Raw genomic sequence first — 144,179 nt, 5'->3', positions numbered from 1 at the left:
GTACCAGGAATTGAATCTAGGGCCACTTAACCACTGAGCCACATCTTTAGCACTTTTTATTTATTATTTATTTTGAGACATGGTCTTAATATGTTGCTGAGGGCCTTGCTAAATTGCTGAGGCTGGCCTTGAACTTGTGATCATTTTGCCTCAGCCTCCCAATTCCCAAGCCACTGGGATTACAAACTGAATAGGACAAATATTGACCTTGATATTTGGAACAGTGCCTGGCATGTAGCAGTATTCGAATAAGTACACACACACAGACAAGAGTCTAGGCACTGCCTTGGTCTCTCTAGGCAGGAGTGCTGGCCAGATACTGCCAGATTTTTGCTTCCTCCTTACCCAGTATTTGAATTTTTATTTTTATTTTTTTTTTACATAAGTTACTTCCTAAATAAAAAAAGCATATTGAGAGACACTCTTTGGGTGGAACCAAAACCACACTTGCTGAGGAGCAGTAGAATATTTGCTAAAAAACTCTGTCTTGTTCGCAGGTTCACTACATGACACATGGGCAAACAATAACTCAGCTTGCTGCAGGAGGAAGCTGACCATCAAGAACACCATGGCCCTGTTGGGTATGGATGGAAAGAGAGTCTCAGAAATATTTCCCAAAGAGATCCTGGCACCCTCATTACGTGTGGACCCTGTCCCTGTCGTGTGGAACCAGTACACCAGTGTGCTCAATGGTGGCCTGGCCATGAAGAACACTGAGATCTCTGTGATCCAGAGTGGCAGCATTCCCACTCTGCCAATTTCCCAGGGGTCCAGCCCTGTGGCCAGCAGTGCCACGGTTCCAAGATGGACTCCCAGTCCGGGAGGAGAAGCCGGGTTTTGCCGACAGCGTTGCCAAACACCAGTTCCCCCACTTCCTGGAGGAAAACAAGATCACAGTCAGCTGAGCCTAGGTGAACCTGCCTGCTAGAAGAAATGCAGATCCTATGGAATGGATGCGAGCTGGACTGGTTTTTGGTTTTCTTCAAGAACCCATCTCCTCTTTTCTTTATTCTTACTGATATGCAAATGATGTTTATGGTTGTGACCTAAACCTTGGGCAGTCAGTTCTACAATCATGATTGTTGCTATGCTGCTTTGCAAAAAAAGGAAAAATTGAAAAAGAAAAATAGGATACCAAAACAGACTAGAATCTTTTTATTTTTTTATTTTGGAAAGAAGCGGGTCTTGCAAAGTAGCTTTGTTACTTGTGACAAACTGTTTGTATACATAGAAGCTTTGTACAGCCTAGAGTGACTTTCCAAAGACTGTTGCCTCTTTCAGGGTGAAACAGTTGGAATTTACTGCACCCTGGTGGAAAAGACAACTACTTAGCCTAATTGGGTGGGTGGGGGCACACTCTACCTCCAGGGCAACCAAATGTGCATAAGTAAGTGGATGGACACCTTCTGCCCTCTACTTAGGGGCCTGTTTTACATGACCTTCAATCCTGTGCCCATCTTATTTAAAAAATTTTTGAATGTACTTTAAAAAAAACCACAAAAACAAAAAACAAAACAATAAAACCCTAATGTTGTAGAATAAACAAAATTCCTTCAACCTTAGAATCTTAACTAGGATGCCCTTTCATGGACTTATTTTGGTCCTTAGGGAGCCAATGTGTGTGTTGCTGCTTATTTAAAGACAGTTCAAAGAAGAAGCTCATAGAAGGGCGTACTTCTATCACAGGTTCACATTTTCTTCTTCTTTTTTTTTTCCAATTTCCCCAGTGCAACTTACATCAAGTAATAATGAAGATTTTTATTTTTCCTTGAGTTGCATGAAGGTTATGAAGTTGAAACAGGCACGTCCTGGGTGTGAAAGCTTTAATTTATCTACCTCATTTATTTTTTTATGTTAGTAGCCATAGTCTTTATTTCACTATTTTATGACCGCTGAAGTATTCCCAGGCCCTGTCTTAAACCTAAGAGTTGACATATTGATGGGAACAGCCAGACATTCTCGATATTTTTGTGATTACTTTTTTAAATCCCCTTTCGTGCCATGTGATAATGTAGAGCACATGCGGAAACACTGCTCTAGTGGTTGAATGAGGAAGGAGAAAGAAGGACCCGACATTGGGGACGAGGATTCTTTCCTTCTGTTTGGATGGCCCTTGTTGAAACGTGGATCAAGACTGTTACCCAAAGTTTTGTCTTCGTTATTGCACCTGGCTTTAGGATCCAAAAAAAAAAAAAAGAAAAGAAAAGAAAAGGAAAAATAATAAATGTTTTTGCCAAGTTGTGCCTTTCCTTCTGGTATTGTAAGTGAAGGCAGTCATAGCGCCTGTTTACACTGTGATGCAGATATTGTTACGGAGACCACCCCAGTGGCTCTCACTGCTGAGCTCACAGTGCCTAGTGAATGTGTGACCAATGGAGAAACCCCTGTAGGACCTGCTAATGCTGTTTGTCTGTTGCAAAATAAAATTTGAATTTTTTTTCACTTACCAGGTGTGTATGTTTTCTGATAGTTTCAGTTCCAAACCTGAGAATTTGACCATCATTTTCAGTTGTCTTGTGACCTTCTGTTTTCTAAAGATACACATCTGGTTACATTCACACTGGACCTGCTTCCAGGGCATACATGAGACCTTTCTACCTGCGGTTTTTAACCTCACCGCCACTTCTTCATCTTCTTCTTTTTCTTTTTTTGGTACTGGGGGTATACTGTGCACTTAATTTAGGTCTTTCTTTAAGTGTTCTTGCCATAATTAAACTATATTAAAAGGGAATGGAACTGGGTGTGGTGGTGCACACCTATAATGCCAGCACTTCTGAAAGATGGCCCAGGAGTTCAAGGCCAGTCTCAGCAAATTATTTATTTATTTTTTAGTTATAGTTGGACACAATATGTTTATTTTATTTATTTTCATGTGGTGCTGGAGGATTGAACCTAGGGCCTTGCACTTGCTAGGCGAGTTCTCTACCACTGATTCACAACCCCAGTTCCAGCAGTTTAGCTCAGCAACTAAGTGAGACTCATATTTCAATAAATTAAAAGGGCAGGTGATGTGGCTCAGTGGTAAAGCACCCCTAAGTTCAATCCCAGTACAAAAAAAAAGAGATTGTGCTGAGAGTCACACAGGAGGGAGTATTTAGTGCAAGGGAAGGTTCTCAGGGTGGGGGAGAACCTATTTTCCCAGTAATGTTTTTAGATGTCTTCCCAAAATCTGACCCATTTCTGGCTAATTCTTTTAAAATATCTGAAATCCCTACGTGACTCCATGGCTGGATGCTCTGGGCAGAATAGCTTGCTTCGTGGTATCTCAGGTTACCTTGCATGCAAAGCAGATCTAACACTGGGTGCATGGAGTTAAGAGTGAGACTGTGTAATAACTGTTTAGAATTTGCTCTAGCTCTGGATCAAATGAATATCTCTGGTACTGATCAGGGAGGTCACAGGTTAGAAGGCTGCTGGCAATGGACACCACCTTTACCTTAAATGTGGTCCAAGGTTATGAACATCTATTTCCTGGCATATCTAATTGTCTCCTGATGGTTGGCTTTAAAAATACAAAATTGAATGGCCAAGCATGGTGGCGCATGCCTGTAATCCCAGTGGCATGGGAGGCTGATACGGGAGGATCATGAGCCAGCTTCAGCAACAATAAGCCACTAATCAACTCAGTGAGACCTTGTCTCTAAATAAAATGCAAAATAGGGTCTGGGGATGTGGTTCAGTGGTTAAGTGTCCCAGAGTTCAATCCCCAGTACCAAAATAAATAAATAAATAAATCAAAAAAAGTCTCAGGGGCTAGGCATGGTGAGAGGCTGAGGCAGGAGAATTGCAAGTATAGGGAGGTCCTAAGTCATTTAGCAAGATCTGCTAAAATAAAAGGGACAGAGATGGAATGTGGTTGAGTGGTTAAACAACCCTGGGTTCAATCCCCAGTAACCACTACAGAAACAAAAGCAGCAACATGGGGGTGTAGCTCAGTGGTAAAGCATTTAGGTTCAGGCAACTAGGAATATTGATTTGAATTTTAAAACAGGCAAAACATGGACAGTAGCCACAGGGCAGATAATGAGCTATATTTGGGGGGGATTCATTTGCATTTCTATAAACAATCATTTGCATTACTATCAATTTTCTGCAACTTACATAGTTGCAAAATAGCTCAAAGTTGGTGAAGGGCACTGCTAACCATGAGGAGTCCTTGTCATCAGGTCCTTGTCACCTTTCAAGGTCATTTACAGCTCCTCTAAGAAGCAGGGTTTGTTTCTTATTAACTTTCTCTTGCACCTGGAACATTCTAAGACCTGAGTGATGGCCTCTTCTTGTGGTTTTCTCCTGGTGCTGACTCAGCATGCAAAATGCCCAGGGTTCCATCTCCAGCACCCCCCACCTCCAACAAACACACACAAAGTTTCCTAGCTCTATATGTTGATTGTAGAAAGCTGTTAACCTAAGGTGTTCTTACTGAGGTGGTGGACAGGATTACCAAGTGTTCAGAGACAAAGGTTTAAAAATTCTTTAACATCACCTATGACTCTGTGATTCTGAAGCCAGGGACAATCTTGCCCCCACGTGATGTTTTACAATGTTTGAACACATTTGTGATCAACACACTGGCACAGGGCTGCCACTCGCATCCAGTAACATCTTTCCATGCAGGATGGTTCTCTAACAGAGACACTCAGCCCGATGTCAATGCTGCCAAGGCAGAGAAGCCACTCTGGGGAATACCTAGAGTGTCGATTCAGACAGAAGATTCTAGGCTCCAAGAGAACTTCATGTCCTCTCTCCCCAGCCTTGACTCATTGCCAGCTTACCACCAAGCACCGCCTCCTTAAGGCAGATCCAAGCAGCCACCTGCCAGCATGGAGGTCTGTGAACTGAGGCTTTATGATGTCAGAACTGAGAGTCTCAGGGATATTCTGGCCCATACCTGACACCATGGGGTATGTTGTGTGAAGTCTATGGACCAGTTTCTTTGGTTTCTGGAAAGCAAAATTCCCAGTCCTTTTCATTTTTTTTTTTTTTTTTAAGTTTTGAAGCAGTTTTAGCTAAATTGCCCAGTCTGGTCTCAAAACTTGTGAATATCCTGCTTCAGTCTCCGAGTAAACTGGGATTAGTGTGCACTACCTGCCTGGCTAGACTGGCTTATCTTACAGAGACCTTTCCAGGAGTCTAGGAGTTAGACTTCTTGCACCCAGGGCCTGTTGGTTGGAGAGAGCTGTTATGTCCTCCTCAAAGGGGAGCTGTTCCTAAGAAGGCTGAACTATGAGGTGGTACCATGGGTTCAGGAAGAGACACTCTGTCCCTGGAGGCACACCCCTGTCTAACCTGCCTGTTCTGTCCCTGCACTGACCCTGCCCCTCTCCTAGGGTTGGATGGATTCAGGACAAAAATGAGAACATATAAGAAGCACTTAGTACAGGGCCTGCCACATGCTCAGTCCTTCCCCAAGGTCTGCTCTTAAGCTCTTACTGTTGTTACCATAAACCATATTAAACTGTGTCATTAGATCACATGATATACCACATTATGTACATCCAGGAATTGCCCTGGAGGGACTCCTGGCCTTTTTCCTGCATCTGGATCTTTCCCATGATGAGATAAAATGAAAAAAAAAAAGCCTTTAAGAGTCTTACTTTCGCAGTGACATAAGCCTTTAATCCCAGCACCTTCGAAGCTGAGGCATGAGGATTTCGAGTTCAAAGACAGCTTCAGCAACATTGAGGAACTAAGCAATTCAGACCCCATCTCTAAATAAAATATAAAATAGGGCTGGGGATGTGGGTTAGTGCTTGAGTGCTCATGAATTCAATGCCCAATACCCCTCTTCCCCCCCAAAAAAAGAGTCTTGCTTTCTGAGGCAGCCTTGCTGGAAGGCAGTTTTTTAAAAATGCCTCCTCTCCGATTAAAAAGAATATTTGGAGAAGCAAAAGCAATAAAAAGCCACCCATGATTTCCCCCTATTTTTATATGCAGGTGTTACTACCTTTGGAGGGGCTTCATAGGGACTTTTTTGGTCTTTAAGATTTTCTGTTTAATGAAAAAAAGTAAAGAAAGTTTCTATGTAGTAATTTTACTTCAGGCTGGGGTTGTGGCTTGGCGGCACAGCGCTTGCCTGGCATATGAGAGTCCCTGGGTTCGATCCTCAGCACCACATAAAAATAAATAAAACAAAGGTTTTGTGTCCAACTACAACTAAAAAATAAACATTATAAAAAGAAAAAAAATTATTTCAAGAAAACATTATTGTGAAAGTAGTAATATATGTTGACTAGAGAAAATTTATATTGATAAAATGAAAAGAAAAAAGTTTCATCTGGATGTGCATACATACTAATACAAAATGTTAATGAGAGAAACTGTGAGTCAAGCCTGGGGTTGATTATGGAACATGTGGAGGTCTCTTTACTGTCTGATCTAGTTTTCTGTAAACTGAAGACTACTATGACCAAAAAACAAAACAAAAAAAAGACTATTAATTATGTTTCAAAATCCATCTGTCCCATCCCAATAGCACATGCTGGTAACCCCAGTGACTATGAACTTTTTTTGGAGGGGTGGTGGGATACTGGAGATTTAATGCATGGATGCTTAACACTGAGTTACATCTTCACCCCTTTGTGTGTGTGTGTGTATGTGTGTGCTGGGAGCCATCAGCCAAGTAGGTATGACAATTTCCTTGCCAGCGTACCCCCATGTTTCTTTAGTGGAAGGACTCATGGAAATAGGACATTTTGCAGAACATTGCATGTAAGGTGACCTTGCTCAAGGACCAGGGCAGTTTAGCATAATAGGAGATTAGGGTGTTCCCCCTTTAGAATAGGGCAGTTTAGCATAATAGGAGATTAGGGTGTTCCCCCTTTAGAATAGGGCGTATCCTGCTGCTAAGTTCCTCTTGAGTTCTTAGGGTCAGACAGTATATTTTGGGAGACAGAAGCCCATGTGGAGTGGATTTGGGCAGAGTGAGGATTTGGGCAGAGTGAGGATTTGGGCAGAGTAGTGGATTTGGGCAGAGAACGTGGATTTCCCCAGAATGTGTTTGTAGATGGCCGGTATGAGTTCGGGAATAAAGAATTGCTGTTTGAATCTACAAGCTGTGTGGAGGCTCATGATTTGTGCCCAGCCAGAGACTGCGGCATGTGTGTGTGTGTATGTGTGTTTGGTGCTGGGGACTGAACCCAGGGCATTGTGCATGTGAGGCAAAAACTCTACTAACTAAGCTATATCTTCCCCAGCCCTTTTATTTTTTATTTTATTTTATTTATTTTTTGTGGTGTTGGGGATTCAACCCAGGGCCTGTGCATGTGAGGCAAGCACTCTACTAACTGAACTATATCCCCAGCCCCTTCCCCAGCCCTTTTATATATTTTGTATTTTATTTTGAGACAGGTGCTCTATAAGTTGCGTAAGGCCTCACTAAGATGCCCAGGCTGGCCTCAGGCTTGTTGTTGAGTTGCTAGTATTACAGGCATATGCCACCCTGTCCAGCTAATTTCAGAGATCGGGAGCCGGTGTCAGAGGGATCATAAGTTTGAGGCCCCTCTAGGCAACTTAGTGAGGTCCAAACAAACAAACAAAAAAATCCATCTGAACTATTTTATCCATAAACATTGATAATACTGGGCATTTATTCTTGTATCGGGGGTAAACAATATTCATAGCCATAGTAGTAGCAATCGTAACAGGTGACTTTTCCCATGCTCTCATAGCACTGAATCCTTCTGACACCCTGTCGTGAGGAGCCTCACAGAGCTTCCTTTGTGCCAGGCACCCTCTTACCATACATGATCCACTCATGCACTCCTTCTAAGGATCCTAGGAGGCTGTTACCATCACTATCCCCATTTTGAGATCAGGAAGTCGAGGTCCTGTGGATCTCCTAACTTGCTCAAGCTCTGAAGCTGGGAGGAGGTAGAAGTGACATTAGGACCCTCGATGAGGGGGCCATGCCTGGTACCGCATATTTAAGAAAATAAGGCAGTTGGGAAAGTAGACATAGGTTTCTCCTTAAGGACCTGAGGGAGACTGAATGTATTTGGAATCAGGATTAGTTAGTGGCGGGAAGTGTCATGAAAAGTGTGGGTCCTGCTTTCTGGAGCATAAAGACCCGGCTTTTAGCCCAGCCTAGCTGCTGGCTAACCCATGCCTTTGTGCAGCCACTCTGAGCTCCTGTTTCCTCACTTGTGAAGTAGGTTTGATCATTCACACTTGGATTACAGTTGGGGGAACATGGAACTCTGTGCAGGTTTTAGGTGCTTGATAAAAACAATAGCTCATGTTTATTGAATATATCAACTGGTTGCAGCTGATCTGAGGATGGGGCTTGAAGGGACTGGCCCAGGGAGATTTAGCGGGTGGCTATGTGTCCTACATGTGGAGCATCCTTCTGGATGTAGGAGAGAGAGAACAGGAAGCAAAGGCCTATTAGCCAAAGAATGCCATTTCCTCCTCAAAGTTACATGCAGGAGCTTCTAACTTCACTTTTTTTTCCTTTCCTTTTTTTTCTTTTTTTTTAATGGCAGCCTTGAAGGTTTGAACCCAGGGTCATCCCCAGCCCTGACATGCTTCCTTTCTTAAGCAAATTCTTTAGGACATAAGTCACACATCTTAGTTGGGATCCTTATAGCTCCACATTTTTTTTCACCCAGTGCCCCAGACAATGGGGTATTTGGTGGTTACACCCTATACAGAGGCAAACATACTAAAAGCTGTCCACATCCAACATGAAATATAATTACGTGTAACTATTTGCTTTAAACCAGGCTTGGTGGCATGCTCTATAATCCCAGTGGCTGAGGAAGCTGAAGCAGGAAGATCCTAAAAAGCCAGCCTCAGCAATGGGGAGGTACTAAGCAACTCAGTGAGACCCTGTCTCTAAATAAAATACAAAATAGGGCCGGGGATGTGGCTCAGTGGTTAAATGCTAGAGTTCACTCCCTGGTACTCAAAAATAAATAAAATAAATAAAATAAATAAAAGTTTGCTTTAGTTTTAGATTGATTTATTATTATTACATTTTGAGGCTTTTTACATATTGACTTTTAACCTCCTTCCTTTTTCCCAAACTTTTTTTCCTTATGTTCACAAAACTTTATCAGCCCTTGGGAAATTTTGTGGATCGTAGACATTGTGTGGGTGCAAATGTGGATGTGTAAGGGGTCAGGTGTGAGTGTGAACCACAGGACACATGGTATAGCCTGACTCCATGTCTGAGGACTGAGTGTGGGGCACATGTGTAAGTCCGAAGAGGTGGCTGGTGGAGTGAATGTGGGAATAGTGTGCCAGGTAGCGTGAGGGTGTTCCCATGAATTCGGCAGTGTGTGCGGTTGTGAATTCCAGGTAGTGGAGAGTGAGGGTGTGGATCCAGACAGGGTGAATAAAGGTTGAGGGAGTCTGAAAAGCTGAGTGTGCCAAGGTGTATGTCCCCATGTGATCATGATTCTTGGGAGCACACATGTGTGAGATGTAAGGTGTACAGACTAGGGTGACCAAAAGGGGGTTGGTTGTGCCTGCGTGTTCACTGCGCATAATTGAGGATATGGGGTGTTGCTGGGGGTTGAGCGTGGCAGGATGTGTGCGTGTGTGAACATGACTGTGCCTGTGATGGGGTGAGTGTGGAAAGGTGCGCCTATGACTGAAAGCTGGAGATGGGTAGGCCTTGAGCAGGGCTGCCCGGTGGGTGGGTGCTGGGGGTGCGGCGGCAAGGCGCCTGTGCGTAAGGCCGGGAGTGGCATGGGGGCGCATGGCCGGGTGGGCGCGCGTGGGGGCCGAGCTGCGCGGGCCGGGGGCGGGGACACTGCGGCTGCCCGCCCTGCCGCCCCCTGTGACAGTCGCGGCGCAGAGCAAGAGGGAGCAGCACGAACCTCGGGGCTCATGATGCGCCCGTGTCCGTGGGTGGGGCCGCGCAGGCGGCTCGGCGCGTGGCCCCAAGCTCGCGATCTTGCCCCTTCGCTGCGGGTCCGACCTGCCCGCTACCGCGGCCTCCTCCCCAGGGTCGGCTCGGCGCCGGCGGGCGGCGGCGCGGGGAGCATGGCGGCCAAGGCAGGAGGCGCCACCAACATGACTGACAACATCCCCTTGCAGCTGGTGCGCCAGAAGAAGCGGATGGACAGCAGGCCCCGCGCCGGGTGAGTGGGCCTGGCGGGCCGCCCCTCCTTTGTCCATGCGCGCCTGGGAGCCCGGGTGCCGGCGCCCCTGCCAGCTGGGCCTAACAGGTTGGCTGCGCGCTGCGTTGAGGCGGTGGAAAGGGACTCTCTGAAGCCATCCCAGCCTGAGCCCGTCCCTTTGGGCCAGAGCGCCTGACAGCCTCACTCCCTTGCCCACCTTCCTCTGGAAACCCTGTTACCCATGGCTGGATGGGGACCCCGGCCCCTGGCTTTCCTGAGTCTTCCGGTGAGAACGCCTGGCTGAAGTTATACTGAAGAAACAAGCTTGAGGTTAAGGGCTGCACCCAGGATGCAGGCGCGTGCCACCGCAGTGGCTGCTGTTCTTTGTTTTTTTCCCTTGGGTTTTTTTTAATTCTGGGAATCAAACCGAAGACCTCCTGCCTGCTAGGTGAACTTTCATCTGCTGAACTACATCCCTAGCCCCAGTTCTATATTTTAATTTTTACATTCACTTGAGCTCCAGGCCTGGAATTGCCAGTTTTGGAATTGATTTTTTGTTTTTTTTTTTTGAACTAATGTATTTTCTAAACAGTGATGTGGACTCAGATTCAAATCATGTATCTGGAGTGTTATGCATTGGCCCTTTTTTTTTTTTTTGGTAGTGGTGGGGATTGAAGCCTGGCCTGGAACATGCATAGCCCACCCACAGTAAACCTTTCAATGAGTTAAAATGATAAACAGACTCTAAAGCTGTGTCATGAACAATTAGGAACCGCCTACCAAGTGCAGGATCTGTGCCAAGTGATTCCACCTGCCTAACAGGTGTGGGTGCTCTAACTGTGTAATTTCCTGGGGAACTTAAGGTCCAACCTAGACCCCCTTCTAACAGTTGGCCCTCTGTGGCTATGGATTCAATAAACTGGTTGAAAAGATTTGAGTGGAAAAAACTGCCTCTGTATCAAGGTGGACACAACATCTTTATTTTTATATGGTAGCTGAGGATCAAACCCAATGCCCCATGCATATTAGGTGAGCACTCTACCTCTGAGCCAGAACCTCGGCCTCACAAGAAATTATTCTTAATTGATAATAGAAATATGCACTGCTCATGTGGAGGTCTGGAGGTTGTGCTGTACGTAATTTTGTATTTTAAAAAGTAAGATTTCTGGTTGGGATTGGAATGGAGGGTAATATCCATTTCAGAGTTCGCCAGTTTGGGAACTGATTTTTTTTTTTTTTTGGAATTGATTTATTTTCTTTTTTCTTAAAATATTTTTATTAGTTATTGATGGACTTTATTGATTTATTTCTTTTATATGTGGTGCTGAGAATTGAACCCAGTGCCTCACACATACTAGGCAAGTGCTTTACTGCTGATCTACAATCCCAGCCCAAGAACTGATTTATTTTCTAAACAGTGATCTAGATTCAGATTCAAGTCATGTATCTGGAGTGCTATGCATTTGCCTTTTTTTGTGTTGGGGGGGTAGAGCTAGGGGGTTAAAGCCAGGGCCTGGAGCATGCTAGGCCTGCATTCCACAGATATATACCCCCAGTTCAGTTATAATCTGCATTTTTTGGAGAGTAGCAATGTCAATGTGGGAATTCTGGTGTTTGGAATACCTTGGGAACAAAGGCTTCCTGAATGTAACTGTCGGGGTGGGAGGGTGTGCTAAAGGAAGGAGAGACTCCTGACAGATAGTCAGCCTCTGCTGGGCACTTGAGATGAACGGCCTGTGTCCATCCCCACCAAAACAACATGTTTTTGAGGTCAGTTTCTAGTTTTTTTTCATTTTGTGGTCAAAGATGTAATGATATTAAATGTTCAAATGATCACAGAGATAATCAGTGAGGGGGGCATAAATGTGGATCCAATCTACTCATTTTGCCTGATGTCCCTGGTAATAAAGCTGGGGGGGGGGCTGGCAGCAGTGGCCCACGCCTGGGAGGCTGAGGCAAGAGCATCACAAGTCTAAGGCCTCCCTAGCAATTAAGCAAGAGCCTGTCTCAAAAACAAAAGAAAAAAAAAGAGAAAGGGCTGGGGTTGTGGCTCAGTGGCAAGGCGCCCTGGGTTCAATCCCTAGTCCCCAAACCAAAAGATAGAAAATGCTGTAGGTTGGGATTTAGGTGAAAAGTCAGAAAAAAGGTGCCATATGTCCAGGGGACAGTGTTACTAACACTTCCCAAGATTTGCCTGTTTGTTGAGGCCTCTGGCCTCAAGGTTCTTTCTCCCATGAGAAAGGTTCCGCATATGGGGACTGAGGACTGTCGAAATGGCTGAGTTGGGAAACTAGGCTCTTGTGCCACTCTGCTGGGAAGCATTTTATGACACTGCAACCTTTGCTTCTGGTGGTGTGGAGTCCCTCTGGATGGAACACCAGGGACTGGGTGTCAGGTGCCTGGACTCGGGATTCAAGGAGCTGGGTTCCAGTCCAGGCTCTGCTCCTTACTAGCAAGGTGATCTTGGGAAGCCTGCTTCATCTCTATGGGTCTGGGTCTTTCATCTGTTCAGTGAGAGTAAATTGTGCAATGGCAGGGTTGCTTTCACCCTTGGTGCATGTAGAGTTTGGAACAGTGATGTTCAATTTGCCTTAGTTATTTACTGGGGCTGGTAGTAATAATTACGTGTGTGTGTAGGGGGGGGGTTTGCCTTTGGGGATCTCCAGGATTTTTTGTTAAGAGGAGGGCCTGCCTTTGATGGTAGAAAATTTAGAAATGTCACAACTTCGTTGTTCTTTTCTTACCAAATTCAGGAAAATTAATAACTATGTCAAGTATTTCCTCCAGGCATGTGGAAGCCCTGTGCTACCTGGGAGGTGTGGTGAGCTCCGGCCGACCCGACACTTCACCTAGCCATGATAATTCTAGGTTTTGTGGCCAGGTTGGGCAGGGATGCTTTGATGTTTGATGTACTTGCACTTGGTAGATGAGGAAGTCTGGCAGATGAAGTAGGTTGAGAAGGAAGAGCTGCTCATCTGGATACATATTCTATCACTAGGATTTTAAAAAAACAGCTTTATTGAGGTGTACTTTAACATAACATAAAATATAGCTGTTGTAAGGCTATGGTTCATTGATTTTCTTTTAAAAATAAATCCACAGAGTCATGCAATCCACTTTGTGAACATTTCCTTGACCACTAAGTCCCCATTAATCCCTCTTGTAAGTTCCAGGCAACCGCTGACTGCTTTCTTTTCCACAGGTTTGCCCTTTCTGGAAGTTAATATAAATGGAACCTTACTTCCTCTGGCTTCTTTCACTTAGTAGAATGTTACTGAAGTCCCTTTTTACTGCTTACTAGAGTTTCATTGTGAGGATGTTCCACTTTTGTTTATCCACTGGCCTTGATGGACATTGGTAAGGACTTGAGCTCGGGGCTTCGTTAATAATGCTGCAGAAAACATTCCAAGCCTTGTGGGCTGGTGGGCATGTGCTTTCATTCCCCTGGTCTGCCCTGAGTCATTGAGACCCTGTATCTTGTCCTCTGTGTCTTCCCCACCAGCATTGTGGGTGCTCCTGCCCCACCACCCTCGGTTGGTTCCTACACGTGGCAGTTGCCCATGGTTTGGTCCTGGATCTCCTCTCCTGCTGGCGAGGCCATCTGTACCCACGGCCTGAATGACCACCTCACTCAGGAGGTCCTTCTCTCCTCCCCCGACTGCTCTCTAGTGGACCAGAAATATACTGGTTAGTGGAATCAAGTTTTCATCTCTCTCTCTTTTTAAATTTTTTATACTAGGGATTAAATTTAGGGGTGCATAACTACTGAGCCACATCCCCAGCCCATTTTATATTTTATTTAGAGACAAAATCTCACTGAGTTGCTTACAGCCTGGCTAAGTTGCTGAGGCTAGCCTCAAGCTTGAGATCCTCCTGCCTCAGCCTCCTGAGCTGCTGGGATTACAGATGTGCACCACCATGCCGAGCAGGCCTACATCTCTTAACACACGGATTTAAGAGTGTTAAGTGTTAGTGTTAATCTCCAGAGGTCACAGCTTATGTGGAGTGGGGAGTGGAGTCATTTCCTAGCTTTGGTTCACCTGATAAGGTATTAGAGTAGGGGCAGAGGGACCTTTCAGATGAGAGGAAGTTCATGACCTTGAGATGGAGAACCATCCTGGATTGTCCCTGTGAGCCCATTGCAATCTCAGGGTCCTGAAGAGTCAGAGACAGAGCTAGGAGGGTGTCAGGAAGGTGAGGTGGTGCTGTGCTGCTTCCTGGAAAGGAAGGATCAGCCAGGAGGCCGGGAGGCCGGGTCTGTGGGGAGGCCATGCCTGTGGGGAGGCCATGAAGCCAGTTCTCCCTGGAAGGAACAGAGCCTGTTGATGTCTGGCTTTAGCCCAGTGAGACCCATTTTGGAGTATTACTCTCTGTAACTGTAATAAAAGCCACAATATATTTGCTTTGCTTTATTTATTTTTTCCTTTAGTGGTGCTGGGGATGGAACCCAGGGCTTCAGGCATTCTGGGCGAGCCCTCTACCACTGAGCCGTACCCAGCCCACATATGCATTATTTTTAGCCACTAAATTTGTGGTAGTTTGTTACAGCAACCAGAGGAAGCTGGGAGGGATAGAGAGATCTTGGGCACAGGCTCTCACCCTAGGCTTCCCATCCCCTGGGGTGTCTGGGTATCAGCAGGGAGCCTGCCTGGGTGGGTGCCTCCAAGGCATTTCCAGGTCATGCTTACCTTGTACTTGAGAGCCCGGAACTTAAATCCCCATGTTTGTGTGACTCACTATCTGTCCATGGAGGAAGAAACAAATGTGTATTTAGGACTTGCAGGTTCAGGCTCTGAGCCAACAGTTTCTCGTTTATAACACAGTGGTCTTTGATATTGGCCTTTTTTAAAAAAAAATACTTGTTTTACTGATGAGGAAACTGTGGTTCAGAAAGGTCAGGCAGTTATTTAAGGCAGAAACGAATTAGAACCCAGATCAGTCTTGAAAACTGCTGTATAAAAAAAAAAGAAAAAGAAAAGAAAGATCAAAATGCTGTATAAAACAAAAGATTTAAAAATAGATTGATTTGTGTGTGTGCATGTGCATGTGTGTTTGCGATAATAGGGATGGAACCAGGGGTGCTCTACCACTGAGCTGTACCCCCTTTTTTGGTACTGGGGATTGAACCCAGGGGTGCATTATCATAAGCCACATCCCCAGCCCTGTTTTGTATTTTATTTAGAGATGAGGTCTCACTGAGTTGGTTGGCACCTCTCATGTGCTGAGGCTGGCTTTGATTCTCCTGCCTCAGTCTCCCAAGCCGCTGGGATTACAGGTGTGTGCCACTGCGCCTGGCCCCAGTCTTTTTTATTTTTTATTTTGAGACAGGATCTTTCCAGTTTGCTGAGGCTGACCTTGAACCTGTGATCCTGTTATCTCAACCTCTGGAGTCCATGAGATGCAGGTGTGTAGTACTGTGCCTGACTCATTGTATTTTTAGCTAAAAGCATAAAAGTTGGGCATATTAACAAGCTCTAATTCCAAGAACAGGATATAGCTTCATTGCTTGTGGTAAAGATTTTGGCTTTAGGGTTGGAGAGACCTAGGTTAATGGGCCAGTTTTTCCCTTCTCCTGAGTGTGGAGAATCTGAAATGCTTGGAACTAGAAGTGTTTTAGACTTAGGATTTTTAAAATTTTGAATATCCTGGGGCTGAGACCCAAGTGTAAACACAAAATTTATTTGCATTTGATACATCCTTGTATACATAACTCAAGGTTGTTTTGTACAGTAACTTTTTTTTTTTTTTTTTTGAGATGGGGCCTCTGTCTTGCCCAAGCTGGTTTTGAACTTGTGGGCTCAAGCAATACTCCTGCCCCATCCTTCCACATAGTTGGAACTTCAGCTGTATGCCACCAGGCCTGGATTTTTAGAATTTTATTCTGCAACCTTATTGTTATTATTGTACTGGGATTGAACTCAGGGCACTTCGCCACTGAGCCACACCCCAGCCTGTTTTATTTTTTTTTTATTTTGAGACAGGGTCCTGCTGAATTGCTAGAACCTTGATATGTTGCTGAGGCTCCCTTGAACTTGCAATCCTCCTAACTCAGCCTCCCAAGCCTCTGGGGTTACAGGTGTGTACCACCATGCCTGGCTGGGATTTTCCATTTGTTGCATGGAGTTAGAGACTGTCAGGGTTTAGAGTTTGGATGTTTAGAATACAGGTGCTCAACCTGCTCTTGTCTTCCCCAGCCGCCCCACCCCCCCAGTTTGCTCTTTTGTAAAGCAGGGGCGTGGCAGGGTGCCTTGTGGGTGTGAGGCTCACAGAGGATGGAGAATCCAAATGTCAGGAGCTCTGCAGCCCATAGGGGAGGGGGGAGCCTCGGGCAAGTTCCCATCTTGGGTGACAAGACGCTCTTTCTAGGACACTGCACAGGGTCTGACAAGAGCAAGAGCTTCGGTCAGCAGTGGCCACAGAGGAACCAGAGCCACCAGAAGTGGTATTGGACCCTCATAAATACACCTCAGGTTGTTGAGCCTTGAGTGACAGGGCTGCTACAGGCCTGTGCTCTTTGTAGCCATCCTCAGTATGGTACCAGGACCAGGGTCCATCAGATGTGGGATTCATTATTCATGGCACTAAGAGAAATAAGGCCAGGTAGGGAGGAGTTCTTACTATAGATAGGGCTGGGTTTTTTTTTTCTTCTGCTTCCTGAGGTGGAGAATGCACTGCTGCCGGTCCTCAGCATCTCTACAGGTTGGTCAGGCTTTGACCAGGAGAGAGCAAAAGTATTCTGATCCTCCTGGGTGTCAGGGACCTCTCCCCATGCCTGGGGAAGGGATGGCAGAGTTAGGGGCATTGAATTCTCCTCCACAAAACTCCCAACAGGGCCTCCCATCCCTTGCACCGTCCAGGCCCCTGGTTGCTGGCTTGGGGGTAACTCGATCCAGGTCAGCTGGTGCAGTATGAGGTAGTGTCTAGCTGAGCGTCATGGTATTTTATGAAGCCCGAAATGTGATCCCTACTGTTGTCACACTTTAGCGCCCCCAACAATCCACTTGCAAATGAGAAAAACAGAGCCTCCCCAAATGCCTTCCCCCTGACATCAAGGAAAGCCCATGGAACCCAACCCGTGCTGAGCCATGTGACCCCTGAGGTGCTTTTCCAGTGCACTGGGGAATGTGCTGTTGGTCTTGTATTCTCTGCGGCCTGTCTGTAAAGTCAGCGCTCCTCTAAAATGCAAACTCACCAGCACGTGGGGCCTGCTGGGCCTAAGGTCCTTCTAGTTACATGAAGGCTGTGAGTCAGAGATCTCCAATCAGATGCCCAGGGGCCAGGTAACAGGTGAAGCAAGCCCAGCAGAGACTGTGGGGACCTGCAAGTAGATGCCCCACAGCTCAGCTACAAAGGACAGTGCAGATATAGGGATGTGGGAGAGAGCTGGACAGACAGAGCTATCCCGAGCTGACCTGTTGCCCCTCATTCCAAAAACTTGTTTTGCAACCCATGGCAGGCTAAATGAGGTCTCTGCTCCTCCTTGACTGAACCACCAGGGGAGAGTCAGCCTGTATCCCTCTAGAGCTGCACTGCCCATAAAATTTTCTTTGATGGTGGAAATGTGTGCAGAATCCAGTACAGAACTCCCTGGGTACAGGTGGCCGCTGAGCACTTGAAGAGGACTAAGGAAAGACAGGAGGCCACGGGGCCCATGGGTGATGGAAACAGCAGGCCTGGGACACAGTGTTCAGTTGGTGATAGTCACAGATTTTGGGACCCAGAGGGTGGCCCCAGAAGCTAACACTGGGAGAACATGGGGTTCTTGGAGGCAAAGGCAGGAAAGCATCCAAACAGAGGGGACAGTGAGGCAAAGGCCTCCACCTCATCATGACCAGGGCTACCATTTTTCCTGGAGGATGGAAGGCTGGGGAGGCTAGGTTTGCACCTACAGCCCCCAGTGTCACACACTTCACCCACAGTCCCCTCTTCCTTGCAAAACTGACCTAATTTGGGAGATAAATTTTCTGCTCGACCTCCCTCAAGGCCAACCAGCTGCCTAATAGGAAACCAGAGAGAAAGAGAGAGGAGACCCCACAGGAGTACCTCTGACCCCCAGTGGCAAAGCCAAATCTCAAACCCCAGCACTGGCTCCTAGCCCAGCTCACCCCGTGGCTAGAGGAGCTGGCTCTGCAAGCCACCATCACATTCACCAGGCCTGTTTCTTCTTTATCTTCTCCAAATTCCCTGTGGGATTGTGACCAGATCCACGTTGATGACGTCTCATCAGAAGACAATGGGCAAGATTTAAGGTGGGAATCTGGGGAGTCAGAAATGTCCATCACTTGATTTTCAGGAGGGCAGGGCTAGTCACGTGGACCAGATGCTCCCGTCACTAGCCCCTCTGAACTCAAAGCACAATCCCGTCCCCCCTCTGCAGCCTCTTCTGTCACCTCTTCTGTCACCTCTGACCTCAGGCTCTGCTGTGTCACTCACTCTCTGTCCCAGTTTATTGGAGTTGTGGGTGCATATTGTAAAAACTCCCCCCCCCAAAAAAAAATCATTGCCATCAAGAGTTTGATCCACGTCCCTTGGAGACTTCCTGACATTCGTTAGCTGGCATGTATTTTTAATACAAAAAAAAATTGATTCAGTCAATACTCAAGAAACACTTCCTGAACAAATAAGTGGTGAGTCTGGTTTTCAGGGGAAAACTCTCTTAAGATGGTTTCTGGAAATCCGGTAACTGGCTGTCTGATTAAAATGAGAAGTGAAATAGAAATGTCCCAAGCCTGCCCCTGGGGAGACGTGACCAAAACAGAACCACAGCTCCTCTGTGCCACTCCAGATCATCACAGCTCAGCACCTCCAATCCATCCTGGATACTGGTTACCGGTGTGGGCGTCTCCCCACCCACATCTGAACCAGAACAGAGTCCCTGTCGGGAGCTCTGCCAGTCTCTCCAAAGCCTAGCACAATCAGAAGTGATCTGATCAGCCGTCCAGAACATTCACCTGTCCCCAGGCTGGTGAGGAGCAGCAGCTTGATTCCTGGTGTAAATAAGGCCAGATCAGAGTTAATGGGTTGTTTCCGTGAAGTCATCTTTGGGAGCCAGGCTCCCTCTCAAGGCAGTGATACACCAGGGTCCGTGGTTAGTGCTTCCCCTCCAGCTGCTGGGAGCCCGCCTCTGGCTGTGCTGTCTGGTATCTCATGCCAGGAATCCACCGTCCGAGGGTGTTTCCCCAAGTCAAATTCCCCATTTAGTCATTCAGGAAATATTCACTATATTGAGCCTACTATAGGCTCAGCACCAAGCATCAAATGTCACTTTTTTTGGTGGGTGCAGGGGTTTGGTTGGCAGTGAGACTCAACCTCAGGGCCCCTGTTGAGCGCCTGCCCTGCTTTCAATTCTTCCTGTGGGTTAACCCCTGGCATCTTTGAGGCAGCTCTAAGAGACTCTCCTGTCACCCCCTGACATAGTTGAGGAACTTGAGGCACAGAGAGATCAAGACACCTGCCCAAGCTCACATAGCTGGTGAAAGGCAGTATCCAAACCCAAGCAGCCCAGCTCCAGAGCCCCACTCTTACTGACCCCTCGGTCCCCCTGGGCATCCCACCCCACCCTCCTTAAGGGGCCTCTATCTCTGGGCATCTCCTCAGGGCATCCTCCAAATTGATAGTGTTAGTTCTTTAAGAATAAGTCCTGGCAGGATGGGAGCCTCGCTGGACAGGGAGGGTAGCAGGGTGGTCAGGAGTTGGCGTCTGGACTCAGGGGGCTTGATGGCTAGAAGTCCTGCCCCTTCTCGGCAGATAGAGAATGAGGTGGAAAAGTGCCTAGTGCAGTCCCCGAGGATGGCTTCCACCCCCTTTTTTAGTGGGATGTGTTTCCTTGACCTTTGGAAATGCCATTTTTGTGTCACTTCTAAAATTTCCTGGCCACACAGAGAATTCCTTAGCCTAACATGCTTCTCTGGGGGTCGAGGTTCATATCTGCAAAGCACCAACCTGGCAGTGGAGTGCACCTCCTTTGACAAAAGACAAGAGAATGGCTGTGGGAAGACACGGGAGGGAGGAGTGGTGGGGCCAGGCCTTCCCAGGGGGACTTGGGGATCCCCGTAGTGGGGATTAACTGGACTCTTCCGTCAGGATGATCCGATCTCAGCCGCTTATTGTAGAATTTCCTTGGAGCTCAGAATTCCAAAGGGAGAGGACAGAGGCATTCCTGGGGTGGCCACTGCCTGCAGGGGCAGCCATCGTATCCTGAAGAAGCTAGAGACTCTGTTGATACAGAAGAAAGGGGGGTGGGCTGCTTAAAGAGGAGCAGGAGACATAGCCTTCTTGGGGTGTCAGTGCTGCTCCTCCCAGGTGTGCACATGATACCCTGAGCTCATCCAGGGGCACACAGGTACCCCAGAGCCACCAGTGGGTCCTCAGGCCCTGTGTCTCCCAGAGCAAGGACACTAATCTTGCTGTGCCCTCACCTATCTCCCCAGCACCTACAACTTCTCAACCGATGGCTTCCACAGTGCAGCCCCAGGGGCTGACCTGTGCCTGAGCACTGGGGTGCATGGCAGCGTGGACTGGATGAGGAAGCTGGCCTTCCGCTACCAGCGGGTGAAGGAGATGTACAACACCTACCAGGACAACGTGGGTGGTGAGTGCAGGTACTTTCACAGGACGGACTGGGCAGTGGGAGAGCAGCAACTGTCCCCAGGACCAGCTGGTAGCATTTGATTCCCTGACTTTGAGGGGGAGGAAGCCTAGGACAGAGGGCACCTCCTGTCCCTGAGCACTGGGCCCCCAGAGCATAAGCTGGGCATGGTCGAGTGCCCCTAAATGGACCTGAGGCTCGCCAAGGTGCTCCCCATGGCAGCATCACCAAGCCTGGAGTCAGCTGGGTTTTTTGTCTCATGAATTCAAAGAATGAGACTCGTGGAGTCCGAGGTGAAAGGCAGCTGTAGGAACTTAACAAGGCTAAGTGAAGTAAGCTCCGGGGTGGGAGGGGACCCCAGAAGACTGGCCAGGCATTTTCCTTCCTTGGAAAGGCTGCGGACTCCAGGTCACGTTTGTCCCGATTTTAAAATAAACTTTCCCCAAGTTTCTCAGCAAATCTCTGCTGCTCAGGAGACCTCTGGGAGCCCACTCCCTCACACGGCCAGTCTCCTCCTCCTGACCTCACCAGCGGCCTCCACCTGAGGACTCGTGAGAAATGCAGGGTCTGCACCCCCTCACACCTGCTGATCCAAAACTCAAGAGCTGGGCCAGGGTCTGTGCTCCAGCAGGCGTCCAGGCAATGCTGGGGCCCTGCGGCCTGAGGGCCAGGGCTGGGTCCAGAGCAGCACAGAGCTGGACAGAGATGCACAACCCCAGGCCCTGTCCCAAGCCACTAACTCAGAATCTGTGTCTTTAATACGATTCCCTAGGTAACAATGAGGCACCAGGATCCACTGGTTCCCAAACAAGTTTCCCCATCTCCCCTCCCTCAAGAATGTCCGCAGCCAATTCTCTGGGTCGGCTGATTCTCTGGGTCGGCTGATTCTCTGGGTCTGGCTGCAGCTGCCTGAGGCTCAGGGTCCCTGGGTTTTCACATGCAGCCTTTCCTCGCCACCTGAAGGAGGCATCTGAAGGGGGCTGGAGGCAAGTTGGTGGGCCAGGTTTCAGGATTCTCCAGGCCAGCGGTTCTCAATGGGAGAACCTCAGGAGGCCTTGGGGTCTCCAGATGGCCTGGCACCTGGAGGTGAATGAGGGTCTAAGACAGCAGGGGTGGGCCTGCCATGTCCTGGGCCCTCCATTCCCAGAACCAGGAAAGTCGGTTTTCATCCCGGACAGGACCCGTCTCTGCCACATGCTGACATGTCCTAGCTGCGGGGCCTTCAACAGGAGGGAGCCGTGTGCTTGGGTAGGGAGACAGTGGAGGCCCTCTGCTCCCCTGCCACATCAAGGCCCAGGAAATGCCCTGGGCTTCTTCTTCGGTCTGCTCTGTTCTCCCCAAGCTGGGGCAAGGTACCCTGGTGTCAATAGGGCACCACCACTGGCAGGAGCCACCCCCGCCCCGCCAGCTACTTCAGTACCAGAGAACGAGCCAGGTGCAGGACTGCAGCCTCCAGCCAGAGGCCAGCACAGACCCTCGGGTGCCGAGGGGGGAGAGTGCTCAGAGGGGGTGACTGCAGGACACAGGCTGGACAGGAGGCACTCAGGGAGTAGCATCCCAGAGGCTGAGAGCGAACTTGGAGCCTGTGCCTGACATTGTTTTCTCTTTGAGGACAATTCCAAGAAGCCACACAGCACTTCCACAGCTCACCTGCCAAAACTTCTGTCACATGAGCACACCTAGCTGAGCAGAAGCTGGCAATGGAGACTTTTAGCCCAGAGAGCACCGGCCCCTTAAAAACCAAAGGTTTTATTACAAATGAAGATTTTTTAATTTTTTTTATTAAATTTTTAATATTTACTAAAAAGAAGGATGGATGGTGGGAGGCCGATCACTGTGTTTCCTCCACAAACAGCAAATGAAAAATAACTGAGAACAACAATTCTTCTGCTTTTCAAGAAGATAAAGAGGTGGGGACAGCTGGAGGGGCTCAAGGTGGGGAATGGGAGGAGAGTGTCTAGATCCTGCACGGCCTTGTGGGGTGGTGGGTCACCCAGTGGAGAAGGTAATGGCAGACAGCACAGGCTCAGGGCAGGATTGTTTCACAGTGAGGTCATCGTCCATGCACACATAGCCCTGCTAAGTGGATGGATGGATGGATAAGTGGGTGGATGGATGGGTAAGTGGATGGATGGAGGAGTGGATGAGTGGATGGATGGATAGATGTACAGATGGATGGATGATGGACAGATGATGGATGGTGGATGGATGGATGAATGGATGATGGATGGATGAGTGGATGGATGGATAGATGTATAGATGGATGGATGATGGACAGATGATAGATGGTGGATGGATAGATGAATGGATGATGGATGAATGAGTGGATGGATAAGTAGATGGATGGGTGGATGGATGGATGGATGGATGGTGAATGAATGGCTGAGTAGATAAACGGGTGGATGGATGGCCTGATGGAGGGTGGAAGTATCTGTCAGTGGATGGATTCATCACCCCATCAGGTGACCCCAGGAGAGGTTAGAAGGGGCTGCTGGGTTGAAGTTGGCGCTGGGTGCCATCTGATTGAGTCCTCCGGGTACAGTAGCTCACTCCCCTTCCCCAACTCTGTCCCTCTACCATTTTAATATAATCACAGCACCTCTATTTCCTTTCTCTGCAGGATTGATAGGAGCTCCCAAAAGAGAGACCTGGCTACAGCTCTGAGCAGAGCTGGAGGCGCTGACAGACCTCTGGCTCACACACTCCCTGAAGGCGCTAAACCTCATCAACTCCTGGAAAGTAGGAGCCCTGTTTCACTCTGCACCACTGAGCTTTCCAGGAGACAGGGGTGGCTCCACCTCCCACACTTAGGAGAGCTGGACACCTCCAGCAGCCCTTCCTAAGCTTCCTGTGGGAGGCACAGTGGCTGCCTTGCCCGAAAGCATAGCCCAGCAAGTAGCGGCAGAGACTTCTTGGGGTCCAGCAGACCTCAGGGTTCTGGATTCTCTCCAAAGATCAGAAGGGGCTGGGCACAGTGGCCCACACTTGCAGTCCCAGTGACTCAGGAGGCTGAGGCAGGAATAATGCAAGTTCAAGGCCAGCCTCAGCACCTAGCAAGGCTCTGACTCAAAATAAAAAGGGCTAGAATGGAGCTCAGAACTGGCACTTGGTCTCCAGTTTGCCCCTGCCCCCACCCTCCCTATTGTCTTACATTCAGTCCCTGTGACCCAATTACGTCACCTAGACACTTGCAGCTAATTAAACAAACACATGGATCTTGCAATAAACATTTGCTATTAAATAAGCAAGTTTGTGGCTCAGTGGTAGAGCACTCCTCTAGCATGTGTGAGGCCCTGGGTTCCATCCTCAGCACCACATAAAAGTAAATACATAAAGGTATTGTGTCCATCTGCAACTAAAAATGTTTTTAAAAATAAGCAAAGTATTACACCCATGTTGCATGTTAACATCAACCAGCTAGAGCCCTGAATACAGGAAGAGCTGGGGGATCCCTGGGCTCCACCCACACCTGACCATGGCCCCAGAGTCATCACCGACTCCAGGCTCCTGCTGCAGGGTGGGGAGGCCTGGCCTGGGTACCTTTGAGTTCTAATCCCCAGTTTCCTTCCTCAGGCTCAACTGTGTCAACGTGCTGGTCACCACCACCTAACTGATCTCTGCCCTGGCCAAAGTCCTGCTGTATGGACTGGGCTCCATGTTCCCCATCGAGAACATCTACAGTGCCACCAAGGCAGGTAGGGTGCAGCCAGCCTTCGGGGAAGAGGAACAGGGGGCTGGGGGGGCTGGCCGGGGGGTGGCAGGGGCTGGCTTCCTGTCCTGGGAACAGGGCAGCCAGGGAAAGGTCACCAGGGAGGTTTACTGACCTGTCCATGACCCTCACAGCCCTTTCACCAGTGTGGACAACTAGAATTGGATAACAGGAAATTAATAGCACTAAATGGAACTGAGGGCTCTCCTCTTGCATGACTAGAATGAGCAGCTGATTTGCACCACTTATCTTCTTTTTATGACAGGGAATGTCGATTTTCTTTTTTGTGTGTGGGGAGCTGATTTTTTGGGGGTGGGGGTAACCTGGAATTGAGCTCAGGAACACTCGACCACTGAGCCACATCGCTCAGCCCTATTTTGTGTTTTATTTAGAGACAGGGTCTCACTGAGTTGCTTAGCTCATTGATTTTTGATGAACTGGCTTGGAACTCGTGATCCTCTTGCCTCAGCCTCCCAAGCCCCTGGAGTTACAGGTGTGCTCCACTCTGCCTGGCATTTTTTCAATTCTCATATCACCTGGAAATGTATATGAATACAAAATAAAGCTAGTTAGTGGACATGTTTTTGATCAGAAATTCTTACCTTTTTTTTTTTTCTGGAGAAGAAAAAAAAAATTGATTTCTAGTTCTTCAGAAGCAATGTGTCTTAGAGCAGCTCTTTGCTTTTTGCCTGTAGTGATTTTCTAAGTCTGACCATGACTTAAAGGAGCCTTTAGAGTTTAAAATAATTCAGGCCAAAAGGGTTATTAGACTAACATTTACAAACAAAACCTTGGGGGCCTTCTCATTTTCTTCCCTGGTTCCTCTAGGCAGGTGTCCTTGGTACCTCTTACTTTTATATTTTATAAAATTTAATTGTGATTATTTAACAATATAAAATGTTTGTTTATCTGTGGGTTTGGGGATTTGGTTTTGCTTTGGTTTTTGGCACAGCTGGGGTCACCCAGGGACTAGCTGGTGGGGTAGGTGCTCTGGGCACCGGATCCAGGTGCTGCAGGGTGCACTGCAGGGGGGGGAGTGCACTAAAGCCTCAGGCTGCCCAGTGAGGCTTCTTCCTGATGTTGCCCGGGCTTGAGCAAGTGCTCAACCTCCATGGGGCTGCGTTGCCAACCATTGGGTGGGGATGGTCCCAGCGCAGGTTGTCTGGGTGAAAGACGGCCTCAGGGGATGGCTGCTGGCCACTCCTGGATCCTCGGGGAACCCCGGTCTCTTCCTCCCTCCCTCCCTGTGTACAGGGAAGGAGAGTTGCTTCGAGAGGATAATGCATAGTTTCAGCAGGAAAGCCATCTACATCCACGGTGTGGAAGAGGAGCAAGGAGCCAAAAAGGACCTGCCACCCACCATGCCCTGTCCTGCTCTCCTCCTTCCGCTCCTGACGAGCTCCCTCCGCCTCCCGCGAGCAGCCGGCTCCTCCTGGCCATTGCTGGCCGTCTATTTCCATTTGCAAATCGCAGAAGCATCCTGAGTAATTTCCTTTTGCAAATCCCCTTGTGCCTCTGGCTATGCCCCTGGTAGCCCTGGACTGTTTCTGCACGCTGCACCAGTATCCCAGAGGCACTAGGCTGGGGCTGACCATCAGGGCACATGCACGTGTGTGCGTTTTATTGAATGCTCCCCAATCCGTGTTCCAGGAACGCTTCCCAGTTAATAAAGACAGCATTAAGCTAATGAAAAAGATCTCAGGTGTGAGGAGAGGGCAGGGGATTCTGTGGCCGCCACTCATAGAGGGTGGGGGCCTGCTCCGGGAAAATCTTGGACCTGGTGTGTGCACATGGGGATGGAACTCGTGATTCTTCAATCATCTAACAAACAACTTAGTCAACCTCTCTGAGCCTCAAATCCACCCTCCAGATCAATTTATTTTAAAAGAAATATGCCTTTAAAAAGAAGTATATAAGCCAGACATAGCGGTGCACACCACACATGGTGCCTGTGGAAGGGGGGCCATGGGGAGATGGGGCACCCAGGACTTTCCATCCCTGGATCTGGGCAGCTCTGCTCCATCTCCTTCTCCACTCCAGCCAGGAACTAGTCCATCCAGTAAAATCCTCTGTTCATCCCAGAAGAAGCCTGAGCTTGCAGCCCATAGGAGCCCGAGCCAAGTGCTCTAGGCAGCATTAGAGAGCGTCACCTCCTGGGCCCTCCATTCACAGCCACCCACCCTGCCACCCTGCCACGTGTCCACTCACTGACCTTGGTGGCCATCTGTCCCTCCTTCCAGCCATGCCCTCATGCACCATGCAACTGTCTGATTGTCCCTGCGGATTATCCATCCCACAGTCCACCCAACTACCTGTGAGACATTGTTATCCACCATCCTCTATACACCCTGATGTTCTGCCATTTCCTATTCGGCCAGCCATCCAGTCACCTCTCTCTTGTCACCCCCATGGTGAGGACCAGGAGTGCAGCTAGGTGTGGGCACCCCTGGGTTCATCCCCAATGGTGGGGCAGGGGCAGGAAGGAGGGAAGGAAGGAAGGAAGAAAGGGAGGAGGAGTTCAGAGCAGCTGTGCTCCTTCCAGTGGAGCCAGCTGCACCCCAGTGAGCCCAACTCCCTGGGGGAGCAGGGCTGGGGACCCCCTACACCACAGCGGGTGAGTTCTGCAGCGTAGGTCCATTGGCCAGTGGTCCTGGGGCTGCAGGCCTGCATCTGGTGTCCTGTGCGTCTTGCAGAAGTCGGGACTCCACGGGCCCTCTGGTCTGAGGGTCCCCCTGGACAGCTTCTGCAACGGCCACTGGACAGTCCTCGGGGTGCATCGCTCTGCCTGGGGTCCTGCATCTGGGCCTTTGGGGCACTTGGAGGGGAGGCAGGGCGTCCAGGGGGCCCCGTGGGTGTGGCAATGGCAGGTGTCGGGTGTCGCTATAGGTACTGGAGCTCCAGCACTTGCCTGAGTGCCTCCAGGTAGGCGTGGCAGGAAATCCGCCAGAAGGGCATGTTGTGATGTGGACAGAGTGCAAGTTAGCATGGCTGCCAGCTGGGCACCCACCGACCCTCCCATCTGCCTCCGGGGTGCAGGCCACAGGGCCACAAGGCCATGTCACACATTGAGGGAGCGGTTCCTGTCCAGACTCTGCTCTCACTAGGTCATGAGGCCCCTCCAGGGTCTTGCTGGAGTTCGATCCCCACCGTGAGGCCTTGGGGGGGGGGTGGAGACCTTCAGGTTGTGACAGCAGTGGCTGATCAGGCCTTATGCCGTCATCTTGTTTCTGGGGAGAGGAGTACACTGGGGAGGGAGCGGTACTTTGTGATGGATAAAAGGCATTAAATAAAACCAGATTTACATTTTGCAGTGGGACAGGCGGGGGCCTGCACTGGCCTCTGGGGTCCCCCACACCCTGGGCTGGGTCTTGTTGGTGCCTAGATCCGGGCCGAGCCCTCGAAAGCACAGCCCAGGGCCACTCCCTCCCACTCAGCCTGCTCTGAGGGGCGCCTGTGCTGTCCACAGCCATGTTTAAAAACAAAGGTGAGCCACAGTCTTCCCAACAGCCCGATACCTCCCTCACAGATGCTAGAGGATGATTGTTCCACCAGAGCATGACTTGAGCAGAGAGCCCTGAATCCAGAGCTGCCCCCAGTCTCCCATGCTAGGTTCAGCCACTAGACCAGCCACCAAGGAACCAGCACAGTGCCAGAGCATGGCCAGAGTGCAGGCAAGGCCATAAATTAACAATGGGACAAAACGAAGCCACCTGGCCTCCCCCAACCTTCAGTTCCCCCTGCCTGGAGCACCTGACTTGGGCTCCTATGGGCTGCAAGCTCAGGCTTCTTCCAGGATAAACAGAGAATTTTACTTGATGGACTGGTTCCTGGCTGGAGTGGAGAAGTAGATGGAGCAGAGCTGCCCAGATCCAGGGAGTGAAAGTCCTGGGTGTCCCATCTCCACAAAGCCCTCCTTCCACAGGCACATGTGTGGTGACAATCTTTTCATTCCCCTTCTGCTAACACCAAAGCTTACTATCTGGGAAAATAAAATCAATTACTTATTTAAAAGAGTTTTTCACTTAACAGGTGCCCATTAGAAACACTAATGGAATTTCAGTGGAGCACACAGGAAAATTTTGGGCAAAACAGACGGACCTTTCCCTTAATGTTGAAGTTAATGGGTGTGGACTGCTTTTCTGTTGTGATGACCAAGGGTTGAAGAGGTGGCAGTCCAGGCTTGATGCGTCTGAGCTGGGATTCTGGATGATCCAGAGCTGCTGGAAGAGAAGGATGGCATCTTTCTCTTCTCTGTAGTCTCAGTCCCCACCATAAAGCAGAACTTTGTGCATGTTGGGTGGACAGGTGTGGGTGGCACATGGATGGACACATCCCTGGTGAAAGACTGGTGGTTGGCTGAATGGACCAACAGACAAATCACCGAGTCCATGGTCCCAATCTGCCTGTCTTTTCTGTGTCCCTTGTGGCTCTCCAGAACATTCTAGAAGTAGAGGAGGTCGACTCTTCTGGACTTGCCTCTCAGAGGATCCGAATGTCTCCAGATCTTCCAGAGAAGCCCAGCAGGATGGAGACCCCACAGATGTCCCCAGATTGGCTTCTGGAGAGGAAGCAGGGATTTGCCTGGCCAAGGGATTTAGAATTCAGAGATCTTCGGGCATTTTTTTTTTCTCATTTCAAATGACAGAAACAAAGTGGCTTAAAACAAAACAGACTTCCTTGGCTCCTTGGACTGAAAGTTTCAGGAATGGGTGACCTCAGATAACCCGCCCCATACAGAATTCAAGACATGTCCCTCAAATCCACCATCTTGCCCTCCATCCTAAATTCTGTTCTTCTCCTTTGGTTTCGTCTGTGGGCCACATGGACACACTTAGAGATGAAGCTGTGAGGCTGTTACCCAACCAAGATTTTCAGTGGTAAAGCACTGTCTGTCCTTGCTTGGGCTGGCCTTGAACTTGCAGTCTTCTAGCCTCAGCCTCCTGAATCACTGGGATCACAGGCATGCACCACCACACCAGGCCCTCTCACGCTGTCTTCGAGGTGCATCCTTGTTGCTGGGGACAAAGTTCATTCTGGGTAAGGGTTTAAGAAGCTGGACAGTGTTCCTAGTGCTTTGAGCCTAGGTTGAGGCAATGGTTGCTAAAGCTGTGCTTACCAGTGACCACCAGGGGGCAGTGCAAGCCCACAGCTGACTGGCGCTGCCCTCAGATGCTGAGGTGGGACCAAGACACACACACCCCCACCATGTGTGTGCACGTGTGCTGGGGGCCTGCAGGTCACACACCCCCATTGTGTGTGTGCATATGCTGGGGGACTGCAGGTCCTCTCTTGAACAGATTCCCAAAGCATCTCCTTCAGGCTGTGCTTGCTGCTGGGATCACTCTGATGCAATGGCAGCTTCATCTTTGACCTGTTCAGGCCCAGGAGTTCCCGTGGGGTCCCTTCTGCACTGACTGGGCCTCAGCAGACACAATGTGAGGGGGCTGGTGGCTTCAAGTGCTATCAGGCAGCCCACAGGGATGGGGAAGGCAGGTCCTGCCCTCTGCCCAACTCTGAACCTGGGCACCCCATGTGTGTGTGCATGTGCTGGGGACTGAGCCCAGGGTGCTGTAGCCCAGAGCTGCGGCCCCGTCCTTCATGTTTTTTATCTTGAAACAAAGGCTCACTCGATGTCAACCCTCCCACCGGCCTCCAGGGTGTAAGAGTAGATCAAGTGAGAAAATGTGGGGGCTTACTTTGACATCCAGAAGTTTCTCAAGGATGGTGCTAATCTGATGCTGGACAGACACTGAGTTTAAAAGTCATTGTGAACTATGTGGTGAGCTGTTTACGGGGAGGGCACCTCTTTGCCCTGCCTGCTCCCACCTGCTGGTATCTGGGCCCACAGAACCCCAGGTCAGGGAGCCTCCTGGCCACCTGTGTGACCAATGAGAACACAATCTCAAGCCCGCTTCTAACTCTGCCACATACCAGGCCCTGGGAAAAGCCCTTGCCCACCTTATCCCCAGCCTGGAGAGGAAAAGCTGAGATTCGGGGTCCAGGTGGAGCCCCAGCCCTCCCTTTCCAACCACAGGAGCTTCCCCTCTCCAAACCTGTTTTCTCAGCCGTAAAATGAGATGATAGCGTAGGCCTTCCAGCATCACTGCCAGCCCTGAGTGCCCTCAGACGCAGCACTTAGAACAGTGGCTTTCAAACCTTTAGGCTGCATATGACAGCCAGGCACAGTGGCCACCCTGCTGTGCCAGATGCTCAGGAGGCTGAGGCAGAATGAGCACTTGAGCCCAGGGTTCAAGGCCACCTGGACAACATAATGAGACCCGAACTCTTTAAGGAAAAAAAAGAGAATATATTCTGAATATAGCAATAAACCAGAAGATTGCATTAAGACCCAGTGTAACGTGTGTGTATAGATAAGTGCCAGTGTATACACATTTAAATGTTTCACAAAGCCACGCCCACTATACCACTATACACATCCTGCCGCTCCACCCTTCAGTTTTTAATGATGTAGGTCACAATCTTTTACATCAGTTTCACAGACCAGGATTTGGAAAACACCAGTTTCAAACAGGCGTGGCAAATGAGCTCATCCAAGGACTTGTTGATCTTATAAGCCCTGTTTTACAGAGGGGGAAACTGAGGCTCAGAGGAGCTGGGGCATTGCAGCTGGAAGGGGACGGGCGGTCTGGTCACAGCTTGCCCCTAGTCCCAGAAGGCATCAAGCCGAGACTCTTTCGGAATGAGGCTCTTGGCATTGGAGCCGGGGCCGAGCTCGGAGACGGCTGACCCTCACTTCTCTTCGCCACCCCCCCCAGCAACTGGACTTGTTACTCCGGGAATGGTCTGCGGAGGGAAGGCACCAGTCAGCACCCCTGCCTGCTCGACTGCTCTGCCGTCCATGAGCTCTCCTAGCCGGGAAGCCATCTTCTCCTCCCCACCCTGTATGCCATGGACAGTCCAAATCCTGCCACGTCCATCTCTCCAAATCTGTGGCTCTCTAGAATACAGAGGTGGAACTTAGGACCTCTAGCTTAGGATTTTTAGGACTTAACACAGCTGGCTGCAAAATCAGTAGGGTGTCAGTTGACCAGGAAGGATTTCCTAAGCAAGACCTGTACCCTCACTATGTCCCGCACTCCTTTGTCCAGGCTCAGTCAGGGAGGCAGGCTCTGGAGACTCGTGGCAAGTGTGCTTCCACCCACTGCAGTCCTCTAACCAATCTAGAGGCAACTTGAAAAATAAAACCTATGACCAAATCACAAGGGTCCACCCAAGGAGGAGGATCATAAAAAAAGGACAACTGTGGACCAGAGGGCTAAGCCCACCTGGATGCACAGGCCCAGTGGCTCCCAGGAAGGATACACGTAGGAGTCAAAAAAGGATGCAGAACCACAGCAAGACCTGGGATGGCTTCAAGGACACATAAACACAACACTAGGAGGAAGCTGAGTGACAAGTGAGGTGACAGAAGAGTCAGAGAGGAGCCAGTGGCAGCCCTCCTCCAGCAGTCCAGCTCTGCAGGCTCCACGGCCACCAGCCGGATCCCGCGGCCTGGGGTCACTTTCCAAGTTACTACTTCAGACAGATTTTTTAAGCATTCTTGAGGTGAGGGGAGGACACTGGGCTGGAAAGGGTCATAGATCAAGCTTAGAGGTAGAATCAGGGTGGCTGAGGAAGGGACCTTACTATTACCTAATGGAGTTGCAATTCTTATTGCCTAGTAAGAGGCATGTGAAGTAAGTTGGGAGCTCTGTTTCTGGAAGACAAGGGGCAGGAGGGTCGGATGGCAGCCGGGTGTCACCAGGAGAGAACTTATTGGCAACTTGTGTGGCTGGCCAGAAGGGTGCAGTGTTATGGCGGGCAGAAACAGGGCTGGGGGTGGAACCTTGATCTTCTGGCCCCTCCCCACCAGGCATCCCTGCACTTGGAGCTCTTCTGGAGAGTCCCTATGGGGTGACGCTGCTGGTCATCACTACACATGAAAAAAATCCCACAAGGCAGTCACCCTTGCGGCTCTGGTGACAACTGGACCAGCTGGGGTCCTGGAAGACCAGGAGAGTGGGCCTGGCACAGCATGGCCACAGAGCCTGGCAGAGGGGGCCGAGGGAGCTGGGGGATGCGGTGGATTTGTCCCACCCGCCGCAGAGAGCTGGTGTCTTGGGATCAGATGGAGGCTGAGCCTCCAGAAGCCCAGCCCAGCCAGCTCTCGCCCTGAAGCAGCGGGCAGTGGCCTCGAGAGGCACCACTAAGAAGAAAGTTGCAGAGCGAGGGGAGCCCACGTGACAGGACAGGAGGACACGGCCACAGAAAAACATGGACACACACAGGACGAGGTTTGGCGAGCTGAGCTGGCCACGGCTGGACAGGGTCATACTTACACTTCTGGGCAGGGTAGTTGGGGTACAGCTGGTGGTCTGTGGTGGTTGGGGTAGAGGCAGGCTGCTTGTCACACCTTTTGCTAATTGAAGAGATACCAAGGCAGCTCAGAGTCGGTCACCGGCCAGTTCTGCACAACCCCTAGGGCGCTAACTCTGGAACCCACTGGCTCCTGCGCTGGCACCCTGCGCTCCCACCCAGGGCACCGCGGGCAACTGCAGCCTTCAAACACATCATCAAACCCCAACAGGACCACTGCACACAGCACACACCACAGGCGGGGGACAAGGTGCTAAATAACAGGAAAGCCACCGGCACTTGATAATCCCCAGGGTGTCAGGATTTTGAAAGAAAAATCCTCAAAACCACTTGATCTGCTAACAGCCTAATCCAACAAGAAGTCAGGCCGGTGCTGGATGCCATGGGAGGAAGGCAGCACCCGGTCAATAAAGACAGTGCTGACCCGGCCAGGCACAGGGAGGGATGGAGGGCGCTGGAGAAGCTGATGGGGGGGACAGGGCTGCAGAGGGGCAAGGGTGACTCCTTGCCCACAAATCAAACCTGCAGCTAAAAGGGGCAAAAAGTGGAAGAAAGGGGTCTTGAGGAAATAACTGGAGTGGTCAGGAGTTTGGTGTAAAAACTGAAAATAAGTTTCAAGGGTTGGGGACTCCAGGGGAAAGGAAGCCTGAGAAGGAAACGGACCACAGCCGACCAGGGACTCCGGGATGACTCCACCACCCCAGTCCTGCAGGTGGCCACTGTCCCTTCACCTTTGCAGACTGAGGCGGACAAAAGGAGACTTGACCAAGGTTACAGAGCAGATGTTCCTGTCCCCAAAAGGGTACTGGAAGGAGGGGGAAGGAGATGGGGGTCAAGTGGGATCAGTGGATGGTGCCTCCAGCAGCAGTGCAAGGAGGGGGGTGTTGAGGACTCGGCCTGCAAGGTAGCCCCCAAGTAGTAGCCTAAGTGACATTGAAGGAGTAAGTCACAAGAGGACCTCATGCTCTCCTTTTGTCTAAAAATCAAATCAAGAAATGGAGGTACAGGAGATGATGCTAATAAGAATCAGACCAGCAGGAGACTGTTGGGGAGAGACTCCTATTCTAGTTCCTATTCTCCTCTGTCAGCCTGAGCAGATGCTTTAGGAAAAATCTTTTTTTTTTTTTTTTTTTTTGGTGCTGGGGGATCCTAGGGACTGAACCAGGGTGCTTTACCACTGAGCTGCATCCTCAACCCTTTTTGTATTGAGAGACATGGTCTCACTAAATTGCTGAGGCTGTCCTTGAACTTGTGATCCTCCTGCCTCATCCTTCCAAGTCACTGGGATTACAGGCATATGCCACAGCACAGGCTAGGATGAAGTCTTAAAAGATGAACAGGAGAGGGGCTGGGGTCGTGGCTTAGCGGTAAAGCGCTCACCTAGTATGCGTGAGGCACTGGGTTCAATCCTCAGCACCACATCATATATATATATATATATATATATATATATATATATATATATATATATATATATATATGAACAGGGGAGGCCTATGCCACCTACCAAGGGAGCTCACACCCCTACTTAAACCTCTTCTTCCACACAGACTCCTCAGTCCCCCCCTGGCATAGGTACTGGAGACAGCTCAGGTGCCCCTTGTACGGTCCACCTCCTGCACATCCCCCATGCACTGACCAGGTAGCCAGAAGGGTAAGGGGGCTGGAGATGAGAGTCTTGCTGCTCTGCACATGTGGCTTTGGAAAGAAAATGAGAGCACTCAGGTCTGCAATCCCATGGGTCCACAGCCCATGGCCCTGTCCACACAGCCTGCTGCTCAACATGCAGATGTCACCAGTGCCCTGGTGCCAAGTACTCCTGTCCTTCCATTTTGACTATGACCCTCTGGTTGGTACTCCTCCTCTGCCAAAATACTTTTTAAAAAAAATTAGTTATTTGGGCGTGCAGGTGTTGGTGGGGCTGGGGATGGAACCCAGGACCTCATGCATGTTGGGCAGGTGCTCCACAGTGGAGCCACACCCCAGCCCTGCTGGCCTTGTCCAGCCTCTTTCCAAGCCCTAAAACGGGGGACCATGTCTCCTTCAGTGTAGTCCCAATCTTCACAAAAAACACCTGGGGGAAGGCCCCTTTAGACATGGAAGTCCTGTGAGTCACACCACACTCAAGTGTCTGAGACACATCCCCAGCCCTTTTCTATTTTGAGACAGGGTTTCACTAAGTTGCTTGGGGCCTTGCTAAGTTTTAAGGCTGGCCTTGAATTTGTGACTCTCCTGCCTCAGCCTCCCGGGTTGCTGGGATTACAGGTGTGGATCATTGCACCTGACAGAGCTACTGTTAAGTCAACTAAAATAAAATATGAAACTCCACTCCTAGTCACAGCTTGAGGGTTCCACAGCCACAGGTGGTTAGTGGCCACCAGTGTGCACAGTGCAGATATAAGACACAGCCTTCAGGGTACAACATTCCATTGGCAACATGGGAGGTGGAGGAGGGAGCATGGAGAAAGAGAAGCGTATTAAACACCTAGGGAAGGAGGCAGCTGAGCAGAGACTCTGGCTATGACAAAGGACAGGAAGCAAGAAGCGGTTGGTCAGATGCTGAAGGTGGCCAGGGGGGAAAGGCAGAGCATGTCACCCATGTCACAGGGAGGGCAACGGGAAGAACAGGTGGAGTCTGAGATGGAGCAGGGAATGACGTCACCTCTGCAGGGCAGAATGGGGGCTGGTGAAAGGGGTTTGGAGGAAGGATGAGGCAGATGAGGAACTGTGATTCTGATATCAGCGATCAAGATTAAATGAGCCATGGGACAGATCTGTGCTCCTGGGGAACTTCCTCCAGCTGCGCCGAGGCTCAGGTGCAGGTGAGGAGTCACACTGCCATGCTGAGAAATCAGGAAGCCTGGAGCGCCTGGGGCCTGTGAGCCTGACTGCAGTCCAGGTCTGGGCTCGGACACCAGGCCATGTAGGCCACACAGGCCACATAGGAGGAAGGAGCGGGGGAATGGGAGGAGGCATACACTAAGACCAGGGCCACATCTGTGGCTCCTGTGACTGAGCCCCACCCGCCACAACACAATCACTTCTGACTTCCAACAGCAGCGCTTTGGTCTGAGTCCTGTGGGTGAAGCTTGGCTCTGGGGTCACCTACGTCCTGACTTGGCAAACACTCTCCAAGTGACTCGGGCCTCTGAGATGGCTTCTCTGGGCCTTGCAGGACATAGTGACTTCTCCCCCAGGCACTGGGCATTACCAGGAGTGCAAGTGCCTCCTGTCCTTCAGTAAGCACCAATGAGCACGCCTCTGCCACTCTTGAAACGCCAGAGAAGGGGCTTTACCTGCTTGGCTCAGGTCCCCCACCCACAGCAGCCATAGGCTCCCAAGTGACCTTCCTTTCACTTCCCCAGATACCATGATGCTTCAGGCCCCGCACAGCACAACACCTGCCTCTGCACTTCCAATCTCATAAGCACACACCCACCCACAAACCCACACTCACACCCACACACACACTCCCACATTTGGTTCTGTGTCATCTTAGGCCTGCTTTCCTGCTTTCCTGCTACCACGGCTGAGCGAAAATAATGGACAGAGACCACGGGGCCTGCAATGCTTCAGTTACTCTCTGGCCACCTACAAAAAGTCCCTCCAGCCCTGACCACTCTCTCCTGGCCACCGTGCCACATGCAATCCTTATTCTGTCAGATCCCACACACACAGCATCACGAGTCTTCCCAGGCCGCCTCCATCCAGCACCTCACAGCTGCAGAACCTCTGAACGGCACTGGCTGTGGGCAGCAGCACTCTCCAGCCTGGCCCTCCTCATGCCACCCCCTCACTCTGACACACCTACAGTCCCCTCACAGGCTGCTCAGTTCCTGTTTAAAGCTCATTTTTTTTTTTCAACTTCAATTCCAAAAGAAGCTTTTATCGTTGCAACTCATTCAAATTACCATCATGAAAGCCAAACTACAGGGCGATGTTCTGGGGCTACCATGCCACTAGACCTGAAGTTGCTTTGGCTTTGTTCTGAAATGAACTGAGATGCCATGGCATCTTAGTTCCACGCTGTGCCATGACTGGAGGTTCCATCTGGGGACTACAAGGGAAGCATGAAGGGCGGTGCTTTTTTTTAAATATATTTTAGTTGTTGATGGGCCTTTATTTTATTTATAAGCAGTGCTGAGATTCGAACCCAGGGCCTCACACATGCCAGAAAAGCACTCTACCACTGAGCCATGATCCCAGCCCCAGGGCAGTGCTTTCTTGACAGGCACTTCAATCAAATCCAAGGCCAAGTTCACATCCTCCCTAGACTCACTCCTGCCACTCTACCATCTCCATCCACCAGTTCCCACTGGCCCTTGCCTCTGGGGAACCTTCCCACCTGACCACAGACATTGCTTCCTCTAAGCACTAGGTGTTCACAAGTGACATTAAGTTTTTGGTCTCCAACTGAAGATAACCAGCAGGCAAAAAGACCCTGGAGGAAAGGTTATAGGCAAGAATCCTGTATTCAGCAAGACAGTTCTCAACAAGCAAGGCCTGGGTCTGAACTCTCCTGCAGTGGCCAGAACTGGTTTAGGAAAAAGTGGGCGGGGGACCATGGGCCTGAGAGAGAAGGGTGGCCCAAACCCCAGGAAAGAAATCCTCACGTCTCAGAAAAGACCTCAAACAGCCTGCCAGAGGGAAGGATGGTCCAGAAACACCGCCCACCTCCACCCTTTCTTTACCTCTCTGAAGGCCTAAGGACCCTCAGGAGCTGACTTTACGGGGCTTTGCTTACCCTGGCATTTCCCAGGGCAGGACCCTGTGTCCAAGTAGTGTCACGTGGGCCCTGCTAAACAAAAACACAGGTAAATCCTGACCAGTGCAGAGAAGTGTGGGGAAACTGCCTCACCCAGCCACACCCTCACCCCACAAGCCCACCCAGCTAAGGCACCCCAAAGATCCCTAACAGCTTGAAAACCACTGCCCTAAACCCTGGGCTCCCTGACAAGATGGCTCCCAACCTGCCAGCATGAAATGAAAGCGCCATTAGCCAACCAGGGGGCTACATACCAGAGCCTTGGTTGGATCCTAAGAGAATGGAGGAGGGCATCTCTCTGGAGCCAGAAAGGTCGAGGGTCTAGAAATACAAAGAAAGATGGACTCAGGGCACTGGGGCCAATGGAGCCCCCCAGGGAGTCCTGGGAGTGCTCACCACTCCCCCAGGGCATCTCGGTGCCCTCCACCTGGCATGGTCCGCGGGGCCGAGTTGGACAGTTGTGCACACACCTGTGCTCTGACTCCCAGACTCCTCCGGTACGGGGGTGGCCCCTCCCTAGCACTCCAGTCTGAGCTTGAGAACCTTCCCTGTGGCCTGCACCCACTGGCTGACAGACCCAACACCCGCACAATCTGCTGCACCACAGAAGGAGAAATGGATCCATTCACTTTGGAAGCCTCTTGTGAGGCAGTACCAATCCTGAGACCAGGGTCTCGACTGATAATCTGATGATGATGTCCAAAGTCCACAATGAGTACAAACATAAAAGATGATCCGTGTATCCTCTAAGATCGATGTCACATGTACAGCCCAACAGGAGATGAGCGTTTGTGACCTTCATGGTCCAATATGGCAGCACCAGCCAGATGTGGCTACTTGAATCTAAGTGAACTAAGGTCAAATTTAAAAATCTGATGCTTGGTCTCATTCGCCATCCTGAGTACTCCATAGCTGCAGGGGCTACTGGCAGCCACAGTGGGTAGGATCCTTCCCATCACAGAGTTCTCCTGGATGCGCTGCACTAAACTGGGAGGGTCCTGAGCGCAGCTGCCAGGTCCTGCACAGGCCAACTCAGCCTTCCTAGCCCATCCACAGGGCTCACTGGTGAGGAAGAGCATGGGGGCACACCCTCGACCCCAGTCATCTGACTGTTCCAGACAAACCCAGACAGCATGGGACTTTGGTGAGTGGGACACACAAGGGCAAGGGTCCTTGACACAAAGGGTGGGTGGCACTGGCCAAGGCACAGGGAGGTCCTCACCGAGCCGCTGTCCTTGCTCTTGTCAGCTGATGGCTCCTTCTCTTTGGAGGTGCTGGTCATGTCCGAGGTGGTTGGCTGGGCATTGGAGGATACCCCCTGGGAGGGCTTGTTCCCAGTCTCTGTGTTCACCTCAGTGTCCGCTTCCTGCTGAGCGGCGGTGGCTGGGGACAAAGGGGAGAGAGGGAAGCATGGGAAGCCAAGCACAATGGTTTCAGGCCCCTTGTGGAGCCCACTCCATGCCCCATGGTGCCAGCGGCCAGGCCCCACCCAGGGTCCAGGTGAAGACCCAGAGAGGCCAGGCACTCAGAGGTCTCTGAGTCAGGTTCTGTAAGAGCGTCTTGGCTTTCTAATACTCAGTGATTCAATAAGTCATTCTGGAAGGGAAAGCATGTTCTCGGAACTAATGACACCTGTCCACAAGAGCCCACCATGACTTAGAGGCTTAGGTCCACCACAGCCCTGGACACTTGTTTTTGTCTAAGGCAGGTGGGAAAGACCCGTCAGAGAACACAGAGCTTGTGGAGACCGTGGGAACAGTGGGCGTTGAACTCATATAAACAGTGACTCATATAAACCAGGCTTCACCACACTCAGAGAGCCACAGGGCAGTGTGACCAAGCTGCAGGGCCTGCACGGGGCACCTCACACACTCTAGACACCAGCAGAGTGCCACACCATGGCAACAGGAGTCTAAAGACTGTGAGAAGACACCTCTTGTGGACGGCAACAGAAAGTGAGTCGGTAACCGGTTCTTATGAATGATATCTTGTTGGCACACAGCCGAATTCTGGCTACAAAGCCTCAAATATTCACTATGGCCCTTCCCATGTCTGCCAGCCCTGGACTGCCATTTCTCAAGTTTGAATCATTCACACGCCAGCTCTGCAAATTTTGCTATAGACATACAACCTTGTGTTTTTTATATAATATTTTTCAGTGAATTCTTTTAAATGGAGACTTTTGGGGGTAGGGGAAGTGCTCTGGATGTCACCCAGGGTGCTCTACCACAAGCTGCACCCCGGCCCAAGACTTTCAATTCCAACCCCATAAAGCTAGAGTCCTTTGCCACAAATGCTAACTCTAAAGATTAACTTTTGAAGTGTTATTGATAAATCCCAATGAGGCAGTCCTCTCTGCTGTGGGCTCTCGGCTGAACCCGGCTTGCTCCAGCTGCGGAGGCGGGTCACAGCTGCTGCTGCGGCCTCATCAACACAGGCCACACACCCACAACTGGGCCTCCATGTAAGAATCCCTGATATTTAGAGCTATGGGTCTATTCTCACCTCCAAAACAGGATCGACCAGAGTACTGCTGCCCCGCCCTAAGAGAAGATCAAAAGCCCTGCACACTAATCGGCAGCCAGGCACCCATGATCAGCTCGGTCTGTGCGCCACGCTCACGCTCACTCTCAAAACCCACACTAATCAGCCGGCTGCCCTCAGCGCAGGGTCCCCAGGAGCCCAGGCCCCAGCCCTGCTGCCCCAGGGTGTTCGCTACCTGACTGGGTGCAGGACTTCATGTGCTCGGGCCAGTGGGCCTGCTGGCAGGGGTAGTCGCAGTAGCTGGTGTTCCAGCAGCAGTAGAAGATGGCCTCCTTCTTGCAGTGGGCACACCACTGCTTCATCTTGGTCTCCTCCACCGCCTGCTGCTTCTCCAGCTCCAGCTGCTTCTTCACCTTGGCAATGAGCCGGTCCCACTCCCACTCCAGGCTCTGCCGCATCTCAGCCATGGTCAGCTCTGGGGGAGGGGCGGGGGCACAGGCTGCATCACTGACCCCGGCTGAGCACAGGGTGGCTGCACCCCCACACTCAGACAGGCAGGGGTGTAAACCCTGACTTGGAAAGGCTCCCACCAGCTGTGTGTCTCTGGGCCCATAACACAGCCTGTCTGAGTCCAAACGTCATCTGTACAAAGGGAATCCACCATTCAGGCCTACAGAGCCACACATGACAGTGTCCGTGAGGTCCCCAGTATGGAGACAAGAGGAGACCAATGGTGATTCTCAACCCCACAAGATGTCACAGGAATTCCTCAAACAAACCCTTCAAGTAAACATTAGCATATACTTTGTTTCCCTATCAAATACTTACACAGCTTCTACTATCTGCAGGTGTGGCTTGAAGCACTTAATTAATTTGTGGAACCCTTCTAATAATTCTGAGGGGTAAGAACTTGGACCATTCCACTCCTCTTCCAGAGGAGGAAATGGGGTAAAACAGGGCCTGGGACTCAGGGGTGTGTCTTGTGGCCCTAGATCCAAGGCATCGGAGGAACTCTGGGGCTGATCACTGTGCTAAGGACAAGTGTCAGGTCACCCAGTAATGAGAGTTCTCTCGGTTTACATCAGGCAGTCAAGACCAGTTACTTCAGAAAATAAGTCCACTTGCAAATCATTTACAAGTGACCTGGGTAGAAATAAAGGAAAATGAACCATTGTTCAATTCCTGAAATACTCTCTCTGAAATTTAAAAAAAAAAATTCAGAAAAATTAATCCCTCATAAGGAACACAAACACAGTGGGGAGCTGGGGTGCAGGCCTGTGATCCCAGAAACTGGGGAGGCTGAGACAGGAGGATCCAAGTTTGAGGTTAGCCTCCAGAATGTAGCAAGGCCCTCATCAATTTAAAAAGACCCTGTATCAAAAATTAAAAAATAAAATAAAAGGACAGGGGGCTGGGGCTCAGTGGTTGAGTTTAATCTCTAGTACTTCAATAAGGGAAGGGGACAAAGAAAACCACCACATGGTGGCAGATCTGAGCCTCCCAGCCACCCAACTGACACAGGGATTCAGGATAGAAAGGAATACAGACTCTTAAAGGAGACACCACAAGCCATTGAGATTCAGAAAGCACAGTTGCAAACTCTGGCCCACACCCCTGTGAAATGAGGGAAATATGCAAACCCAGGAAAACTTGGGGGAAACTGTGTAGCCCCACTGGGCTCCACCTCCAGCCCAGCTCGGACGCAGCCCCTCTGTAAATATCAGCCCCAGCCAAGGCCACGGCTGCTCGCCCATCCTGAATCACTGTCTCTGCCTCTGTCTGACTTGTGCTGATAGTCTTTTCAGCTATGTACCAAGTGGTCCCCATCTCCTCTGGGAACCCTGCAGACCCTTCTCAGGAGACATCTCTTTGGAATAATCATTTTTCCATGCACTGGCTAATGCAATTCCTAAAGAAATCCTATGTGGAGGGTTTGTATTATGTATCCAGATTTCAAGTGAAGAGACTAAGGCACCAGCAAGTTATGGAGGAGTTGGAAGGTGAACCACTGTAAGTCAGTGACCATCATCGGTAGCCTCAAAGGAAAGCAGGGTTCCCACCAGTGACCTCTCCGGGTGAGCCTCTCCAGGGTTCCGTGTGCCCACCCCACTCAAGCACAGACAAATGGTGTCCCATTGGCCCAGCATTGACTCTGTCCACTTCTGGGCCCAACTTCAGAGGTCTGAGGTTCCCCCAGCCCTGCTTGGTGCAGGCCCAGCAGCTGGGACCTACCCAGGTTGTGCTTCATCTCAGAGAGCTCCTGGTGGTGCAGCCATTGCAGCTTCTTGATCTCAATCCTCAGCCTGTGGATCTGGAATGAGAAAAGCAGGTTCCAAGAAAAGCAGGTTTCGACGAGGCCCAGAGAGGGTTCAGCTGCTCCCCAGCAGGCCCCAAGAGCTCAGCCTCTCCTGACCAGAAGGGTCCCAGGTGCCATGGGGCTGACTCAGGCAGCCAGGCTGGGCGCTGACCTTCCCTCAGCACCTGTCCAGGGATGGGAGTCCCAGGTTGACCCAAATTCATGAGAAATACTGGCTGTGAAGACCAGCGGAGAGTACCAACTACCATGGAAAGACCCAGCAATAGAAAAAGCCACTTAGAGTGAAGGACCAAGTCCCCCAAACAATACATCAAAAGTCTGGATATAGGCAGACACAGTGGCATAGCCTGTGATCCCAGAGGCTCAGGAAGCTGAGGCAGGAGGATGGCAAGTTCAAGGCCAGACTTGACAACTAAGCAAGACCCTGTCTCAAAATAAACAGAAAGGGCTGGGGTGAAGCTCAGTGTCAGAGCACCACTGGGTTCAATCCCCAGCACCCCAAAAATAATAAAAAAAGTTTGAATTTTTGTCTAAGAAAATTGAATAAAGGTAGCTGTGACTTTTCACCTAATAAAACATCCAGGTGGAATCCATGATCATTCATCTGAAATCCCAAAGCCCAATGTCTTTGAAATGAAAGGGTATCTTGGGGGAAGGCGGATAACCCCAATTTGGACCATATTGATTTAAAGGGAAAAGTAAGCTTGGACTGAATTGATCTGAGGGTTTTAATTATCAAGCAGCTTGGTCACACATGAAAATGACAAAGTGGAGTCATTTTGGTTGTCACAACTGAGGATTACTACTGACATCTAGTAGGTAGAGGCCAGTGGTGCTGCTAAGGATAGTCCCCAGCACAAACGTCACAGGGGCTGAGGTTGAAAACTTCTGATTTACCCTCCAAGGGTGAAGAACCTCATTTCAGTGCCAAAATCTCATGTCTAGAGGGTGGGGGAGGGAGCTGGATATCACCCCCCAAAATGGGAAAACAAGTGCAGCCCACATCTGACTAGGGCTTCAGGTGAGACAGTATGAACACGCTCACCTTCAATCATAGGTGGGTTCTTAAAATGAATTCTTAAATCCATTCCTCCTGACCCGTTATATTCACATAGTTTTCTTTTAGAAACTGCCAGGTCTGAGCAAAGCAAAGAACCCTGTCAGAGGCTGTGCATGGGACTCCCCACCTCTGTCCTCACCTCTCAGGACTCCAGAAACCCTGCCACCTGCACTTCACCTGGTGACCTGCAAGCACCTGGCCCATGCTGTCCCAGCCACACAGCCAGCAGTGCATACTCCAGGTCTATCAGCCAGAGAGGGAATTCTGCAAACTGCACTAGAAAGCCGCTTTCCCAAGGGACAGTTTATGCTTCACCAGAAGTCTGAGGCTTCTCTGGGCCACCTGAGAATTTCTGTATGCAAATGCTTAGATCACGACTGCAGAGAGGCCCAGGCCTATGGAAAGACCACGGTGCTGATTTCACATGAAGCAGAAGGACGGGTCTCCCGTCTCACCCACGGACTGACTCTGGCTCAGACGGGCTATTTATCACACCAGGCCAAGTGGCACAGCTGCTGGCTGGGCATTGGAGTGGAAGTAGCTCACCCACCCCTCAGGCAGCAGGGGCAGCAGCAACGGAGGCAGGCACGGGGGCCCGGGCAGCTCATGCACCATGCCACACTTATAGCAGCCTCTAAGATCCAGAGCAAGTAAGGAGTCCTGTCACCTCTAACCTCAGCGATTGTGCTTCTAGTAGTGTTCTTGGAAAGATTATTGTATATTTCTGTCATCATTCCTTTTATGGCATCCATCATCTGAAAGATAAACACAAACAATCCAGTTACCATCGGCGGCTTCTCCAGGCAACAGAACTAACATTGACATGGAGAAGGCAGCAGTGACCATGTCCCTCCCAAGACACTTTTCCCCCTGCCCTGAAGACTAGTTCACAACTCTGATGCTAGTTTCTATACCCACAGACTGAACCAGAAAGGCCCAACTGCCAACTGGTCCACAGATGTGTCATGTCTAACTCGGTAGGCTTGAGGGAAACAGTCTTGCTACTGTTGTTGAATTCTCTCTCTCTCTCTCTCTCTCTCTCTCTCTCTCTCTCTCTCTCTCTCTCTCTCTCTCTCTCTTTCTCTCTCTCCTGAGAATGAAATCCAGGGGCTCATGTATAGTAGGCAACTGCTCTACCACTGACTTACACCCCAGCCCTAATTAATTCTCTTTTAAAAACATGTTTACTAGGGAAGCTGAGGCAGGAGGATCACAGGTTAAAGGCCAGTGATTGAGACCCTGTCTCAAAGAGGCTCAGTCGTAAAGTGCCCCTGTATGCAATTCAAATCCTAGAGAGAGAGGGGGGAGAGGAGAGAGAGAGAGAGAGAGAGAGAGAGAGAGAGAGAGAGAGAGAGAATCCACAACATACCATGTAAACTGTATATTGTAATTTTATTAAAATATAAATTTATTTATTTTTAACTTTTTTAAGTTGTTGCTAGACCTTTATTTGGTTTGTTTATTTGCAGTACTGAGAATCAAACCTAGTGCCTCACACATGCCAGGCCAGTGCATTACCTCTGAGCCACATCCCCAGCCCCTAATGCAATGGTTTTTAGGCGCTGAGTGGCCAGGGTCATAGCTCAGTGACAGGATAAGTCCACAGCATGTTTAACAGGCACAAAGCCCTGGGTTCAGTCCCCTGTGCACACTCAAACATGCTCACAAAACACCAATGGCTTTTAAAATATTTGAAGTGACTCTTTCATCACTATAAATCAATTCCAGAACATTTTCATTACACCCCAAAGAACGCCCGCTCCCTATTAGTCTCCACCCCTCCAATGTCCCCATCCTGCACCTCCCAGGTCTCTGACAACCCTGGCTCTTTTCTGGTACTAGAGGCTGAACCCAGTCAGTGGCACTTTCCATCTGAGCTCACCCCCAGTCCACTTTATTTTTTATATTGAGGCAGGGTCTTGCTAAGTAGTCCCTGCTGGCCTCAAACCTGTGCTCCTCCCACCTTGGCCTCACACTGCCAGGATCACAGGCATGTCCAGCTGTCCATCAAACTTCAACCTGCTCTCTACCCCTACAAGTTTGCTTATTCCAATCATTTACTGTAAATGAACTTGTACAACATGCAGGTCCTGGTGCTGGCTCGAGGCCTGCCCACCTGCAACATCTCATTCCTTTGCAGCCTGCCAGGTGGACTTGCCTATTTGCCATTTTAATGCCCTCAGCCTGGGAACTGCCTGCCTACTTTATTCCCATCTTCTTTCCCTTTAACGAGTCTCTCAAGGCATTGGTGGGCCCGTGAAACTAGCCAGGGCATTGTGGCAGCCACCCAGAGATGTGCTGGCCAAATGTGTTTGTGAGAAGACCTTCTCTCCTCCTTCCCCTGCCACAGGGGCCAGCAGGGGTCAGGAGAGAGGTCTGTCAGACCTGCTCTGACCCTGGCCAGTCTCTCCTGGGCTTTCCTAAGATCCAGCTCAGAAGGAGGGGGACAAGGGACACCCTGCATCCAATGCCTCTGTCTGGCCATAGTTTCTCACCTTACCTAAGCTGTGGTTTCCCCATGGAATAAAGCCAGGTGCCAACAGAGCACCCAGTGGGGTGTGCACAAGGGACTGGGAAAACCAGGCCAAGGCCACCCTGGGGCCTGCCCACCAGTTGGGAGGTGGCCATAAAGAAATGCCTGTTTGCATTCTGTTTTGCACAAAAACAAATCCGTGTGAGCACGCAACTGCATGACAGCTGGTGTGCCCCAAAGAGGAACCCCAATTTACCCCAAAATGGGAGTCAAATGAGGGAAATATCTGTTGTGAGTCCCGCCCTCCATAGGCTGCTGCCATGGTATGCATTTTCTGCTGTGTGTACCTCTGAGCCACATCCACAGCCCCCGGACTCTGCTGCCAGGCACATTCACAGAAAGCACTGGACCAAACAGCCTCACAAGAAAACGCAGGACAGTGTGGGAAACTCAACATGACATGAACACAATGCTGACTTTCCATTTTAAAGATGGATTTGTGGAGTGACTTCTACGCCTACTTCCAAATACAGCCAAGACCTCGGAATTAATAAGGAACGCATTTCTGCCAAAACACAGAAACCCGGGTCTACAACATCAGGTCACCTGAGAGACAGAAAAGTTCATCAGGAACACTCCACCCCCCATCCCCCAAAGTGACCTGTTTTTCTTTTAAATGGTGAAGAAAACACCCCTGGAAACAGGTCCTGCCTCAGAGGAAAGGGGTCTGCAAGGGGCTGTGGAAGTCACACGGCCACAGGATCCGGGAACATGGGCTAAGTGTCAGTGATAAGCCTGACCACCCGGCTGGCCTCAGTTTACCTATCTGTAAATAAACAGCTGGGACCAGATCAAAGGAGGGGGACAGCAGGGACAAATGCGCATTGAAAAACAGAGACAATACCAGATACCATCTTACATCAATAATGAAAACACGTCCCCATCGGCCCTCTTCCAACCCCACAGAGCTGTCAACAAGAAAGGCTCCCTGGGGGTGGGGGCCGTGACACCCTGGTCAGTCTCCCTCCAGTTCAAGCCTTGACACAAACAGTATCTGGTGAGATTAAGCTTCATTTATTTAGGTTTTTAAACTGAATGGATTTAAACAACAGGAATTAAGTTTAAATAAAAGTATTAACTCAAAACTGGCTCAGGTGATGAACAGGCCAGAAAACCATCATGAGTGGCACATCGCTGACCCTGGAATCCTCCCTGTTTGGAACCTTGGGGACCCTGAACCCCTGGGTCAGCTGTCCTTTGCTCCAGCACTCAAAGAAAGCCTGTCCTTCATGAGCAGCCTGAATTCCAAAGGGGACTCCAACACCTTTTGGATTTTATGGGCTGGTTTTAGGATCTAAACCTTCCTGGCATGAGATTGAGTCCACCCTACAATACCCTTTGAGAACAGACTTCAGAACCAGTGCAGATCTGGGCTGGGAGCAACAGGTTCCTCTGGCCAGGGGCCCCCTGCAGTAGCCCACAAGGCGCCCGCCACTCACTTTGCTCGAGTACTTGGCAATGTCAGCGGCGACGACGTTGACCGAGGCAGTGGCAATGGGCAGGTAGGTGCTGACTGATGATGTGAGGGTGCTTGTGCAGCATGAACTGCTGATCAGGAGGGATGTTTGCGTGCTGGTCACCAGGGTGATGGTGAACGTGAACAGGCTCTGTGTGACCTCCTTCTGCTGGACAGCTAGGAGAACAAAGGGTCCTGGTCACCCCCAAAAACATAGGAAGGCCTGTCCCAGCACAACGCTGTTGTGACAAGTGCAGCCCAGCCCTTGATGCACCCTGTGGGATTTTTTTACTCTAAAGTGACCAAAGGAGCCAGTCTAGGTCCCAACCCTAGTAGAAAAACTTGAGGAAACATGAACCATCTCTGAGAGCTCAAGATTGTGAGGCAGCCCTGGTACCCTGAGTGCCCGGGGCAGACTCCAGGCTGCCCAAGGAACCCCCGCTGGTTCTGACCTGCAACAGGGCAATGGAAGAGGGGGCTCTGTCTTCTGGCCCCATGGGAGGGGAGGTGCCTCTCCACCCTGGATGGCCCAGCCCTTCTGCCCTCATATTGTCCAACTTTCCTGACTCTCCTGAGCCCCCATTTCACCCTCCCTGCTCCCTTAACCTACCTACAGGCCCAAAACCTCCACACAGGTCAAAGCAGAAGTCAGTTCACCTGGACTCCCTGTCAAATGCACCAGTGTATGCCTGATTACACCTTAACTAGTGGTGCGGGAGTGCCCAGTAGATTCAGGTGTGTCTTATCACCTTAACTAGTGCTGCAAACATGCCATAGGTCCTTGTCACTTTATTTTGATGGAGACAATTGGAAAGCTGAGGACCATAATGTCCATGAGTCTTTCTGGCAGCCCCAAGCCTCCCCTGGGGAAGGAGCATCTGCTCACAGGGTAGGAAGACAAGACGTACTCATCCTCATCTCTAGCAACCTAGATCTGTCCCAACAACTGTTCTTTTTCGTACCAGGGACTGAACTCAGGGACACTCAGCCACTAAACCACATCCCCAGACTTATTTGGTATTTTATTTAGGGACAGGGTCTCATGAGTTGCTTAGCACCTCACCTTTGCTGAGGCTGGCTTGGAACTCTCGATCCTCCTGCCTCAGCCTTCCGAACTGCTGGGATTTCAGGCGTGGGCCACTGTGCCAGCTCCAACCATGTTTTAAGCACTAGGTCACTTCAACTGTCTTCCAACTTGACCTCTCCAGTTTTTCACTCCTTCCTCTCCCAATCCCCAATCTTTGGAGGGTTACATGGGCCTTCTCTGAGGTGAACTTTTTACCTTGCATCCTGCTGCTAATCAGAAGGCCTGCTCACCAGGGTGCACTCACTAGGAGACTTTCAATCAGGGGCCCCACCTTCCTGGATCTAGAGGAGGTTCCCTGAGGAACAAAATGTACCCCAGCCTCACAAACCTGGGTAAACTGACCCTGGGCAGATCAGCCCTCTGTGTGCCCTGACGTCAGCTGCAGATGGAGAGTCCTGCTTTCTGGTGGGAGTTTCAATTCTGCAACTTCAGCAAGCAGTTCCTGCCACTGGCATATCTCATGGGTGTGGCAAATCCCTGGTTTTTAGAGTAAGCTTTGCTGTCAACCTCTTACACTGTACTCTTCCCAAAACAAGGCCAAGGGCTTTGCTCATGTGCTTGTGGAAACACTATACAAAGGTACAACTTTCTTTGCAGCACTGCTTATGGTAGGAAAAAAAATGGAAGTAACCTAAGCCCACGGGGAAGGAAATGCTTTACGTAAACTAGGAAATACTACACAGCAGTCCTAAAGAAGAAGGCAGGGCCACATGCTGGGACACAGACAGACCTTGAAACATGCTGATGGGTAAAAAAAAAAAGAACAAGTATGGTACCATTTTTATGTATTAAAAAAGAAAAAAAGGGGAAAATAAGTACTTTTATGGTGTTGTGTGTGGGTGTGTGGGGGTTGGTGTGTGTACATATTTGTGTGTACATGCATAGGAAAGGGTTTTAGGTGACTGATCATTGCTACCGAGGAAGGAAGGACAATTAAATGGAAGGTGAACGGGACAACACTCAACAAAATTCTCATATAAACATCCTGTCCCATTTCTAAGGAGAAGAGAGGAATGTGTCACCTTAAAAAATTTTTTTAAGTGAAAAAGTGAGTTGCAAACCAACTTTAAAAAAAAAGTAATGCCAAATGGAATATGTAAGGCCTTCAGGACACGATGGCCGGAACACAAACGGGAGAGAAAAAATAAAACGGGAATGGTTTTTGTCCTGTCAATGTGGCAATGGGAGGTGGCGTTACGCAGAGCAGAAGGGGGCTATACCTTTCATATTTGTGTGTACATGCATAGGAAAGGGTCTGGTCTGATATCTCATCCCCTGGGAAGACTGAGGCTGCTGCTGCTGGCTGTGCCGCTGCTGCCACTGCTGCCGCTGCATCTTCTGCATGTGCCACTTTTGGGAGGACGTTTGAAACTTACTTGATGAGTTCCACATGACCCGATGCATGGCCGGGGCAGTCTCCTTCGGTAAGAGTGGCCTCTGCTCTTTCACCGGGCTTCCTGTGACAGTGGGGGCCGGCGCGGTGACCGTGATGGTGGACGTCGTGCTGGTGGTGCCTGGGACGCCGGCCACAGGGGTTTGGGAGGAGGAGCGGGTGGGCACCGGCATCTCGGGAGGACGGCGGTGCTTTACCCACGACTACAGCCAGGGTGTGGAGACAGACAGACAAACAGAGCAGGTTGGACTTGGTTCACGGCAGGGACCTGCCTGTGAGTTCTGGGCAAAACCAACCAAAGCCAGGGGTGCCCTGGGAGTCCGCACCAGGTACCCACCTAGGAGCAGCAGTTCCACCTTTCATCTCACCTCCACTGAGCCTGGCTGGCATCGAGACCCAAACCAAGAACCCTGGGGGACAGGAGGTAAACACGACCCCCCACTAGGGAACAAAGCAGTGGGCGACAGAATCCCTGCAAGTGCTTGTCTGAGAATGGACTCACTTCAGAGGGGCAGGGGAAGCCCTTCAGGTAGGGATCCTCTTAACACCTGCACCCCAAGAACTAGATGGCCTCTCCTCTGCAAAGCACTGAGCAGCACGGAGCCACCCACCCAGAAAGAAAAGCCCCCTGTCTCTTCAATTCCCTCCAGGACAACGTCCCAGGGAGGTGCTGACATGATAAGGAACTCTGCGCCACGCACAGCCAGAACTTCCCCCAGCACAGTCATTCTGGGAGTTTTACTTCTGGATGTTTGCCCGCCCTGCCATCTTGTGTCCACAGCACACAGTCCAGGTTCTCCCATTGTGTGGTGGTCAAGTGTAACATGTGTTCACGTCTTTTAAAATGAGTTTCCTATAATAAAAATATTGTCACCAACTACACAAGCAGGACTTCAGAATTACAAAAACCATACATGGAAAGGCCTGAGGTGGTGCCTGCTACCCTGCAGTCTTCCTGGAGGAGTGGGGCTGGGGCTGGGGCTGGGGCTTCACCCGGCAGAGCAAGAACAGAGGGAGGAGCCCAGGCCGTGACAGGGCCACCATGGTGAGAGACAGTGGGGCAGGAGTGGCCGAGGCAGAAGAGCCAGAAGCACTGAGAGAGCAGGAGGCTCAATCAGACACGGGGTTTTTCATGGCCACCAAAGTCCCAACCGTGGATTAGGTGGACTTGTCCCCAAGAGGACATCAGGGAACACACTGCAAACATGGGTGCGGGTCAACCACCCCTGACCTCAGACTCCGTGCTGCCTGGACATCAAACTCCTCAAATGAAACATGAGAGCATGATGAAGGGAGGATGATCAGGATGCTGTGGAGTTTAGGAGGCCTGGAGAAGAAGCTGAGGGACAGCAGCTGGCCAACTCCGGGTCGGCCTGGGGCAGCCCTTCTGCTTCACTGGAGGGGAGCACTCAGCTGGCTGCTGGACATCAGCCCAAGTGGAGCTGGGCGGGGTTCTCTTCCTGCAATGAGGGATCCCGATCTTTGCTGGGTGACCTGCAAGAACTGACCACAGCCCCTGCCCCTTCATTCATCTGGGCTCTACTGAGAGTCGGGCAGAGGCCTGGCACCAGCCGGGCTCCCACCTACAGAAGCACATTCAACGCCTCCCTCTCTGCCAATGATAAAATGTGTCTATCGCTGGGCACTGTGGCCCACGTCTCCCTGCCAAGGGCAATGCCAAAGGGTCACACCCTCCTGATTTATAAGAGCAAACACACAGCTGTGCAGTGGGGCAGCTGCTCTGCAAGGGTCATGCTGGCTCTTCCTTCAGGAAAAGGGGTGGGGGGCCCAAAAATACTCCTGCCTCCAGCTCCCCACGTTATCATTCAGGCAAATTTTAATTTCTAGGGTATTCTGATGATTGGGGGGGAGGAATCTCAAGGAAATTTCACTGGCTAGAAATCTGGAGAATATAATCACCCAAAATTCATCCCAAAAGGGTGAAGCCTTTAAAGGGCCAGCACCCTGGAAGCTGCCCATTCAAATTCCCAGACATATTCCAGAACTTGCCACCCTGAATTAGCATCCCAGTGGGGAAGGGTGACAGGACTTCTGGGCACAGCAGGGAGCAGGGTCTCTAGGGGCTCCCTTTGCTTCTGATCAGAGAGGTTCTGCTCTGAAGGTACCTACTCCACCACACGCCACACTCCACACTGAGGGTGAGTGGGAGTCCCTACGGCACAGTCCCAAATGCCCTCCCCTTCAACTGAGCAAAAGAAAAGCCACTTGGTAGGGACCCTGCTCCACTGCAGGGTCCAAGACTGAGCCTTTGAGACCCAAACCACCATGAGACTCTGGATTTAAGATCATTCGTTTTTTCCTAATCACTAAGAAGCTGCTAACTGAACTGGGTTCTGGAATCTTCTACTGAATCATCCAGCATCTACTCAGGGGCTCCAGGAGAAGTTTCCTGGAGATATCAGCATGAGGAAAAGCTCTATTTTTTTTCAACAGCTGGATTAATTTTGAGTTTTTGGAGAGTGTGAGATTTTTTAAGGATCTCTTCCTTTTTTGCTTTCATGGCCAGGAAGCTCAGAGCCCAACTCTAAACGCTGATAGCACATACTTTTGCATAAACTGTTGCCCAGTTATTCTACCTTAATTTCCCTTTTATACTGACTTCTTTATTTTCTTTGTGTTTCATGGTTATGCATTCTTGTCAATCTGCTGCAAATCCTGTCTGGAAGAGAAAGAAGCATTAAATGAATCAATTAAAAGGCCTGTTCCAGAAAGAACAGAACAGTATAAATGTGCCTCAGGAGTCCTGTACCACCTACACCCAAATCACACTTCCACAATCCTCACAGAACAAATGCTACTGCCTTTTTTCTCTGCAATAATAAAGAGCAGCCTCTCAGAACTCAATGCAAGATGTCACTGTATTTTTCAGAAGCATCTATGAATCTAAGAGATGGCCAGAGACGGTCAGCCTGCCATCTCTGTGCTATGTCTCCTTTCCCTCTCCACTCCTGCACGCTTCAGAGACATCCTGTTCTCTCTTCCTGAGTGGTGGGATACCCTCTCTCCTCACTAACAACTGAGACTCCACAGCAGCAAGATTCTCCACACACACTGAGACCTTGCTTTAAGCCACCAGACTGGGGAAATTCAAAGGACACAGACTCACATCTGACTCAATGGTTTGGATAAGAAGCTAGCAGCTGTCAGAAGTAAGGCACAGTCAAAAAATAAACCTGGCTACACTTTAAGTTACCCACAAAGTACATAAGGCTTTATGGCTATGACCTCTAATCTGTCTTCAGGCAACATTTCTCCAGGGACCCAAAATTAATTCTTCAGTACCTTCTGTGGGCATGCTGGGCTCCACCCACCACCCATGTGCCAAGCCAGCTGGAAAATATGCTGACGGCTTTGTCAGGGCAAGAACACCCTCCGACTCATTCCCAAGCTCCCGCTAGAGGGTTTTCCTGTGGAGAAAGGGTTCTCTATGAAGTGTCATGCCCTCCAGGGACACCTAACAGCCATACCAGGAAGGTCCTGCTGTCACCTAGTGGTAGAGGCCAGGATGCTCCTAGAGATCCTCCAGCTCACAGGACAGAGAACTCTAGGGCCAAGTGTCCCTAGTGCCAGGCTGAGCAGCCCTGGCCTCAAGTCAGCTAAATGAACAGGATGCACTTCAAATCAGGTGGCATGTCACCAGACACTGCCCCTTTGGATTCTAGGTCCTCTAAAGTTTCTCAGGCACTCGGATACCACTTAACAAACAGTTTCACATTCTTGTAAGAAAATGTACCTGGTAATGCCTGAGTAGCATGATGGACAGACAGGAAGCTGGACTAAAGAGGACCTTTGACTGAATGCTCATAGGCACCTGAACCTGGTCAGAGATCGACATGTCAAGAAACACTTCAGGGACATGAGTGAGCCTTTTGGAAAAGCAGTGGCTTAGGCTAAAGAGGACTTCACTAAAATCAACTACCGTTTTCTAAGTGCTTCCTTGTCTGGGCTCCCAATCAATCATGGTGGGCACTGAGCAGGCCAAGATCAGGGGCCTACACCTAAGCCCTGGTCCTGTTCTGTCCTCAGCCTGGGAACGTAAGCACGTCCAAGCTTTCCTGGCTGAATGGTGATGGGGGCCCCGTGGCTTCTGCCAACCCAAGGGCCGGGGCATTCCAGTGAGAACCTACAGATGGACACAAGAACTTACCATCCTGCTTGGGTAGTGGCTCCTTGGGTTCCTTCTTATTTTTCCGGCCCTCCCACCCAGGATGGTCATCTCCCAAGTCTATGACAAGTTCACTCTCTGAATCCAAGTCCAGGCCCAAGTGCACCATCGGGGAATCCGTCTCATGTTTGCCCTTCAGTTTGTCCTTGGCGGGATGCAGGGATGGCTTTGCTCTCTCGGCAGGGTCCCTCTCGGACTCAGGGCTGGCTTTCACGGCCGTGGGCTCTGACTTCTCACCGACTGCTTTTCGGCTCCTCAGGAAATTTCACGGGATTGGCAGGCTTGGGCTTTTTTTTTTTTTTTTGGCAGCGGGTGGCTCCTTGTTCAGCGCGCTACCATCCTTGTCCTCCGCATCTTCCGGCTCATTTTTGGAATTCTGCTCATCGTCACTGAGGTACTCACTGTTGCTACTCTCTGACATCTCTGAATCCTCTGAGTCGCTGTGCTCCATGGCCATGTACATGTCCTCCGAGATTTTATTGATGCCTAAATTCAAAAGAGAAAACCCAGCCTGCGGCGCAGTCACCGAACCAAAATCAGGACCAGGAAGTGCAGATGGTTCCCAGGCCATAGGCTGGAGTGAGAAAAACACACTCAAATCACATCACACTGGCACAAGGGATGGGAGAAAATGGAAGCAGCGGCTGGATACAAGTGACCAGTGGGAGCCGTGTCTGCAGAGTCTTCTAGCCTTAGCCTTCAGAGGTGACCTGGGACCTCCCTACATATGATTAAAGAGGAGCAAGCTAAATCTGCATCGCTGGTAAGAGAGGGAGAGGGTAGAGGGACAAAGGGACAAGCCACTCAAACTAGCCAACCTGCAGGTTAAAAAATAGAGGCTCAGGGCTGGGGTCACAGCTCAGTGGTAGAGCGCTCACCTCACACATGCAAGGCCCTGGGTTCAATCCTCAGCACCACATAAAAATAAATAAATAAAATAAAACGTAATGTGTCCATCTGCAACTAAAAAAAATATTAAAAAAATAGAGGCTCAGAGAATCACCTGTCCTAGGACACAAAGACAACTAGGAGACAAAAGCAGAAGGTGGATCTCGGGCTCGGACTCATCACCAGCCTCCTCCTGTGTGCTTCTAAAGCCTCTGTGCCCTTCACACCCTTTGTCCAGGCCTCCAGAAGTAAGCCAAGGCCCTCGAGCCCACCCAGCCATAGGCACCTTCATTAAGGAATGCTGTGCGGGCGGCACCCGTTTTTGTCTGTTTTGCTTTTTCTAACTTAGGATTTGATGCCCAACTCAACAAGATGGCAGGCAGAGTGAGCAAAGAACAGAGCACTCGCCTACTTTGGGACACAGGCCTGTGGCCAAGCAGCCATGGGGGAAGGGTGGGGGTTCTTCAGGTGACAGAGTAACCAGCAGGCCCCAGGACAGAGTGGACTGTTCACTGTTCTTCCACTCACAGGGGCCAAGATGGACTTGCATGTGCCCATGTCCACCGAAAGGGAAGAGCAGGGGCCGGGGATGTGGCTCAGTAGGTACAGTGCTCGCCTCACATGCACAAGACTGGGGTTCAATCCCCAGCCCCGCCAAAAAAAAAAAGGAGTTGGGGAAGGGGCACAAAACAGCAGGTGCTCCAAACAGGGTAGAAGCCTCTCCCAGCAGCAGTTCTGCTCAGCCCTGCTGCACTTCCCGCAATGCCTGAGTGTGGTCAGGCCACAGGTAAACAATACTATGCCAAAAAATTAAAATCAGAAAAAAAACTCAATCCACTCTTTGGACTTCTTCCCTCAGGAGCAACGGCCTCTTGAATCATCTGTCATGACCTGGCCATACCAAGAGAGACCTACAAGAGGACAAGAGCCATGAGGAGCCCAGGACCCAGGAGGTTGGCAGATCTGTAGGAAACACTCTTGCCTCCACCAGGGCACTGTCAAAATCACAGGGGAAACACAGAACACCCAGGCGTGGTATGGTTTTTAGATCTCAGGTTTGTGCTAGTGTAGCTAATGGCTGGACCCAAGAAAGACAAGTTGGACCACATGTGTGGTAAGTAGTAGGTACCAGAATCAAAATGGTGACAATTTAAATCCTGCTCCTGGTGTCACTGGCTGTGTGACCTTGAACAAGTGATGTGCCTCTCTAAGCCTCAGATTCTTCATCTGAAAAATGAGACTGAGAAAAGTAACAATCTCCCAGAATGATGGATGCACTGTGCTGAGCACAGGGCAGGATGTACCAGAGGCATTCACTAAACAGGAATGGGGGGATTTACAAAGCTGTGTGGGAGGACCCAAGAGGGATTAAGTGAATGGCCCACCTGCGGGGACAGGTTCCTATAGACTCACTCAGGACACATGTGAGATACTGGTGAGGCAGGGGCAGAGGAGAACTCAGCACCATGAGTCCTCAAGGCTGTCTTCACCAAGGATCGACTAAGTAATTAACTAGAAGGTCCAGGACACTTTGTCATGAGTGGAAATACATTTTAGTTCCACTGGTGATTCAAGGTCAGAGCAGCCAGGACTGGATCTTCACTGGTCCAGGTGGATGCCATCCTTACAAACAATTAGAAACAATATTAGGACCAGCAAACCACCAGAAGCCATACCTAACTCTGCTTTTAAGCTCTCTATGGTCTTGTCGAGATTCAGTTGGAACCTGCTGCGGATCTGCCGACTCCCTGGCCAGTGGCAGAGGTATGGGCCAAGAGCTCCTCTTGGAATCAGTTTAACATGCTTGTCAGACCCCAGGTGGGTGGGGAGGGCAGAGGGCACTTGGTGGCAGGCATTCTGAGGCCAGCTCTGCGGGAGGTGAGTGCCGGCCATCTAGACTGACAGGCCGGGCTGGGGGCGTGCAGTGCCTCTGGAGCTGGGAGACACCAGGTCTCGACAGCACCCTGGGTGCCCAGCAGAGCCCAGCATCCCAGCTGAAGCCCAGCTGTCTGTCCTTGGAGCCTGGGTCTCCTGCGTGCTGGGTTGCCTGTTCCCGCAGCCCAGGTGAAACAGGGCACTCAGGGTGGAGCTTGGGGGTTCGGATTCAGAGTGACTAGAACAAAAGGGAACCCACTTGCTGCCTTGGGAACATTGACTGTTTCCTACAATTCTCAGAATGGTGGCCTCTTTTCCCACAGCCCCCTGCCTCCTGCAAACCCAAGCAGCCAGGCTGTGCAGAGGCCTGCTCCCTACATTCCTCTATGCCAGTCATGTGAGGCCAGAATAGCTCCTTCCCTAAATGGGATGACCGGTAGGCATCCTGGTGACACTGTGAGTCTCTCAGTGTAGCTTGACTCACATATGTGGAAGTGCAGGACCCTTCCTGGGGTGTGTCTGGTGGGTGGGGCGTGGCCATGGACAGTGGTGCTGGCTGTGGCTCCTGCCACCTCTCTGGAGACCCCCAGCCCCTGACACACTGGGCAGTTTTGCCTCCTTCCCAGCAGGGATGAAGGCGTGTGAGCTGGGCAATGCTGTGGATGGGATCTCAGATCCCTCATGGGCCAGGATCCACTGGGTCTGCGAGCACCCATGACAGCAGGAGTGCAGAATTCCACACCCGACCTCAGGAAGTCATGCGAGCAACACAGTGGCACCAAAAATAATGCATCAATTACATCCAGTCCTTGACCCCAAAGGGCTCCAGCCACACCTGGAAGGGGCAGCCAGATTCCACCTCCAGCCTTTACACCTGCCCACACACTGGCCGCTGGTCCCCCAACGTCACCTCCTCAGAGCTCTCCCTTGCTGGCCCATCTAAGGTGACATCAGTTTATGGCTCCCTGTGGCTGTGAGAATGTCAGAGAGCAGTTCCTCCAGGCTACTGGACCCCCAGGTCACAGCCCAACACATCCTGAGCACCTACTACGTTTACCAAAGAATGAGGACTCCACTTCTCCTCTCCTTATGGTGGTCATGACAAGCAACAAAGACACAATAAAGACAACCATATAGAAACATCAGTGGAGTCAATCTTCTTATGATGCCCTACTACAAATAAGGCTGGGTCATCAGTGACACAAAGATATAGGGCCAGGGATGCAGCCACATGGGAGGGCACTTGTAAGGCATGCACAAGGCCCTGGGTTCCAGGAAAGGGAAGGGGAGGAGAGGGGAGGGGAGGGGAGGGGAGGACACAGCATATTGCATGAAGACACACGAAGATGTCAAGTTGAAGGAAGTACTTGGGTCTCTTCCAAAGTAGGTGGAATATTGTGTACTCATGAAAAAGACACAAAATTAAACGTTAAAATTAAAATATTGAAGAATTTCAAATAATCATATCACCAATGCTAAAGTCCAAAAGACTGACATATGACATATATTAAATCCAAGGTTCTTAACAGGGACTGGAGGGCTAACTTTGCCTCCAGGGACATCTGGCAATAAATGTGCAGAGGCATTTTTGCCTGTTGCAATCCTGTGATATGGGTGCTCCTGGCATCTCAGGGGAAGAGGCAAAGGAATCTGCTGGACATTGTGCAGTACACAGGAGAGAATCCACAACAGACTTGTCCAGCCCAAATATCAAGAGAGCCAGGGTTGAGAAACACTGCTTTAAATCATTCTAGACATTTCAATTAAACTTTGAAACAGATGCCAATCCTTTTAGAAAGCCATAAATCTTGCCCAAAGGAAGAACTAACTGCCTTTGAAGTCACAAATAATTCAATCAGATTTTACACTTTGATGTACAATTCATAAGCGTGGGCTAAAACACATCATCTATTATCTCCATTTACAAAACCCTGACCTGAGCTAAGTGCTATTCTGACTCCATGAAACATAGGAGTCTTAGAATTAAATTAGAAAAATGTGCCCCTTGTTCTCTCCCACACACCCGACACTGGGGCAGGTGGGATTGGCTGGAGGACTCAATGATTCATGCTAAATGTGCAGAACTCACAAAACTTGCAAACAACTTATATGTTCAAAGGGCTGCACCTTGCTCAAGCTCAGGTGCCTCGGGACAGGTGAGCCGAGCGATCTAGGGTGGGCTAAGAGGTGTTGGGAAAGTGCTGTTTTTAAGGGTTATTTACTAACACAGAAACATACATGGGGGCTGGGGATGTGGCTCAAGCAGTAGCGCGCTCACCTGGCATGAGTGCGGCCCTGGTTCAATCCTCAGCACCACATACAAACAAAGATGTTGTGTCCGCCGAGAACCAAAAACTAAATATTAAAATTCTCTCTTTCTCTCTCTCTCTCTCTCAAAAAAAGAATCCTTCTTTAAAAAAATAAATAAAAACTCTTAAAAAAAATAAACACACCTGAAGGGGTAAGATGCCTGGTGCAGTAGCATGTACCTGTGTCACGGCTACTTGGGAGGCTGAGGCAGGAAGATCCCTTGTATTCAGAAGTCCAAGGCCAGCCTGGTCAACACAGCAAGATCTCATTTCAATAATGAAAGAAAGTGAGGCTCAAAATTAAAATAACAACAACAAAAATCCTACACCAATTACAACAGACATGGAAACCAGGGGAGCCACAAACTAAAGCAGTTCACAAATACGTTTGATTCAGGATAGAGAGATTTTTAGAAAATTTGAAACAGTGGGAAAAAATTGAGGTAGTTTGCAATTGAAATACCATTTGCGGATGCTCTTGAAATATCACCAATCTGGCAATACAAAGCCTGCTTAGCTCCCTTAGCCAGAACCAGCTGCAAGACAAGGCCCCAGTAGCTCGCTCCATATTTTGAGAGCTACAGGTCAATCAAGATCCATTAGTGAGCTATAAGCATCTCCTTTACGATAAAACAAACAAACAAACAAACAAAAAGCCACAGACATTAGAAACGCATCTGGTTATCAGAAGAATGAGCATGTGTGGCAGTGTTACCCAAATGTGCACACAGGCAGACGTGTGTGACAGGTCAGGACAGCTGTGTCTTGCTGCTTTCCTCACCACAGTCTCCACCACGTCTGACCTATGCATCTCCATAGCAGCCTGGTCCTTGGGGGACTATTTCAGGTTTTCAGTTTAATAGTGTGACCTATAAACCTATCTCCCTAAAGGCCCTAAAATAACATTGAAGGGCTGACTATGGGAGGTAGGGTCATTAGTGACTTTAATTCTTGTAATTAACAATTATCTTACAACAAAGAATTATTGATGTCACCATGAGATGGAGGACATAGAACTGTGTTCCCTGCTCCCTGACTGGTACCCCACAGTGGAGCTATGACACCGAAGGACCATTAGCCCCGAGAGGGGCAAGAGCAGGCCCCAGGGTGCTCCCCTAATACATTTTAATGTCTTGCATGGGGATCCTGAAAGCCAATATTGCTGAAGGCATCAATTCTGGCCAGGAGGCCTACAGAAATGAGGAACCAGAAAAAACACTGAGAATAAGAACCACTTTGGCCATCAAGCCTGCGGGATTCCAGGAACCCATGAGCTAATGGCTGCCCGCTGATCAAAGAGCTTCTCAGAGAGCAAATCCAGCCCGGAGAAGGAGGGCCCATGTCTGCATCTCTAATCCTCCAAACAAAAGGGAGATTTCCAAAGTCTCTTAGAAATTTTATAGAATAACTTATTCCAATTTGTGGCTTTGTGCTGCGACTTGCATATTTTCTCACTGTCATAAACTACTTATATAGTTTTCCTATCTTATGACATGACAGGTCTTCTCTTTAAAGCAGGATTTTGGATAAGCCACAGCTTTGTCTCCATGTGTAGCATGGGGTCCATTAATAGCTCTTGCTCCCTGTTAAAAAAAATGCTCCTGTCACTGGGACAGCAGAGGGCAGCAGGCTGCCATGGGAGGAAGCAGGATCTGTGCCTCCCCTGCGCTCTGTAGGGCCCTCGATGGCACCCATGAGAGTTGCCTCTAACTCTCTCAGTCTGTAGAAGTGGTTGTCAAAGTTGGGCCATGGGTGGAATCTCACATGGCACCTGTTCCATGTGGCCTGCAAACTACAAGGATTTGACATTTTCAGGTGGCTGGGAGGGAAGAAGGAATTAAAAGTTCATATAAAGCATGCAAGTCACACGAAATTCAAATTCCAGTGTTCACCAACAAAGTTTTATTAGAACTCTCCCACCTCATGTCTACAGCTGCAAAATACACTTTAAGACCTAAAATAACTAGTACTTGACCCCTTATAGAAACAGGGGCAATTTGTAAGATTAAAATGACTCTGATTGGGTGGGGGTGGAGCATGCCTATTATACCAGCTACCCTGGAGGCTGAGGCAGGAGGATTGCAAGATCAAGGATTGCTCTGGGGTGCAACTCCTGCCTGACATGGATAAGGCCCTGCATTTGATCCCAGTGCCACCAAAACAACAACAACAACAACAACAACAACAACATTCTAAGTGTCATCCCTGTTTCCTACACTATTGGGCTCAGGATTAGCCAAGTCCCGAGCACATATTGAGCAAGAGAGTTATAATTTAGAAAAGAAGCTCTGTAGTTTAAAGGGAATCTACTGGCTCTCACCTAAAAACCCAAATGATGAGGAATTCTGTCACAAAGTCTAAGGCCATTTATCCCTCTCCTTTGCAGCTCCAGAAGGAAGAGAGAAGCTAAATTAAACACATTAGATGTGTTCTAATAGTACAAACTGTATTTTCTTGACATGTGGCCCAAGAGAACTAGTGGCAGTTTACACACCAACATTTTTTATTATACTGTAGCAACTTCTGTATTAACATCAGTGAACTTCATGGCATTAAGGGAAAAAACAAAAACAAACAGGAAGCCATTTAAAAACAGGGGCTTACACATTTCACTTTGCATAGACCAAAGTTGAGTTGCAGATCCAACACCCAACAGTGGAACAAAGCTCCACAGAAAGTGACGGGGACTCACAGCATAGCCACCAAAACTGAAATCCTACCTTTTCAAGCTCTCTATGAAAACTCACAGGCCGAGGGTTCCGGGGGATCCAGACCATGCATGTTCTGTGAACTTCACTTCCACAGAACCATGCATGTAATTAAAGTATGATTCTAAGGACCTCTGGTAAGAAACATGGGGACAAAAGGAAAGACCTTCTGACACTGTCCACACAAGCTATGGGCTCCAGGGACAACATCCTACAGCTGCACTGCGAGTATGGGGGACCCCAGGGTACATGGCAGAGCTGCAGTCTGTTATAACAAAGACCCTGCAGCCACCCAGCACTAATGCTTTGCCTCCCTGCGGCCATCCAGGGACAACACAGCAGAATCGGTGCACCTCTGAGTGCAAAGCCACCAAGTCCCCATCATTATTTTACCTTTAGGGTCATTAGCAGTCTCCTGAAGAGCAGATGGCTGATCCTTCAGGACTCTCTTATCTTTAATGGTTCTACAGTCGTCATATGCTAGTAAGTTCTATTGCTGGGCTCTAGTCTCCCATTGCTTATTATGATAAAAAAATCTGAAGTGAAAATCATTTTATGGTGCAAGTGGGAAAGCGGAGCATCGACTGAAGGTAAGCACTTCAGCTCCAAGTCTAAAGCTGCTGCTCCAACTTCACATGTGCTACCCCAGAAAACACCCCAAGACATCTCAGCCTGACATTTAATAAGTGGAGATTTTACTTAAAAATCCACATTTTCCATTTCTCTGGAAGAATATCAAGATCTGAAAGCCCCAAGGCCACATTTTTGCATGGTGGCCACAGGTGAAGTCCCTGAGATAAGGCACATGCCCTGGGTGTCCCCGTCTCCACCATTATCAACAGCCGGCTAACCAGGAACCATCATGCTGGGTTCAAAAGTTCTCTGTGCCCATATCTCAAAGGCAGAGCAACAAAAAATGAGAATACCACAATTCAAGAAAAGTAGCAAAACCACTTCCTCATGAAGGCAATGACGTCCATAGAATATTTAACACATGACCAAATTCTTTTGAGGAAGAAAGAATTCTTTCAAGTCAACATTACTTTTCTCCCTCTCAACCAGTGGCCATCCCTGCTGGCATCAGTTCCCTGATCCATGTGGACAGCAGCACCAGGAGAAGCAGCATCCAGCACTTGCACACAATGAGCTGTCTGGGGCACTGTCCTAAGTGCATCCCAACTCCTCTTACTTACAAAGAACCCCCCAGGCACACCGTTAAGATCTTCATGTTACAGAGGGGAAACCAAGGCACTGAGACCATAAGCACCCTGTCCAAATGCTCCACATGTCCCACACATATCCCTAACAAGCAATGTAACTGTGAGACAGGTGACCCTGAAGGAGCAGGACAACTCCAGGGAGACCTGCAATGACATTTTCATATCAACTTTATTTTTTGAATGTGGTACCGAGGATCGAAACAAATACCTCTCATGTGCTAGGCAAGCACTCTATACCAAGCCACGACCCCAGCCCCACAAGGACTTTTTACCGTATGTGTTTCTCTGATATTTGAGCACTGAATGTGAATGTACTGAAAAGTCAATTATTTTATTAAAATAAAATCCTTAGAGAAGAACAGAGTTATGGGGAGTTTGCTGTGATTAGTCCAAGAGGCAGTGACATTAGAAGTGACATTAGAAGTGAACTCTAAAAGAATTTCTGGCCACCTCCACCCAGATGAAGGAATGAATTCTAGTGAGCATTTTGGAAACACTAATCTCATTTGTAGGTCATACAGAGCATGGATCTCATCTAATCACTCATTGAAAATTTGCAGGCAGGGAAGCATAACCCTGCAGTTCCCATGGAGGCTGCGGGGTTTTGGGCACTGGCACTCAGGTGGGGCGGGGAGCCATCGGTGAACAGAAAGCGTGAACTACAGTCACCTACAGCAACAACATTGGGCCATCAGACGGGAAGCCTGGCAGCGACGCCCAGAAGGGACTTGCTCATGAGGATCTTGGGCGAGGACGTCTTGTCGAAGTTGAGCTTGACCTTCTCCTGCTTGTCTGTCTTGGCGCACACCTGTAACCCCTGCTGGGCTGGGGAGACTGAGGCAGGAGGATCACAAGTTCAAAGCCAGCCTCAACAATTTAGAGAGGGTCTAAGCAACTCAGTGAGACCCTGTGTCTAATAAAATACAAAATAGAACTAGGGATGTGGCTCAGTGTCAAGTGCCCCTAAATTCAATCCCCAGTAACTCCCCCAAAAAAGAATAAAAATCTGCAAGTATTTAATAAAATAGTTCTTTTTTCATTTTTGTTGTTGTTGTCATCTAGTCTTTTTTTTTTTTTTCAAACAGATCCTGATATGTTACCTAGGCTAACCTTGAACTCTTAGTTTCAAGACAGCCTCCAGCTTTAGCCAAGTAGCTGGTATGACAGGCCAGTATCACCACTCCCAGCCCAGTTCCTAAATTTTTAACTTGGCTGTACATGTGCAGGTCTATCATAAAACTTTAAAAAAAAAAAAAAAAACAAGGAAATTCTTCTAAAAGACAAAAGGCACACATGGGATAGGAACATGCCTGGAGTTGGGCAGGAGGCCCTCAGGCCCACGCCAGCACTCACTAAGCTGACAGGAGCTGCGCGCTGAATTCTCCCTCCGCTGTCCTACTTCACTTGGACGTGTTCAGGCTTATATTTTGGCTCCTCCACCCCTACGTGAGCTCCCCAAGCAAGGGACAGTAGGTTGGCCTCTGGTGCACCTCTGAACTCTCTGACAAAGGGACAGAGCATTGGCCTCTGGTGCACCTCTGAGCTCCTCGAGAAGGAGACAGTGCATTGGCCTTTCTGTCAATGAGCCTGGACTCGTGCTGCCTGGTCCTACCAGAGCAGCTGTCTGTGAGCCTGCCCCCCTGTGCCTGCCTCTGGGGAGGCAGCAACAATTCCTGGAAAGAGGGACTTCCCTGGGGAGAACCTCCCCAGCAGGCATGAGCGGAAAGGTGGCTGTCAGGACACAGGATGCCAGTCATTTCTGACACTTGGAGAACAGCTGGACATTTTAGGGTTTTTCTGTCACTGCAGCACTGTTGACGGTCTTTACCAAACCCCCTGCCTGGGCCCCCCTCACCCAAGTTAAAACCAACAGGGCAACACAGTCACACTGCGGGGGTAGAGGGTACTAGAGATGCTCAGAGGGGCAGGGCAGTCTCACCACCTAACACAAAGGGCCGGACTCCCTGGTGGCTCCCACCTAGAACCAAAGACTGAACCTTCAAGCTATGGGTACAGCCTCTGCCCCCTGGGGAACAAAACCCACACTCTTCCTTCTCACAACCTAAGCCACTCTCAGTGGATGGCTGGCAAGGGAAGGACCAAGAGGTCTCTGCAGGATGGTCCCAGAAGAGGGAGCTGGATGATCGACTTAGCTCCTGGTGCACTTGGTATGTGGGGCAAGCACTGCTATCCCTGTCACCTACATCCCAGTGCACATCCCCATGCTGTGCCAGCCTACAGAATAGGAATCCTAAATCACCAAGACCGCTCACTTTTCCACGCTCTGATAAGGACATGGGATCAACAGGCTTCCACAGATTCTTCCAGCTCTTCAAATAAAAACAACAACTCCTGCCCACCATTGGGACCCGGTCTCCCACCATCCTCTCCTCCCTGCTCCCTGTTCTAATCACACACCAGGTCCACCCTTCCCTGTCTGAGCCTCTGCTCTTGCTGCCCACTCTGCCTAAACCTTTGCACCAGGCCCACCACCACCTCCTGATGGAGATGGCAAGCCCAACAGACTCCTGGGTGTGACCCATCTTCCCAGCGATGATGTCCACTTGCCTGTTCATTCCCACATCCCCAGCATCCAGCACCCAGGCTGAGCAGGCTCCAAATGTATTCTTCTTTGAATGAAAATTTAATAAAAGGATTTCCAGCAGATTTCCAACAAGAGCCATTAAAATCCAAATATGATACCTCCTATCAAACCCAGTACCCTATCAAGTAATTTTCATCTGGTCTCCTGACAAAGCACTGTTGGGATTCCTAATAAGGAAGTGAGTTACTTTGAAATTCACACTGTTCTTTAATCTGCAAGAGCTCAAGCAAAATTGCAAAATACAAACTGCATTTTCTGTGTATTCCCTGTGAGGTATAATTTGTGCTGTGTGTATTTAAACAGACTCCCCTATGCATTCTCCAAACTGCAGGGGCGGGGCAGTCCGGCATGTGCCTCATTTAAAACTAATGGAACTTGCCAGGAGAGGACTGCAATATAAACCTGCTCGTCCCTGTCTACTTGCTGTTCAGAGCACAGGGGCTCTGCCCTGAAAGAAACTGCTATTAGCTGAAAGGCACTTCCCAGGGTGTGGTGGAAATGGGGAGGGCAGAGATGCTGGGAGGGGAGGCTCACACCTGTCAAAACAGCAGCCCCTGGTAATTTTCAGAGAAAAGTGAACAGGGGGGAACTACCCAGCAGGATGATAAGATATTCATTTACCAGCAATCTGGGAAAATACATCTGATCCCTGAAAGCATTATTTTGAAAAGGAATTTGCACAGACATTTAATTTATGACAGGAAAAATAAAAATGTATGGCAGCACGTAAAATAGCCCAGGAGTCCATTTTGATGCCAGTTAGATCAACAAATCCACTAAAGTAAGATTATTTTCTAACGTACCTGGAAAAAAAAAAAACTGAAGCTCACACATTATCAGGCTTAACACAGCACAGGAAAACATTTTCTACCACGAGATCAAGGGTTGGTATCACGACAGTAAACAAATCACAGCCATACCAGCGAACAACAAGAAGAAAAGTCAGCTTTTAAAAAATGGTAATAATAATAAAAATAATAGCCATACCCTTCACCTCTTTTCTGATCCAATGACAGTGTCAAAGGTTCGGGTGAAGCTACATGTTCAAAGCCTGTTTTTAGCGCCCACCTGTTGTGTTGTCCAAAGAAATGGGCATTGACCTGCTGACCTGCCTGTCCTTATCCCTCAGGGCTTTTGCAGGCCAAAATGGAAACCCCTTCAGTTTTGCCCAGACCAATGGATGTGGATTGCTCTAGAAGAAAAAAAGAACCCAGAGTTGGCACACATTTGACAGTGAGACACACTTTCTGGCTGGGGAGGAGGAGATGGCGGGGAGAAGGTGGCCACAGAGGCCCCGGTGGGGTTCCCTAGAGAGGGGGCCACAGTGCCTGCACAGAACTAGGGAGGGCTCCAATGGGGAGGGGAAAGAATCCCAGGACAACAAACCAGGCTGGAATTCTGGCTCCGCTGTCACCTGGACGGCTGTGAGCAAGGCGGTCGCCTTCCTGCACCACACAGAGCCCTGACGCCCACTCCCCCGCCCCCAAATGTGGGCTGATGTGCCCTGTGCCAGCACAGAAGGCAGCAGAGGCTGTGTTTATTCTTTTTATTTTTTAAATATTTTTAGTTGTAAATGGACATAATACCTTTATTTTGTTTATTTAGTTTTTTTATGTGGTGTTGGGGATAGAACAGAGGGCCTCACGCTTGATAGGCAAGTGCTCTACCACTGAGCCCCAGCTATTCAGGTGTTTATCTCCAAAGGCCCGAAGGGACATAAGCACGTTTTGATTCTCCCTTCACTTGCCTGGTCATACCCCTCCAGCCCTCCATCCCCACCCCCTCTACCCACCCCACACCACTTCTCTCTGCAAAATACCAGCCTACATGCACGAGGCCCTGGCTTTGACCTCCAGCGTCCCAGAGGGAAAAAATAAACACCATTTTGGAAATTGAGATCCACAGTGAGAAATCAAGGTGTCTTTAGATCCTGCAAGAAGCATGATTTGTTCTCTCTTCAGTTTTTTTCCCAGATGCCACCAAGGTACTTGGTCCTTCCAAGGAAATTAAGGCCACTTGGGGTGAAGATCTCACGTCACCTTGCAGCCTGCCATGGCCTCTGTCCCCAAGCTGGCATCTACTCTGCCCTCATCCTTCACTAGGACAAGGTGACTGTCACAGAGGATAAGGTCAATACCCTTGTTGAGGAAGGTGGTGTAAATGTTGAATCTTTTTGGCCTGGTTTGTCTGCAAAGGCCCTGGCCAATGTCCACACTGGAGAGCTGCATTTGCATCATCAGGGCTGGTGGGGGCGCTGCAGCAGCAAGTGCTGTGTCAGCAGGAGGTCCCTCCCCTCCATCCCTCTGCCCCAGAGAAGAAAATGGAAATCAAGAATCCAGGGTACAAGCATAAGCTTTGGTCTTTTTGACAGCTCTTAACATTTTCAATAAAAAGCTGAGCTTTGCTCTTTGCTAATTAAAAAAAAAAAGGAAAGAAAGAAAAAAAATACCACCATGGACTGCAGAGTCTATAACATTAATCCATGAAAGATTTCTAACCTTCTTAAAACAGGCCCAAGAAGATTTGTGGATGACACACTCAATACTCACAAAACTCTCAGCATTATTCATTCACCCTGTGACCCACATCATGCATGTCCTGTCCCCCCACATCCCACATCCCACAGCTCCTCCTGCCTGCATCCCACATTTGTACCAAATTCCCTTCAACTCTGGGTTCTGCAGTTCTCCCAGGTTAACTAGTTCTCGCACATGAACAGCCTAGGAGGCTTATTCTATCTAGGTTATTTTATCAGTAAAAACACGTATTAAAACTTCATCCAAAGTTTCATCTCCTAAGCCCCCTGGAGAAGGCTGAGTCATCAAAGACAGAGTTCAGAAAATGAAATAAAGAAAGTAAATCCAACTTACACAAGGCTCGCAAAACCATTTATCTAATTTTTGGCAAGCAGCTAGATAACATTTTGGACATACTTCAATTTCATTCATCTGTAAAATAAAAATACATTAGAATATGTCAACCAGGAGCCTCACATCTGGGAGGCCTTCATAAATGCATGATGGGTTTTTTTAAGTGTTTATGCTTTTCTTTGAATGTCCAGGGAGTTTTTTTTTTTTTTTTTTTTTTGGTGATTTGCCTGTTTGCTGGATTTGGTTTTTAAGACAAGGTTCTTGCTGTGTTGCCCAGGCTGTCCCTGAACCCTGGGCTCAAGGGATCCTCCCACCCCTGAGGAGTTGGGACTGCAGGTTCACACACATTGTTTGCTTAATGATTTTAATGATTTGGGCCACAGTGGGAACACCTTGGAAATAGATCCAACCTTGGCACCACCATCACATTCTGGACAAAGGACACCCCAAGTATCCAGTCCGGACTCTCACCTCACAACAGTGCATTCCACACGCGGAATCCAGAGCCACAGAAATCTGAACTTGCTTCAAAAGCTTCCAGAGACTTCCCTGCACTGGGTCTTCAGGCAGGTTCCTCACCCCTCCCCCACCCCAGGAACTTGGCAAGATCTGAGGCATTTTGGATTGTCACACCTAGGGGTTGCTGCTCCCTCCACCAAGAGTTCACAAATACCAGTCATGCCAATTTGAGAAACTAACAATGAAATCTAAATGCCTGAAGCACCTCAAGGTCACGTGTACCCTGGACTCACCTCCCCTGGTACCAGCGCCGCTCTCCAAGCCCTTCTGGCTGCTCTGTCCCCCAACACACCATGCTCCACTTCCATTTCTAATCACACCATCCCTACTTCATTTCCAGTGCACAACATCCCAAAAATCCAACTCCTTTCCTGTCCCTTTCCTGCAGAAGACAGCACATTTCTCGAGTAACTTCCGGACTCAGAATATACAGTCAGGAAGCTCCTTGATCAAACTTCACTGCCACCATTTCCTAGCTCCATATTCCCTGATCCTACCCTCTTCTTTGGGAGGAAAAGGGTGCCATTGGTTCCCAACCCAAGGGTTAATAAAAAACACAAAATGAACCAGATGACACAGTATCCACACAAGTGAACAGCTGTCGAAGACTTGGGGACTGGTGGCCTTCTGAGTGCTCACTGAGGATCGAGTCAACAATGCCCAATGAGGGGAGATTTTTCTTATCAACATTTTTCAGGAGAAAATGAGGCCCAGAGAAGTTGAGGAACCTGTCCAAGGGTCCCAGCACCAAGGTGGCTGGGTCAGGAAGTAAACCCAGGCAACCAGGCTTCAAAGCCCTAAAGCTCCCTCACTGCATGGTGAGCTGCTGCTACTGTCTCCCACATCAGCAGCCTCATTTTTCTCTTTATCACCTATCACCATGCCAGGGGCCACTTACTGAAAATTGATTGACTTAACAGGTGACCAAAGACATGAGTGAATGAAGGGAGGGGGCATCTCCTTCCACTCTACTCAGCTGCTGGGCTCTTCCAGAGGCACACCGCATACAGCCACCTGTCATCCAACAAAGGAAAACTGGTGACCACAGTGAGGGAAGACCACCTCCCTGCTGTCAGCTCCCAAGCTGCTGTGTGAGGTGTAACAGCTCTTCTGGAAGACAACCAGGAAGCATCTACCTATCCCTCTGCCCTGTTCACATCCTCCGACCTGGTCACTGTGTATCTAAACATTGTGCAAAGTGACCATCAGAAGCAGATGGGACACCCCAAGATGGAGGGGCAACGGCATGCATCGTCACCTTAGGTAAAGTGCTGTCACAAGTAGGTTCCACTCAAATGACAAAAAAATGTCCATGGATGCTACGCAGCCATGAAAAATTCAGTTCTTCCCACGTGTTCAATAGAAAATAGAAAGTACTCGAACTTCAAGTGAAAAGGCAGTTTATAAAATCTTATTTTCTCTCTTTGTGGACATGCACAGCAGCATGTGCCTTATGGATGCTCCCCAGCCATCCCAGGCAGGTCCTCTTAGGAAGGAAGGGACAGACGCACAAGGACGGGTCTCGGTTTCTATTCTTATAAAGGGATTTGTTAAATAATGCCGCTCCCTGTCACTCTGGTTGTCTCTCACAGCTCACAGACCCAACAGGTCCAGCACAGCCTGCGGGTGTCTCCAGGACACCCCGGCCACCCTACAGAACCTTTCACCCAAACCTCATCTTCAGGAGGACAGAAAGGACACCAACTCCAAGCCACAGGCTGTGCAGCTAGGGCCAGACACAGCAAGCTCTAGTGACAACCAGGAAAAGATCTCAGGACCCTGGGGGTGGTCAGGACCTCAGGGAGGCAAAGGTGCTCATCACACCATGGCCCCTCTCTTGTCTCCTTCACTTCCTTCAAGAGAGAGGGACGCAGTCGACCCCTCAACCAAGCCCACGGTGGCCACGGTACCCCACCGCACCTTCAGATCCCAGCACCCCGCTCTGGAAACGTCTATAAGTCGGCGGTAAACACATACCTCGTGTTCACAGATTTTGATGACTACTTTTGTTATTTGCCTCAATATGTGATTTCCTAGGGGAATAAGAAAATAGGATTAATTCTAATGGAAACACTGTAACACCCCACCATGCAATTAGATGTCCCCTGACAACATTTAGCTCGCTTTCCTCCAGCAGCTGACCAAAGTTTCTGCTTTCTAATGTCAGTTCCAATTATCCGCCCTTTAAGACCAACCAGTCTTTAATGCCTCAAGGTCATCTCCAAAACCGAGCGACTGATATGGCTTTCCCCAGATCATGGATTAATATCTGAAAAAAGTTTTGATCTTCTACAGGCTCAAAAGTCCCAGAGAGGAGCCTTACTGTACCTGTCAACCCAGAGTGCAGCAACCCAAGAAGGCAGTGGGGACGTCACCACATGGCTGGGTCAGGGGATTCCAAGGAGTCCTCCAGGAGCCACAGCAACAAGCAGGGAAGAGCATATAAGCTCAATTATCAACTAAGCCAAGGTCAGGTTCTTCCACCAGGACACTCATAACAAAGCAGAGACCTGGACAGGTCTAACCCAAATCCTCACCTTTTCTCTAAAGCAGGGAATGAGGTGGTTAAAAAATCATGTTTTCTTTGACCTTTAGAATATTTTCAGAAGTTTTACATTTGTTGACAAAGAGATTTATCTCTCTCTCTCTCTCTCTCTCTCTCTCTCTCTCTCTCTCTCTCTCACACACACACACACACACACACACACACACACACACACACGTGACCTAGATTTCCAACTCCTTAGGTCTGATGACCCTGTAACCAACAAGCCCCAGGAGCTACCAACAGCAGACTGTCCAAACAACCAGGAGTCCCTGCTCCCCTCACCCCATTGGCCATTCCCGCGGCTGCTGGTCTTCTCCTTTACCCTGACCCCACTCACTCTCTCACTTGCTCGGTGGGCCTCTCTGTGCTCACAGCCCAGCGCCTCCCCTTTCTCCCGGCCCTGCAGCTGAGGAGTTGACAATGCAGTATGCGGGCTCCTGCTCAGGGAGCTCCCCTGGAATGCTGGCTGAGGGTCTGCACTTGGCCACTCATTCGCAGGGAACAACAGTCAGACCCACCCTTGGAGGAGTCACCTCCGGGTGCAGAGATCAAGCACATACAAACAGCACCACTCGGGAATCGTGGTGATGCAGGCAGGCCAGTAGAGAGCCCAGGACAGAGACCTCCAATGGCCTGGGGCCTCAGGGAAGTAGTTTTAGAGGCAGAGAGCCTGAGTCACAGGGAAGGCCAGGGAGGCAGAGACAGGTGGAGGGTTAGGAGCAGGCACCACCCAGCACAAGCACAAACTGACCTGCAGACCAGGGCACCAGGTGGGCAGAACAGGGAGACCTGCCCAGCCAGAGGCAGACAGAAAAGAACCTTAAGGGAGGTGCCCAGAGGAAAAATCAGTGGAAATTCTCCTCAGTTCTGGCCAGAAGGCTCCATCCTCCAAATCCACGAACACAACCATCAGCACTGGATCCAGCACATCAAGGACGCTGGCAGTGAACCAGAGAACGCAACAGCCCAGCTTCTGAGTGAACAGTCAGGGGGTTTCACCCTAACACACAAATTACTGTGAAGTTCATGAAATGATGACTCAGTTCCTGGCCATGGGGAAAAGGCAAATCAAAACCCCTGGTGACATAGGAGACATTTCACATCACCCAAGAATGGCCATGTCAAAAATGCTAGGCAGGGCCAGGATGTGGGGTGGCTGGACAGCACATGCCCACCCGTGGAGCACACTGACATGAGCCCTGTGTACACAAACTGGGACAAGAGTGCTCCTGAAGCTAAGATGACCCACTCGATGGTCCAGCACCAGACAGCCGAGAGCCACAGGCACACCTGCCCAGACCACAGGCACCACAGAAGTCCCCGGCAGCTTCCTCCACAACAACCCAGAGACGGAACCCAAAGACGGAGACCACAGGATCATCCATCATTAACCAGGGGAAGGAACCGACATGCTGACCATGTGAAAGATCACCTGGCAAAAACAAAAGCACGATCCTTGGTCACGCCAAATCCCAATGCAGGGTGTGTGCCCTCACACCAAGAGCACCCCCAACCCATCCATCTGGAACTCTAGGCCACAGAGGGAAAGCGGAGCTCCAGCAGAAACAGAAGATGGACTGCAAAGCCTCCACCTGACCTGAGGTGTGGCCCTGCACCCGTCCAAGTCACTGAACGTGCTCATGAACCTGTGCATTTCCCTGACATTTCTACCTTCGTTCAATTACGGAGTTTGGAGATGACCGTCAGAGCGCAAACCACTCATCATGGAGCAGTGGACGTCGGCTCATGCCTTACCGTGCAGGTTGCACTGGCCCCGTTCACATGCCACAGCCATGCACACACAGTGTCCTTGGTCCCCTGAAGCCTGATGCTCGACTCTGCAGCATGGTTCTTCGTGAGGGGCAACAGAGTGCTCACCAGGCACGGGGTGCCCTCTCCGGGTGCCACTCGGCCACTCACCCCCATTATAAATGATGCAGTCTTGCAAGATCCACTTGATGTCAGCTAGGAAGGCCTCTATGCAGCCGTACATTTTCTTTTTAGTGTTCAGGGAAGAGACGCCACACCCAGCAGAACCACCTGCCCCTCACACCATCCTCTCACCACCACTCAGCAAATTGATTAAGGCTAGTCCACTCATTTTCCATGATCCTATTATTTTGAGATCTATGGCCCTAATTTTAAAAATGCACAACTGAATTCATCACAGGAACTTGAATTTTCTCATCTTAACACTGCTGTCATTTGTTAAGAGGTTCCTTCCAAGAAGAGGTTGATTTCTCTATTTGTATTTATTATAAAGACAGGTCTCACATAAGCCTCCTGAAAACTCAAGGAAGCACACATCACCATCCCCACTTGACACAACACTATGCCAACAGTATGAAAGATGTATCCTCTTCTTCTTTGGTGAGACTACTAGGGAAGAACCCAGGGGCACTCAACCACTCAACCACATCCCCAGTCCTTCTTTTCATTTTTTATATCATTTTGAGTCTGGGTCTCACTTAGTTGCTAAGGCTGGCCTTGAATTTGTGATCCTCCTGCCTCAGCCTCCTGAGTCACTGGGATGTCAGGTATGCACCAACACACCCAGAAAGGTGTCCTCTTCTTAGATACTTTTCATTACCCATATTGAGATCAGCACCATGGTGGTGTGCACAATCTAAAGTGTTACAAATATAATTTTCACCATGGAATTTTAGCATGAACTTGGAAAAACACCTTCAGGCATTAGCAAAATAGCCTTATTGGCTGAGAAGCTGATTCTAAGAAGCCACATCCTTATTGCTAATCTGGAGGTTTCCTAGCTACTTAAATGTTCTCTTCTTCTTTCCTGCTGCTCTCATTAGCAACTCCAAAAGAAAGAGAAGAGGACGTAAGGCGCAAATCGATCAAATAGCTAATTCCTAGAAGTATGGCTCTTTCAGATAGAAGCTGGAATCACTCCCAGAAGAGCAGTGAGCACATCTCCCAGGACACACTCATCCCCTGGAAGGACGTCACAGAGGAAACAAAGTGAGAGGACCAAGAGTTCTTCTCTCCAAATAAAACTGATCTAACTTGGAAGTGAGGAGCTGCCTTGGAATCTCCACACCCGGGGGCCAACATGGGAGGCTCTGAGACAGAGGCCAACCTTTTCCAGTGTACAAAGGTCCATGGGGTGGATGATATATTCTGTGTAGTCGGGATACTGCTCCAAGGGAACAGGCTTCTGGAATGCATCTGCCTGTAAGAGAAAAGGTACACATGCACAGGCCAGGAAGACCATGCTCCAACCAACAAGGGATCGAGAAGCTGAAGAGAACCTCTCTGAAACTGCCAGGAAGGAGGCTGTAGGAAGCTCCACTGGCTACCATCCCAGGCTGCCTGGATGTTGATAATCCTGGGCCCAGATTAACTGGTTGGGGTTTTGTTATTTGATTTACTATCAACATACACCCAAGTAGCAGGTTCTATCCCCTTCCAGTGAGACTGAGAGTCCCAACACACCAGGGGTCACTTTAGAGCTAGGCCACACCTAGAGGGACTCATCATCAAAACTGACTTGAGGGGGAAATGTATTCACACCTAAAGATGACACATCAGACAAAGTCTTTTGGGTGCCAACAGATGTTTCTGATATGATGGGAAATCTAGACAGTGAGATTTTGTTCCTGTTTTCAGAGGTCAAATTGCCTTCAGTACAAGAAGTGTGCAAAAATTCTTTACCTTCACCCATTTGCTTAAGCTTTAACTTGATTCAGCTCAAGATGGCTGGGTAGTATTTACTTAGCAATATTTTTTCTTTTTAAAATCCAAAGATTTATTTAAATACCAAATTATACCCAAGCAAAGATTCCTTTTGCAATCACCTGTGTTCACTTCAATCCAGAATAAGTTTGACCACTGTAAATTTAAAAAATGCTCCAGAGCAGGGGTATGGCTCATGGGAAAGGCACTTGCCTAGCGTGTGCCAGGCCCCGGGTTCCAGAATGGAGGTTTCAACAAAATTGGAAACTTTACATCAAACAGTGAGAAAGTAAAGCTTTCTTCTATGTGTCCTTTGGTGTCAAATTTGACAAGAGTTGACAAATCTACATACTCCATCTTTTTGTAAATAGTCATTACGTTCAATCACTCTACAGTAAAAAAAAAAAAAAAATTAAAAGATTTTTTCTTTTTTTATGGTTCTAAGGATTGAACCCAGGGCCTCACACATACTAGGCAAGCTCCTTTCCTGGCCCAAAATTTTTGTTTTTTAACTAAACTAAAGCTACTAGCACAGTTTTGCTTCCATCAATTGAGATTTAATTCAAGAGATAAATAGGTAACTAATTCAATATCTAATTGGCACATCTTAAATTTCTTCATCATAACAAATTTCAGAATATCTCAAAGCAAAACTTTTATTTGTTTAAGGAAACAAAACCACAGTGGTCACTAAAAGCAGTGAGATACTCGGCTACTGCATATGCACTTGACTTAGAAAGCAAATCATAAAGGAGGAACCCATCCTTAAACTTCTTTAGATTCATCTGGAGGGAGACAGAGTCATAATATGTCCATTGTATCATCATATTATTTTTGACAGAAGACATTCCTCTGCCATTTTCCTGAAAACTATCATAATAATAACACACACACCTAGGGTATGGTGGGCACTCCCAGCAGGGTGCCATGTGAGGGCACAGCCAAGCCTGGCAGCATTGCTGTCATACAGTTTCCAAAAGTAGCAAAGGCTGTGCAGCAGGACTCATTTCACAATTGACGGAACTAACCAGATTCTCACTCATTATGGAAATCTCCCTGGTTCCACACTAGACCTCAGTTATAAATAAACAGGGAACTCCCTCCTCTCCCAGAAGCAGAATTCCATCCATGCTGAGGGAAGGAGCACACAGCCCTCAGGGCCAAGGGGCTGTGAAGTTCTACTTCTCAACCCATCAGGACATTAAGGCCCCACTGACTACTGGACCTTGTGTTATTTCCTGACTAAACTCCTTGGGGACACGAAGAGCTCACTACAGAGAACTCACTGAATGGCACCTACCTGATGTTTACTTGACAGATTTAAATTGGGGACACACAAGACAAGTCCAAAGAGCCTGGAGAGGGATCTGAAAAGCAAAGCCAACAAGCAACACAGAAAGCTGCTAACAGAACTAAATGGAGTCTTATCTTCATTTACGCTTACAGCAGTGGACCAATCCTCTTACCCCTGGCTGTTTCATTTTCTGAATGGCAAACTTGAGCAGGTAGGAGAGCTGATAATGGTGAGCATTGTCATGGCTTTGCTCTGGGTCTCAATGCACTCTGCTACTGTGATCTTCTAGGAGTCAAAAATCATACACACACATCTGGTTAGAAAAAAGAAAATCACCGAGCCACGGGTTTATTCTCCTTCTACTTTTTCTTTTCTTTTTTTTTAAACATACACATAAAAAGAGATTCCTATCTAAATGTGAATAGCTGTTTCCCTTGGCAAGGACTCCAATCTACCAGACAAAAATATACTGGATCTGTGGGTAGACATTAGAAAGCAACCAGCCCACTGACTACCTTACAAGGAAGCGTCTCCAGCTCAAGGAGATGACAGCATCTGTGGGAGATTGGGGGAGATGGGAATCTGGAAAAGCATCCTTATCCCAACCTTGGTTCTCAAGAAGAGGATGTGAATGGAAAGGTCACTGATGCATTTGGGGGAGGGATCTCCCCCCAAAACGAACTTTCATCAGCTGCTTATCTCGAGCCTCTTGAGACTCAGAGCTATCATGTAGGAACCTGGCCCAGCACTGTCTGATGGCAAGAGACAGGGCTCCCTGCAGGAAGAACACGGGGGTGGGAGTGGACTAATAATTAATAGGACTCCATTGTTCATCAGCACTGATGTGAACTCACTTGGGATTCATGGGCACATTTCCAAAGGGCAGAATCTACCTGTCTGTCCACAGAGGCAAGAGATGTCATTTGACAAGGGAAAGTCCCATCAAAGAGGAGACAGAGAGAAATGATGAAAAGTGGATTCTGCCATGGGACTGTGATACCATATCTCGGGGATTCAGAAGGCCCATGTCCCAGCAACAACAAAAATAGCATCTGCTCCTAAGTTATGAAATGTTCCTCAGCCATCTGTGAAAGGAGTGTGGATAAGTTTTCTTGGATAATTTGGACTGTTTCCACTCTTCACTTCTTTGGGAACTCTCAGATGTGTCTGGTTGGTTGTTGAGGAGAAGGACCACCCAAGAGTCACTAGGAAGTTAGAAAGGCTGCACGATGCACGCATCTCATCCCTTGGCTACCAGATCCTGAAGAGCCTATCTTACCAGGCAACCCTGGAAGAAAATCAGGCTGTGGATCATGCACACACAAGTCCTGATTGTTTGAATTGCAGTTTGTTGCTGGGCTCCACCCAAGGAGAACACTTGAGTTACATGCCCAACTGTCCCTCACTCCCTCACTCCCTGCTCCTACCTCCTGGCTGGCACTGTCTGGAAGTGCTACATGAAGCCCTTAGGAAGCCTTTGTTGCATAGGAACTGAGGATCGGAAGCTCACCCTGAGGCCAGGGTAAATCAGCTGGAGAATGAGGATAAAATCCTTCTGCTTGATGAAGAGATAGTAGAAGTGTCTTCCTCTTAGAGGACTCTTGTCTATGCACATATGCCACTAGGGCCTTGAAGGGGACACGTGGTCTCAGGGTGAGATGCAAAGGGCCTGACTGGGCACCAGCTGGGACTGGCCCTGTCTCTGGACCCTTCCCACACATGCTGATAATAAACTCCACCATTTCAGGCACAGTTCGAAGGAGCTCTCCCTGCAGAGGAAGCATCCCACGGGAACCACTACCTGTTCTGCAATGGGATGAAACAAATGGGAACAGTCGCTTAGGACCCAAGGACACTGGTGGAGGTTTCAGTTCTTGCTCTAGGTGTAGCAGAACAAGATCTGGCTCCAAACACAGGTGGGCATGGATGGGCAATGCCCAGTCCAACTCTGTCTCTGTGGAAGAGTGACCAAGGGAACCAGCAGCCACCTTCCAGCCATTTCAGAGGCAGAGTGCCATACCAGGGTTGTCACCGGACCAACTCAATGCCTGATTTCTTTTCACCTATTTTCTATTTGCCTCCTTTCCATGCACAGAAGTGGCTGCAGGGACACTATCTGTGTTTTGTTTTCTTTTCCACAGAAAACATCTGGGCAGCCCCTCCAGGGCTCCCCAGACGCATCTTCATGTGCAATCTGAGGCCAACGTGCCTTGGGATCCAAGAAACATTCTACACCAAATGACTTTCAGATGAATCTCTTCTTTTTAGCATTCAAAAGAGCCTCCTAGTCCAGAGTGGCCAAGAACAGATGCTTCCTCAGAACCCTGCAAGTCCAGGAACTGGTCAGCTTCAAGCAGCTCTTGGCTACCCACAAAGCCTACACTGCCTTCACTGTCCCCTTGCTCTGCCCAGGCCGCACCCCCTGCCCAGAAGTTTCCCCCAAAGGGCAGCAGGGCCCACATCCATCAGGTCCTTCTCAAATCTCAGGGGGGGCCTTCTAGGCCTGGACATTTAAAATGGAATACCCTGCGGCTCCTGAACTCCCTACTCCCCAACTTCAATTTGAACCTTCCTTCAAACTACTTATTTCTAACTTTATTTTTACTTCTGTCCTTTTCTGTTAAAAGGAAAGTTATCCGTGCCTACTTTTCTGAGCACTATCCAATCTCCGTTAGAAATACTTGTTGCATGAAAGAAAGACTCAGATGGCATGGCCACCACCCAGAACACAGGACCCAAACTGGGCATCCCAGGTTGGAGGCAGCTGCTGACCCCATGACGCAGCAGGGCACACCCAAGAGAAGCTGCATGAGAGTGTTTCACACCATGTGAACTGTTAATGGTTCAAAAGTTATTGTGTAAGACTTGCATTCCAGAAGAAGAAATGTAGCAGCAGATGTCGAAGCAATTCAAAGACTCAAGAAGAACCCAGACAATATTCCATGCAATCACTTCTCCAATAGCTGCAGGACAGCAGCCAGGGGCAGATGCTGGACCAAAAGGGGGGTGGCCAGGACAGAGCTGGTGTGAGGCAATAAATGTCTCTTTTCCCCTTATCTAGATTATTTTAAAGTTTGTAAGTCAAAGGAAGAGAAGAGAGAGGAAATGAAGCAGGTAATGTATTCATTTGTTGGGAACTAACCTCACATTCAGGACAAAACCAGTCCCCCTATGGTTTCGATGTCAGTCTCGGACACTTAGCGTGATAAACCTGGGGACAGAGCTCACAGCAAAGGACTTGGCCTTCCTGGTGACAAACCCAGTAGTATAAACCATTCCATCCATTCTGTGGTACAACATCAACAGGGTCTGTGGTGAGTGGCTGCTTCATATAGTAAAGTGGACCATGTCTTCGTTCTGACTGAAATGTAGGCAAGAAAGATAAGTTTGGTTTCAAAACAAATATGCATTCTCAACAGGAATTTGAACAAGTACATCAATATCAACACACAAAAATCACAGCATTTCACATCTGCTAAACAGTCGAGCTAGCTGTGGTTCCTCTACTGTCCACAACATTAGCAGGTCATTGGATAACTATGAGGTCTTTCCTCTTTCCCATTTTAAAAGGCCACAGACTGAACATTAGTGTCTCAGAGTCACCAGGTGGCCCTGGCCTATGAAGGTAAAAATTTTAACTCCCGCTAAACAGCTCCATGACCTTAGATGGGTCTCCCCACCTCTGGGCCTCAGTTTTCTCATCTGTAAAATGAAGTTGAGGTACCTAACATCACAGGATCATGGGGCTGTGTTCAAATGAGAGGATAGAATGTATTGAATTAACATGGTGCCACCATCACCAATGTCGTCCCCATGGTTAAGAGCCCAACGTGCACAAGTTCACATTTACAAAGCCAACAGAAGTGTGGAATCTGCCCTTGGAGTCTTCGTACTGTAGGCACTTAGAGAATATAGCAATTGGATTTGAGTGACCAAAAAATGATCTTCCGCTTTTAAGGTCATCCCCAAAGCACAAAGTCGTTAACCAACCAGAACCTTTCTCAACTCACGTCTTGCCACATTCTGGCTGGGCACAATTCAGGAGCCACTTATCAAGCAGAAACGAACTTTATTTTTAGAACACACACTCCGCACCACACGAGCTCCTCAGGAATTTCCTCAGAGCCCAACTGCCACCACCAGCTTCCTAAGAGCCTCTCCACCCTCCACTCCACCTGCTCTTGAGGCCGATTGGCTGGGTCGCATGGGCAGAGCAAAAGATTCCCCAATGAGCAGCTCCATGGTTTGAAAGGGCGGGGAAACAGCCTAATGAGCATCACCGTAGAGGAGCCAATTAGCTGGCAGCTGGAAGTTTTCTGGAGTTGCCAGAGAGCCTCAGCCTTCATTACAAACAACACAGGAAGATGAGATGGTGGCAGGTCCAGGGATACCAGAAATACAGGAAAGCCATCCTCCAAACACATAAAATCACTCAGAAGAAACTCATTAGGAAAACCACCATCACACTCCAATATGGAATCCTATTTAAATCTATGATCAAGTCCACAGGAAGCATCAAACAGCCTGGTAACTAGTGGTGTGATTGAGAAAGCTTGGCACACAACTGTAATTCCAACTCCAGAGCCTGAGGCAAGAGGATCTCAAGTTTGAGGAAAGCCTGGGCAACTTAGTGAGACCCTGTCTCAAAAACCTTTCTTTAAAAAAAGCTGGAACCGGGTATGGTGGTGCACACCTATAATCCCAGAGTCTCAGGAGGCTGAGGAAGGACGATCACAAGTTCAAAGCTAGGCCAGCAACATACTAAGGCCCTTGGCGACTATTGAGACCCTGTCTCAAAATAAAACATAAAAAGGGGACTGGGGATACAGCTCAGTGGGTAAAGTATTTGCCTTGCATGCACAAGGTCCTGAGTTCAATCCCCAGCACCATGAATTAATGAATGAATGAATAAATAAATCACAAAAAGGGATAGGGATATGGCTCAGGGTTCAGCATCCCTGGGTCGTATCTTCACTGCCAGAAAATAACAATGATAATAAAATAGGAAGAATCTAGTGTGACAGCGAACCTCCCTTACTTGCAACCACGTCTACTGTCAAATACAAGCCGGATCTTTTGGGTCTTGTTTTTGTTTCTTTGGTGCTGGGGACTGAGCAGAAGCCAGGTGACTGATCCTTCAGCATGAAGTTTCTCTCACACCCTGTTACTATCCCACCCCACTGTTCTGGGTGGCTGTCCCCAGAGGATGGGAACAGCTGGGCTGGTCCAATCTCCAGACTAGCTCCTCTCCTGGAGCATCCCTGGGTGCTGAGAACCAGCTGCCTAATTAATCACCTGTCAAACAGATCCTTTACTTATCTGCTGCTTTTAAGTGTTACCTGCTCCATAAAAATAATCTGATAACAAATATGGAACACTTTTAAAAGAAAAAGCATTTTCAGGCAAAATGAGTTATGATTTTTTCTTCCCATAGGGAAGCAGCCTGAGAGCAGAGTAGGCAGGTTACAACCTGTGATACAATGGGACAGTCACAGGTCCTGAGAGCACATGTTCTTATTCTCTGCCCTTCCACAGGCTGGCATGACAAGAAGAGTGGAAAGACCCTTCGGTTCACTTCTGGAATCTCTCTGTGCTCATCAAGAGCCGGCAAACACTTTCTACAAAGAGGTAAGGCCTGGCATGCCACTCGGTCTCTACTGACAGTGCTCAGCTCTGGCCATGCAGTGCAGAAACACAGACAATATACCAGTGCAGCGGCAGAGCTGTGTGCCATTAAAACTTTATAAAAACAGGCTCCTGGACCACAGGCAGCAATTGCCAATACCTCGTCTACATCCACCCAAGAACGGGTGATCTGGACCTGCATATATGTGGTGGAGGGAAGGCCACAAGTTCAAATGCCTGCAGAGGCCACTCAGGTGGCACAGAAGAATAACAGCACCATGCATCAGCTTTTGCCCTGCATTTGCAAAGGAGTGGGGCTGACTGCAAAGCCTGTGAGAGCCACACAGCCCTGGAACCAGCTGGACCCTAGAGTGAGGAACCCTCACCAGCCTGGACAGGAGTGACATGGTGGGCAGAGCCCAGGCCAACCTGTGGGGGCACCACCAACTATCCCAGAGGTTAATACACTGCCTACTTCAAGCAAGGACTGCTGTGAGAAGTGCTAGTTTGTGTTTTTGTGGGTTGAGGTTTTTCTATTTTATTATTTTTTGGTAGTGGGGAGGGAACCCAGGGAACCCACCTATATGGCAGGCAATAGCTCTACCACTGATCTATGTCCCCAGCCCAAAATAAAGTATTTTAAACGTCTTCTTAAATCCCTGCCCTGGGGCCAGGTGTGCTCCACCAGGAGGATCCCAAGTTCAAAGCCAGCCTCAGCAACTTAGCGAGGTCCTAAGCAACTCATGGAGGCCCTGTCTCTAAATAAAATATTAAAAATGGCTGGGGATGGTATGGCTCAGTTAAGCATCCCTGGATTCAATCCCCAATATCAAAAATATAATAATAATATATTTTTTATTTTAAATTCCCCCTGGGGATATAGCTCAGTAGTAGAGCAAATGCTCAGCCTTAAGGAGGCCCTAGGTCTGATGAGTACCACCACAGAAAGAAAAAAGTAAAGAAACAAACAAACACACAAACAAACAAACAGCAAAACAGAAAGCCTCCCTCTAAAAGTCCTGAACTCCCAATATGTGAAAAAGAGACAAAAAAGTGCCTGCACTTAAACTTGGCTCAGCTCTTGATAATAACAGGTCTCCATCAAAAATGGAAATGCATGGTTTGCTTTTTTACAAGGCCAGAATGGCTTTCTTTCAGAACACTGGAACACAGAAAAAAACCTGGGGGGGTGGGGGGAGAAAGAGACATATGTCAAAAGTCAGAAAACTGTTAATCCGGCCCCCACCCCCAGCAGAGGTGGAAGGGTTGAGCAGAGCTAACTGCTTGTGACCCTATAGGGAGGGGTGGGGAGTATGGTGCAGGCTGAAATTATCTCAGCCTGACATTAGCTCAGCCCAGTGTCTGCAGGGCAGATTCTACTCAGCCCTGGGGTTGCTGGATTCTGCTAAGTGCTTTGGTCTAAATCTTTGTGTCTCCCTCAAAATTCCCAAGTTGGTATCTTCCAGAAGGCAGGGCCTCTGAACACTGATGAATGGGCCTTATCCAGGAGGATAACAGAGAGGCCCTCACCCTCTACCACAGGACATCCTCTATCACACCTCTATCACAGAACACAACTGTGATGGCACCTGATCTCAGACTTCCAGCCTCCAGAAATTCCTGCTGTTGGTAGGTCACCCAGCCCATGGTGCTTTGTCACAGCCAATCAAACAGCTAAGACAATTAGTGTTTATAAGAACCCAGAAATGTAAGCTTTTATTTGAAATCTCACAATCCTCAGAGGTTGGTGACAGAAATCATGACATATTGGTCAAACCAACATATGGGGAAGAGGAGGGAAAGGAAAGGTAGGTATCCAGGGGCTGGGGCTGGGGCTCACGGTGGAGCTCTCATCTAGCATGTGCGAGGCCCTGGGTTTGATCCTCAGCACCACATAAAAATAAGTAAACAAAATAATGGTATTGTGTCCAAGTACTTCTAAAAAAAAAATTTATAAAGTAGGTATCCAGTGTCGTTTCTTGTAAGTTCCCTTTGAGGAAACCAGAAATTGCACATGAATAATATTGGCCCTACTCTGCCAGCATTTTTATAAAAAAATGCTGTTAGGAATGACAGGGTCAGTCAAAGGTCAGGGATGTCTTCTGGTTTCAGTGAAGGTCATTCCATCTTTGCTATCAAAAGTCTCTGGGCCTTTGTGCCTTGGAGTTTGGGATCAGTAATGCAAATGTGCAATGGACCTTAGTATGTTCTAGTCCAAAACCTTATTTTAGGACATAAACTGAAGCTCAAAGAGAAAGCCACTGATATGGCCACCCAGTGAGTCCCCCAGATGCCATGAACTGGAAAGATCCTGTGTCCAAGAGGAGCACCTCCCCCATCTGTGGATACTGGAGAGGACAGGAAGTGTGCTCAGACCCTGTGTCCCCTGCCCTGGCCCTGCTGTGTCCATGGCCAAGTGCCTTCTGCATCCACGAGTTCCCACCCTGTGGCGACATAGCCCTGAACACTCACTCAGGCTGTTCTGTCTGTAGAGCCAGGATCTGAGGCTGCTAGTCCAAAGCAGGGGACACCAACTTACAGACACATCAGTTGGTCATGAGGTTTCTGTGCCACAGAAACGGTCTTCACACAGGGTAAGAAGGCAAAGCAGCAAATACCCGAGTGGATTAGCTTCCAGAGAAAGAACTGTGAGCAAATTCTTAGAGAACAATAGGGACTCCCACAGCGAGTGTGCATGGGTTTGCATGGGTGTGCATGGGCAGAGGGAGAAGACAGGAAAGGACAGCTTCTGGCCAGGAAGGACATCTGCTCTCAGGACTCCCTGGGAACTGGAAAGTGAGTGTTGGCTCAGGATGCCAAACTGGTGGTTTAATTAAGGGCTGAGGGTTATCTGACCACCATTTTCTTTCTGATAGCTCTGAGGTGGCTCCAGGGCAACGGCAGCAGGTCCTCACCAGATTCTGGGACAGAAGGAGCAATTGAATCTCTGTTTTCAACTGTAAAATGGTGATGCACATGGCCCTTCCTGGCACAAACATTCAGACTGACATAAATGTTTGCAACAGCAGGTGACATGGAAAAAACACTGCTTTGGTATCATTATCAACATTTTTTATTTCCCCAAGTAGTTTTTCCAAGTGCCACTGAAAATACATGTGGGACCCCCCAGTTGCTCCTCCTCCGAGGGGATCTGTAACTGATGAGGCAGCTACCAGCCACAGGCAGCCACATCACTTTAAACAGAATAAAAAAACCCAAGTTGCTCCCTGACACTGGTTGATTTTGAGGGCTCACGAGCCACACGTGACTGGGTTGACACCAGACATAGGGGTCTAGGACACTGCCACAGAAACAGCCTGCCTCCCAGGTCGAATATAAAATCATACTCTGGTGATGGAGCCCGGCTGCACTTTTCATTTCTGCTCTTTCCCTGTCCTTTAGCTCTGTGAGTTTCCATGACAGCCCTGGGGCCTGAGCAGCAGTGCCAGGATGCTCAGTTCCATGAATGAGGAAATCAGACCCATGGAGGTCCACATGCCCAGTCACAGGGCCAAGGGCAGAGCTGGAAGTTCACTCTATAATTTTGAGAATGAAAATAGATTTGTGCTGGACACACACCTCTCCCAGGCCCGGGCACTTAACTAGGGCTCTTCCCTTCTCGTCTAATTCAACCTTCTATCCCCAGGACACACCCCAGTGCCCGATAATGCACAGAATAGATGAGCGGGTCACCAGGAACCGCTGCTCAAGAACCACTCAAAGCCCCCTGACCTCACAGTCCACACAGGGGTGGACACTTCCGCCAGTGAGTCCACAGTGCTCTCACATTCCCTATTTGGAATGTCTAAGTTGCACCAGAGAATTTTAAAGCCAGAAGGTTCCCTAGATGAGACCCAGGATGGTGAAGATGTTTTACCGAGCCTCTGACAATCCTGTCAGCCAAGGGGACGGGTAGCCTGTGCTCAGGAGAAGGGGAGGTGACCCTTGGGCCATGCCTCTACCAGGGGCCCACATTCTTCATTTTACAGATGAGAAAATGAGACCAGCAGGGAGCTGTGTAGCCCAGCACTGGTCAGCAGGGGAAATCCTCAGGCCACCCGAGAAAACAGTCCTAAGAGTACAGAAACATGAAGCCAAGGAGAAGCCCCAGCCCCTCAAGAACAATATCCTCATCTCCTCTGGGTCACTGCTCTGTCCCCAAACAGATCTGAGAACCTGCTGGAAACCTCACACAGGCCCCTCTGAGCTGCCCTTTCTACACATGCAAATGACAGGCAGTGCCAGGACAGCCTGCTAAACAGATGCCAAGCCCAGCTCTGAGGAACGGAGCACTGCTGCCCACTGGTGGCCTGCTGCCAAGCCATGCCCAGCTGTGGCCTTACCTGCTCCTTGCTGTTGCTGCTCAGTAAGCCGGGCTTCTCTTTCTTTTTAATGGGGCTTGTAGAGGTATCCTGTGGTGAGTGGCCATTGGAAGAATGTGGGGGTTTGGGGGAATGTTCTTTTCTGGGCTCTTCTGTCTGCAGAGTCAGGATCTGGAAGAGATACACAGGACCACACATTTTAAAGCACCAGGGTAGCCAGGGTCCCGCAGGAGGGTGAGTGTGATGTGGTACATTTTTCCCCAAACTCAAGGTCATTTGCAAGTATACTCCGCCTCCTAGAATATACTTGCCCCCCTTTTTATTGTCCAAGGTCAAAGATGTGCATAACTTTTTGGGGGGGGGGTTACTATGGATTTAACCCAGGAGCACTCTGCCATTGAGCTACATCCCAAATCCTTTTTTAAAATTTTTTATTGAGACAGGGTCTTCCCAGGCTGACCTTGACCTTGTGATCCTCCTGTCTCAGCCTCCCAATGAGCTGGGATTACAGGCATGAATCACCACACTCCACTCCTCTGTGACATTTTTATGAAATCTTGGTTGGTTGCAAAAATAAAAAGAAGTTCAGAGCCGACAGGCTGTGATGACACTAGATAAAATTGAGCAACAATCTCACCTTGGGGTGAGAATGAGCCTCCACCTTGCACACTCAGAAACATTCCCGACTGTGTCCCTGTTGACAAGACCACAACCAAGCTCCTAGAAGGCGTCACATAGGCACCCACTGCTGTTTGCATGCCCAAGAACTTCTTTTCCACACCCACAAGAATGGCCAATCAGGAAATGATTAAAGGCAGGTCACCAAGGCCACACACCAGGGCAATGACAGCACCTTGCTCTATGCAGAAAAGGAGTGCTGCTGGGTATGCTCACAGCTGACAAAACACAATGGGTAAAAAGAATGATCCTTCCCACTGGAAAGTTCTCCCGGCTGTCAGCAGTAGGCACTGTGAGACCTTCCTCCCAAGAAATCAATACAAATTACATTCTTATTGATTCTTGCCTGAAAAGTACCAGCCCCCCTCTTACCAGACCCCCCTCATTTCCAGCCTCCCTCCCAGTCAGAATCTCAGGGGTATCCTTCTACCACCATCCATTCAGTCTTCACCTGCAAGAACCAGAGTCTGTTCCATGCCCCAAGGTGGCCTCCTCGGCTTATGAACAATAGTGGCGCATCTTGGGACAGCTGGCATCCTGAAGAGCAAAAGCTACAGACACAGGAGAGTGGAGAGTGCACCCCGCACACTGGGGCTGGGATGGGATCTGAGATGCAGGAAGATGACGATCCCCAAAGATGTTCCTCCTGCAGCTTACCACCGGGCAAGTCTCAGCACGCACACCACCCTGCATCACATCTCCCACCTTCAGGGTCCAACACCACTGAATGCAAGGCCTCCAAGTGGCTCCCTTTGGTTTGGGAGAGCAGGCAGCCTCTAGCAAGTGCACAAGGCCTGACAATGAGTGGACACTCCTGCCTCACCACCAGGCTTCCAGAAAGTTCTGAACCAATGATTGGCAGAGGAAATTCAATGATAACCACAGGTGTCCTGAGGGTGAAGAGCCCAGGGTCTGGGGGAGCATCACACAGACACCAAGTGGAGGCCCAGAAAGCCCAAAGGGTTGCCTCCAAGGCACAGGAGTCAGTTAGTGAGAAAGCTAAAAGACAGAACCCGGGATAGGCTCCAGGAATAGAGACCATCCCCCAGGGAAAACGGCTTTCCCAGAAGGGTCCGCTCCACTGTCTGATGGGAATACTCACTTTCTCCACACTGCCTGGCACCACAGACCCCTCCTGGAGCAGAGCAGAAACAAGAGGATCCTACTCAGCCACCGTGTGTTGTGCCCATAACTGGACAACTTATGTGTCCACGAAGAGCCAGTCCTCAGACACAATGGAATGCTCCAGCCCTTTAGAAAAACAGGCAGCCAGGTGCTGTGACCCACACCTGTCATCCCTAGTGACTCAGGAGGCTGAGGCAGGAGGATGGCAAAGTCAAGACCAGCCTCCACAAATTAGTGAGACCCTGTCTCCAAGTAAAAATTAAAAAGGGCCAGGGATGTGCGAGGCCCTGGCATGTTCCCTAGCACTGCAAAACAGGAAGGATCCAAAGGGCACCTCTTCATGAACTGAAATTACCAAGCTTTGGTGCCACCTTGTAAAAGCAACAGGTATCCAGCACATTAAGAGACCCGTAAGGATGTGACTGTACATCAGTGCTTGTGCATCCTCAGAAGAATCCCACATGAACACAAAAGTACAGCAGGGCTCTACATGGGGACAGGTGGCCGCCTTGGAAGGAAACCTGTAGGGAGTGGAGAGAGATTATTTTTCACTGTATACCTCTGTGTATTGTATTCACTATGTGCCTGAATGACTTTATCAAAATAAGGGAAATTAAAAGTATTTATAAATTTCAGTTACACATTTAAAAAAAGAAAGAAAGAAAGAAAGATTAAAGAAAGAAAAAGAAAGAAAGCAGCAGGTGCACACCAAAGTCCCTGATGAATGAAGGAGGAGGCCCAATTCAGGATAAAAACGTCCCAGGTGGATAAAGTTGGGACTGGATTGAGAACCACAGAAGGCGCTTGGGAATTGTGCTACGTGACTCTAGTAAACCCCCATATTCTGCTCAAGTGTCACAGTATAAATGTTTAAGAAAGGTGTTTTGAGCCAGGAGTGGTGGCGCACACCTGTTATCCCATTGACTCAGGAGGCTGAGGCAGGAGGATCACAAGTTCAAAGTTAGCCTCCAAACTTTGCAAGATCTTGTCTCAAAAAATAAAAAGGAGTCAGGCCCAGTTGCACATGCCTGTAATCCTAGTGGCTCAGGAGGCTGAGACAGGAGAATCGAGAGTTCAAAGCCATCCTCAGCAATGGCGAGGTGAGGCACTAAGCAACTCAATGAGACCCTGTCTCTAAATAAAACAGGGCTGAGCATGTGGCTCAGTGGTCAAGTGCCCCCCCCCAAAGTTCAATCCCTGGAACCAAAAAAAAAACAAATAAAAAGATTAAAAAGGGCTGGGGTATAGCTCAGTGGCAAAGCACCACTGGGTTCCATACGACTCACACAAAACACATACATAGAGAGCAATCAGACAAAGGCTTTTGTTGGTGTGTTTTCAAGTGTATTGTGAGAGAAGAAAAGCTCACCAGTGGGAGAGGGAGTGAAGGTTTTCAGTGTTTCTCCAGGGGATTTTGGAAGGGAAGGCTCATCCTCACTGCAAGGACCACCTCAGCACTCTGCCACTCATTTCCACAGGGTCTGGTGATCAGACCAGCCCAGCCAGTGCTCAGATGGCTGCTGGGGCCGGAGGAGTGACAGCTCCCCTGGCACCCTGTTATCTCTGTGACTGAAGTCCCCTGGGGTGAGGGTAACCAGCAGCAGTAGCAGCAGCAGAACCTGAGAATACACTAGAAATGACAATTTTGGGACCCTGCTCTGGATCTACAGGATTAGAAAGACTGGGGCAAGGCCCAGCCACTCTCTTCAATGGCCTTCCAGGACTAAGATGCTCCCAGTTTGAGATGCTCTGGATGGTGTGTGTCTGGGGGGACTGTGAGGTCTTGGGCCTGGGGAGGCATCTCCTCCACCTCCCATTACCCTGCAGGGGCTGGTCTGGGGCTCCCCAAACAGAGCCAGGCAAGTGACCAGGCCGGAAAATGAGGCTACATCAAAAAGAACCCTAGGAAGTGTCTTTCCCTCTCAGGGCCTCAGTGCCTGGTCTGTAAAGTGGGAAAGGAAGAAAGAAAGGGACCCAAGTATAAGCTCTTCCCTGGAGTCCACCACCAACACAAGGTGCGTCCTGCACACAGACACAATTCTATGGGCCGAGTGGCCACAGCCTACTCAGCCTTCTCAGAGGTGTCCTAGAGATCAAGACCACAGGGCCAGAGTTCTCAAAGTCCCTCTGGTACTTCAAAATCCTTTAATTCCCATGGGAAAGATTCAGAACAACATTAGAAATCAATATTCCCATTAACCATTTAAAGTGCCCAACGCAGGTTTGCCCAAGTCCACCAGGACACCAAGAGGAAACCAGGGTCCTGAACTGTGGAAGAACGGGTCTGTCCCAGGGTCACCACACTTAAGAGTATCTCAAACTTTCCAGTCTCAGCAGAACATATAAACCCCAATTGTGGGCTGGGGTTGTAGTTCAAGTGTTATAGCACTTGCCTAGCATATGCAAGGCCCTCTGAGGCAGAAACCCCAGGAAATGTTCGCCAGACCCCATACCCTCCAGAGGTTGGAAATGGCGGTCAGCTCTGATGCAAACCCTTGGCTGAGACTAGGCCTCTGGTGGTGACAAGATGGTGGTAGAAAGCTGGCTGTCATCATGGTAATGAAGCCACCATGGGGAGCTTTTCCAAAAGACTGAGTCAATTTTTTTTCTCCTTTAATGATTTAATTCTGATGAGGCTATATTGCTAAGCACATTTCATCCACAAACTTGGAAGGATGACAAATAGCCACTTGGACTGCAGTGCTGGGAAGGGTTCACCTTTGATCTGAAGGGTTTCTTGGTTCTGTTTCAGTCTGGGTTTTTCTGGTCACTTTCTGTGGGTTAGGGAGACCGGTGACTCTTTGGGGCTGGCCCACCAGCAACCCTGGGCCCACACCTGCCCTCTGTGTAGGTCTGGCCTGTGAGGAATCATCCAGGTGAACCGGGCCAAGGAGGGGCAGGGTAATGACTCTGGGAAACAGCTTTTCCTGCAAAAGGAAGCAGCACAAGTTTCCCGGCTGGTGACACTTCCCTGAGATCTTCAGAATACGGGAAGTCTCCTGGGTACCAAGAGCCAGCATATGATGAGATCCTCCCCAGACCTAACTGGGAGCCACCAGAAATAACCCTGCCCACCCCTGCCCGGTCACGCTGTGACTTGAGGGAATCCATTCTCTAAGCAGGACTGGCCTCTGAGCCTTCCTGAGCTGCAGGTATTAACAGCCAAGACTATCCTTTTGTCACATGCAATAAGCACAAGGCACCATTTAAAATGCTTCCATGTGGCTTCCTTCAGGTCACTTGTCCAAGACGGCACAGCTGCTGAGTGGCAGGCTGGGAATTGAACCCAGGCAGTTGTGCTGGCTCTGCGGCCCACGCTGCCAACCCTGGCACCACAGGACCTCGCTCCAGCAGGACCTCATCCTTGGCTCTGAGCGTGAGGACTTCCTAAGTTAGGGCCCAGGGTTGAACAGGTGGCTCGGATTTTGCTTTTGTTTTTGTTTTTCCCCCAACAGTTGTGGGGGCAGGGAAGGTCCCACAAGGAGTTGCGGAACTGGGCAAAGGTGACACACCATTTTCTCCAAGGACAGTCACCCAGGAGCACATTTACCTTTGAATCTTCCAACAGTGGCATCAGAACCTGCCGGGTGCTACAAAAGAGGCTGGGGCTCCAGGGTCACCTCCCCTCCCTTCCCTGTATCCACCAAGGCCTCCCAGACAGGCCACACCAGGCACCTCATCCCCACCCACGCCCAGGGCCTGACTCAGCACTGGATGCTCTCCTGGGTCTCGGAAATGACATATATTACAGAGAATCATCGCCTCCCTCCAGGAGAAGGGCTGAAGTGCCAAGGCCCAGGCCTCCTGTTTCTGTGGGTGTTGACATCTGCACAAGCCTTCTGGGGCCTGAATGCAAGATAACTGAGACATGCATGTCCATCACCACACGTCCACAACCACAGCAGGGTACCCTGGGCAAACTGGAATAACTGGTCATCCTACAGAGTAGAGGCACCAGGTCGTCGTAGATGACAAAGACAGGCGGTCAGGAAGCTGCTCTCTGGCATTAACAGCCTCCAGAACATAGTTCTGCTCTCCCCAGAAGTGTGACTGTGAGGAAGCAACTCAGCCTCTCTGGGCTGTTCTGTAAGATGGAGATAAGGGGCAGAGTCACTAAAGGAGGAAATGAGTTGATTTTGCTCAGCTTTTAGGAGAAGACTGGGCACAAAGTGAGCTCAATCAAGGAACTATCTCAATCATCGCTCCTTCTCCTCCTCCGCTTCTTCCTCCTCCCCACCACCACCCTGTCCTCAAAGCAGAGCATGGCTTCTCCAAAATGCAAGTTAAATCAACCCCACAAATAGTTCACTGTTATCAAAGACACCAGTCCATGTGGAACGCGGAATGAGCCAGGATGGATTTCAGCATTTCAATCAGACCATAAAAATGCAGGATTCCTGGGCAGCAGAAGAGGTCAGAGGAGGCAAGGATCAGACAGCTCTCAGTGACGATGTTCTTTGCACAGCCTGCCTCAAACAAGACCACCCGCAACTGCCCTCCCAGAAGCAGCAAGGTGGAGCAGGGCTGATCACTTCCAAAGCAGCTGCCCTCCTGGGACACAGAGTAGCCTCCCAGTGCAGGAACCTTGGGGGCTCCACGAGGAGCAACTACTAAAAAAAAAGGCCTGGAATTTCCTCCTTGCAGAGAGCAGGAATCAGGGCAAAGGATGAGGGCAGGGAGTGAAACTGTCCTTAGAGCAAAGAATGTCGAGCCCGAGGAGCATGTGAGTCCCCACAGCCCTGGGGCAGACATGGCCTCAGAGCCACAGGCACCCATGAGGAACACAGCACCCGCCCGCCTGAGCCTTCCAGGTCAGAGGACAGTGGCCTCCTCCATGGCCCTGGTGGCTCCTCCAGGATGCCCTCGGTGATGGGAGCTTCCCACCCAAAACCAGGAGATGGGGTGAAAGGGAAAACAAGGCAGTGGGATAAGAGGGTCACTTCCCAGCAACTGGGGCACTGTGACCTAAAGCAAGCCCAGGAATCAGGGAGGGCACGCTTACCAGCCATGGAGGAAGCCTGGCTTCTCCAAGGGCCTGGCCTGCCCTTTTCCAAAGATACAGGGGCTTGCTTTGTCGCAAAGCAAGCTCCTCGGCAGCCTCTCCCAGGGGGAGGAGGAAGAAGCAGAGGACAGGCTAAGAGTCACTACTTACCAGGCCAGCCCTCGTTCTGGACACATTGGGTTGCCTGGTGGGGCAAGGACACCATCACCTCTCTGCAACCAGGCTATCTGGGGCAGAGGCTTGCCTTCATGTCCCTGAATCTTCGCCTCTGATTTATCACCCTCGACAGCAGCATAGCCAAGTTGGAAGTCCTCAGTGCACTGCACCAAAGAGCCATTTATTCAGGTGAAGGTGAATAAACACAAGGAGTCTGAGTTGTTCTGCAGACCAGGACTGAGGAGGGGAAGGGAACTGTGGGCAGTGCATTGTATTTTCAATGTGCTTTCAATTGTCTTAATAATTTATTCAAATTGCCTTTGAGTTCTGATGCGCTTCCTGGAAGGGAGAAGCCCTTCCTAGTGCGGGAGGAATGACCCTGCCCCTGCACAGCCTCCCCCACCCCACACTTGACAGGGCAAAATGGGATCAAAGGGCAGTATGAATGCTTCTACCCAGGGAAGGGGGCTGGTTTCCAAATGGCTTCGTTTTCAGCTTAGCAGCCTGAGCAATCTCACTTCTCCTTGGAGCTGGATCGAGGGCCTGGGGGAGGAAGAGGCGAGAGCACCAGCCAGACATCTTCTGCTTGAGAGCCCACTCGGTGCAATTTACCAAGAGACAGAGCCCAACTCGCTGCAGGAAAGCACGGACCCTTCCCCCCTGGAGGCCACTCCAACATGGCACATAGAGGGCGGCCAGCCACCTCTGCTAGACCACACAGGAAATGTGGAGGAACCGGTTGCCTCAGACCATCCCAAGGCTGCTGGCTCTGCTGGCAGAGACCCATTTGTGTGATTCCCTTGACTGCAGGACTCCGTGCCCACCCGCACTGCATGGCTGGTCTTCTGGGAAGCTCAGATGCCCCACGTTTTTAAACGGGGCAATGCAAGCCATGGCGGCGCAAGGGCCTATTCAGAAACAAAAAGGTGATTCTGTGGCGGCTGCAGCTGAAGCCCAGAAGTAGGTCTGCAAGAAGAAAGGGGAAGAAAGGCACCTCAGAAAGGAGGAGATGAAGGCTGAGTAGCCATTGGGAACCTGGGAGTGCTCCTCAGGCCTCTGGAAAATCCCCTTAATGAAGACAAGAGCAAACTGACCAGGAAGAAGGGACAGCCCTCCACAGCGAACGTAGGGCACCCCTCTGGAGAAGGGAGGATTTCAGATGCAGAACATTGCCCACATTTCATGGAGCCGAGGGAGGGAGGGAGGGAGGCTTCCCCTCCCCGGGACACCAGTGGGGCGATGCTGAGATGCCCTTCCTACTGCCTACAGGCAAGGCATGCTCAGAGCGGGCACCAGGGCAGCCACTGCAGCGTGGCCATGGGAGCCCAAGATAGGATGCAGAGCAGTGCCCACCCACAGGGGAGTGGGAGGCAGAGCATCACGGGTCAGCCACATGGTGGGATGCAGAGATGCATCTGTGTGCTATCAGGGCATAAAGGCCTCAGAAACCAGGCAACCACAAGACCTAGGTGCAGGAGGGGCCAGGCATGCACTGGGTTTGCCAAGATCTAGGACACTCAGTAAGTACTGGGCCCCTGAATGCTCCAGCACTTTAAGTGGGGGATGGGGACCACAGATTGATGGAACATTCAGGACATGCCATGTGCTCCTACCCTCTATCCCCAGGATCTAGTATACAGCAGGAGCTCAGGGCAGCCCTCCCCCAACTGCACATCCATCCAGGGCCACCTTTAAGGGACTCAGATGTTTAAAACAGTGTGGAACAGAGGTCGTCAACTGGGTCCCCCCAGAGGACACCCAGCAGAAATTATCTGGAGATAATTTTGGTAATTGCTAAACCCCTCAGAAACCCCATTTTATTGATATGGTAGACAAAGAGAGGAGCTGCTACTGGCCTGTGGTGGACAGAGATCAGAGACTCTGTCAAACACCCCACAGGATGGCCCAAGGTCCATAATGTCCGTTGTGCTGAGAAGCCTGGTATCAAGGACCTTCTAGAGAGCCTATAGGAGGCCTAACCATGAGTAAACATGCCACCTGCTGCTGCAACCCACCTGGACTGAGGACACCAAGCATTTCACCTGCATTTCAGAGTGAAGAAAACAATGGAAACAGTCACTCACAGATAGTCACTGAGCAACTTCCAGAAACAAACAGCTGCCTCCTGCTGAACACTTACTAGGGTGGGGGGGTTTCTAAATAAGAATCAACTTATTTCCAACTCACCACAATTTTGTAAGACAGTAGGTTCTAAGAAACCCCATTTTATTAATACGGTAACCGAGGCCCAGAGGAAAAGAGCCCCATGGGAAGTGGATAGTAAATTCAAAATGACTGATTGCATTCTAGACAAAAAAAAAAGTTTAAAAAGAAATATTAGGAATATGTGATTATGTATGGGAGGAAGGTATAGCAAGGGAAGTACTTCTCTATTTTCTTTTTGTACAGGGCTCATACATTTCTAGGCTACTGCTTGTTGAGAAGCTACTTTAAGAATCCTCCAACTCCCAGGGTGTAGGGAGTGTGGGGCTCAGGCCTGATCCCAGGAAATCAGGAGGCTCAGGCAGGAGGACTGCAAGTTGGAGGCCAGCCTGGGAAAATTAGCAAGACCCTGTCTCAAAATAAGAAGGGCAGGGGTAGAGGACTTGCCTGAAACATGCAAGACCCTGGGTTTGATCCCCAGTGCTGGGAAGGAAGGCAGAGAGTGAGGGAGGCAGTTTAGGATGATAGGTATGGGTGCCTGGCACCTAAAAGGTGCTCAGCAAAGGGTGCTCCTGCCCCACCATCACTTCTGCCCATTCATCCCAACCTTCTTGGCCACCACTTTCGAACCCCATGACTATCCAACCACTGGCTGGTCTGTTTGCCTCAACAAGATCAGGCACTGAACGAGGAAGTGCTGCTCCAGCACTCCTCTGAGAGCCTCTTATCAAGACCTACAGCACTCCCAGTGAGCAGCCCTGTGCCCCTCTGTTCTTCATTCACTCAATGCCAACCTCAGTGGCCCCCTTTCTGTTGCTCAGACAAGCCATTTGCACATGGATGCACTTCCATCTAGAATGTTCTCTGCAATCTTTTCCATACTGGCCAACTTCAGCTTTCGGCTCAAATATCAGCTCCCCAGAGATGCCTTCCCTGACCACCCTGACCTCAGTCTCCTTATTGCAATATCCAGAAGTTGTGGTGTATTCCCTGGGTCACCATCCCTCACTGAGGACTATCCAGTTATTTTCTGCTAGGTGCTCTGGAGGCCAAGGCAGGAGGATTATAAATTCAAAGCCAGTCTCAGCAATTTAGTGAGGCCCAGAGCAACTCAGTGAGACCCCGTCTCTAAGTAAAATACCACAAAGGGCTGGGAATGGGGCTTAGTGGTTCAACACACACAGGTTCAATCTCTGGGACCAAAAATAAAATAAGTTAAGTAAAATAAGTGATTCTCCTCCTTTGCCAGTTCACTGGCTGACTGGGTCTCCTCCTGACTGTGACTTCCATCTCCGCATGTCTGTCCTTTGCTGCAGTCCACAGCTGGGCACACAACCTGGCCAGGTGCCCCCAAACACATCTGGATTACGAGGTTAGGACCAGAGGGGCGCCAGACACCTGGACACTCCAGGTTGTCTTCCCCAGCCTTCAGGAATGTCTTCAGCAAATCCAGAAGATCAGGCATGTGGAGTCAACAGCCCAAAGGGGACCTGAAAACAGGAAATTCCCCTCTCCACAGGCACAGGGCCATTCAGGCCCATTTCCCCCTAAAAGAAAGGGATTAAGTGAGGATTTATACACTGAATGTGTCAGGGCTGTGCTCAGACACACCACTGGAAGACCAAAGTGGGGGACTTGGGAGGCTTCCTGGCCCCCCACTTCCCACTCATTCTACTCTTGGGGAGAGCTATTGTTCTGGAGAATCAGGGGCAGTAAAAAAGAGAAATAACTTTCCCTAGGGAAAATACACTCCCTGCCAGGAGACCACAGGCACCAGAGGCCCCAGCCTCTCTGCCATTTGTCTTAGGGGCCTTTTAAGTCTGAAGCTGTCTGTGAGGACACCTCCCCAGGTCCTGAGCTACCAGGATTCTCAGTTCTGAACCTGCTTGGTGAAGCCTCCTGTAGCCAGGACAAGGCCAAAGCTGCCTTTCAAGCCTGTCACCCCATCCCAGCCCCGGGGCAGGAGTTGGAGGAGTCAACCTTCTTCCTGCCTCTGCTCAGCCTTCTCAGCCTCTGCTGGGCCTCCTCAGGCTGGAGAAATGTCTGCATCCCCCAGACTTGGTCCAGATTAGACAGATGCCCACCTACCCTACCACACAGTCCCTCGCTCTTCACAGCCTACTGTTTCTGGCCCCACAAAAATAGCCACTGGTTTGAAAGATGGTCCCCAAATACTAAAGTGCCAAAAAGGGAATTAGGCTCACTGCGGAGGAGGAGGTGACAAACCAGGTCAGCCTGGTAAGGAAGGAGAGCCCTACTAGGGTAACAAGGGAACCAGTGATCCAGGATGGCCACCACTGGCACTCAGGCCAGGGGAACGACCAGCAAGGCCTGGGCGAGAGGTGGCCAACAGAAGCCCCCACAGCTGGACATCACTATTCTAAAATTTTTAAATTGGCAGCTGGGCACAGTGGCATAGGCCTGTGATCCCAGAGACTCAGGCGGCTGACAGAGGCTGGCCTCAGCATCTTGGCAAGAATCTCAGCAACTTATTATTGAGAAAAAAAGGGTTGGGGACCTGGCTCAGCAGTCAAGCACCCCTGGGTTAGCCCCCAGTACCCCAGATAAATAATTAATTGATTTGATTTTTAAAAGTTGGCAGAAACTAGGGCTAGGGGTACTGCTCAGTGCTACAACACCAGCCAAGTACATGCGAGACCCCAGGGTTCAATCCTCAGCACCACCAAAGAAAATGAGAAAGTAAGAAAAGTAGAAACTAAATTTTAAAAACCAGATGTGAAGTCACCAAATCAGGCCCTGCATGGCCCCCATTCCACACAGACCACTCGCAACGACTGCCCCTCAGGTGGTACTGCAGACTCCACTGTTAACCACTCACAGGGCAGGGAGAAGATGCAGCCAAGAGGGCAATGAGAAAAAGTGAAGGTCAGAGAAGCGGGACTGGGGGACATGGAGTGGGGGGTTCAGGTTCAGCCTCCTAGGATCTGAACAGGTTTGTCTATATATGGAGTGGGGAGTCCAGATACAAGCACACCACTGTTAACAATCGTCACCTGCCAAAAGAGGGGTCTTCGCTTTTTCTCTGAGTGGTTTGACTTGTTAGAAGGAGATCTACACTGATTTTATTGTAATTGGTAAAGGAAAAATCCAATGAAACATTTTTTTTTCTTAAAATTAATTTTAGTTCTAGGAAGACACCCTTCATTGAAAAAGGCATGTACTCAGCAGCTACTATGAAGTGACCACCCCACAGTCAAGAAATGCAAGGGCTGGACCCTGGGGTGCAGGGACAGGAAGCAGGCCTAGCCCCCTGGATGCAGGGACAAGAAACACACCCAAAGCAGGGAAGGAGGCCAGGAGAGGGCAGCTGGCTCTCTCCACACCCCCTGAGGAACTTTGGTGCTAGGATCTGGCAAAAGGCAGTTGCTCAGGACCTGGGCAAGAAATGCCAACTTGGGAAGATGGGAAGAGAGATCTCATCAAGCAAAATGTCAACTCAACACAAGGCAGAGTATCCACCCGGCACTTGTCCCAGCTGTGTGCATCTCTCTCCAAGCTCAGTTCAGTTCACAATGAGCCCATTCACTTCTGGAGCCACAGAGGAGGGTGGCCGGACAGTGCTTGGTATAATGGCGGCCCTGATCTGGGTCTCTTCTGCATCTGTGCTGTCCACTATGGCGGCCTCCAGCCCCGCCGGGCTGCTGTGCACATGAAGCGGGGCTAGGACCGCTCAGGAAAGAGGTCTGGTTTTGCAAACTGTGAATCAAACACACACTGCCATCCTGTGGCTGCCATATTGGGCAGTAGAGCTTGATACGAAGACCCAACACAGGCCACAGGCTGGCAGGCAGGCCCCTCCCCATCAGCCTGGGGGGTTTGGAAGGTGAACTCAAGGCCTAGAGAGGTGGATACGGCCTTGCCTTTCAATCCTCCTTTAGTCTAGCTTGAAACTTCTTAGACCTTCAGTAAGCCTAAGAATTTCTGATCAAAACGGATTCCATTCCTGAACCATTTAATCACTTTCAAGAGTGACAATCAAGGGCTCAGGAGGCAGGGCCTGGGTCTCCAGGGATATGGAAGACCAGGGGAAGGTGTCCTCAGAGAGAGGCAGCTGGAAGGAGCTGAAGGGCAGTTCAGTAAGGGCGCATCACAGGACCACAGGCAGCCAATCTGCAGAGCACTGCGGGGCGTCCCCAACCCAGCAAGGAGTCTGCCTCTGCACCCCCCAATCTGCAGCAGCCCTCAGACACAAAGCAGGACACACACCTGGATTTGTGTGTTAGAAAGAGCCCAGCAGAAAGAGTATGTCAAGAAGGAAAGCAATCAGAGGGAAGGGGCCATGTCCAACAGTCCCACATCCCTGGAGGGAAAAGATAAGCCACAAGGTGTAGAACACAGAACAGACACGTGAGCCAGGGAAGTATTTCCAGGCACTGGATTATGCTAGAAACCAAGCCAAAAGGATCAAAGTTCCATCCATCAGATAGACAAAGTTCAGTCATTCATTCAAAATAAAAATTCATTGCACACCACCTATGACAGGCACAGTACTAGTTAAGAGCATGAACCAAAACAACAGGCAGAACTCTTCTTCTCCTAGAGCTTTAAATGGTGGGGTGGGGAGGGGCATCAAGGAGAGAAAGGGGAGGAGAGAATTTCCATGTATGAGCAAAGGCCCTGTGGCAAGCAGTGACTCTTTCAAGGATTTGTAAGGTCGAGTATGAATGAAGAAGAGAGGAATACAGGGAGTAAGAAGGCCAGTGAGGTGGCCAGGAAGATGGGCAGGGGCAGTGCATGAGGATTTGAGGACGGAGATCTTCACCTTAAAAACCAAGGAGAGCAGGGGGTGTAGGTCAGTGGTATAGAACAAGGGGCGGGATTTGCTTTACTTGACCTAGAACTGCATGGTCCTCAAAGTCCTGTGAAAAAGCATGTCCAGGATGGAATCAAGGCACACACTGGACAGCAGAGGTGGGGATCAATAAAGGTGTTTCTTCAAGTCTGTGAAATGCTGATCTCTAGGCTCCTAGGAATGCCGGGGGAGGCAGGGATTCCCAGATTGAAGGGGACCTTACAACATTGCACTCACTCCCACCACAAGCTATGGCATTCCCAAACGTGCTCCGTACGTCACTGGTAAAGAATCCACTATATGAGCCAGGTCCCAAGGCGCAGACCTGTGGTTCCAACTAATCAGGGGGTTGAGGCAGGAGAATGGCTTTAGCCCCAAGTTCAAGACCACCCTCAGCAACACAGCAAGATCCCATGTCAAAAAAAAAATCCACTGTAGCCAAATGAAGTAGAGGTTGAGCATCTCAAGTCCAACAACCTGAAACCCAAGATGCTCTAAAATCTAACACTTTTCATGCTGATGTGACATCAGAAGTGGAAAATTACACACCCGGTCTCATGTGACAGGTCAGTCACAAGAGAGGCCCACTAAAGACACTGCCCAAGATGAGCAACAGGTCACTTGTGGAAGATGCATATGAAACAGTGATGAACTCTGTTAGACTCTGTTTAGACTCAGGTCCCGTCCAAGATATTGCAGTATGCACATGCAAATTTTGCAAAATCTGAAGGAAAAAAAATCCCAACTCCAAAACACTTCTGGTCCCAAGTATTTCAGACAAAGGACACTAAACCTGTAATATTACCCAAAACTTCAAGTGAAAAAGTGTCAGGGTCTATAAAAGCTCTCGGGGGCCATTGAGGTTTACTCAAGGCATTGGGAGGAAGAAAGAGATGGGGCTCCTTTTTAAGGCTGAAAAGGGTCTATTTCTGACCATAGTCCCTCAGAATAGTAATAGTCCCACAAACAAGTCCCAGGGTCAGGCTTCAAATATGGAGAAGGCGCAGGGTTTCTGCAAGTGAACCCCAAAGCTAAATTAAGTCACCCAGACATCACCAACAGGGCTCCATGGAGGGAGGGTGGATCATGTCCCAGCTTCTAGTCAGGCATCTTCCAAGTTCCGGGATATTTCAGATCTTGTTAGGAGAGGAACAATCTGGTGGTTATCTAACTCACAAATACACTCTAGTGCTACTTGGAGTAGTAAAAAAAGGCAAAGTAGACTTGAAATTATGGATGCTCATTTCTTCAAAGAAAAAGAATTCTCAGCACTTCTACACAAAGTGTTTATGGTTTCATTTTCTTAAAAGAGTTTCCTTGAAAAATGACAGAAGGTCTCTATCTTGGAGTCATCCTCATAAACAATCCCTTTGTGAGAATCTTAATTTACATACAACATCAAAAACGAGGATCCTGTACTAGTTAAGGTCTGGGGCTGGTTATCAAATTGCTATAATTTTATATTCTGTAGCATCCTGTCTCTGAAAACATCTCCTACCCAGGCAGATCTCAGCAACAAGGGTACCATGCAGGATTTTAATATCTCGGGCTTCCGCTGCATCTGTACCTGGTTTCCAAGTGGCTCATTCCCTTGTGCCAGTGACATTACACAGATATTTTTTTAATGTTTTCAGCTTTGTCAGCCTGGCAAATGCATACCACAATCAGTTCTGTGAATGCATGCATGGCAGGATGGTGCATGGCAGGACCGTGCCTCCTGTACAGAGACAGGACTCAACCCGCGCCCATCACTCTTCAAGCTTCTAGAGCCAGACCTTCCAGGGGCTTGTCCTGACTCACACATAGGGTGCCCAAAGTCCTGTAAGAACTCTGCTGTGACCAACCCAACACAGAGAATGCAAACTGACAGTCCTCAGCCACTTCCGTCTCAAGATATGTTTTGTTAAATTCATCCACAGTCTTTGAAAAGCTGGTGTACCTAGACTACATCTCTCCTGTCTCTTTTACCACATTTCTAAACCAGGTAGGCCATATCCCTAGGGGTCAACAATGAAATGGAAGCACCCATGTTCACAGAAGCCCCCAGAATCCCACATGCCACTGATCTACTTGCTGGGCCCTACATGTATTTAACTCAGAACCCTTGGATATGGTCCATGGTTAAGTGAAAGGCTTAAAGCCAAAGATAAAGTCTGACCGCAGTGCTCTTGTCAGCTCATAGGAGCCTCGATTTCCCTCACTACAAAACAGGGACAGCGTACCTACACCAAAGCCTTTATCATAGAACCAAATGTGGTCATCTGCAAATTTTTTGTGAGCCCAGTAAGTACTCACAAAACATGAGCCCCGCAAACACCCCTGGCATCTAGATGACACTTCCTTGGACATGAATGTCCAGTATCATCTTGAAAACCTGAAAGCTTTGTCTTCTGAGAAGTTAACACTCTGAAAAATGCCAAGGCTGGCATAATGGAAAGGGTGACTTGGGACTTGGTTAACAGGTGAGCTCGCTGGGCAGAGAGCGCAGATGGAAATCCAGTCAGATCATCTGGAAGGTTGTAAGGAGCAGACATCGGAGAAAGAGAAAAGAATTCTGGGCCAATCACCAGTGTCCAAGTTTCACACGTAGAGCACGGCCCAGGACTGTTTTCTAACTGCCAGCAGAGTACCGCTGCCAGCTTTCCCACATGCCAAGGTGGTCCCTTCCACTCCTTTTGAGAACTCTCTCTTCCCTGGAGGGGATGGTGTTGGTGGGCCCCTTCCGTAACCAAAGGACAGACACATGACACGTATACTCTGTTCCTGAGAGGCACAGACTGATTCCACTCCCCAGAGCCACCTGGACCACTGGCCTTCCTGGGAGCCGGCTAACCATCTTCCTATCCAAATAAATGAGAGCTGGCTTCCACGGCTCATAACCAAAGAACACTGACCGGAAGTGTCATGTGGGACCAAAGCACTGACTTTCCCAAACAGAAAAGCAGGCTGGAGGAGTAGCCAGCATTCACTGAATCAGGAGCCCTGTGCCATGGACTCAGAGTAACTGGAGCTAAAGAGAGATCAGGCTCCACAGCCATCCTGGGAGCTCATCCCAAACAGTGGCAGAGCAGTTCTCTCCCACTGCCGTGGGGGCTGCAGGACAGGCAGGTGCAGGGTGGTGCCCGGGGTCGGGGTCTAGACAGAGGTCCCAAGCCCTCTGAGGGGCCACCTTACATGATCCTTCCCTGTTGAGCATGGGTCAGTCTGGATACTGTTTTCCCACCTCCCTGCACACCCTCTTCCCAGAGGCTGAAGATGTGGGGAAAGCAGAACAGTGAGGAGTACCTGCCCTGGCAGCCCACCTGGACACACATGCCTCTGCAAGCCTATTCCAGTGGTGGCCAGCCCCTCAGCCCTCACCACGGCCCAGCTCCACTCTGAGCACTCTACAGGTGGGCAACTTCACCTCAGCACTAACCCTAGATCCTTGTCATGCCCAGGTGGGGAAACCAAGCCACAAAGAATAAATATTGAACTAGGGAGGAGGCAACCCAGAACCAGGGAATCTGGCTGGAGGAGTTTGGCTTTTGAAACCTCTGTGGTTCCTGACCCCTGAAGGGAGAGGAGGAGTGAGAATGGAGGCCCAGGCCCTTCTAAAAAAGGCATCCGCATTCTGTCACAAAAACCAACAAATACACTATGAGAGCAATATCAGAGCGATCAAGGAACATTCTGGATGCTGATGATGCACGATTATCTTGACCTGAGTCATAGCCCCAAGTCATTAATCAAGCTGTATGTCATAGATCAGGTTACCTGTGCACCAGGACATGGTACACCAAGGACAGACAGCAGGAGCCACCTTTCTCACTGCTGAAGGGGGAGATTTCAACTAAGGGGATGAGGCTAGAGCTGATCCGTGCAGGAATAGTAAAGCATGGAGTCAAGTGCAGGATCTCATGATCTCACATTTAGCTAACACAAATGGGTACATGCAGGAGTATGGACAGACAGGTGCCTATGCCCTAGTGACCACACAGGTAAATGTTTCCCTGCTGTCAATCAGAGAACCTAGAAGCACAGGCACCCAGGAACCGTGAGCATGCCCAGCACACAAATCTTGATTTCTTTTTCTTTTTGGTGCTGGATTGAACCCAGGGCCTTGTGAATGTGAGGCAAGCACTCTACCAACTGAGCTATGTCCCCAGCTCCAGATCTTGATTTCTAATACCATTCTCCAATTAAGGAAAAAAAAAAGAAAAAGAAAAAAACAGATCTAGGTGAGGTGGCATATGCCGTAACTCCAGCTACTCAGGCAGCTGAGGCAGGAGGATCTCAAGTTCAAGGCCAGCCTCCACTACTTAGTGAGACCCTATCTCAAAATAAAAAAAAATAAAAAGGGATAGGGATGTAGCTCAGTGGTAGAGGGGTCCTGGATTCAATTCCCAGTTATGGGGAAGGGGGTTCAACTTCCAAAATGGGAACAATGTGCAATAAAATAGATAAGTAGCATTGTATTACAACCCAAAGTATAAACCTATTATCCTTAAATTCACACTCACATGAAGGATTAAATAGACAAATAAACAGGGCAGAAGAAGCAAAACCTCCCACACAGAAAAGCTCCAAATAATTTCCTGAGATCCTCCACCCTCAGGAGGTGGAGTGGGCCTCCCACTCTAGTTGTGGCTGGGGCCTTGAGACCTCCTTCCAAAGGACACCATATGAACAGCAAAGGAACTGTCACCAAGGCCAGGTGGCCAAGGTCAACATCAGCACTGATGTAAATCACTGATAACAGGCACCCTTAATGTGACGGAAATGACACTGTACTTCAGGGATTTTTCCCACCAAAACCCACCGCATCAATCCTGAGGTTAGCAACTCGCCATCCATCCTGAGACGCACCACAAAAACCCAGGCTAGGGGCAACCTACTAAACGCTTGGCCCATGCCCAAAATTGTCAAGGTCATTGAAAACAAGGCTGAAAACCTGTCACAGCCAGGAGCCCGAGGAGATAAGACAACCAGGTATGGCGGATGGGGGCCTAAAACAGAAAGGGACCTCAGTGGCTAAACTAAGGAAATCTGAACACAGCAAAGGCTTTGTTGGTAATGACATGCCACCCTGACTCGGATTCTGACAAATGCTTCGCACTCAGGATGCAAGGAGCAGGGTGGGGTGGGTTTGCAAGCCGGGTGACATGGGAATTCTCAGCACTGTCTTCACAACTTTTCTGGAAATCTAAAGTGACTCTAAAACACAAAAAGTTTATTTCAAAAAAACAACAGAAAAATGAAGGAATGACTCCTTCAGACCAGGTGGCCAAGAAAAGTCACCCTCCGGGATGAATCCAAGCAATAAGACACAGGCAGCCAGGTCCTAGGGCAGCGTGTTCCAGACAGAGGGTACACAAGCCCCAAGGAGGGCACAGAAGGAGGCCATAGAGCTAGAGTGGACTTGGAAGAAATGGTCCAAGGAGAACAGGATGTCACAAGAGGAAGGGAGCAAGGTCATCCCCGGAGGCAGGGCGCAGGGACTTCAGACTGGAATGGAGGGTGCTGGCAGGTCGGTGGAGGGGCCAGCAAAAAAGATACACCTTTTAACATCCTCCTAGCTCCAGCAGGGAGAGGCCATGGTCACCCGAAGCAGTCACTCAGGCAGCAGAGGGGCTGCCACCTGATTACAAGATGAAGAGAAGAGGTCTCCTCGCTTACAGGTGTGATATGAAGAGAAGAGTCTCCATGCTTACAGGACCAGAAGAGGCGTCTCCACAGGCAGATGGGGCCAGAGCAGGGCAGTGCACTGCTCTAGATGGTGATCCCTGACTGTCACTGTGAGGGTCCACGGGCCACTGCAGGCACATCCAGGATGGAGGCACCTCCTTGGCTCCAGTCTCAGTTCAATCCTGCTGTGCTGCTGACCACCCAGGAGACCCCACCATCTGGAGCCTCAGGTTCCTCATCTGCAAGGAGAAATGACAGCTCCCACCTCAGATGGGTACTGGCAGCTGAGCACAAAGGCATTCGCCTACAACCCCAGCCTCCTGGGAAGCTGAGGCAGGAGGGTCACAAGCTCAAACTTAACAAGACCCTGTCTCAAAAAAAAAAAAAATCAGCTGGGCACAGTGGCACACACCTGAAATCCCAACAGCTTGGGAGGTTGAGGCAAGAGGATCACGGATTCAAAGCCAGCTTCAGGAACTTAATGAGACCCTAAACAACTCAGGGATACCCTGTCTCTAAATAAAATATTAAAAAGGGCTGGGGATGTGGCTTAGTAATTGAGCACCCCTGATTTAATCCCCAATACAAAAAATAATAATAATTAATTAATTAGAAACCAAAGGGGATATGGTGAGGCTCAGTGGCAAAGCACCTGCCTAACATGCGCAAGCCCTGCACCACAAAGACAAAAGATTAGAGTAATTCATCAAGAGAAGGAGCCAGGTATGGGCCAAGCCTTCATAAGCACTTCATAGACACAGTGCCATTTTTATAGTTGTGGGGGAAGAAGGAGCCTTTGTTTCAAACTCAGCACCCCTTTCACAATAAGAAAACAGCAGATCAGACACAGACAGCAAGCAGCAGAGCAAGGACAAAGGCCACCACAACGCTCTAGGCTCACTGCACTGGCCACAAGCAGGCGAGGGGCACAACTGTCTCCAAACATGACTCTGGTAAGGCACTTCCTCTGCATAAGTTACTCCTTGCAGTGACTCTCCCCAACAATGGAATCTGATGGCCCTGCACAGGACAGAGCTGCGACCTCTCCCTATTCCCCAGCACAAGCCACCCCCAGCCAGTCCAGCCTTGCTGGTGATCTGAGCCTCTGCTGGGCCCAAAATGCCATGCTGACCTGTCATCACAGTCACTAGGGAAGCTGAGGCAGGAGGATCACCAAGTTCAAGGCCAGCATGGGCAGCTTAGCAAATACCCTGTCCCAAAATAAAAAGAGCTGGGGATGCAGCTCAGTGGTCAAGTGCTTGTCTGTCATGAACAAGGCCCTGGTCACACCCCAGTACTGCAAAAAATGAGTAAATAAGTGTATGTGTGTATGTGTGTGTGTGTGTGTGTGTGTGTGTGTGTGCGTGCATGTGTGTGCGTCTGTGTGTGTGTGAGAGAGAGAGACAGACAGACATGATGCTTTATAAAAATCCTCAAAACATTTTTTTTGTTGTTGTTTCAGGAGCCTTTAGGGAGTCACTTGTTGTGATCCTCTGGCCAGATGAGAATATCCTTCTGGAATAATCTGTAAGCGCCCTCTCTGCAGCCCCTCCCACCTCCCTGCACACAGAGAAAGCACTCAGGGAGGTGCTAAGGGAATAAAAACACTGGTACAGCCATTAAATTTAGGGGCAAGCATTTTTATCAACCAGACATAAAAAGGACTCAACAGCTCACTTCTAAAAGCACAATGAGGAAGAAGTGAGGACCTGCTCCCTCTGCAGAGGCCTGTGAGTCTCACAGACTAGCTGAGGAGTACCAATCCCTCAGTCACGGGTGGAGGAGTCTGCTCACACCCTGAACAAACAAACTGGATGTGCCCTAATGTGCCACAATTTGCCCTAAATGCAAACACTGCCCCCAGTATTCCAGAAAGCCCAGATCTTCCTTCTCATCTCTGACCCAAGACCACCATTTCCCAAGGTACCAGGCCAACTTCATCCCACTTCTGAGATCCCAAAGAGGCCTGTTGCTAAAATCAGGAAGCCAGCAGCAACTGCCCATCTCCAGGCCCAACACATGCCCAAAACCTAATGTCGGGACAATTCCTGACAAGTAGGTACACCTATGCATACATGCAGGGGAAAGATAATGAAAAGATTTCTCCAGAAGTTAGGTTCAGCCTAACTTAAAGGGTCCACATTTCACAATTCATGGACTGTTGCAATGCCAGCTCAGAGGGTCACCCTTCACGGCTCCCCAACAATAAAAAGAAACCCCCATTCCTTCCTTTGCGCAGAAATAGATAATGCAAGAATTTTACTCACCTTTGGAGCAAGTAGAAATATCCATAACCTCTACCACCTCCTGTTTTGTTTTTATTTCCTCTTCAGCCAAGCTGAAATAGAGCAAATTATGTTCATGTTTAGGAGGGATAGAACCTGCCTGGGGGCAGCCACTGAGAAGCCTAGCCACAGCCCATCAGTAAGACAAGCCCCCTTCCTTCTCCACCATAGGGGAAAGAACAAACCTGATTTCACAGTGTTAAGGTTCCTAAAGGACTCCTTTAAAACACTAGATGGTTCTTTAAGTCAAATTACTATTCTAATTGTCATGCTATTGGGTATGCAAAGAAGAAAATCTTTTTGGATACACAATTACAACCTACTCCTTTGGGCTCATGAGAACCCAGCCTTCAAGTAAACAAGCTTCTCACTGCCAGCACTGGGTTAATAGTCAGGCAACTGGAAGCATTGGCAGAGTTTCCAGAGTTCTCATCTCTAAACTCTGCAGTGAGTATTTCCCAGACCGTCCCCACCCCCCAAAAAAAACCATAAAAACAAAAAACTTACAATTCTCTAATGAGGCAGGAACACAAGGGGGGGGGGGGAAGATATAGGTTAAATTACAAAGTAGTAAAATATGTCCAGACCAACTAGAAGAAGAAACAGCTGGTTGCAAAACAATTCCAACAATCAGCATCGACTCCACAAATTAGGGGTGTATGCACCCCCCATCCCCCCATGGTGCATCCTTGTAGAAAAGGCTTGGCTCCCTCTGGAGCTATGACTAATTATCCTCCCCCACAAAAGTGGAATGAGGAAAGACCCTGCCAAGAGTCAGGGATGGGGAGAGAATGAAGGTAAGCAAGCACCCTTAGCTAGAAAGTCTTCCAGAACTTTCTCTCCCTCTCCGCTGGAACTTGGGCCATTCCAGATTTTCCCCCCATACCACCTCCCAAGCCAAGCCCAGGGAAGAAGTGAAGTCGTGAGTTTATAGGTGTTAAGAAGGGCTTGAGGTGCTAGAACTTTCCACTCAGCCACCACTCAGAATGCAATTGAGGTGCATCACCAACTGACAGGGCTGAAATTTTCCATTGGGAAGACTCAAGCCAGGGCAGGAAGAAGGCTAGAGAAGAACGTCCTGTCTGTGTCAGGCCATCTGAGACAGTGACAAGGCAAAAAAGAGTCCAGAAAGGCGGCTTGGGCCTGGAACACCAGTGTAGGATGGATACGTGTTTAGAAGAGCCCCAGGTTTGCTGGGAGGAGAGTTCAGGATGGGCGGCAGTCAGAAAGGAAAAGATGATAGCTCAGGATTAAATTACAGGAGCTCTGGGCCTCTACTAACTAGTCCCAGTAGAGAAGGAGGAGGAGGCAGGTCTGGGTTTAAATCAGGATATTAACACATTTAGCATTCAGATATTGGACCCCATTAACAATTTAATTTACAGAGCATCTGTAGAGGAGCCAGTGACCCAAATCACCAAAGAAACAACTGACATGTTGTCACAAATGGTTTTTGTCAGAAGAGAGCAGCCTGCTAAATTTAAACACCTCACTAACATACAATAACACAATGGTCATGGGTGGCTAAGGTATTTATGCAGGATTCTTAAAAATGGTGTCTGGCAACACTGCCTCATTCCTGGATTGAAGCTAAAATGGTAGCAGTGTGTTCAATAGCTGAACCTGTGTCTAAGCAGCCCTGCTAGTTTCAAAGCCACCTTCCTAATATCAGAACCAGGAAAAGCTCGAACAAAGGACACCAACAACCCAATGTTTAGAAGCTTAAAAAAAAAAAAAAAAAAAAAAGAACCTGCAATGACGGAGAGAGAGTTTGTGAAATCATAGGTTCCTGAGGAAAAGCCTTCCCTTTCAGATTCTGAGCCTTAACAGGAGGCTCTGGGATGGGGCCTTCTTGCCCTGCAACTAGATGGGTGGAAGGTTAGGAATCACACTGGCAGACAGACAGGTGTCTGTGCAAACAGGAAATGTTCCCAGGGAGCAGGTTGGGGGAGGGGGCGAGGTGGGAGTGGGAAGAAGCCCACTCTCCCTTCTCAGTGCAGGGCGGCCAGCTCTGCATCCATCCTGCAAGTTAGGTAAAATGAACAATAGGTTTTGCAAAACCCGTTTTCAGAGGCCAAACTAATAGCCTCATGGTGGATAATGTCATTTACTGTTAAGGTCTGAGAATTGGCCTCAGGATTCTTCCAGAGCTGGGAATGAGGAGTTTCAAGGTGACTGCTTTTTTGCTCCAGGGGAGAAAGAGGGCACAGAGCCCAGGGCCAATCCAGGGGGGCACTGGCTCAGTGCCAGCCAGTAGGTAGGTGACAGTGATGGGGAGGGCCAGCCTGGCAGACTCAGGCTGCAGAGCTGGCGTGGCCACCACCTGCTGGTTTGTCTGTAAGGAGAGAAGGGGGGGAGGGCAGCCCCAGTGCAGCAACCTGAGGCCAAGGGTGAATCCTTACTTGTTTGTGCATTTTAAGAACAACTTTTGGCCTCTAAACAGGCCTGCTTTCAGGTCTCTGCTGCAGGGTGGGGAAAGCCCCCTTGAATGTATCTTTCTTTTCAGGGTCAACCAGAGGCAAAACAAGATCCAGGGCTGACAAATGTTTGCCTGCCTCTGCCAGAGGAGAGAAAGGGAGAGAAGGCCGAAGAAACAAAGAAGGTCACCCATTGGAAGTGGCTGGTCCTTCCAAAACCCACCCCTGCCTGCAGGTTTTGCTAGGTTACTGTCACCCAACTTTCTAAAGAGTGACTGGATCTTATCCTTCTAAGATCCCTACTGGCTCTCCCAGGAAAAGAAAAGGGGGATGTTTTGTTTAAAAGAAAAGGGGTTACAAGAAAGAAAGAAAAATAACTATTGTTTTCATCCCTAATATATAACCTAGAGGCCCTCATTGTTTCTTTATTTCCCACTCAAATCTTTGAGCTGTTAATTATAAAAGTAGCTGGAATTGGCTCCAACGGCCTCACTATGTTCATGCTCAGCAATTAGAAAAACTCTGAAGAAAGTTTACTGAGTGATTATATATAATTAATTCCTAGTTACAAACTGAACACTGACCATTTTGTGGAGCTAATAAAAGCCGTTGCTTCCCCCTCTCTCTCCCCCACATTAATACCACTTAATTTCCCAAAGCAGAAAGTGCATCCATCCTGGAGGGTCTTGGAGGGGAAAAAAAGGAATCAAATGTTCCAGTGTGTCTGTGTTTGTTCCTTGCAGCTGTCATTCTCTTTGGGGATTGAGGAGGCAGAAGAAAAAAGGAAAACAGCCCATCATTCTCTTCCTCCCTCTGCAATTTACCAATGTGGCAGAAGAACATTCTACCTTGATGAGAGAAGAAAGATGAGATGAAGGGGGATGCCCGAGGAATGGAATGTAGGACTCTTCAGCCTGGGGAGCTGCTTTTCCTGAAAGGAACAAAGATGATAGTAGAAATTTCCAGAACACCCCTTCTCAGTCCGGCCACTGCAATTGTCAATCTTTAACCCTTCCTCCCAGTCTATTGGTTCAAGAGCAAGAGAGAGGAAGCCCATTGGGCTGCTCTGTGGGCCCACACTGCTGTCTCTACCTCGTCCTGTTGCAACACAGACATTCCTTCCCTTTAGGAACTGGGAAATAAGGGCTACTTTGAAAAGCAATTAACTTTTTACTGACCCATGCTTGGTGATGGCCACAGTACCAGAGGAAAAGTGACCAGCTTGATCCAGGGCCTGGGAAGTTGCAGGGGCAGCACACTTGAAAACAGGTCTTAGCTTTCTAAGCCTGTGGGAGCCATTTTAATGCAAGCTTTTAGAGGACAAATGCTCTGCCCTTAAGTCTCCTTGCAGCCCAACAAACACAGTATTATGCAAACACTGAAGGCACCAAACCAGGCATCTTGTGATTAGACATTGCTTCTAGGGAGACCACGAAAAGCTCAGTATGAAATTTCCATTTAGAGCAAGGAGATAAGAACAAAGAAAATAGCTAAGTGTCTGATGTGGGGGGGGTGCTATTCCATATAAAATATCACCAAACTCTGCGCTTTGACTCTAAGATGCTGGCCCACTTAGACTTCAACTTAGAATCTGGTGCATTTCTCCTTATTCAATGCACCTTTATCCAACTGGTGTCAAAAGTTGGGTGGCTGGACACTACTTTAAAAAGAAAAACAGATTAACTGACTTATGACAAGTTGGCATAACACAGATACTGAATATATTTCTAGCACTTAAAATCCTGCTGAATTGGTCTCCCAGCTGGAAATGTATGGAATGAATTTCCAAGGGAATTCTAAAGGTAACGCTAAGCAAAAGTTGAATTTTTTTTTCACTTTTAAATTCTAGCTACAGCATCCAGAGATCAGGGGAAAAGTAGAAAAAGACAAATAAAGCCAAGTCAGGCCAGCATGCTTACAGATGTGTGGGTCAGGTGTGGAAAAAGGCCAACTCTGTTGGTCAGTTGAGTCCTGAATGAAATCAAGTTTGGTGGTGGATGGGATTTTGCACTACGTTTAAGTAACCCTAAAACTAAGTACTAACACCCCCACCCCCACACGCACACCACCAGTTAGCTCCCCACCCCCCATGTTTGTAGGGCTCTGTGTCTCTAAGAACAAGCAGTTGCATTAACTAACAACAACCAGACCTCCTACCCAGAGTCCTAAAATTCAAACAAACCCAGTTAAAGGTGCAGAAGCAAGTGACAATGCCCTAAACATTTCTACCCTGGCTGAGGGTAAACAGGAAGTGAAATCTTCCCTCCTAGTTGCAGGTTATTAGGAAAAACAGTGGATTCAAAGAGTCCCCTGAACTCCAGATTCTTTTTAAAAGCTCTTATTTTGTTCCTGCTAATGAAGACCCCAGCTGTTGTAGCCAAGACCCCCTCTTCCAAACAGACCCCAAATGTTCACAAAAACTCTGGCTACATAGTAACAGAAGAAACGGATTGCTTTACTTACCCAACAAATGTTCAAGTAACTGTCTCATTTTTCCACAGTTAGGAAGAGAGAACAGCCTGGCAGATTGGGACTTGATCAAAAACGAAATTGTTTTTAAACAGTTACATGGTATTATTAAAAACACACACCAGCACCACAACAATACAACCCAACATCTGGATAGGGAATGCTGTCAGGAGCCACAAACATGATTTTATTTCCTCTGCACTCTATCACATAGGAGCACAGAGGATGATAGAATGTTTAAAGCAATAGTCATTTGAAGGAAGATAAAATTAGATCCATATCTTACATCAACCATATAAATAAGTTTCAAATGAATTAGGGATCTGAATTTTAAAAAAAATAAAACATTACAAATACAAGAAGCAGCTATGGAGTAAATTCTTCTTTAAACTTAGTGTAGGAAAAGCTTTCTAAGAATAATTCAAAATCCAGAATCAACAAAAAGCAAGATTGATAAATTTCACTGTATAAATGTCTTTGAACGCTTTGTATAACAAAACCACAATAATGAAAAATCAAAAAGCAACTGACAGAGACAAAAGATTCACAACATAGATGGCACAAAGGGATAATAATGCTAATATATGAAGAACTAATCTAAGTGAGTATGAAAGATAATGTCATGATAGGCAACTTGGAGGCTAAATAAAAAATAACCTTGTATACATGCTTTTAATCCAAAGAATAAAATAAATATCCATATGTTCATAATGATATAATATATAATCAAATAAATAAATGAGGGAAAAGCAAGACCTCTTTCACACAAGTTCCAATTGATAAACATAGAAGGAAAGAAAAAATACAGAATTACCATTAGATATACATCACAATAATAATTATTGAAGGCAAGATCCACCAATGGATACTAAAATTACTGGGCAATATTTTGAAGAGAAATAGTGTTTGCATAGTCTGGAAGTATGTTACCCAGGATACTTATCAATTGCAATAATTTTATAGGGGAGAAAATGGTCAGACACCAACTTAATCAACTGAGAAAGGTAAACATGACCAGCAATAAGACATGTCAATATCATGAACTCAATATGACACACTGAGAAAGTTATAATATCATTCTTGAAGTATTGTCACCAAAAACAAACAGCCTCAATCTAATCATGAGAAAATATCAGACACATCCCAATGGAATGGCATTCTACAAAGTAAGGGAGCAGTATTAATCAAATGAGTGAATGTCACAAAAGATGAGGAAAGACTGAGAAACTATTACAGGCTGGAATAGAATAAGGAGAAATGAAAGTAAATATTATATGGAATTGTCCTGGGCCTCTACTATTTAAAAAGAACATTAATGGAAAAATTGGTTAAATTCATAGAAGGCATGTAGTTTAGTTTCCAAAGTTACCAATGTTAACATAGTGTTCTTAACAATTATATTATGGCTAAGACATTAGTCTTAAAGGACATATGGTAAGGAATAGAAGGTAATTCTGTAATATTTTTCATCTATTTTATAGCTCTAAAGCTGGTTTAAAAAAATGTTTTTTTTTAAATCCTAATAGGAAGTAGAGAAGACTATTAGGTCTTATGATGTTAGGAATCCCCAGCAGGGGAGGGTTCCTAGTCCTTAAAACTCTGGGGCCTTTTTTGCCTATGTTTATATAAAAAGCTTCAGTCTGGGTCTGCTAGTAAGCTGAGGAACATAGCCTCTACTCTAGTGATGAGGATGACATAATTACTGAGTTCCAGGGCTCTCTTTACCATCCTGCCTCCTCACTGACCTTGAATAATAATAAGAACCTAATAATCAGTTACTAAATCATAATGAATGATCATCTGACCTGAGCAGAAATTTCACTGTACAAAAATTTCCGAAGAATGTAAAAAATAAGGCACCCTTAGTTTGTTGTTTCTTAAGAAAAAAAAAGATGTACATTGCAGAATTACTTATCATAGCCAATGGGTAAAAAATTAATATCTCAAACTAGGGAATTGGTTAATAACTTTTAGTATATCCATCTTGTGGAATGCCAACAAATAATTAAAATATTGTTGTAGATTAAGTATATTCTAGATCATGTTCCCCAAAATTAAATAAGTGATATATATAAATATCACCTATTATATAATGAATATATATATATATATATATATATATATATATATATATATATATTACCTATTATATATATATTACACATATATAAGTATTTTCTATCACTCTAGTTAGATAACAAGATTGAGAGAAAATGAGAAAATTTGGTGAAAAAACATTCTTTAAAATGTTAACAGTAGACACTATTGGGCTGGGATTGTGGCTCAGTGGTAGAGTGCTTGCCTCATATGTGTGAGATACTGAGTTTGATCTTCAGCACCACATAAAGAAATAAAGATGTTTTTTAAAAGAGAGTAGTCACTATTGATTGATGAGCATATATTCTGTTCAATTTTAAATATTATTATTTTTAAAACAAACTAAGGAGACTTCTGATTTTAAAATGGTCGAGGAAATACATCTGTACCCCTTTTCTTCTCCAAAGTCACCTTGCTACAACAGGCAGAAAACAAATCAAAATGGAAACTATGTCTTTGACAATACTAGGAAAACTAAATCTGAACCAATATATACGAGGAGGGAGGGAATTGCCCAATATAGAGATGAGTAGAGAGGCCCACAGGAAGATAAAGCCAAGACCCACCTGAAAACACAGAGCTCAGACAAAGCCTGCAGAACACCTATTCTCCTGAGATGCGGGAGAACCCAAGAAGAGCAGCTGATGATTCCTTGTCTAAACAATGATGTTGGAACATTCAAGCTTGTAGTTGAAACTTCTTTGGTCCTCATTTGGCACTCAGAGAAGTAAGGAATCTGGGGCTGCAGAAAGAACCACACAGACATCTCAACAGAAAACAACCTGTTGGTGAGATGGTGCAGAATGAAGAAAGATTCAAGCTGACCCCTTTGGTTAACAGTGAAAAAGTAAAGTCCAATTAATTATCTGTACACACACTTACACTCACTCAATCCTGTGTTATAAATCTTATTACCATATTAGTTAAGATTAGGTTTACCTATATAACAACCAAAAGAAGCCTTAGAATGATAGATGACTATTTTCTGTCATCGAAAAATTTCAAGAAAATGATTTGTATGATGATTGAGTTTGTCATCAAAGAAACAGCTCCTAACATTCTGCGCTGATACTCATGTGGTTTCCATGTTCCTGATCACCACACAGTCACCTAATAACTTTTGGAGCACTTTTGGATAGATGAAAAAGAAGACCCCATCCCCTTCCTACTCTGAAGGTGCTTACCTTGAAGCCACAATCAACACTTATGTATTTTTGGACAGAGTTTAGTCACATGGCCATAACCAGCAGTAAGAAAAGCTGGGAATTTTAGAGTTTTATCTGGGCATAATGACAATGAGTAGAATTGGTATCTGTTGTTATAGAAGGGAGAAATGTATGTTAAAGAATGTAATTAATAATTTCTGCCATGATTGCAAACCAGATAAAAAGCTTCACAGCTCAGAAGCACAACCTTGTCTTCTCTCCTGCAAACAGGTGTCGGAAAGAACATATTCAAAAATAAGTAGTTACTACAAAGGAACCAGTACACAAAATACATTAAGATGTCCCACACTCGCACGCCGCCGCACGCCGCCGCACGCCGCCGCACGCCGCCGCACGCCGCCGAACGCCGCCGAACGCCGCCAGGCTCCTGCATGCCGCCGCGGCCGCCGCCGCGCGCCGGGCCCGGGACGCTGCCCGCAGAGCGCTGGGCTGAGTTCACGCAGACGCGGTTGGTCTGCCCCGAGGCGGCGGCGGGCGCAGGCGGCCTGGCCTGGGCGGGTTAAAGGGACGAGTTGCAAACAGTTCAGGAAGTGACAAGTCGATTTCCTCCTCCCCGGGAGCTGCACCGTACAAAGCGCTCAGCACCGGCAGGAGAGCGTGCGCGCGGCAGACGCGCGGCGAGCAGCCGGGACGACTTGGAGAGCGCCAGCAGTGACGGTGCGGGGCCCGCTCCCGGAGAGCCCCGCTGCGCACAGGAGTTGGCTGTACTCAGCCCCATTCCAAGGGTGAGAGGCCGATGGGGAACTCTTTCTGCTGATGTCCTTCCCCTGGGGTTGTCCAGGCATCAAGGCTGCCCAGGTCTGCCCACCTGAAGACGGCTTGTGCCTACTCTGGGATGCAGCCCAGTGCCTGAGGTCCTTACCATGGTGATGATCCTGAGGAGAAGCCTTGCCAACCAGGGAACTGATTCCATAGCATGCAGGACCTTCAGCCCTGAACTGCACACGCCAAAGAAGATGAGTCAAGGACCTACCCTTTTCTCTTGTGGAATTATGGAAAATGACAGATGGCGAGACCTGGACAGGAAGTGCCCTCTTCAGGTTGACCAGCCGAGTGCCAGCATCTGGGAATGCCTGCCTGAAAAGTGTCAGTGTCACTGTGGCATCAGGAGGCTGTGACTGCCTGTGCAGTGACCAGCCTGATCAAAGACCTCAGCATCAGTGACCACAACGGGAGCCCCTCAGCACCCCCCACCAAGCGCCAATGCCGGTCACTGTCCTTTTCTGATGAGATGTCCAGCTGCCGGACGTCATGGCGGCCCTTGGGGTCCAAAGTTTGGACACCTGTGGAGAAGAGACGGTGCTACAGCCGGGGCAGCGTCCAGCGCTACTCCAATGGCATCAGCACCATGCAGAGGAGCTCCAGCTTTAGCCTCCCTGCCCGGGCCAATGGGCTTTCCTCACCCTGCCACCAGGCGGTATTGCACCACCGCTTTGGGGGATAACCCTGCCAAGTGGCACCAGGCTTGGCCTCCTGTGGACAGGCAGGTGACACTTGGACGCCCGACCTGCACCCCACAGGAGGGGGCGGGCTAGACCTGCAGCGGTCCCTCTCCTGCTCACATGAACAGTTTTCCTTCGCGGAATACTGTCCACCCTCAGCCAACAGCACACCTGCCTCAACACCAGAGCTGGCTAGACGCTCCAGTGGGCTCGCCCGCAGCCGCTCCCAGCCATGTGTCCTTAATGACAAGAAAGTTGGTATAAAACGGCGGCGCCCTGAAGAAGTGCAGGAGCAGAGGCCATCCCTAGACCTTGCCAAGATGGCACAGAACTGTCAGACCTTCAGCAGCCTCAGCTGCCTGAGTACAGGGATGGAGGACTGCAGCCCCCAGAGCCCCTTCGCCCTCCATGTCAGCAGCACCTGGTCCTGGACCACCCTGCTCTCCGCCTCAGCCTCCAGCCCAGGGGGCAGGACCCCTGCTGGGACCCCGTCCCTGAGTCTCCTCCCCACTCCTTTGACGATCACCTCACCTTCCAGGAGGACCTGTCTTGCGAGGAGTCAGATGGCTGTGCCCTGGATGAAGATTGCAACAGAAAGGGGGAGTTGGCCACAGCCTGGAGGGACCGCGGAGCTGCCAGGAACAGTCTCTGCTCCCTGGATGGCGAGTTGGACATCGAGCAGATAGAGAAGAACTGAGGGCACCCTGGGCTCTGGTCCAGGATGGGGGTGCTTTAGAATCAATGGGCCCCCCTCTGGGTGTTCGGTGGACATTCGCAGGGCGAGCCCAGCTCCTGGGCCTGACAAAAGCTTCCTGAGAGGTGATGGGTCCCAGGGAGATTGCCCACCACCTCCCCACGTTCTGTGAAGGTGACCTGGCCCTGCCTCTAGTGGGACGTGTCAGTCTCCCCAGCTGTCAAGCACGTCAGCCACCAGGTCCACGGAACTGCTGTAGCCCACAGAGCTGCTTTTTGGTTTGGTCTTTTCCGCCTTGTTTCTTGGGGGTGTTGGAGAGGGCTGGGCCTGTGCTGCATCCCTTGGGTGGGGACGCTGGGAGCCAGGCATGGGCTGGGGCCAGGATCCGTTGGGCCATGTCCTGGTCCTTCTTGGCCTCACTCAGGTTCACTCTGGGAGTTGGCCCACAGCTTCTTTTACTCAGTTTATTCCATGCCTTCTCTCCCAGGTCTCCCCGCCCCAGGTCTGGGAAGGTTCGGGAGACACCCCCTCCCGTAGAAACACCAGAGCCGCTTGGCCTTAATCCCACATGTGGGGGCTGGTATGGCCCCCGAGCAGGGAAGCCATGTTCATGCTCAAGGCCAGGGACCAACTCTGGGTGCTTGTTAGAGGCCGTCCACGCTGGATGGGGATGGTGGATCTGTTGGCCAGAAGAGACACCCACTCACCCCATCTGCGACCTGGAGAGCCTCCCCGCGCTCCACTGCCGCAGGGGCTGCCGTGGCAGGCTTCCTCATGGCTCCCATTCCCTCATTCAGGTGAGGGCAGTGGTACATGACACAAGCATGGCCTCTTAGAAGTGTCCTCAGGAGTCAGGAGCTACGAGCTGGCCATTCCATGGGGCCTGGGATGGGGGTCTGTAAACCCCTGCAGTATTTCTAGCACATTCTCATGTGTTCATGGGCACTCTGGCTTTAATCCATGTGCACTGCCCGCCTCAAGACATCTGTCCACTGTGGGAGCCCAGGCTGGGTGCCGCCCCTCCAGGGCAGGCCCAGTCATGGCCCAGCTTGCTTCGGTTGCTTCGTGGCTCCTCACTCCTGGCACCGCTCCCCAAGGATTTGCACTCAGGCAGCTCCCTAGCCCGCCTTGCAGACCCCACAGGCTCTGCACTCTGGGAATCTGGCTTTTAGCAAACTTGGCATCTTTCACAGACAAGAGCAAGTGGGCTGGCTTGTGAGCAAGTGGCTCATTTTCCCATAAGGCTAAAAATAGCTGACATGTTCTCGCAAGATCACCGACATGATCACGGGCACTTTTGTAGTCACTTTGCCTTTGCTCATCTTCATGGATGAGCGAACGCCTCACTTCTGCAGGTCGAGTCCTATGGTTCTCACCTTTCTCCTAAAGAAAGACCCTGTTTGGGAAACTTTGTTTAAACCTTCACTTTTTACTTACACCCAAAGGGTGGTGGCTCAAATTCTGTTGTATAGTTGGCATCAAATCAGCCACAGGATGCTTGCAGGAAGCCCCTACCCCAATGGCCCTCAGAGCCCTGTGGCAGTCTCAGGCTGGCCAGCGCAATGGTGGCACTGGGTGGGGCAGTGTGTGTGTGGGGGTGTGAGGGGGTTTGCTGTCACTCCTACCGGAGGCGCTGGAAAGCCAAACCAGAGAGTCGTGGCTCAGTGGACAAGGGCATCGTGCCTGATCCCTATATGGCCAGCCTTGAGGCCTTGTCTTCTCAGAGAAGCCCTAGAGGTGGTGGGTAGTTGTCAAGAGACCAAGGAGAGCACATGCCAGAGCCTCCTGTCCCCAGAAAGTCCAGGATGGGAAGTTCTAGTATCTGGAGTGGCCATGCCAACGGTGGCCACCCTGGAACACACACTTCCTGTGGAAGGCAGAGGCAGGGTTCTCACTCCTTTCCCCCACAAAGGGCCAGCCAACGTTAAGTCAGGGAGTGGCTCCCAGCTGCCTTTCCTTAGGGCCAGGACAGGAGGCACCTGGTGGAAAGTGTGTGTCATAGGGCTGTAGGGGGGTGGCCTGTCCTCACATCCTGCCTGCCCCTACCCTAGGCCTGATGGCAGAAAGGCAAGCAGTGGAGTTTGCTGAGTCACAGCCTCATCCTTCCCACCTCCCCCCAAGCCACTTCCAGGCAGAAATGACCCTATCCCAGGATAAGGTTTGGCCCTTTCCAGTCTCCTCATTCCTCCTGACTATTCTGTCCTACCAAAGCCCCTGGCCTAAGCTCATGATAGCAGCAGTTAGCTGCAGTTAGGGGAGGAGATGGCAGGTGTCCTTGCTTGAAAGAAGGCCTTCAGTTGGATTGTGGTTGCCTATGATTGGGCAGAGCAGGCTCCACCTAGAAGGTGCCCCCCTGTTTTCTTAGCAGCTACATAGCTCAAAGGCCTTTCCTGTGCCCTACTCCACTGGCCCCAGACTCTCTATCTTGGAGCTGTTGGGAGGGAGGTTTACCTGGGAGGCTCCATCTGGCCCCCCTGTGGTTGTCCTCAAGGGTGGTGGGTGTCCCTCCCACCAGCATGGTGGCCAGCAACAGCAGCAGCAGGAGCCTTACCTTCATCAGGCCTGTGTGTGATTCCAGCCTCCACACAGAGGCAGAAGAAGTGCAGGACCTGGAAGGTGGGCTGTGCCCGGTTGCCTGCCTGCTCAGAAGGCCCCAAAGGATGAGAGCAGGGCTGGGCTCCAGCAAGGCTGGTGGGAAGAGGGGCTTCCTGTCATGTGGCACACCCCACTCACTGAAAAGGCCACTGGACTGACAGGAGCTGCCGTCTGCCTGAGCACCAGGCCTGGGTTCAGGGCTGCAGCCTCACTGTTTACATGACCGCACACCCTCTTGCCTTATTCGCAGGTGGTGGGCCGCAGCCTGGCCCAGAGTCCATGGGCAGATGCATGCAGGTCCCCAGGGAGTTTGTTCTGACCATACATACGGATTTGCATCCTCAGAAAGCCTTACTTTTCAACAAAATTTTTGTAGCAGAAAGTTTTGTGAATTTGTATGCTGAAAGAAAATTTCAATAAAGGAAAAGTCCACATTAAAAAGAAAACAAACCCCAGTTTTCAGTAGGGTCTCCTAATGCAGAGGGGGGTGATTTTCCACGCTTGGATGTGGCTGAGGTGCATTCAAGGCACTGCCTGCCCCAGCAAGCTTCCATAGCAGTCCGCACACCCCAGGATCCTGCGCCCATTCCCGCCGAAGGTTAAAGGCACATGTGCTCTGTGGCCAGGGGTGGTCAGCTGAACCACGAGCGCCTGTGACATCACCACCTGGGATGGTGCCACCCAGCCAGGTGCCGGGGCTCGGGGAGCCCTGGAGGGCACACTACCGTGTGCAGGCCATGGCGTGACACCCCACCTCAGCCATGCTGCAGTCACGTCCCTTCCATGGTGCCAGCCAGGGGAAACCATGCCTCTTTAGAGATGTTTTTTCTTTAAAAAATTACAGACCGAAATGGAGCTCTTGTAGCCTAGGTAGGATAGTCTGACCTTCTAGCATAGTCTTGTTGGCAAATGAATTGTGATGTCAGTACGTGAAGGCAATGTCCGGGGTTCGGGTGACAGGTGGCATCTGGTCTGTGCTAGGGTTGTGCTTTTTCCCGACCGGCCCCGCGGTGTTGGTGTTGCAGAGCTTCAGGAAGTGTGGCGAGCAGTGAATTGCTGGGCCAGGCCCCTGCTGGGGCAAGGCCACAGTATACAGAGGGTGCTGGGTCTGTCCCCCACCACCATCCACCGCAGCCTGTCCTCCCTGCGCAGGCCATAACTGTCTTGCACTAGAGCTGCTCTAGTCTCAGGAATTTGCTTGTTACTTTTACTGTGTAAATAAAGCTTCCTGGTTCATACCCCCCCCCCAAAAAAAAAGATGTCCCAAGCAAAGAAAGGAAATATACAGACAAAACAATTGCCACATAAAAAAATGAATTTTGACAGAGCAAAAATGTTGCCATAAGGCAGATAAAATTATGATTAGGCATATTTCCATATAATCAAAGAACTTAATAAAAACTTTTAACAATCTTGAAGCAAAGATACAAGAGCCAGGGAAAGGATGAATAAATGTTACTAAAAATACTATTAAAAAAGTGCTACAAAAGTAAGCAAAATAAAATAAATGCAAAGAAGAACATTAGAAGCTCACCAAAGTTAAATAAAATGGGGATATTTAACATCTTTGGATTATAGATGTCCAATTCTATATTCAATCAAAATATCATTAAAAATAAACAAAAATAAAAAATCAAATGTATAGTATATCGAGAAAAGATGATGTGGGATAGTTGCAACTGAGAAAATATTAGGTTCCAGAGTTGAAGAATCTGTTGGGTGCCCCCAGGAAAAAAGACAAGGTCTTGAATGTGGGTAATAAAATAAAAGTGTCAATGGGAATCTAGTTGAAAACTCCACAGCTTTTAACTTTATGGGATAGAGGAGCAATGGCTACAAATATCTTGGAGTCCAAAGATTTTTTTAACTAGCTAAACAAGAGGTCAGAGAACCTTTTTAGTAAAGAATCAGATGGTAAATGTTTTCAACTTTGTGGATCATACTGTCTCTGAGTCACAACTACTCAATTCTGTGGTTGTGAAGCAGCCATAGACATTAGTTAAATAAAAAGGCATGATTAAATTCCAATAAAACTTTATTTGTAAAAACAGTCTGCTGGATTTGGCCCATGGGTCATAATTTGCTGACATCTAAGCTAAATAATCACTCAAGACAAAAGAGAAATATTTTTGAACCTGCAGGCTCTTTCTTTAGCAGTACAATTCTCATAATCTAAAATGTTAGAGGATAAACTTCAGTGGACAAAAGATAAATGAAGAAACTCAAGCAAACATACTGGCAAGAAATAAAGAGCTAAAATATGCTATAATACCTGGAGAACAGAAAAAGAGACATACCCTCTGGCTTCTTTGGCAAGTGCTTTAGAGACCCCATGACGTGAAAGGATAATTCAAGAAACTAAGACATCTGTTGGAACCATAAAAATTATGATCAGTTCTAAATAAAGAAGGTGATGTCACTTTCACAGAGCCCTTTTAAAAGCATCTAGCTATTTACAGGGATATTTGGATTGTTAACCCACAGTGACAGCTGAAGTAAGAGGACCTCTATATTCTCACATGTAAAATGAAGGGTTGAATTTAATCAGATCCTCAGTGCTGGCTGCTCATTAGAATCACCTGAGGTTTTTTTTTTTTTTTACGTGCCTCTTTCTGGGTCCCATCCAAGACTACTTAAATTAGAATTCTGATATGCCACAAAGGGAAAGAACCAAGGGATGAGATGGTTTTTGAGGTATTTTAAATATTAATCCTGGCATTTAATATACATATGTGTACACATATGTAAATATATATTATACATATATGTAAATATATTTGTGTGTACATATATAAAATTATCCAAAACTTAGAAACTTGAAAATTTGCATAAAAACAGCCAAACTACTTAGTCAATTTTCAATGTGTGTTTCTACAACAGAACTTAAAAGTGGGCATTCTGGACCAAGCCACAGAAAACCTAAAAACCTAATGCCATCTAATATTAAAAAAACTGGTAAATTTTTTATAAATAAAGAAAAAAGAGGGTAAGTCCTTCTGACAATGTAATTCATTTCTTACTTTAGAAATAAAAGTATCCCTAGCACACAAGTTGTAAAATATCAAAGTGTTTTGAAAGTTAAGGTTCTTAGGATGTTTGTTTGATTTTAAAGACCATCTCCATTAAAATACATCCCTAATTTATTTTTTAAATGGCTCATTTCCAGAACTTAGCAAAATCAGAGAGAGACTTAAGAATATAAAGGAAAATTAGTAAATCTCAGGAGAGAAATGAGAAAACAGATAATCATAATTATTATGATGACAACAGTTCCTGTTAGACCAGGGTGAGTCTAGTGTGCACCTGTTATTACAGATCAATTATGAATGGTGCTTACTTTTACTCTCAAGAATTTTTCTAGTGTAGGCAAGAAATAATATGGCAACTCTGCCACGGATGATTACAATAACAAATGAGTCATGTCTCTTCATTACATAAGACCCAAGGACCCATGCTAAGAAATATATAGGTGATTAATACTGTACCCTAACAAAAGGAAACAAGATCTTTATAGGAATATGTGATTGGGAATCAGTCTTAGTGTGTATCATGAGGGGTGGAGCTAAATCTTGTAGCAGAGTCAACAGATAATATTTTCACAAGGGCACACACACTAAGAGATATTGAAGGACAGATACTAGACAACCAAATTGCATTTGTTGGTAATGGGATTGAAGAAGCTTGGATGGAGATCAGAAAAGACTTCCTAAGATGTGGAGAGAAAAGCAGATCCAAGTATTGGGGTGCCAAAAACCAAATCTGGTCAGGAACAATAAGGGGAATGAGAAGTCCCAGGCAAGAGCTTCGGAAATCTTGGTATAGGATGATTTTGCCAAGGAACTTCTGCTGTTTGCTCCAGGATTTTAATGCATTAAGGTTCTGGCACACAGATATAATTGTAATTTGTATAAAAAGTTTAAAATGAAATCTACTCTAAGATTTCCTTAATTCAAACCTTTAATTAATTTGAACTGTTCAATTATTTTTCTAAAAAATTTCTTTCCAAATCAGGCAGCTTGGTTGGTTTTTAAAGAACACTAATCAGAAGGTCATTGTCCTGTACTCATGTTAGTTGATCATCTAAGATTTTCATGCATTAGGTGGAAAATTACAGTCTGCAGAAAGCACAAAGATAAAGTATCAAGTCAGTCCCACCCAGGGAAATCCTGATGTGCACAATCTGTCAATAGAGGGGCAGATGTCACTCTCACATCTCTTTTATATCCAAGAAGGAATGCATGACAATGCTCTAAAAGTGAATAATAACATTTTTTAACTCAACATATTTATTTAGCATCTACTATATAGATGGCTTTATGCCTGCTTGATAATTTGTGGGAGTGCATGAAAATGTGAAAAATGAACTACAACAGCAAAAAGTATTTATTTAACAGTAATGAACAAACATCCCATGGGATCCTTGATCTCTTCATTCTGAGAATGGTTCATTGCTTAGGCTCCTTTAGAAGGCACAGGCTTAATCTCTAAGTGAGTAGCCTATGACCTTAGAGAAAGCAGAGAGCAGCCTTTCAGTTCATGGCTTCCTGGGTGCTTCCTTTCCAGACACTCCAAAGCCTCAGCTTCTCATCTGATTCTAAGTGTTAATTAGCCAATCCCTTCCAATAAACTCTTCATTTACTAAATTAATTGCAGTTGTTCAAGTAAACATAATTTTCTGTTGTCTTAGATAACAATTTCTGTATGCTATAAATAAACAGAAATTTCTGGTGACTAAGACAGATAACAAAGGTGAATTTGATATTTTAATATAAGAAAGTAACCAATAACTTTTTCTGAAATTTGATAAAATTCATGTCAAGAATATAGCAACCAAAGGGAATTTCTTCTACAAAGAAATAGATTAAATATAAAAGGAAAGGAAAAATCCCAGTGATAAATAAGGTATTATCTTAGTGAAAATTTTTAAACCTGACACTAGAAGCATAGTAAATCCATTTGGGTGAAAATAAAGTGAGAGGGTAATAGTGGCAATATGCTAAAGCCTGTTTAATTAAATGAAAGTTATAGTTAACAACTTTCTAAAATATAATAGCAGCCCTGGTTTTCTTAATTACATATCATTACCCCTGAATTTACATTTATGGTTTGAATTTAGACAATGTAAATGGTTCAACAAATGTTTCAAACTATCACCACTTGACATTGCCTCTTGCTTAGCCAGAACAGCTTAATTTCAGCAACATAGCCACATTTCACTTAGTACAGTGTTTATGCAATTATTTGAGTATCCTATTATGCTTCTGTATTTATTTTCTAAAAAATGAATGGGCACTAAAAAAGGTGCTACTAATAAGTAATATATTTCTCCCAAGCTTATTATAATGAAAACCAAAAAAGAGATCATTAGTTGAATCAAAAATAGCAGATCTCTGCCATTAGTTAACATCCTTGGGGTCAAGTTCTCAAATTGAAACTTAGTTTTAAATGAATAAAATGACCTTACATAAAGTGTATAAAAAGGTAGAACTACCATCATGTTTCCTAAAACTTCTGGTATATTTAAGATTTGTTTATTCTTCTGGAAACAGTTATCCATTATAATACCCAAGTCAACAATTCAATGTCTATACATCTGATTTCCTTGACAGTCTCAGGGAACTATGATGTGCTAAGATAATGGACTGTCTCCAGGACAAAACTGGCCCAGAGGCAAATTATGGGGGAAAACTCAGTTCTCTTGATGTCTACTAGAAGTCCTTCACAGCACAAAGTGGTTACAATTGTTCTTTACTATCAATATTGTCTCTTAAGTAATAAAAGATACAGAAAGGATACCGCTGTTTTGGATCATCTTCTAATGGGGAAGAACTGAATGGTTACCATGTCATCCTGGAATTTGTAATGTGAAAAGGAAATACTGAAGCTGATGTGTGCTGAAGATTTTAAGACAGCAAATGTCAAAAACTTCAAAGGTAAGGAGGGAGTTACAGCACAAATGGGAAAAGCTCAGAATACAGATTCAAGAAATGTGTAGGACTGAGCCTCAGTATGACACTGAGCAAAGTGTTTCACTTCTCTAAGTCTCAGGGTTTTCCAGTGAAAAGTAAAGAGAGCACAGACTGCCTGGGAAAATCACTTAGCCTAAATTTTTTTAATGGGCAAAGTAATAGTATAGACCACATATTTTTTCTTGGAAGAATTAACTCATAAAATTCATGAAAAATATTTAGCACTGAGTTTAGTATATATTAAGAATGTTTAAACCTAAACACAATATTATAAGCAGCATTTTATGAAATCTAAAATTCTAAGATATAATTGAAGGATTTATGAAAGAAACTAGTCTAATCTGATAGCTCATATTTAAAATGAACAGAAGATGGAATAAAAGAAAATATGGCTAAGAATGAGCATCAAAGGCTATCAACAACTTCTAAGAATAGAATGTTAAAAGGTGAGTGCTCAGAAAGAAATTAAGTTGTATTTCTGAAGACAAAAGGACATCTCCACCTACATTATGAGGAAAAGAGAGGGACATAATTTACATACTCTTTAGGAATTATTTTGCCATGTCACCAAAGGAAAAAGAGAAAGCAGAGCTACTTAATTTCAATTTGAGATCTACATTCTCCAGAAGAATGGTTTTCACCTGAGAAGAAAAGACGATGCTAGGTAGAGAGAGTCTGTATCAAACTGTAGGGTTAGAAGAGAGGAAGGAAGACATAGATAATCCATTACAAGGATCCAGTCATCCGGATGTATGAACTAGGTGATAGCTCACAACTATTTCTAGGATTATAAATGCAATTGCTGGGGTAAAAAGATTTTTTATAACAAAGAAACTCTGCAATTGCTCTGACAAAGAAGCATCTGTGAGCTAGAGATAATACTCATTTAAATAAATTGTCCATGAAGAGCTTTATAGATTTTGTTGTACTTTATAAAACATACTTCCTTTGATGCCTTCCCATGTAGAATATTTAATTATTTAAATGAAACAAGATGCTCCTAAAGTCAGTCAACCATTTATAGACATCATCCATTATAAAAATTAGCTTTGTTCTTCTGAAAACTGACAAGAAGGTCAATAAAACTAATCCTAACCATCCAACAAGGTTTTAAATACTTGTTTGAGTGCTTAGTATTGAGTACTTGTGTGCCAGCTGAATTGGAAATGTAAGGATAATCCCATCTTCGTATAAAGTAAAATATATTTTCATGTGTGCAGGTTAGTGGTCAAAGCAAGGTTTAAAAAACTAAATACAGTTTTTAAAAACGGCTGCAGGAACAGAGATGAAACAATAGTTATGAGTTGAGATATAAAAGTAAGAGAAAGGGTGTAGGTGGGATTGCTACAACATAGCAACTTGTCTGGCACTACAATCCAGAAGGGGCCTCTGACAAATCACAACAGACTCAAGCTTTTGACACAGGGATACTTGTGAGTGCCAGCTGGCTCCTAGTCCTAGTTAGACAGGAGGCTCAAAAGGACAGAGCCTCAAAAAGGTTAATGGAATTTTTATAGGTGCAGAACAAGAGGTAAACAAAACAAAGCAAAACAAAACCTCTAAAGGAAAAAAAAACAAATGGACAAAAATGACCCCATAACCAAAGACTTCAAGCTCATCAATGTGCTGACATCATATAAAATTTACAGAAAGATGTAAAAGATGTGGCTGAAAAACCTATTGAAAATCATAAATAACTTTGAGTATCAGAAAAAGGAGTTTTAATTTAATTCTTAATAACCACCCTAATAGCTGTGATTTACTGAGCACCTGCTCTGTGACATAATGTTGACATGCATTATCTCATTTAATTGTCACAACTACCCTACAAGGAAGATAAAATTTATGACATTCGCTTTAAAAACTGAGGCTTGAAGAGGTTTATTAAGCTGTATAAGTTCATAACACTAGTTAAGTGCTAAAATGTAGATTCACATCTATAGCTCTGTAAGTCCAAAACAACCAGAACAACTAAGTTATACTCCCTTGACTGTGGAAAAAATTGGAAGCAAAGAACATTCTTTAAAGAGAGAGACATGATCAAAACTTGTGTAAGATAAAACATAGTTGGGGGTAGATTTCCTGCCACTTATTTCTTCAAAGCTAGCAACAGAACCTCTACTGCTTGGGGTCTCTGGACTCAGAAAAGATTAAAGCCATTTTTTAAAAGGTTCACCTTATTAGAGCAAGCCCACTGAGGATAATTCCCTTTGGTTAATTCAAAATCAACTGATTAGGGATCTTTATTACATCTGAAAAAAATCCCTTTCACTTTGTCATATGATGTAACCTGACTACTGGAATGGCATCCACTATATTCATAGGCCTTACACCACACAAAAAGGAAAGAAATCACACTAGAAATGGTGTTCTAGGGGGTCAGAAATTGTGGGGACCATCATAGAATTCTGCCTACCACATTCAACTTATTTGATGCAAGGCAGAGACAAAGACCAGTCAAATCTCTTAGCCTGAGTAATTAAGAGGATATTGATGTCATTAACAGACGTGGCCCATCAGGAGAAGAGGTTTAATGAGAAAGATAATGAATCTTGCATGGAGGTATTCATCTTGGAGTACTGGTGCACATCCATTTATCCTAAACCAATTGCATCTGCTCATTTCAACGGTTCCTAATGTTCACTTAAATGGTGTGGAGAGGGCTTCTTACATCTGGAACTGATTCTAATATAAAGTACGCAATTTTCAAAAATGTAACAAATGGCCATGAACTTGAGAAACAATTAGTAATTTATGTTGAAGAGTCGTCTTCTCTTTTTAATTCAACAGCAACCAGACACAGAAGGTTTTTTTTTTTTTTAATTGAGTTGTTCTAATAAATGCTTCTTTCAGGCTCTGTTATTTCTGAGAAATATCCAAGCATTTTTTCCCTCCAGGAATGTTTATCTTGAAACATATCCCGTAGTAGCTGAATGAGTTGCTCAGCAAATAGATAAATGAAATACCCAAAATAACAAAGGAAATATTCAGGTTATACTGATATAAATTGGAATAAATAATCTAAACTCTCATTTTAAACCACCTGAATCATCCCATGGCTTTGAGATTCAAGCAGATCATGTATTCCATGGTTTTCACAGTGAAACAGAATATTAGTACAGTATAGAAAATAAATTCTTACTAGATGTCTTCTTAATATGAAGCCTTATGCTAGAAATTTCACATGTGATATTTATTTCATTCTAATAATTCTGAAATAAGATGTTATTAGCCTCATTTTTAAAAATAGATAAGGGAGTTGAAGCTGATAAGTTAAACATTTCCCCCAAGCAAGGAAGTAGGAATAGTTGGGTTCCAGGCCCAAATTTATCTTATTCTTTATATCATGTTCTTCCACTATTAATCTTTCTTCAGTTCTCAGATAAGCTGTAACTTTCTCTATGAGGCCTTTCATGTCCACCCCTGGATCTTCCAAGACTATCTTAGCTGCACATTCCCACCACATTTTCCCAGAGCAAACAATTAGTGTCCATGTTCAATAAGTACTGGAGCTGTAGGATACAGATAGGATTCAAATCCAAGCTTTACACTTGCTAAGTTTATAAATTTGCAAAATTGACTAAACCTCAAGACTTTTCAGTAAAATAAGAGTAATACAGCCCAAGGGATACTAGGTTTAATGGATAGTTAAGAGAAAAATCTAATGAATATGATTCCCCTGCACTTGTCATCCTAAAATGTTATTCCTTTTATCAGACTTTGAGATTGCCCATTTACTTTTCTGTGTTTCACATTGAATTATAAAATCATTCCTAAAACAGGGGCTATGTCTTCTGAGGTGTAATTTTTCTTTGAACGTAGCACAGTGCCTATCTGTTACATGGGAGGGACTCAACAACTTCTCTTGGGAGAGGGAAGAGAGGAGGGAAAAAAGGAAGGGAAGAAAAAAAGAAGTAAGGAAATAAAGGAAGAGAAGGGGAGGAAAAATGGAAGTAGAGAGGGAGGGATGAGGCTGCGTGTTATACAGCTGTTCTTACTTTCCTTGTCACAGCCTCAAAAAAAGTGAGAATACATGCAGATGAAAATAAACTATTATATCCCTTGAATTATATCTAAGCATCAGAAGCATTAGAAAGTGGAGTTTGTTAACACATCCTTAATGCCAAATATGGTCTAGAAACCCTGATAGTTAACTGGTGCCTAAACAAGGACAGAGCCCAGGCAGTATTTCAAATGTGAACATTCTCCCTCTTCAAGAGGAATGATTGCCATGCTCAGCCTTACAGCTAAACATGAGTGAACTCCCTATAGCCTCAAAACTGCTCAAAGGGACTTCATCACTACTGAACGGAACTCAGTTATGTAAACCAGTTGAGTGCGCTTAGAAGTGGATCCTTCCTTAGTCTCCAGATGAGACTTCATTCAACCCCTGTGATTTCAACCTCTGAAACCCAAGCAGAAATCCAGCCACACTATGCTTGGACTTCCACCTTACAGAACTTCAAGCTAATAAATGGTTGTTTGAAGCCACAGCCTTGGTAATGTTACCAAGGAAAACCCTAAATAAACACCACAGCTTAAAAAAATGCCCCCTCCTAGACAACTACTAACTCCAGTGCTCTTATGAAAAATGCCCAAGGTTCACATTATTTATTTGATTCATCTAAGCTATGACTATTTCCACTTTGTCACCTTTAGCTTCTAGCAGGCCAGTGCCTGGTTTTATTTTTCTGATGGAAAGACCACAATTGGATTTGACTACATGTTATTTGTACCCACTTGAAGGCCTGTGTGCAAGAAAAAACAAAGTATCCAAAAGATTGTGCTTCATTAATATAGGGTTAATTAGTTCAGGCACTCATGGGCCATGATGTTTTTCCTATTTCTTATAACAAAGGCCACCTTAAAGGTAAAAATGCAAATTAGGCAGAAGTAACCACAGAAAGGAGAAGTGATGGATGAGCCCTATTCATTTGTGATGCAAAAATCCATTATTAGGAACAAGTCTCAGACCGCCTTGTGGATGCTGCATCATTCACCAAGCCACACTGCACTCAGGAAGTGATGGTTAAATATTGAAAGTCTGATTGGGAGATGGAAGTGGCTTCCTGTTCTGTCCTGTCCTTGCCTTTTCTGATTTTTTCTCATGAACAATGTATCACTGGAATTTTTGACTATGATAGAGTGCACCCTCCTGGGAGTTCTGCCCTTAAGGCTAGGACTACAGCTCTGCGGGAGCTACCTGATGGAGGACTTCATACATCTCCTCTGCACCTGTCATCTCCTCTTGCCTTGTCAAGCCCTGAGGTGGAACTTATGAGCCTTTTTTGCACATTACAGAAGCCTAATGAGTTGAAGAGACAGAGCCAGCCCAGCTTCTTATTACAATTACATTCCATTTTCTTCAAATAAACCTTGCTCAGAACAAAAGCAGGGCCTTCTGGCCACAGCCTTTGTTGTGGATGTTTAATCATAACATTTTGGTGGGACCCTGAATATTATGATGATTGCTTTTAAGTAATTTGCAACATACATACTTAGCAGATGATGTAACTGCAGTTTGGTGATGTGCTTCTTGCTCCGTAGCTTTATGTGGTGTATCTTTCCATGACGGTAGACAACAGATGTATTTCCCATGACCTTAACCCTGACAAATAGAGTTGTTTTATGTATTTCCCAGTTAAAATTTTTGAGTGTTTCAAAGTCTCATATGGTCTCTCAGTATTTGTGTTTTTCACAGTTTTAACTATTTTAGATATTTCAGGAATGTCATAACACTAATGAAATAGTAGGATTACAGGGATAGTTTTAAAAATATAGTCTATGGCTTTTAAGAATTTATTTTGAACATGTTAGTTTCCCTTAAACTTTCCTCTCAACTAAAATGATAGGAAAGAGCTTTTGAAATATAGTATGCTATCAAAAAGAATACCCGAGGAGGGAAAACATGTAGAATAAGGTTTGTCTGAATACAGATGTAAAAATATAGCAAGGAGAATTCACAATACATTGAGATCACTCTATAACAAATAAGTGAGATTTATCCTAAATGAGCTGATATATAAAGTCTATTAAAACCATCCCATCTCAAATGCAATAAATGTTTCAACTAACCATTTTCTGTTTTGTGAAGTTTTTTCCTCATTCTAAGATCTAAGGAGACAAAAAGAGTTTTGAATAACTGAGAGTGCATCTTATTTATGCCTGCTAATAAAAGCATTTTTTCCAATGAATCCTTACCAGTGTAGTGTAGTGACTAAGAGTACTGGCTTTCAAATCAGAAGGGCTTCAGATTAGCACATTTTTTAAAGTTTGATACATCTGATTTTTAAAATTGCAACTTCTTATTTTGAAATATTTTTAGACTTGCAAGAAAGTCCAGAAATAGTACAGAGAGTTTTCATCCATCACCCAATTTCCCCTAATTATAGCATCTCACTTAGCCACAGGTTATTGTAAAACCAGGAAGCTGATGTTGGTACAATACAGTATCAAGCCCAGAGCTTATTTGGATTTCATCAGACTTTGCATTGACTATTATTTGAGGGGAATGTGTGTGTGCATAAATAGTTCTATGATTGGTATAATCATTGCCACAATGAAGGTAAAGAATTACTTTATCACCACAAAGAAACTCCCCTGGAGTATACCCCAATAGTCATATCCTGCCCTCAAACTCAACATCTGGTAACCACAGACCCATTCACCATTACAGATGTGTCACTTCAATAATTCTATATGAATGGAATCATTCACTATGTAATCTTTTAAGACTGGATTCTTTCATTCAGCATAACTCCTTTAAGATCCATCCAAGTTGTTATTTGTGTCAATAGTTAATTCTATTGAGTTGAGTAGTATTCAGTATTATAGATATTCCAGTTTGTTGTCCATCCACCTCCTGTAGGATATTTGGGTAGTTACCAGTTTTTTTGTTTTTGTTTTTTGGTATTGGGGATTGAACCCAGAGATGTTTTACCACTGAGCTACATCTCCAGTCTTTCTTTTATTGTTTATTTTGACACAGAGTCTTGCTAAGTTGCTTAGGGCCTTGATAAATTGCTAAGGCTGGTTTTGAACTTGAAATTGTCCTTCCTCAACCTCCTGAGTCTCTGAGATTACAGGTGTGCACCACTGTGCCTTGATTTGTCTGCAGTTTTTTACTGTTCCAAGTACAAATGGGTTCAGGGTGTATCTCAGTGGTAAAGCACTTGCCTAGTGTGCATGAGGACTTGGGTTCAATCCCCAGCAGCACAAAAAAAAAAAAAAAAAGAAAGAAAGAAAGAAAAAAGAAAAGAAAGAAAACTATTATGAATATTCATACACAGATTTCCTTAATTTTGTATTAACACATTAATTGTATAAATTAATATGACATTTCCATACACACATGTATCTATCATACCTTGATTGTATCCATCGTCTCTTGTTCTCCCCTTCTTTCCTGCTCCTTCCAGTTACTAATAGCCCCTCTCCTATATATATACACACACTCTTCTAAATATATACACCCTTCTAAAAGTTGAAATATATTATTTTTTATATATTATACTATATATAAAGTATATATGTAATAAAGTATATATATATATATTATGTATAATATATAAAACGTATTATATATATATATATATATATATATATATATATATATATATTATATTCCACATATGAGGAAAAAATATGCAATACTTGTTTTTCAGTGTATGACTTATTTTGCTTAACATGATGTCCTTCACCTTCATTCATTTTTCTTTAAATGACATGACTTCATTCTTCTTTGTAAGTGAATATTTCTCCACTGTGTTTATATATCAAGTTTTCTTTAACCATTCACCTGACAGTGAACATGTAGTTTGATTCCATACTTTGGCTATTGTGAGCAGTGTCACAATAAACATGGGTATGCAAGTATCTCTTTTGTATGCTGACTTCATTTCCTCTGGAGATATACCCAAAGGCGGTGTAGCTGTATCATATACTAGTTCTATGTTTAGCTTTTTGCATAACCTCCATATTGTTTTCCCTAGTGGCTATACTAATTTACATTTCCACCAACAGGATACAAGTGTTCTTTTTCCTGTACATTCCCATCAGCATTATTTAATTTTTGTTTGGTTTTAGATAATAACCGTTCTGACCAGGGTGAGATGCAATTTCATTGTACTTTTGATTAGCATTTCCCAGAGGGCTGAATACATTGAGACTTTTTTTTCATATATTTATTGGCTATTTACCTTTCTTTCAAGAAGTGTCTGTTCAGATCATTGCCCATTTTTTGGCTGGATTACTTGTTCTTTTATTGTTGGGGGAGGGAGTTATTTGTTTGTTTATTTTTGGTTCTTTACAGATTCTGGATATTACTCCTCTGTCAGGTGAATAGCTGACAAAGATTTTCTCCTGTTAGTTTTCTCTTTAGTCTGTTAATGCTTTCTTTGCTGTACAGGAACTTTTAAATTTGTACGCGAATTTGTAGATTTTTGTTTTTGTTTCTTGAGCTCTTTGAATTCTATTCAGGAAATCATTGTCTGTGCCAATATCTTAAAGTGTTTTCTATATGTTTTGCTTTGTTTTCTCTTCTGCTTCCTTTCTTCTATCCCTTTCTCTCAGGACTGAAGATGAAACCAGGACAGTCAACCATTGAGCTATATCTGCAGCTCTTTTTTTTAATGTTATTATATTTTTATCCATTTATTTTTATTTTTATATGGTTCTGAGGATTGGATCCAGTGCCTCACACATGCTAGGCAAGCACTCTACCACTGAGCTACAACTGCAGTCCCTCACCTCTTTTTTAAAAAGTTATTTGTTCATTTTTTATATGTTTACATGACAGTAGAATGTATGTTGACGTATTATACATATATGGAATGCCACCTCCCATTCTTCTGGTTGTACCTAATGTGGAATTTCATTGGTCCTGTATTCATATATGAACATAGAAAAGTAATGTCCAATTCATGCTACTGTATTTCCTATCCCCATTCCCACTCCCTTCCCTTTGTTTCTCTTTGTCTATCCAAAGTACTTTTATTTTTCCTTACCCCACCTCTTATTGTGAATTAGCATCTGCATATCAGAGAGAACATTCAGCCTTTGGGTTTTTGGGATTGGCTTATTTTACTAAGCATGAAGTCTCTAGTTCCATCCATTTACCAGCAAATGCCATAATTTCATTTCACTTTATGGCTGAGTAATATTTCATTATGTATATATACCACATTTTCTTTATCCATTTATCTGTTGAAGGGCACCTGGACTGGTTCCATAGTTTAGCTATTGAGTTGCTATATACATGAATGTGGCAATATCATATAGTTGGTTGATTTTAAGTTCTTTAAGTACATATCAAGGGATGGGATAACTAGGTCAAATGGTGGTTCCATTCCAAGCTTTTGGAGGGATCTCCATACTATTTCCAGAGTGGTTGCACCAATATGCAGTCCTACCAGCAATGTATAATTATACCTTTCCCCCCATATCCTCACATACATTTATTGTTACTTTATTCTTAATCATTGTCATTCTGACTGGAATGAGGTGAAATCTCAGTGTAGTTTTAATTTGCATTTCTCTAATTGATAGAGATGTTGAATATTTTTTCATATATTTGTTGACCAATTTATTGTTCTTCCTCTATGAAGTACCTATTTCCCATTTATTGATTGGGTTATTTGGGTTTTTTTTTTTGGTGTTAAGTTTTTGAGTTATTTATATATTTTAAAGATTAATGCTCTATCTAGGTGCAGGAGGCAAAAATTTTATCCCTTTCTGTAGGCTCTCTCTTCACATCATTGATTCTTTCCTTTTCTGTGGAACTGAACAGACACTTCTCAGAAAAGGATATACAATCAATCAACAAACATAAAAATATTCAACATCTCTAGCAATTAGAGAAATGCAAATCAAAACCACCCTAAGATTTCATCTCACTCCAGTCAGAATAGCCTCTATCAAGAAGATAAACAACAATAAGTGTTGATGAGAACGTGAGGGAAAAGACACACTCAGACATTGCTGATGGGATTGCAAATTGGTGCAGCCAATCTGAAAAGCATTATGGAGATTCCTTGGAAAACTTGGAATGGAACCACCATTTGATCCAGCTATCCCACTCCTTGGTTTATATCCAAAGGAGTTAAAAACAGCATACTACAAGAACACAGTCACATCAATGTTTATAGCAACACAATTCACAATAGCTAAATTGTAGACCCAACCTAGAGGCCCTTCAGTAGATAAATGGACAGGAAAACTTTGGTATGTATACACAATGGAACATTACTCAGCATTAAAAGAGAATAAAATCATGCATTTGCAGGTAAAAGGATGAAGTTAGAGAATATAATGCTAAGTGAAGCAAGCAAAAAACCAAAGGCCAAATGTTTTCTTTGCTATGAGGAGGCTGACACATAATGGTGATGGGGGGTGTGAAGCATGGGAGGAATGGAGGAACTTTAGATAGGGCAAAGGGGAGGGAGGGGAAAGGAGAGGGCAAGAAGAGATTAGAAATGATGGTGGAGTGAGACAGACATCATTACCCTAAGTACATGTATGAAGACTCAAATGGTGTGAAAATACTTTGTGTATAGTGATTTGAAAAATTGTGCTCTGTATGTGTAGTATGAAATGAATTACATTCTGCCATCATGTATGACAAATTAGAATAAATAAATAATTTAATAAAAAAGAAGCTTTTTAGTTCTGATTCCATCCCATTTGTTGGTTCTTGAATTTCAGATTTCTTTCACTTTAGGAGTCTTGCTAAGGAGGTTAATTCCTAAGCCGACATGATGGAGATTTGAGCCTACTTTTTCTTCTTTTAGGCACAGGGTCTCGGTTTAATGCCTAGATCCACTTTGAGTTGAGTGTTGTGCAGGGTTAGAGACAGGAATCTAATTTCATTTTGCTGTATATGGATTTCCAGTTTTCCCAGAATCATTTGTAGAAGAGGCTATCTTTTCTCCGAAGTATATTTTTGGCATCTTTGTCTAGTGCGAGATAACTGCGTTTATGTGGGTTTGTCTCTGTGTCTTCTATTCTCTATCATTGGTCTACATATCTGTTTTGGTACCAATATCATGCCATTTTTGTTGCTATTACTGTGTAGTATAATATAAAGTCTGGTATTGTCACACCTCCTGCTTCACTTTTCTTACTAAGGATTGCTTTGGCTATTCTGGGTCTCTTATTTTTCCAAATGAACATCATGAGTGATTTTTCTATTTCAATGAAAAATGTCATTGAAATTTTAATAGGAATTGCATTGAATTTGTACAGTACTTTTGGTAGGATGGCCATTTAGATAATATTAATTCTGCCTATTCAAGAACAAAGTTTTTCCATCTTCTAAGATCTTCAATTCATTTCTTTAGTGTTCTGTAGTTTTCATTATAGGTTTTTCGCCTGTTTTTTTTTTTTTTTTTTAGATTGATTCCCAAATATTTTTTTAGGCTATTGTGAAGGGGGAAGTTTTCCTAATTTCTCTTTCAGCTGATTCATCACTGATATATAGGAACACAATTGATTTATGGGTGTTAATTTTATACCCTGCTATTTGGCTGAATTCATTTATGAGTTCTAGAAGTTTTCTGGTGTAGCTTTTTGGGTCTTCTAAATATATATTCATGTCATTTGCAAAAAGGGATTGAGTTTGAGTTTTTCTCTTTCTATTCATACCTTTTTCTTCTTTCTAATTGCTCTGGCTAGAGTTTCAAAGACGATGTTCCTCAGCTCTTTTTATTTCTTATTTTGAGACAGGGTTTCTTTAAGTGTCCAGGGTGGGCCTTGAACTTGTGAGCCTCCTACCTCAACCTCTGGAGTCTCTTAAATTATAGTTGTGCACCACCATTCCCAGCTTTATCTGTTTTCTTCTAGTAAAAATTCAATGTTTTAGCTGTTACCAGAAGGTTTTGGGGGGCATTTGACTTGATTTTTGTACAAGGAGAGACATGAGTGTCTAGTTTCAATCTTCTGCATGCAGATATTTTGTTTTCCTAACACCATTTGTTGAAGAGACTGTCTTTTCTCCAATTTATATTTTTGGCACCTTTGTCAAGAATCATCTGGTTGTAAATGAGTAGATTTTTTTCTGGGTTCTATGTTCTGTTCCATTGATCTGTAGGTCTATTTTTATGCTAATATCATGCTGTCTTTGCTACTGATTCTAAAGCATGTTTTAAAATCAGGCATTGTGATGCCTTCAGCATTGCTCTTTTCCTTAGGATTATTTTGGTTCTTGGGGGTCTTTTGTGTTTCTATATAAATTTTAGGATTTAATTTTTTTTTCTGTGAAGAAAGCCATTTTAATAGAGATTGCATTGAATCTGCAGATCATTTTCAGAAGTATGGCCATTTTAACAATATTAATTCTCTTCAATCATGAACATGGAAAATTATTTCCACCATTTAGTATTTTCTTCAATTCCTTTATAGAGTGTTTTCTAATTTTCATTGTGTAGGTATTTCACCTGCTTAGCTAAGTTTATGACTAACTTGTTTTTAAGAATATTGTGGGGCTGGGGATGTGGCTCAAGCGGTAGCGCGCTCGCCTGGCATGCGTGCGGCCCGGGTTCGATCCTCAGCACCACATACAAACAAAGATGTTGTGTCTGCCGAGAACTAAAAAATAAATATTAAAATTAAAAAAAGAGAATATTGTGGATTGAATTGCTGTTATAACTTTCTCACACTTCATTTATATTTATATATTTATACACACATACACACACACACACACATGCACACACACACTCACATAAATACATAGAAAAGCTACTGCATGAAGCCAACTCAATCATGGTGTGTGATCTTTTTAAGATGCAATTAAATTTGGTTTGTAATTGAAGAATTGTTTTTAGTTCTTCAAAAGTCTGATGAAATTTAGCAGTGAATTCATCTGATCATGGGCTTTTCTTTTTTGGTAAATTTTCTATTACTACTTCAATTTAATTGATCTATTTAGGTTTTTTACATTCTGTAGTTTAATTTTGTTAGGTTGTGTGTCAAAAAATCTGTCTATTTCTTCTAAATTTTTAATTTATTGGCATATAGTTTTTCAAAATATTCCCTAATGATCCTTTAAATTTTAGTGATATCTGTTGTAATCTTCCTTTTCACCTCAAATTTTATTTACCTGAGTCTTTTCTCTGTCTCTTTTAGTAAGTTTAGTTAGAAGTTTGTCAATTTTGTTTGTCTTTTCAAAGAAGCAACTCTTTGTTTCATTTATCTTTTACATTGTACTATTAATCTCTATTCCATTTATTTGTATTCTGATCTTTATTTTGTTTTTCCATCTACTACTTTGGAGTTTCGTTACTTCTGTTTTTCTAAGATTTTGAGTACATCATTAGACTATTTAATTGAGATCTCTCTCTCTCTCTCTCTCTCTCCCCCCCCTCGCCTCTCCCCCCCATATGGACACTCATTGCTATAAATTTATTTCATAGTACTTTTTTCACTCTATCCACAGGTTCTGGTATGTTGTGTTTCCACTTATTTTTGATTTCAGGAATTTTTAAATTCCACCACCCCTGATTTCTTCAATGACCCCATGTTCACCCAGAAGGGTGTTGTTTAATATCCATGTGTTTGTGTTATTTCTATAAATTCTCTTGGTGTTGATTTCTACTTTCATTCCACTGTGATCAAATAAAATGCAAGAATTATCTCAATGTTTCTGAATTTGTTAAATACATTTGATCTATTGTATAATGTAACTCTGATATTTCTTTGTTTTACTCTTTGAATTGATGATTTATATACTGGTGAGAGCCACCCACTATTATTGTATTGGGACCAACTCTACCTTTATGTCTAGTAGTGCTTGTTTTATAAAACTTGGTGCTCTGATATTTGGTACATATATACTTATAATCATTATGTCTTCTTAATGAAAATATAATGATTATAAGTATATATGCACCAAATATCAATATTGATATCAATATTGAAAACTATGTAGCAACCTTCTGTGGTCTTTTAACTGGTCTTGTCTTAATCTATTTTGTCAGATATAAGTATATAAGTCAGATACAATCCTTGCTTTTGGATTTCATTTTCCATTCTGACATTTTCAGTCTGTGTATGTTTTCGCAAGTGGGGTGAGTCCTTTGCAGGAAGCATATTGTTGGGTTTTGTTCTTTATTCCAATCAGTCAGTCTATCTTTTAATTGGTGAATTCAGACCACTTACATTTCAGGGTTGTTTTCAAAAGGTATGTAGTTGTTTTATTGTTTTGCTGATTTTCTTTAGGTTGTTTTGAATTTTTACATTTATTTCTTCCTCTATTATTCATCTTAGTTGATGGGTTCCTCTCTTTATTCATCTTATGTCTAAAGGAAAGTTACTATAGTATATATTATATTATATATAGTATAATGAAAACTATATGACAATGTTAAATTCTTTTCTATTTTTCATTTGTGGGTCTACATTTGCAGTACCATTTATTCTTTCCCATATTCTCACAATTTTGTTTACCTTTCTTCCTGTTACAGGTGTAGGATTCCCTTAAGTATCTCCTGTAATGCTGGTCTATCCATCATGAATTTCCCTAATTGATGTCTATCTTATGAAGACTATTTCCTCTTTGCTTCTGAAAGATAATTTTGCTGAGTATGATAGTCTTAATTAGCATTTTTTTTTCTTTTATGACTTGAAATATATTGCATTGCCCTCTTAGCCTATAGAGATTCTTCTGAAAAGTCTATTATAATGGGTTTGTCTTTAAATGTGACTTAGCATTTCTCTAATTTTTAATGTTCTTTGCTATACATTTTGACAATTTAGCTATAATAAGTCATAGAGAGATTTCTTTTTGCTCATGTCTATTTGGGGTTCTAAATGCCTCCTGTGCCTGAATGTCTGTCTTCCTCAAGAAAGGAGAAAAAAGAGATTAAAACTTAAAAAGAGGTGAGAACAAAGAAGACAAACAACAAAAATGTATTAATAGAAAATAAAACTTTTCCCCTCACTGAGCTACTCAAATGAAAGGGCAAGAATGAATGTTTGCAACCTAAGCTAATCAAAGCTTCTCTCTGAGTCTTCTTAGGCCATGCACTGCATGGACAAAGCAAAGGCTGAGGGGTGCTTGCCACCTCTTCTTTCCTTTGTAATGCTCACTTGATAACTATTAGGAGTAATCTTTAGCTGAAACTACTTGAAATTCCTCTCAGTTGCCTTGCTCAGTGAAAAGAGCTAATGTGGAAAGCAAAGTTCCTCAGGTAAAATTTCTCTCTGGAGCCTTTTTGTCTGTGCATTCCAAGGGCTGAAAAAATGCCAGTGAAGCAGCATGTCAAGGAACTAGAATGGAATTCAAAACTCCAAAAAATGATTTCCTTCAGAGGTTTTATTGTTGTTGTTAGTGGTGGTCTTTTGTATTTGTGTTTAGATTTTGAGTGTATGTGGATCTAAGGATTGAATTAAGTGCCTTTTAACCATTGAGCTGTATCTCAGCCCATTTTTATTTATTTATTTATTTTAAAATTTTGAGACATGGTCTTACTCAGTTGCTAAGGTTAGACTCAAACACAATTTTCTTGCCTCAGTCTCCTTAATCACTGGAATTACAGGTCTGTGCCACTGTGCCTGACACTCAAGGGCAGGATTAACACTGGTGCTGTGGTTTATCAGAGAGCTAGCATAGAATACAAACTCTCCAAAGATTCTCTCTGAGCTTTTGGGCAGCGTGTTCTGAGAACAGGTCTGACACAGCTCTGCAGAGTATATGAGGATGCTCATGTAGCTGGAGAAAGATACTGGAGTCATAAAAGAACTGTACTGGGAAGTGAGAGCAGCAGGACTCGCATACATCTGCTGCCTCTGATGCTGGTGCTCCTGGACTTGGGTCCCACGTGAAATCACACCTGACTGTCACATCCCCAGGATCAACAATTTTAATGGGAAGCCCTTCCACATCATAGTCCAGTTTCCTACTCCATAGAATTTTCAGCAGGTTTGTGTGAATTCTCACTCACAGGCCAAACTGACTCATGAGGCAGCTGCCCTTTAATCTAGTACACTGCCATGGACACAGGGTCCCAAAGAGAGGAAAATCCTGAGGCATTTGATTTCCAGAGTAATAAGCTCAGATAATAGGGCCTTTCTCAAGATGACTCCTGGTCACAGCACCATGAGAATATGTTGGGAAGTGCAGAGATTTTCTTCAGAGCCAGCTCATTATGCAGATTCCATGTCTCTTATCTATTTAGACTACATGGCTGAATCCTGCAGTAGTGGAGCTCATTAGGGCTCTCTCTTTTTTACCTATACACCAGCCAAAGAGATATGCCCCTTTCCCTGCCCTACTGCTTTTGTGCTATTGGTGCTAGGGTGCTCTATTTCTCCCTCTATTTAACTATCCAAAAATCTATGGATTTCTTTGCTCTCCTCCATTGTATTCAGCACTCCCATGGGTCACCCACCTCAACAAGCAGCTACATTCCTATCCTTTTGATTCTATCTCATGGAAAGCAGGTAGGTTCTGGATACCTCTGATCTGCCATCTTGGAACTCAAGTACAGGTTTCACACACAAAAGTGATTGTTAAGTCATATGGTTTCTGTATGTTTAAGAGAAACAACTCATATATTTTCCAAAGTGGTTAAACCCTTTTAAACACTTTGTCAGTGCTTGGTATTACCAGTATTTTACAATTTGCCTTTTCTAGTAGGTGTTTTGTGGTAACAAATGTATCTTTAATTTGCATTTCCCTAGAAGATGATGCTGAATATCCTTATTTATTTGCCACCAGTATATCATCTCTAGACAAGCATCTGTTCAAGATTTTTGCTCATATTCCAATTGAAGTGCTTATTTTCTTACTACTGAGTTTATAAAATTCTTTATATATTTTGGATACAAGTTCTTCATTAGATATGCGGTTTACAAATATTTTCGCTCACTCTATAGCTTGTTTTTTTTCAT

At 47.1% G+C, this 144,179-nt stretch overlaps 3 pseudogenes; 2 read left to right on the top strand and 1 right to left on the bottom strand.

The window, feature by feature from the left end:
* The window catches only part of LOC143390261 (sal-like protein 4), an 11,035-nt pseudogene extending 10,130 nt beyond the window's left edge, over nt 1-905 (top strand).
* A 30,119-nt stretch (nt 906-31,024) lies between these two features.
* LOC143390270 (MYND-type zinc finger-containing chromatin reader ZMYND8-like) lies at nt 31,025-117,310 on the bottom strand (annotated as a pseudogene).
* On the top strand, nt 117,300-118,731 carry LOC143640675 (protein FAM53B pseudogene; annotated as a pseudogene).
* Nucleotides 118,732-144,179: the final 25,448 nt, after the last annotated feature.

The sequence above is a fragment of the Callospermophilus lateralis genome, unplaced genomic scaffold (assembly GCF_048772815.1).
Source record: "Callospermophilus lateralis isolate mCalLat2 unplaced genomic scaffold, mCalLat2.hap1 Scaffold_52, whole genome shotgun sequence".
Taxonomy (NCBI): domain Eukaryota; kingdom Metazoa; phylum Chordata; class Mammalia; order Rodentia; family Sciuridae; genus Callospermophilus; species Callospermophilus lateralis.
This window is presented reverse-complemented; position numbering and strand designations above follow the sequence as displayed.